Source organism: Salvia miltiorrhiza, chromosome 6 (assembly GCF_028751815.1).
Source record: "Salvia miltiorrhiza cultivar Shanhuang (shh) chromosome 6, IMPLAD_Smil_shh, whole genome shotgun sequence".
NCBI lineage: Eukaryota > Viridiplantae > Streptophyta > Magnoliopsida > Lamiales > Lamiaceae > Salvia > Salvia miltiorrhiza.
In genome coordinates, this window is record NC_080392.1 from 35572738 (window position 1) to 35715878 (window position 143141).

The 143141-nt window shown below is 40.2% G+C and overlaps 10 protein-coding genes, 2 long non-coding RNA genes and 1 pseudogene across 16 annotated transcripts; 4 read left to right on the forward strand and 9 right to left on the reverse strand.

The window, feature by feature from the left end:
* Positions 1-5048: 5048 nt before the first annotated feature.
* LOC130990832 (uncharacterized) lies at positions 5049-5999 on the forward strand. Its single transcript, XM_057915065.1, has one exon. It carries the CDS (start codon positions 5049-5051, stop codon positions 5997-5999), a length of 951 nt encoding a protein of 316 aa, XP_057771048.1.
* Positions 6000-15337: 9338 nt separating this feature from the next.
* Positions 15338-17495, forward strand: LOC130989272 (probable polyamine transporter At1g31830). Of its 3 annotated transcripts, none has more exons than XM_057913226.1 (2): positions 15338-15509; positions 15933-17495. In XM_057913226.1, exons 1-2 carry the CDS (start codon positions 15465-15467, stop codon positions 17355-17357), a joined length of 1470 nt encoding a protein of 489 aa, XP_057769209.1. In that variant the 5' UTR covers positions 15338-15464; the 3' UTR covers positions 17358-17495. The 3 variants fall into 3 exon arrangements, with proteins under 3 accessions (XP_057769209.1, XP_057769211.1, XP_057769210.1); XM_057913228.1 differs by lacking the exon at positions 15338-15509 and adding an exon at positions 15516-15637; XM_057913227.1 differs by lacking the exon at positions 15338-15509 and adding an exon at positions 15653-15829.
* A 330-nt stretch (positions 17496-17825) lies between these two features.
* On the forward strand, positions 17826-20745 carry LOC130989275 (serine/threonine protein phosphatase 2A 57 kDa regulatory subunit B' alpha isoform-like; annotated as a pseudogene).
* A 234-nt stretch (positions 20746-20979) lies between these two features.
* LOC130989274 (V-type proton ATPase subunit B 2) lies at positions 20980-26151 on the reverse strand. 2 transcript variants are annotated; one of them, XM_057913230.1, is made up of 15 exons: positions 25822-26151; positions 24953-25014; positions 24677-24732; positions 24453-24551; positions 24031-24090; positions 23731-23842; positions 23437-23645; positions 23171-23299; positions 22932-23069; positions 22550-22700; positions 22341-22423; positions 22005-22052; positions 21845-21898; positions 21670-21753; positions 20980-21585 (listed from the first exon to the last, which is right to left on the reverse strand). In XM_057913230.1, exons 2-15 carry the CDS (start codon positions 25005-25007, stop codon positions 21400-21402), a joined length of 1464 nt encoding a protein of 487 aa, XP_057769213.1. In that variant the 5' UTR covers positions 25008-25014; positions 25822-26151; the 3' UTR covers positions 20980-21399. The 2 variants fall into 2 exon arrangements, with proteins under 2 accessions (XP_057769213.1, XP_057769212.1); XM_057913229.1 differs by having other exon boundaries at positions 23437-23641; positions 23727-23842; positions 25822-26105.
* Positions 26152-27597: 1446 nt separating this feature from the next.
* LOC130989276 (uncharacterized) lies at positions 27598-31468 on the reverse strand. Its single transcript, XM_057913232.1, has 13 exons — positions 31139-31468; positions 30967-31051; positions 30003-30109; positions 29850-29918; positions 29695-29749; positions 29565-29612; positions 29322-29479; positions 29004-29242; positions 28827-28917; positions 28599-28727; positions 28347-28500; positions 28173-28267; positions 27598-27944 (listed from the first exon to the last, which is right to left on the reverse strand). The coding sequence occupies exons 1-13, from the start codon at positions 31319-31321 to the stop codon at positions 27762-27764; spliced, it is 1596 nt and encodes a 531-aa protein (XP_057769215.1). The 5' UTR covers positions 31322-31468; the 3' UTR covers positions 27598-27761.
* A 1112-nt stretch (positions 31469-32580) lies between these two features.
* On the forward strand, positions 32581-34805 carry LOC130989277 (protein CHAPERONE-LIKE PROTEIN OF POR1, chloroplastic). Its single transcript, XM_057913233.1, has 3 exons — positions 32581-33018; positions 34009-34369; positions 34466-34805. Exons 1-3 carry the CDS (start codon positions 32695-32697, stop codon positions 34639-34641), a joined length of 861 nt encoding a protein of 286 aa, XP_057769216.1. The 5' UTR covers positions 32581-32694; the 3' UTR covers positions 34642-34805.
* A 2061-nt stretch (positions 34806-36866) lies between these two features.
* LOC130989278 (protein ALTERED PHOSPHATE STARVATION RESPONSE 1-like) lies at positions 36867-41082 on the reverse strand. Its single transcript, XM_057913234.1, has 4 exons — positions 39361-41082; positions 38312-38532; positions 37892-38115; positions 36867-37817 (listed from the first exon to the last, which is right to left on the reverse strand). Exons 1-4 carry the CDS (start codon positions 40244-40246, stop codon positions 37001-37003), a joined length of 2148 nt encoding a protein of 715 aa, XP_057769217.1. The 5' UTR covers positions 40247-41082; the 3' UTR covers positions 36867-37000.
* A 27936-nt stretch (positions 41083-69018) lies between these two features.
* On the reverse strand, positions 69019-73881 carry LOC130989279 (probable protein phosphatase 2C 60). 2 transcript variants are annotated; one of them, XR_009090554.1, is made up of 6 exons: positions 73371-73881; positions 72497-72957; positions 71806-72173; positions 70607-70843; positions 69368-69706; positions 69019-69254 (listed from the first exon to the last, which is right to left on the reverse strand). XR_009090554.1 is itself a non-coding variant. In XM_057913235.1 (6 exons), the coding sequence occupies exons 3-6, from the start codon at positions 72813-72815 to the stop codon at positions 69437-69439; spliced, it is 1194 nt and encodes a 397-aa protein (XP_057769218.1). In that variant the 5' UTR covers positions 72816-72957; positions 73371-73526; positions 73674-73881; the 3' UTR covers positions 69019-69436. The 2 variants fall into 2 exon arrangements, 1 of the variants encoding a protein (XP_057769218.1); XM_057913235.1 differs by having other exon boundaries at positions 69019-69706; positions 73371-73526; positions 73674-73881.
* Positions 73882-91675: 17794 nt separating this feature from the next.
* LOC130989280 (uncharacterized) lies at positions 91676-94148 on the reverse strand. The gene is made up of 3 exons (XR_009090555.1): positions 93847-94148; positions 92596-92656; positions 91676-91977 (listed from the first exon to the last, which is right to left on the reverse strand). It is a non-coding gene; the product is annotated as an uncharacterized LOC130989280 (long non-coding RNA).
* Positions 94149-97640: 3492 nt separating this feature from the next.
* On the reverse strand, positions 97641-99124 carry LOC130990833 (uncharacterized). The gene is made up of 2 exons (XM_057915066.1): positions 97961-99124; positions 97641-97760 (listed from the first exon to the last, which is right to left on the reverse strand). The coding sequence occupies exons 1-2, from the start codon at positions 99122-99124 to the stop codon at positions 97641-97643; spliced, it is 1284 nt and encodes a 427-aa protein (XP_057771049.1).
* A 2284-nt stretch (positions 99125-101408) lies between these two features.
* On the reverse strand, positions 101409-103952 carry LOC130989281 (uncharacterized). The gene is made up of 3 exons (XR_009090556.1): positions 103542-103952; positions 102291-102351; positions 101409-101672 (listed from the first exon to the last, which is right to left on the reverse strand). It is a non-coding gene; the product is annotated as an uncharacterized LOC130989281 (long non-coding RNA).
* A 2892-nt stretch (positions 103953-106844) lies between these two features.
* Positions 106845-107321, reverse strand: LOC130990835 (uncharacterized). Its single transcript, XM_057915067.1, has one exon. The coding sequence runs from the start codon at positions 107319-107321 to the stop codon at positions 106845-106847; it is 477 nt and encodes a 158-aa protein (XP_057771050.1).
* A 20589-nt stretch (positions 107322-127910) lies between these two features.
* LOC130990836 (uncharacterized) lies at positions 127911-128754 on the reverse strand. The gene is made up of 2 exons (XM_057915068.1): positions 128247-128754; positions 127911-128200 (listed from the first exon to the last, which is right to left on the reverse strand). Exons 1-2 carry the CDS (start codon positions 128752-128754, stop codon positions 127911-127913), a joined length of 798 nt encoding a protein of 265 aa, XP_057771051.1.
* Between the last annotated feature and the right edge of the window lie 14387 nt (positions 128755-143141).

Here is a 143141-nt window from a genome sequence, read left to right on the forward strand (position 1 = left end):
TCACTTCGAGGATTAATGGCACTCCTTCTACCATGTAAACTCATTTTCTCATTTCCAAATGGTTATTTAATGGGGGTTTCTAAGTTTCCATTGTGGTGGCGTTCCAACTTTATTCTTGCTGTAGCTTCTGGCACTTTAGTCAAAGCATTCACTCTCTTAGCTTGAGCCTACTAGCCTTGGGGTTGGGTTATACCTTAAGTTTAGTTCTAGTGTTTTCCTTCAATTTAAGGGTTTCCTCTATTTCTTTCATTCCATTTCCTTTTTCTTTACCTCCATCTTGAGGTGGTGTACATATCTTGTTTGTGCGTGAACTTTCTCCTTCTCCAATTGTTGTAGTGACTCGGTGGTGAGAGTCTCGCTCATTGCTTGTTCCTTCGTAATATCTCTCTGGTTTACTAGGGGAAATGAAAATCTCATGACGCGATTCATTTAAGAACTTCTTTACGCATTTTCTCATTATTGTCCACCATGTGGACCACATATTAACAGCTGGTTGAAAACTAATGATAAACTGAGTAATTCTAATCGCTATTATACTTATCGTAATAAAAGGATATTCTATTGTGACAACTATATAGTGCGAGTCTATATATTGTGATGATGCTCTACCTCGAGATCAAAAATCTTAATTGACAATCACCGAGATCTTAGTCATGTGGGCTGGCCAGACCCAACAAAACGAATCACTCAGTCAAATGGGAGCTTCGTCCCCAATCATGTCAACTTCTAATTCATGTAAGGCTCTGGTCAAACTTCTAACTTAAAACACTTACTAATAAGTACTTCATCATAAGTCATTGATACCATGAAAGTCCATTCTATGCCGTTCTAGCAAAGCTATCACGACTGACATCATAATCATAAGCAACATAAGTTCTTATGTGAAAAACTTAATCTCACCGCTATTGAAATAGCTCAAGTGAATCCTTAGTCTTAAGGCAGTGCCTCTATGTTGTAACATCTCTATGTTAAACATTTCTATCTTACCAGTCTTTACTTAAATCGATCAAGCGGTGCTATCACGACTAACATTCTCAAAGCATTCTTGGGTGGTACTCAAACGGTTTGTAAGAGGATCCACCATTCTAATCGTATAGGCAGCTAGCCTAAAACGACAACATAAAGCTTTCTCATTCGTTCATTCTCTTTGAAACTTGAAACATGCTGACATTAAATGCCACATGAAACTTTTCTATTGCCGGAAAGATTCAAAGAATCTAACTCGACCATACATCTGGTATTCGTGAAAGGCTCAATAGTCCTAAACACGACTTTAACTCATCTTATCGTTAAGGGCTCGGGTAGTCCCAAACACGATACTTACTTATCTTATCGTTAAGGGCTCGGGTTGTCCCAAACACGATACTTACTCATCTTATCGTTAAGGGCTCGGGTTGTCCCAAACACGATACTTACTGGTTACATGGGTCGGAGACCCAAAATAACAATATGAAAGCGATTAGCAATTCATAACTTATAACATATGGAAAGCGATAAGCAATTCACATAGCATTATTCATTGAAGCGCACACTTTTTCTTGGAAACATTCATAACATCTGAAATACATATACATATATTTTTTTTTTAAACTATTATCGTACCTTAGTTGCGGCAGTGTGACGGCGAGCTGAGGGCTACTGACATTCTTAGAAGTCTAGAGATACTATTCTAGACTCGACATTGAAAAACTTATGGTTATCAGAAACATGAAAGAAAACTCATGCTCTGATACCATTCTGTCACACCCCAATTCTTGAATGAATAATTATAATCGAGGTGCAACTAATTCATAGAAATAAACAAGGAAAATACCTTGTAAAAACCCGAAATAGGATAGAAAGTCGGGCTATGCCCCTTTGGATCACAAGTTTTGTTTCATGCTTCTGACAATCGACATTCATTGGCATAAATTTAGTAGTGAAGAGTCTAAGCTCGATCAGGTATATCATTTGAAGTTTAACATGAAGATCTTAAGTTGGGAAAAACAAAAGACTAATATGAGTATTTGCTACAGCGGAAGTCTAAAATAGGAATTTAACTCTAGCCTCAGCTCCGTCCCGTCAGCACCGGCCAGCCAACCTGAAAACATTTGAAAGTATTTTTGGGCTAAGTACTAATGTACTTAGTGGGCATGCATTTTCTGAAACATTTTATATTTTCGTAAAGAGCAGTTTATCCAATTATACTTGACATGACTTAGAAGGTTTTAAAATGAAATAACTTCTAAGCATGTTAAAATATTTTCTTTCATTTGTGCGCACATGTCACACTCCCTTTCTGTTACTCACTGTGATCCCGGACCTTTTAGCCACCGACAGATCTCTGTCTCCCGCTTACTTGAACTGAGGGCGTAACCCAGACAAGTTTACTTTGACCTCGGGACGCTACCCAGGCAGGCCTGATATTTCTCATGCTCCGGAACACATCCAGCCGAGCACCCTTATAACGCCTCTGGTTAGAGCCCGATGGAGATCAACCCACCGAGTCAACTAACAAGTGTACACAATTCTCAAACAACGTATTAGGTCATAAGAGAACCTCAATTGATTAACTGCGCGAGCCTTAAACAGAGCAGAGTGCACATAAACATTTTTATTGGATAAACAGTTTTCATTACATTAAATAAATAATTTGCATTTCATTGAAACATTTAGAGCTTAATAACTCAATCATACTTTGTACATTTGGAAAGTAAGCCCACCTGTATAGGCAAAGCCTGTCGTTTAACCTTATTCTCTGAATCGGAATAGCAGTGCTAATCCTTCTGATGCTCAAAGCCTACAAGAAATCTATTCTCAATAGGTCTCCTTGAATCTAATCTTAAGTCATGGTGTAGTGCTTAACATTCTATGATTCACTTAGCCGGGTTTTCAAAATTTAATGAATAAATAATTGAAAACATTTCTCTTGAGTTAAGAACACCAACAATATTCTTACTCGACTTTCTTTAATAATTGGAATTATAATAAAAACCAATTTAAATCATGAGTACTTTTATTTGCAAAAATGCATATGCAAATGCATGTCATGCTTAGCATATAATAAGTAATCACTTAAAATATGCACATAATAATAATATAATATTATTATGCAAATCATCTTTAAAATAATTAATCAAACTTAATAAGTCTAATTAATTAAAATAGTGCAGTCCATTTTAAATAAAGAAGCTGCACAGCCCAATTGAATAAATTAATAAAGGCCCAGTTGAAAATTTAAAACAAAATCATTGGCCCAATTAATTGAAATAAATCGGCCCACACTCAAGCCCAAAAATCGGCCCAGCTTTCTTAATTAAATAAGAGGCCCAAATGCTCTTTTAAATAAATGAGCCCACTGAAATAAAAATGGCCCAAAACTCAAACCAAGCCCTAGCCCACACTCATCTTCTTCTACCTAAATCACACGCACACGTCCATACATCAATCTCTCACTCTCCTTCAACTCGTCTCTCTCTCTCGACTGTTCTTCCGCCGCGGACGCTCGCCGGAGAAGCGAGCGGCGACGGGCTGTCTGATACTCTCGGCTCTCCCTTCTCTCATCTCCCTCATCGCACCAACACCCACAGACGCCATCCCTCAAACTCTCTATTCTCCGGCGACGCAACAACAACAAGTCACCGCTGTCTCTCCCTCATCAGTCACCCTCTCTCTCGACTGATCCGAGATCTGCTCGTCCCTCTTTCCTCTCGAAGTTTCACCGCCGCCGAAGCTCCATTCCCTTCACCCAACCGGCCGACAGCAGCAGCAGCAGCAGCCGCTGCTTCCCTCGGTCTCCCTCATCAATTTCCCGGCGACAGCAACCCACGGCTGCCGCCGTCCTCCGCTCAACCCCCCCGCGGCCCCAGCCCAGACCAGACCACACCACCTCTCTCTCCAGCCGTGGCCGGGCAGCAGCGGCACCGCCGCCGTGCCCTGCCTCCCTCCGCTAAACCGCCCCGCTATCCAGCCGCCGTCCAACCCCATTTCATCTCTCTCCCTCTCATCTCACGCACACACCAACCATGAGCTCACGCCCAGACACCACCCCTCGTCCGCCTCCCTCCTTGGCAACGGCGAGGGCGCCGCCACCTCCCTCTCGCTCTGCTGCGCCGGACGGACAACAGCGATGAGCCGCCGCCGACCGCCGTATCACTCCCCTGCGTCGGCCGGGCAGTAGCAGCTTTCGTAGCCACCACCACCGCCGTCCGTCGACCCTCTCCAGACCCGGCTCACACACCCAACAAACATATAGCATTCTTCTTCTTCTCTTTTATTTACTAGTACAGTTTTTCTTAAAAGCATTTGTGTATATGTAAAACTTTGTGAAAAGCTATTCCAAAAATTCATGTATGTGTTCTTTAACATGGGCTGCTGATTTAGTAAAATATACATAAGCTTATATATATATATATATACACGAATATATGAAAGATGAAAGCTTGCTGATAGATTTGTGGAACTAAAATATATCATGCCTGTGAAATTGTATGCTTATTGCTGGAATAAAAATCTGTGAAAAATTAGTGGGGTAAAACCTTGAATCGGTGATTGTTGTGCTCTGAACTTGAACTCTATGTGCTCCTGTTTGACTGGTTGGCTGATGAAGTTATGAAGCTTCAACTCTATCTTTAAAAATGAAAGTGTGTTGGGTGATTGGTGTGAAGTGATGAATGAGGTGTAATGCAGGTATGGTAGTGATGAATGAGGTGTAATGCAGGTATGGGAGGTGGGTAGGTGGCTGATGGATATCATAGGGTGTAGGTGATTTGACTAATAAAATATCTGTGTTGATTTATCGAACTGTAATAATTCTTCAGGATTTGCTAATTAAATAGCTCGTGTAGATGCTAAATGTTAAATTAAATAAATATGCAATGCATAAAAATTTAATAACTAAATTTACAAATCATTTTGTAAATTATTTTTGTTGGAATTAAAGTAAATTATTTTTCTCATTCCGGCGTGAATCATCTTAAATCTAAGTTAAAAAAAATTATAAATTTAGCTCGGGGAAACGGGGTATTACAGACACCCCTAGATTTGCCTCTGACATTAAACAAGAGCTCATGGCTTTATGGAAAACCTCAGATGCGATCCGTGTGGTGCCGCTAGGGAAAGGTTTCTTTTCGATAATTTTCGTGAACGAATCTGAGCTTGCTACGGCAAAATCTAGGGCTACTTGGAAATTGAGCAAAGGTATTATTCGGATCAGGGAATGGGTTCCGGATTTTGACTCGTACAAAGAATCATCTGCCCTCTCTCAAGTCTGGTTGAGAATCTATTATCTTCCTCACGAGTACTGGCATCCGGAAGTTATAATCGGCATAGCCAGATATGTCGGTCTTCCTATTAAACTTGATGGTTTTGCGTTTGCTGGGCATGTTGGTCACTTTGCTCGTGTTCTTGTCGACATGGATGTCTCTAAGCCTATTCCCGAAACTCTCACGGTGGATAAGGGGACTCGCTCTTTTGAGGTAGAGTTCGTCTATGAAAATTTGCCGCACTTCTGTGGTTATTGCAAACTTGCAGGTCATAATATTGCTCAATGCCGCCGCAAGAAACAGCAGGATAACAACACTGAGGCCACGAACCCTAAAAGCTTGGATCAGCCTTCTTTCAAGTCCAATCACAATAAAACTATGGGGAAAGAATGGCAGAAAAATAAAGAGATCCCTATTGGTAATTCCTTCGATGCTTTATCGAAAGAGCTTACCGGAGCAGAGGACTTCAACGAGGGGACTCTTCTTGAGAATGAGAGGACTTCCATGATCAGCGCTTCGGAACATTTTAACCGCAATCCCGCTGAGGAGTTTCGTCATACAGATGGGGCACAGATTTCGCCCAAGCATAAAGAAAGGTTGTCCGGACCTGATTTACTTGCTGCCGCGTGCAGACCTGTTCCTGATTCGAGCCTCGAACCACACATAATACTTGAAGAGGAATTAACTAACAAGAGCGCCGAGACGGGTAATTTTGCTGATAAGGAGGTGGCCTTGGGAAACATGATGAAAGTATAGATTTTAGAAGCAACCTTAACTCAAAATCATAGCACTGATAATGCTAGTGGAAGGCCAGAAACGGAGACAAATTGTCGAACAGTTGGTGCCAATAGTCGTGCTACTAATGAGATGAATGAAATCGTGCCAATGAAAAGGGGACGGGGTAGACCTTCTAAACAAACTGTCGAACAGTTGGTGCGCACGGCAACTCCTTCTATCAAAGATCGTCTACGACACAATCAGGCCGTTCCTTTTGGTGATCAGGTTGGACAACCTCAGGGGACCACGGCGGAGTTTAATTCTATGGTTAAGGAAGCGGTGGATAAAGGCGTGTCTATCTCGGAGTTCCTTATCTCTCAAACTACTTCTGCTGCTAGTAAAAGTATGGACACCGCTTCTTCACGGAAATGGGGTGATATGGTGGATGATGATTATGATCCTCAGGAGGAGGATGAAAATATCCACTTTTCTCAATGAATATTCTCTCTTGGAATATTCGTGGAATGATGGACACGGCACGTCATTTGCTTCATAGTTACTGTCATGTTCACCATCCTATTATTCTGGGCATTATTGAGCCTAAGACTAACTTTCAGAATATTCCGGCCTTCTTCTGGAATTCTATTAATCTGACTCCTTTCCATCAAAATGTTCGCGCCCCTCATGCTTCCAACATCTGGATCCTCATCGCCACCGGGGTTACCTGCTCGTTGATTATGTCCACGGAGCAGATGGTTATTTTTGACATCTCCCATTCTAGTTATTCCTTCAGAGTTGCTATAGTTCATGGGAGTTGTAACTATATCACTCGCAGAATTCTTTGGGATGATATCTCTTCTTGTATGGTCTCTCAAATGGTGATTCTTGGGGACTTTAACGCTGTGCTTGGAGCTCATGAACGGCGTGGACGACGGTTTCCCAGTCGTGTTTCTTGTAGAGATTTTCAAGCTTTCATTGATCGTCATACTCTCATTCAAGCTCCCACCTCTGGGCCTTTTTTTACTTGGACGGACAGGCGAAGATTTCCGATGACTACTGAATCTGTGATGGACCGCATTCTTTTCTCCGAGGACTTTGCTGCGCAATGGCACTCTGCCGAGAGCCTGGTTTTGCCTCGTCTTGGCTCGGACCATGCTCCTATTTTGCTTAAATGTTCCACTCCTCCTAATATCTCTGGCGCTCGTCCTTTTCGTTTCCTAAACATGTGGATTTCTCACTCTGATTTTATTCCGATGGTTCAGCGCTCTTGGGCTCCCGTTGTTGATTTGAACTGCCCCATGGTGCGTATGATGCACAAGCTGAAACGTTTGAGGAAGGATCTCAAAATTTGGAATAAGTCCACTTTTGGGAACTTCAACACCTCGCTTGAGGAGCTCTATAATAAGCTCTCTTATCTTCAGACACTTATTGATAATGTTGGCTACTCTGAGGTACTCTTTGAACAAGAAGTTGAGCCGGAAGCATCTATCTCGGTCATGCTCTCTCGACAAGAGGACCTGCTTCGCCAGAAAAGTAGAGTTCGCTGGCTCCAGGACGACGATCGCAATACCCAGTTCTATCATAACATGGTGCGCATGAAGCGCGCTCGATATACTATCAAGCATCTGGAGATTAACGACGTCCTGGTTGAAGATCATACCACTTTGGCGTCTCATGTGGAGAATTTTTATAAAACTCTTTTTGCGGCGGATCACATTCCTGGGGGCGATCTTTCTTGGATTTCTAATTATATTACCAGCAGCCTCACTACGGATCAGACGTCGGCTATGGTTACTTGCCCGTCTGCGACGGAGATCAAAGCGGTGGTCTTTGCTATGGACAAAGATAGCGCTCCCGGCCCGAATGGCTTTGGCGGTACTTTCTATCGTTCCGCTTGGGACATTATTGAGCATGATTTCATTTCTGCCATCAAAAGATTTTTCACTCATCATTACCTCCCTTCGGGTCTCAACTCCAACACTCTGAGTCTTCTTCCCAAGAAAGCTGACGCCAAGGTTATCTCCGATTATCGTCCTATCGTTCTTGGCAATTTCTTTTTCAAAGTTATTGCCAAGATACTGGCGATCCGGCTGAATGCTGCTGCTGCCACTATCGTCTCCGACAATCAATTTGGGTTTATTTCGGGACGTTCTATTCATGAGTGTATCACTCTTGCCTCGAAAGGGGCGAACTGCATGGAGAGGTCTTTACACGGCAAAAACATGGCTCTTAAAGTCGACATCCATAAAGCCTTTGATACGCTTAGATGGGATTTTCTTCTGTTCGTGCTTCAAGAGTTTGGATTCCCCAATATTTTCTGCTCCTGGATCAAAACCATTCTCAGTTCGGCTCGCATATCTATTCGGTTCAATGGTTCTCTTTATGGTTATTTCGAATGCGATCGGGGGGTAAGACAAGGAGATCCTTTGTCTCCCATTCTTTTTGGCTTGGCGGAAGATGTTCTTAGTCGCATTTTTCTGGATGCTGCTAATCGTGGTTTGATCGCCGGCATGCGTTTCTCGAGATCTTTGAGTTTCCCTTCTCATCTTCTTTACGCTGATGTTGTGCTCCTGTTTTGTCAGGCCTCCAAGCGTAATTGCATTATGATTGACTCGATTCTTCAGCTCTATGCCACGGTTTCGGGACAGTTTTGTAACAAGCATAAGTCAACTCTTTACTTCGGGAAAGGGGTGTCTCCTGGGCGCCGTTCTCGGCTCCAACGGATTCTGGACTTTAACATTGGCTTCACGCCTTTCACCTACTTGGGAGTGCCTATTTTCCCGGGCCGTGCTTCTTCTGCTAAGCTACGTCCTATCTTTGATCGGATTCTTGCCCATTTTCCTAGGTGGCAAGGTTCTCAGCTCTCTATGGCGGGCAGGCTCTGCTTAGTTTCTTCTGTCATCAACAGTGCTGCGGTGCATAGCATGCTTGTGTATAAATGGCCGGCGAAACTTCTGCATGCTCTTGACAAAACTTGTAGATCGTTCATTTGGACTGGAAGTACTCTGAAGAAACCATCCTTTTCTGTGAGCTGGAATAGAGCTCGGGCTCTGAAAGAACATGGCGGCATTGGGGTCAAGGCTTTCTCGAACATCAACAACAGCTTCATGTTTCGGCTGGGCTGGTATATTATGAACAAGAACAGCTTCGGTTATCGGCTTCTTCGTCAGAAATATCTCACGCCGTCCATGGATTGGGTTTCCAAGTGGGCGAGTTCTTCGATTTGGACTGGGGTTAGAAGGACGATTCGGGAGATTGTTTCGGATACATTCTGCACGATTGGCACTGGAGACACGATTTATTTTTGGAGAGATAATTGGCTCGGGTATCGATTGATCGACAAACTTCACATCTCGGATTTCATGATCCCTTATTTCTCTCAGAATATTTCGGATTACTTTTTTGATAATAAGTGGCACCTCACTTCTAGATTTGTGCAGTCTTTCCCGCGCATTGCTCTCGACATCATATCCACCCCCATTCCTGGGTTGGCGGACGACAGATCCTGGATTCACTCGGGTTTCGGGAGCATTACTGCTGCTTCGGCCTTTGCTCACATACGACCTCAGTTCCCTAAGGTCGACTGGGGCTCCTGGATTTGGGCCCATTTTATCCCCTCTCGGCGATCTCTCTTAGTTTGGCGCACTATTGTTGGAAAGCTCCCTACCTTTGATACGAGTCGCCTGCATGGTATTCAGGGGCCTAACCGCTGCCCTTTATGCTCGGAAGCGGAAGAGTCGATGGACCACGTTCTGTTGAACTGCTCCTTCTCGGCTTCTATTTGGGCGGATGTCTTTAGATGGTTCTCGATTGAGCAACCTTTGCCGCCTGACGTTGGCAGCATGGTTCGCTTCTCTATCCACCAGAAGAACAGCAAACAAATTGGTAATTTGTGGAAAGTTGGGGTGGTCTCTCTTCTCTGGAGTCTCTGGTCTCACTGTAACAACGTCATACACAAGGATTTGGCGCCTTCGCGCCACTTGATTATCAAGCAGGTCCGGGTTTTTCTATGTGAAGCTGCCAACAATTTCGACCTTGGTCCTATGGCGAACTCGGTTTCTGATCTCCTCATTCTTAAGAAGCTGTCCATCGCTGGACAACCTAGGAAACCTATCTCCTATCTTTACGTTGCTTGGCACCTTCCTCCGCCGTCTTGGATTAAAGTTAATACTGATGGTTTGGTTAGAGAATGGAGAATTCATGCGGGGGGCGTCTTTAGGAATTCCTTCAATGACGTTCTTGGTTGTTATCATTTCTCAGGCGGCCAGGGGGTAGCGTTCGAGGCTGAGCTTTTAGCAATTATTATTGCTATTGATTCTGCACATCGCGCCAATTGGGAGAGAGTTTGGTTTGAGTCGGACTCCTCTTACGTAGTACAGCTTCTTCAGTCGCTTTCTGAGACGGTTCCCTGGAGATTAAAGCCTCGGTGGCAGCTTGCTCTCTCCAAACTCCACACTTTCACGTGGCGCATTTCTCACATCTTTCGTGAGGGCAACAGATCGGCGGATTTTTTGGCTTCTCAGGTTCGGGAGGAAGGTTTTTGGCCTCATACCATTGCTGGTTTAAATGAATTTGTCAAGGAGGACGTCTCTATCCCTTATTTTACTCGTTTTGCTCTTTGTTTTGGATCGGTAGTGAGCCGGGCGATCTAAGGGTAATGGTTCAGCCGGAATCCTTGAGGCCTCCCAACTCTGCTCAGTCAACCTTGATCCTTGACGAGTACTCTTTTTCCTCATTTAGTTTAATGAGGTTTTAACGAGGCTCGACCCTTAGTCTGCAGCTTTGTGCTTTCATGGGTTTTTGTTTTTTCGTTTTTGTTTTTTAATAAAATCTTATTTCAGCAAACTCAAACAAATTAAATTTTCATTATCTATATTTCTATTTACAAAATTAACCTAAAAAATTTCACAAAAACAGGCAAACCACGCATGTGCGTATCCTAACGAAATTCCATATTCACATAAGTGGAAAATTTTCACCAAAACAAAAGTTAAAAAAAAGAAAAGAAAAAAAGAAAAGAATTTATCCACCACATAAAAACAAAGCCTCAGTTTAAAAAAATGCAGCTTCGTTTTGACTCAGATATTATAATCAGTCAACTTTATCATCGCCGTCGCTTTTGTCGTCGGAAAACCAACGGCCGAAAACCGCGGAGACGACGTCGTTGAAGCAGCCGAGCAGCCCGCAGCACTTCCTCTCCAGCCGCCTCCACCACGGGGCGTCGTCGTCGCGCGCCTCCCCCATCGGCTGGAGGTACGCCCACGCCGCGTGCTGCACCAGTGGATCCTTGATCGGGATCTCGCGCCAGCTGCCGCCCGTCGGCGACGCCGCGGCCGGCGGAGACGACGACGGCATCAGGTCCTTCAGGCTGGTGTAGCCCAAGCTCTCGAACGCGATCATCTCGATGTCGTCGGAGACGTCGGAGCGGTGGTGGTGGTGAATGCCGTTCGCCGCCGGAGGTAAGGTGTGGCTTTTCACTGGGAAATTTATCAAATTTTGGTGGTTGATTATGTGCTTCTCCATGGCCGAATTTTGTATTAGGATTTGCTTTTTCTCTAATTAGGTATTATTGAGCTAACATGGCGCGGGATTCTACCATGATACGAGCTGAATTTTAGAGAGAGAAAGCTCTGAGAGTGTTGGAGAGAGAGGGAGAAAGAGATTTGTGGGCAATAGTGTGGTTTAGGTGAGTGAAGGTGGGGTCCACGCGCTGGGAAAGGGGAGAGTGGTGACACGTGGTTGATTGGTGGTAGGGCAGCGGTCCCAGGCGCGTGGAAGCATACATTTTTGTCCCATCTATTTCGAAAGAGTTTTTGCATTTTTTTAGTATTTGATATGATTTGATAATATTATTTGAAGAAGATTGTGATTTGATCACTTCTGTTTTCCACCTAACCTTCTTCAACGTTAATCAGTAAAAACGATTTTTTAGTCCATTTTTTTTTCATAATATTTGATATTTTGATAGAATAAGAGGTTCATCCGTCTCAAAATCTCTGTTCATAATTCATCTATTCTATTTTACGTTTTGAGATAATTTTTGTGTATTTTGTGGGGAGATGTGTGATTTGCAACAAATTAAGAAATGGCAATTGTATTTTGCCATTGTATTTTACAAAAATAGAATATAAATTACATTGTGGCATCCGATGAGCCAAATCACGTTTTTGGTGACCGAAAAATAGATACAGGATATATTTGATAAAAATCTAGTTTGAGGGTTTAGAGAACATTTTGAAAGTTTCAAAATATTTTTTATAAAGCGGGTATACTTCAGAGATTTTTATGATATTTACCCTTATTTTAAAATATAGATTGAATTTTGAAAATAGCCACTTTGGAATAATAAATTTAAAAAATACCCATAAAGATAAAAAAATAAAAAATCCACATTTACCATTTTACCCTTGCATATAAAAATTTAAAAATTGTCCGCGAATTCACAACCAGTCGAATTCACAGTTGTCATTAATTTTGAAACTCGAATTCACAACTGAATAACTAGTATTGATTGTGAATTCAAGTTTTAAAGTTTTAATTCACAACTAAAAATAGTGTTAGTTGTGAATTCGCATGAATTCACAACTAGAAATAGTGTTGGTTGTGAATTCACAATCAAAGTATTAATTCAATTGTGAATTCAAGAACATTAACCAGACAAATTAATTCAATTTTCACACATCGAGTTAGGGGACGTTTTCTCAAATCATTACACTAAAAATCTAAATATGTATTCAATCATAGAATCCAATCATCTTTGACCATGGCAGTATGGCACCTCCAACGCCACCATGGATCCACATACCAATTTGGAGAGAAAACAGAGCAAATCCTTGACGGTGAAGATGTGGTTTTCCATATTCTCCAAATTCGTTGAAGTTGTGCTTCTCCAAACTATCAACAATTATTTCCATCATCGAATTCAAACACAATGATAAGCTCCAAAAGACAGAGATGAGAGAAAACAAAGAATTACGACTCCCTGGATTTGAGATGGAGAATTTAGGGGTTTAGAAATTGGGGATTTGAGAGATGAGAGAAAAGAGGGCGAGATGAAGACAGAGAAAGAGTAGACGGTGGTGAATGGCGTTCACGGCGGCTGTTCGTCGCCCGTCGTCCAATCGAGATGAGAGAGAGCAGATTTGGGTGTTTTCGGTTGTGGCATGTTTTTTAGAGAGGAGAGGGAGAGAGAGATGCCGAGATTGGAGATGAGGAGGGAAAGTCGTGGCGGCGACGCCACTGTTATCGCGGCCATGTTGCCGGCGAGGGACGGCGGCGGCTGTCAGCCGAGAGAGAGAGAGAGCAGGTGGGGGAGGAAGGAGAGAGACAGAGTGAGAGACTGAGAGGAGGGAGATAGAGATTTGATGTGGATAATTTTTTAATTTTAATCTTAAGGACAATTTAGTCATTTAACACAAAATATAGATAATTGTTAAAGTTTTTTATTTGAATGGATAAATTTTAAGTTTTCTGAAAGAAAAATGGCTACTTCCATAAATTAATTTTAATATATATCTATATATATATATTTATTTGTATATATTTATTTGTTTTCAGGCATTGGCCCTTTTTTGTAATCTCCACTTTTACGAAAAAAACTAATTCTAAAATTATATACTTAAATTAAAATTTTATTAAAAGAAAGAACAAAAGAAACCCTTGAAGGCACAACGAGCAAACTAAGGGCCGAGCCTCGTTAAAACCCTTCTAAGGCAAACCCGCGAGGGAAAATCCTTAGAAGGGAAAAAGAGTACTCGTAAAAAAGAAAGAAGTGCAAGGAAGCGGAGGTGAGACGACTTCAAAGGCTCCGACCTAACCATCACCCCTAAATCGCTCGGCTTCCCAACACAGACAAAAGGAACGAAAACAGTGCAAAAAATAAAGAAACCAACAAAGGAAACAACCCCGCGCCATAAAATCCAATACGCATGAACTAAACGCAGCCGGGAAATAGGAGATAGTACTCCGAGATTCAGCATATCAACGACGGAAGCCACTGAATCCCACCAAAAAACCGACCCCAAGAAATGAGGCCAAAACCCAACGGAGTTCGACCAGCATCGCCCCCGAGCCGAGCTCACCCAAACCCGGAAAGGCTCAACTGACACTCCAACCCTCACAAGCCCAGACCGACGCCTAGCCAACAACCGACCCCAGCAGCCTCAACACCCACGCCACACCCATCTCTGAAACGAACTGAGCAAATCCAAAAGCACCCAGCCTCATCGAAGTGCCTACCAGATGTTCGATAAAAAACCAACCCCAAAAGACACGCTCCAACTGCTCGCCAAAACACAGCCATAAAAACCAACACGCACTAACAAAGCGCAGTCGGGAAAATAGGAGATAGCACTCCGAGATTCAGCATATCAACGACGGAAACCACTGAATCCCACCAAAAAACCGACCCCGAGAAACGGGGCCGAAAACCAGCGGAGTCCGACCAGCAAGGCCCCCGAGCCGAGCGCACCCAAACCCGGAACGGCTCAACTGACACTCCATTTCTCACAACACCAGACCAACGCCAGCCAACATCCGACCCCAGCAGCCTCATCACCCACGCCACACCCAACTCTGGAACGAACTGAGCACGACCAAGAATACCCAGCCTCAACCCAGCGCCTACCAAGTGTTCGGTAAAAAACCAACCCCAAAAAACACTCCCCCACTGCTCGTAAAAACGACCGCACGCCAACCGAACAAGACCACCCTCCATCGATTAGCATTTCAGACGCAGATGGCTGTGCGAGGCCATATCAAGCCGAACCGCAGCCTTAATCTCCTCAATTTCGTGCGGCCACCACCCTTCCAAACGTTGTTGATTGGCCATAATATCCGCCGCTTTGTTACCCTCCCTAAAAATGTGAGTGACCTGCAGCGAGAAGCCCTCTAACATCTTTAAAATAATATTCCAAGACGCCTTAAATCTCCAAGGAACAGCCGAGGAGCGAGAATTAAGAAGAGAGACCACGTAGGTGGAATCTGCTTCAATCCATAACTTGTGCCACCCGCATCTGTTAGCAATTTGAATAGCCGAAATAATAGCCAGAAGCTCAGCTTCGAAGGCAAATCCCGAGCCACCTGTAAAATTATACATTAGTGAACATATGTAGTGGTATTTCATTCTTTCTTTCTTTTCTTTGAAAGGGGGTATTTCACAATAATTAGTCGAATTACTTCTAAGCTTACACTAGTTTTCATGATTGAAATATGATTTTACACGAAGAACTTAGATAAAGTTGGTCTACACGTTAATAAGGTTAAACTGAAACATCTAAATATCTAATAATACAAGTGTCGAATTGATAGACAAGGGACCATTAATACTGAAATTAAAAAATAATAAAAAAATCAAAATCAACTAAAACTCGATTAAAATTAGAATCCCAAAACGCTTTACCTTCTTGATCGAAAGTCGTGGTTTCAGTGTCTGAAGTAGTGAGCTCCAAAGCGACGTCGTATACTGCAGCTCCACCTTCGCATGGAATTGAGACGTGGCAGCTCATGGTGATGGCGCCAGCAGCGGCATTCTCCGCTTCTGCTGCCATGGTTAGCTATAAAATTGCATTCATTTTTATTCTCTGTCTAGGAAAAAATTTCATCTTGATAAATGGATTGGATCCTTTATTTCGCACATTTCGTTTCCTATATCTGTGTTGCGCTTGCATCAAATTGGTGTACGTGTCGTCGTTCTTTTCCCCTAAAAGTTTATCTCTTGAATCGCATTGCGTTGTGCAACGTCAACTGTGTGGGTGTCGAAAAGAGAAGGAATTTTGTTTTTCTTGAGTGATGATTTCACGAAATGTTGTTACTTGTGGGGATCATGTGATCGTTCAGTTTTATTTCACGAAATGTTGTTACTTGAAGGAGTATTGATCTTTGATCTCGTATTCGTGTTTCTTCACTTGATTTATTTGTTAGAGACTCTCTCTCTCTGCACAAGTTAACCTATTTATTTCCTTTTGCAAACAGAAGAAACGATCCTCAGCAGTAAAGCTAACAACATCAACCAAGATGCCAGAGGCCAATGACGCAGGATACGGGCGATTGGAGGAAGGAATCTCTCCAAAATCGAACAATTACGCCAAGGTTTCGATCGTGCCACTTGTTTTCCTAATATTCTACGAGGTATCAGGAGGGCCATTTGGTGTTGAAGACAGTGTTCAAGCAGCTGGCCCTCTTCTAGCATTGATGGGATTTCTTGTTTTCCCATTTATATGGAGTGTTCCAGAAGCATTAGTCACAGCTGAATTAGGCACCATGTTTCCTGAAAATGGAGGTTATGTGGTTTGGGTTTCCTCTGCCTTGGGCCCCTATTGGGGGTTTCAGCAAGGGTGGATGAAGTGGCTTAGTGGAGTCATTGATAATGCTCTATACCCTGTTCTGTTTCTGGACTATCTGAAATCGGGCATCCCGATTCTTGCCGATGGCCTGCCCCGTGTGGCTGCGGTTTTGGGGATTACTGCTGCATTGACTTTCATGAACTATAGGGGCTTGACTGTGGTGGGGTGGGCTGCAATCTTGCTAGGGGTGTTTTCTTTAATGCCTTTCTTGGTTATGGGAGTTGTGGCGGTTCCCAAACTCGAGCCCTCGAGGTGGCTGGTGCTGGATTTGAACAATGTGGATTGGGGATTGTATTTGAACACTCTGTTTTGGAATTTGAACTATTGGGATTCGATTAGTACTCTAGCAGGGGAGGTGGATAACCCCGGTAGAACCCTTCCAAGGGCGCTGTTTTATGGCCTTATCATGGTGGTGCTGTCCTACTTTCTCCCCCTCCTGATTGGGACGGGGGCGATCCCACTCAACCGTGAGGATTGGAGCGATGGCTATTTCTCGGAGATTGCCAAGATTATTGGTGGGGTGTGGCTGAGATTGTGGGTGCAGGGGGCTTCTGCTGTGTCGAATATGGGGATGTTTGTGGCTGAAATGAGCAGTGACTCATTCCAGCTTCTTGGGATGGCGGAGCGTGGGATGCTCCCGGAGTGCTTTGCCAAGAGGTCGCGCCATGGGACCCCCCTCGTTGGGATCCTGTTCTCTGCATCGGGCGTGGTGCTGCTCTCGTGGCTGAGCTTTCAGGAGATTGTTGCTGCCGAGAATTTTTTGTACTGTTTTGGGATGATCATGGAGTTTTTGGCATTTATCAAGCTGAGAATCGATCACCCGGGCGCCCCCCGGCCTTACAAGGTTCCACTTGGGACGTTTGGGGCGATCATGATGTGTGTGCCTCCAACTCTGCTGATATTGGTTGTTCTGCTCTTGGCTTCTCTCAAAGTGATGGTGATTAGCCTCATCGCGTTTCTGATAGGGCTCGTGATACAGCCTTGCTTGAAGTACACCGAGAGGAAGCAATGGCTCCGATTCTCAGACCTTCAAGCTTCGGTTCCATTGATATAAAGTGAAAAGACGACTGAGTTGGTTGCAGATAGTTTGCCTTTTTAGTATTCTGACTCATATGAATGAATCAACATACAAGTTTTGGACTAACCACAATTTGAGAAGAGGAATAAGATAGTTTACTTTTTTGTTTTGTCATTTAGGCGTTGCTGCATTATCATACGACAACTAGACCTTCTCATTCGGGCTTTGCGCTACACTTCACTTCCAAAGGTAGAAGGTGTAAGAAATGTTGTCGTATGCACTTCACATCTTTCTGCATTGAACTTACCAATCTTTGTAGATTGATCTTATCTTATCCGAAACTCAACAGGTAATGTGTTTTTTGCGTATCTGGCTCGTCCCATTGTCCCGTTTTGATCAGGATGCCGCGTTTCTGCTGGCTTAATTGCTGCAACTAACAATGAATCACCTTATGTTTCATAAGAATATTAGGATTTCTACCTTGATTTTAATGCCTGGCTATGTGCATATATCATGTGTGTGTGTGTGTGTGTAAGGTAGTTTTGTCTTGTTTTTCTAAGTTTCTGTATTCACACAATGATGCCCCACAATGTCTTAGCCCTTGTCAAAGAAACCTTAAAATAAGAAAACAGGGGAAGAATACTTGTGTTTTCTTTGTAAAACAGGAAACTAGTATTTTCGGATTCTCCAATAATTTTCTTACATATGAAACATCGATGCTGCTGTCTCTATCTGCTCAAGAAACTGCAGGAAAGAAAATGTGCTATATTTTCAGGTGAAGGAAGCATCAAATGCTCTCTTCTCCGTCTGCACACAAGTGAGAAGAGATCATCATGGGCGCTCACCGGAATAGCCCAAAGTCGTCGGCATCTCCGAATCAGAAGATGAAAGCCAACACCCTCAAATCTCTCCTTGATCTTGATGCCATGTACAGTTCAAGAAGGCAATTAGTACTGCATCGAAGCTCAGAGCATGATGGGATTCTCTCCTTGATCTCATACTGCTCTTACACATATACCTTCACCGATCCCTCAGAATCGCCCTCGTTGCACAGCCTCAAGCGCGATAAGCTCATCAAGCTCCTCGCTGTGCTGAAGCCGATGAGGAAGGGGCCGGGGGCGGGGGTAGCGTGCCTGCCCGGTGAGGTCCTCTCGCCCCTCTTCACCATGATCCAGGACCACCTCTTCCGGCCCCTCCCGCCCCCCAACACCTCCATCACCTGCATCCTGCCAGATGACGACGACTTCATTGCCACCCCGGCCTGCCACCTGGCCCCACCTCCAGCTGGTCTACGACATCCTCCTCTGCCTGGTCATCAACTTGGAGCCCAAAACGCTCGGGGAGTACATCAAGGAGCCATTCATCCTCAACCTTCTCGCGCTCTTCAAGTCGGATGACCCGAGGGAACGGGACAGCTTGAAGAATCTGTACCACAGGATATACTCCAAGTTCCACGGGTCGAGATCCTTGATGAGGAAGGCCATGAACGACGTGTTCCTGCATTACACGTTCGAGACTGATGAGAAGCATAGCGGGATTGGTGATCTGCTCGAGATATGGGGGACGATCATCAACGGGTTCAGCGTGCCGTTGAAGGAGGAGCACAGGGTTTTCTTGATGAGGGTGCTGATGCCGTTGCACAGGCCTAAAGGGATGCAGGCGTATCACAAGCAGCTGGCTTACTGCGTGTATCAGTTCGTGGAGAAGGAGCCGGTGCTCGGAGTCGCGGTGGTGAGAGGGATTCTGCGGTATTGGCCGACGACCAACTGCCAGAAGGAAGTAGTGTTGATTGGGGAGCTGGAAGATTTGGTTGAGAACATGGAGACTGACGAGTATAAGGCCATTGCTCTGCCTTTGTGCAAACAGATAACAAAGTGTTTCAACAGTCGAAACTCACAGGTATTGTTTAGGGTAATGTTTCTTTTAGGGCATCTTCTTTTTTGTTGTAAATTTATCATAATAAAAGGAGGAAGGATAAGAAAAAAAAAAAAAATCTCCCTTTATATCCTCATTTTTTACAAAAAAGAAATGAAGGATAATTATCCCTCTATTTTTGGTATGATAATATTATTCATTCTTGGAATGAAAATGATGAATGAGAAAGTAATGACGGATTTAAAGAGAGAAATAGTATGTTTTATCTCTCATTTTCTTAATAAATTTACAATAGAAGGAACACACCCTTACTGATTTATTTTCTTTACATATGCTTAGGTTCACTTGAGATTTAGTGTCCCACTTTTCAGAAGAAAAAAGAAAATCACTGATTTTTTTAATTGCATTTTTTTGTGTTTTAATTTAATTTTATGCTTTATCTAGGATTTATTATACCCAATTAGGGTACATATTTAGTTTTATTAGTTAATAATAATTTATTATTAGAGTTGATAAATTCGTAAGTCTATAATTTTCTTAAAATTTCAAATGTTGGTTATAAATATTAATTATGATTCATTATATACTATGATAAATTTTATTTTTATAATAAGTATTACTAAAATAATGAATTTGATAGTGAAATACGAATGTGACATAGAAAATGTCGGGACACTGTATCTGAACCAACATAGGCTAAATTGGCTTCCTTAAAATTTTGTATTTGTTGATGAGTTTGATGAATACTAGTATTATTCAATAAGCCTAAGTGGAAGTTTATTTTTTATGATTGATAGAATTTATGATTGGGTATTTTATATGTATTACTATTAGGCTTTCTCCAAGTTTCACCTTTTAATGGGATATGAATCAAACAAAATTAGTTCATATGATATGAATTATCAAAGGGTTTTGAGATATTTTAAAGTTTTAATCTACTTTAGTAAGCAATGAATTAGTCTATGCTATTTTTATCTGTCTAGGTTGATCTTCAGAAGTAAATGTTCCCTAAGGCGTGATGGAGCTTTTCTCGTGCTATGCGTTGCAGGTTGCAGAACGAGCCCTTTACGTGTGGAACAACGAGCGATTTGTGAAGATGGCGTTGCAAGCAGCAGACGACGTGCTGCCCATCGTGGTGGAAGGAATGGAGGAGAATCTGAGAGGGCATTGGAGCAAAAGCGTGCGGCAGCTGACACAGAATGTGAAGGAGATGCTGGTGGAGATGGAACCGGTTCTCTACGCCCGGTGCCTATTGCAGCTCGGCCAAGACCATTTGGAGGCGAGGGAGGCCGAGACGAGACAAAGAGAGAGGTGGGAGAGAGTGGAAATGGCAGCCAAGCTAAACCAATTCATCCAAGAGTCTCTCAGTTCAAGCCTTCCCGATTAAAGAGGAATAGGGTGAGTTGCTCATAGACCAAATCTAGCGAGAGAGAGAAAACTCAACGTAAAAGTTTGTTGATGCCAAACAGAGCTCGAGGTGGACTCGTGTGTTTTTGTATAATAGATTGCATCTCTAATATATCATTGGAAGCCACTCGTTTATATGCCATTTTGTGCTAGGAGAATTTAGAATTATTGCAAAAGGTACAATTCCAATTAGTGGTAGATTAAAACATATGGCCTTCATGTCAAATGAAATAAAGTCGAAAGATTTATCTTTTTTTCAAAAGATTATAAACATGCTAAAAATGCTTTTAAACTTACATTTAAGTAATGAGAAGTTGAAGTGTGCAAGTGACTTATTTAATATCTTCAAAGAGAATGCACGTATTTATGCAAGTGATTAACCAAAACACAAAAGCAAATTCCCACTTATTTATGAATAATATAATGATACAGAACACTAAATTGTCCAGTAACATTTAAGTTTGAGAAAAACAAAGCAAGCAATAAATAGTCCTCTAAGCAACAAAATGTTTCTCGAGTGTTAATATTAAAGAAGCCAAATGCTCTTCTTCCCTAGAGCAAAATAATAATACGAAATAATTACCGGATCTAACTGGTTCTCTTTACCAAAGAATATCAAAGCCTTTCACCTGCCGGAGAGACTTGGCTTCCGTGGGCCGCCGATCGACGATAAACGCTTATTCCGAAAGAGCTAGAGGAGATAAAACCACCCAACGTAATATACACCAAACAATATATCACAAAAGTGCTTGCCAAAACAAAGACTCCCAATGGAAGAGCTTCTCTCTCTCCCCTCTCAGTTCGACGCGTCCCTGCTGTAGTATTGGTCGAGTGTCTTTGCCGGAATACGATGGAGCAGTTCCCGGGGGAAGATCCGGAGAAGCGTCCATGCCAGATCGAGCGACTGGAAGATGTTGCGGGTGTCGTAGGCCCCTTGAGCAACAAACTTCTTCTCGAATTTATCGAGGAACTCGAGATATAGCTGCACGTTCACACAGTTTGATAAGTATTGCTTAGTTTGTGTTTGCTATTGATTGCTTAAAGCACAGATAAGGAAATGACGAACCAGATCTTCTGAGGAAAGCGCTTCTTCTCCGACCACGGCTTTCATTGCTTGAACATCCTTTCCGATGGCATAGTTTGCATAAAGCTAGGGTGAAAGTAAAGATTCTTAGCCAGATTAATGAAATTGCTATCATGTCAACAACAATTAATGTTATACAATGAAATAGAGATCCCACCTGGTTAGACACATCGGAGTGATCCCTTCGAGTCATGCCCTCACCAATAGCACTCTGTAAAAGTAATGGAGTGGCATTTAAAACATGGCACCCAGACTATTTTACAATTCCTCAAGCATCAATCAAGCCAAATAAACTGCACTGTATTTTTTCAACTAACCTTCATAAGACGAGACAATGATGGCAGCACATTGATTGGAGGGTATATCTGTAAAGTTCGAGAACATTTATTCAGCCAAATACTGGAACTAAGTCATGAGAAAAATTGCATTGGTTTGTAACATGAGGAGCATTTTCAGAACAGTCGGTCATTCAGAGAATGGCAATAACCCACTACTGTACTAGATTATATGAACCAACTTAATGAACAAAAAAGTTATAGGAACCCCGAGAATGTGAACTAGTAACCTTAAAGTTAAGACTTGAGGGAATTATGATGTAATTGCTTGCATATAACCAAACAGAGAATGACTGAAAAACATCACTGTGTGTTTACCTGCCTATTGTAAAGTTGTCTGTCAATGTATATTTGCCCTTCAGTAATATAACCTGTAAGATCTGGGGTTGGATGTGTAATATCTGACCAATTCAAACGACCAAAGATTAGATTAAGGTTTACTGTAAAAATACAAAAGATAATAATAATAATAATATATATATACACACACACACACATGTAATGTTAATGTTTCGTATATATGTTACCATCATTGGGCATGGTCAGAATAGGAATTTGGGTGATGGATCCTTTACGCCCTTCAATACGTCCAGCTCGTTCATAGATGGTTGCCAGATCAGTGTACATGTAACCAGGATATCCACGTCTTCCAGGCACTTCCTCTCGAGCAGCAGACACCTAAAAAGGAAGTAGTCTATCTTTGTCACACCCATAATTTTCACAAGTACATAAAAAAATAGAATTATGGAAACTTGACACAATACTGAGAAACGATGCACACAGAGCCATCTAATTAGAAATGTTTAAATAGAAGATAGAGACATTTTAAACTTCAAATTAGCAGTTAAAAGTTAAGAAAAATCATCAGTACACATGGCAGACAAAGCTGGATGCATTTTCAGGAGTTACCTCACGAAGAGCATCAGCATATGAGCTCATATCTGTCAATATGACAAGAACATGCTTCCCGCATTCATATGCTAAATATTCTGCAGTTGTCAGAGCTATACGCGGTGTAATGATGCGTTCTATGGTTGGATCATTGGCCTGCAGAATTGCTAATATTAGGAAAATACAAATGAAGAATTTTCATCCAGGATTTTGCACAAAACCAATCAATCCCAAACAAGAAGGCAGACATTACTCACCAAGTTCAGGAAAAGAGTCACTCTCTCCATTGATCCATTTTCCTCGAAATCACGTTTGAAGAACTGAGCTGTCTCCATGTTGACTCCCATAGCTGCAAAGACAATGGCAAAATTATCCTCTTCACCGCCCTGCCAAGCAGAATAGATCACGAGAACAATGCTGTTACGGAGCAATCACCTCACAATTATTTATTATTTATTAATTATAACAAAGCAGAATACACAGTTGTGAATTATGTAAAAAAAAAAAAAAAACCCTCAAGTACCTCAAGAAGATTATCAGATTTCTCCAATCGTTTGACCAGACCAGCCTGGCGACAGATCTGAGCAGCTATTTCATTGTGGGGAAGACCAGCAGCAGAAAAAAGAGGAATCTTCTGTCCACGAGCAATTGAGTTCATGACATCAATAGTGGAAATTCCAGTCTGAATCATTTCTTCGGGATAGGTTCTCTCACTAGGATTGATTGAACTCCCTGCAGCAACAGGTTAAAGAAAACATCAACTTATGGCCACTTCGCAAATATGAATAGTGATAACTGATATTCCATGGACACTTGCCAGATATATCCAAGTAAGCCTCAGGAAGAATAGGAGGGCCATTGTCAATGGGTTTCCCAGAACCATTAAAGATACGGCCAAGCATGTCCAACGAGACTGGTGTCTTTAGAACCTGCAAACAAATTATAGCTTATGGGATTGCATTGGCATACTCTGGTATTATTATTCTACTGAACATGAGAATATGACTGCAATAAATCCCCTGTTGTAGCCAACTGTATTCATGGAAGACTGAGTTCAGAGTGCCTTACTATCAATATTAACAGAGAAAAATAAAAATAAAATTGGGAATGACTGTACCTCCCCGGTAAACTGGACAGTTGTATATTTGTTGTCAATTCCAGAAGTTCCTTCAAAAACCTGATTAATTAAATCATGAAACAAGTTCAGTTTGTGATGACTGATGATGCCTCCTCAAAGTAAAACAACTATGCTGTAAGTATTAAAGTTTCTGAACTATAAATGGTAACAATTCAAAAAAGGATCTTTAGAAGTAAGGTGACAGATTGTCATTATAACTCTAAAAGGTCCAAAGAAGCCAAAAAGAAAATTTGCTTCTTGCCATACAGATTTGTGAACTAAAAAACAACATTGTATTGTATGGTATAATGAAGCACAGTCTTACTTACAGAACTAGTATAGATATCAAAAAGATATTAATCATGAAATAGAGGATGAAGCCATTAGAAGAATAAATTATCAGGACTTGTGGCTATGATCACCTGAACAACAGCCTTCTCTCCATCAACCTCCAGTACTTGTCCACGTCGGGTTGTTCCATCTCCTAGGCGAATGTTAACAATTTCCTGGTACTTGGGTCCCTGGCATAGTTTCAAAAAGACATCTAAATAAATCATGTTCCAAGATCTATATTTTTGGACCAAGAGAAGCAAGTCCAAATGATGCCTCGCAAGGGAGGAATGATGAGAAGGAGTGCGACATTCACCTTCACTTTGTCGAGGATGACAAGAGGTCCAGCAACTCCAGAGACAGTTCTATATTCTGCAAACATGTTGAGACTAAGATGAGAATAAGAAAAGATAAAATAGCGAAGACATAACTGGGGTGTATTGTGAAGTTTTGGGGGCGTGTTGAGAAACCCCAATTGTATTATAAAGAAAAATTCCGATAGTGTACTTGGAAGAACAAAGGGATGACCACATGAGCATCTACACATTCATATAAACAAAGAGAAGATAAGGTAAACCACAAGAGGACATACCCATTCCAATCTCCAGAGTTCCCTCCTCCATGTCAACGTTGTTTTCAGCACCCATCTTTAACCTGAAAATTCCACAATATTGCCTATCAAATTAGAGAGTGTCACCAGGTGCTAACTGAAGCAACTACATTCAGTAGCAGTAAGCTCTGGATGCTAAACTACAACTTTCATACACAATTCAACCTCTCTTCATGTCCCAAATCACCTCTCACTTACATAACAAGTAAAATTATACAGGCTATGCCTACGACATATCAACTGCAGAATGCCTGCTAGTGGCTCAGTTCGTTGTATATATACTACGCGTCAAAGTCAACACCACTAAACTGCAGTGTCCTTCAATTTCTTGCCAACAGTAGTAAATTGCTCTCATCTTTCCATCGTTTGATAACCAAGATCACTCTTTTACACAAAGAAACTAAATTTCTGTTTCTGATTAGCTAAAGCCAGCTCCTTTCCACTCCACAAGTCCGACACCAGCCCTACAATCAAATCACTTGGCAACTAGACGCTCTAGCAACCACAATTTAGTCCGACTCATCACAGTATCTCCACTCTTATACAAAGAAGTTAATTGAAAACAACATCAACGCTAACTGTCATGAATTCAGAGTGTTTTCAAATTGGATGGATCAAAATATATAAATTGATTCAACTTAGAAGCAAATTCAGACACAAAAACAACAACACAAACTACACCGATCAATTGGACATTCAATCCGATCAACTACTCCAACGGCTAAGTCGAATCAACAGCCTTAACGCGAACAAATTCAAGCAGATGAGAAAAAAAAACATCAAAAACATCAACATAATCTACGCGATTGAAATACGCAGAAACTGAAAATTGGATCTGGAAAGTCACGTACCGGTTTTTCCAATCGAGAGAGCGCGAGGGGCGGTTGGAGAGAGATGAGATTGAATTGATGGACACAGCAAAAACGAAACTGAGATCTGATGGCTGATATAAATATCGCAATTTATTTATTTTATTTTTATCATATTGTAAATTAATTTGATTTTTTGTACGTGTTTGCCTTCTACTTAACAGTCAGCATGTGAGACTTTTTCATGTTGGGTTTTAAAAAGTAAATCTATAAACAATTGAAACTTCTACTAGTTTAATAATAACCATAATTAAGTAAAAAAACTATATTCATTTTAGTGACTATAAGTATATCTATATATAATTAGAGCAATCAAATTCAAATAATTGGAACATCTAGCATTATTGTTGGGCTTGGTGGGAGCCCACTTGGTAGGATTTGGATATTCCTTTTGGGTTTGGCCTTATTATATTTTTTTAAAAGAAAAAATTCTATATTCTAGATTTTCAATCAATTTTATATTATAATTTAAATATGAATGTCCCTTCAGGAGTGAAGAGCTATCAATCAAAATGACCTCCCTTTTTACGAAGAGCAATATTTAAATATCAAATTATATTGTTTAATGACAAGTTTATGGACGTGCTTAGTGAATTTCAATTCACAAATAATGATTTATATTATCCTTAAGGGTGCGTTATCTTTGATTGTAAATTTATCATGGGAAAAGGAAGAATAAACAAAATCTCACCCTTTAAATTCTTGATTTCTTTTCCCACATTTTCTATTTGACCCTTACTCATTCCTCATTTACACTACAAAGGAGGGATAATATTATCCTTCTAAAAATGATGTGATAATATTATCCCTCCTCTAGAGTGTAAATGGGGAATGATTAAAGGTTAAGTAGAAAATGTGGAAAAAGAAAGGAATGATTTAAAGGGTGAAATTTTGTTTATCCTTCCGATAAATTTACAATCAAAGAGAATGCACCCTAATACGTATAAAATATCCACACCACAAATTAAACTACCGTTATGTTATATGCTCACTTTTTCAATAAAAAGATATCACCACTTTAGTACTCCATTCAATAATTGTATACAAAATTAAAATACAATGCGAAGTAAAAGAGTCTAATACGTGGTGGGTTTGAGTTTTTTGAAGACAAGAAGCTAACTCAGCTACTGAAACAATTAATTGAAAGCTAAAAACAAAAAAAGCTCTCAATTATTACAACTAAAAGTTAAAACAATATCTCTATTTATTTTACGGATTTTAAATTACATTCTAAAACTGCAAAACAGCATTTCTTCCAAAAAGTTCGTAAATGGAATAAAAAATTCCACTGAAATAAATTCCTATAAGAACTTTCTGAAATACCTGGGGCCCAGACATTTTTCCTTTTTCCTTTCTTTTATTGGGTTACATATTTGGGCCACCAAGCAATTTTCCATATTTTTCTATTTTCTATAAAATCATCAAATTATCAACTTTTGTGCAAAAGTCTCTATTATCGCATCGAATTACTATAATTTTATAAAATCATCAAATTACCAATTACTGAATTATTGATTTAATCGAATTTTACCACCAATTATGATTCTGACCAAACTTACTGTTAATATAACCATCTGAATAGTTAGTGTGGCGTAATGTTCTCGTGTGACAATCAAATGATAGAAATAATGTTGTTTCCCATAAAACACCGTCAAACATTCAACTTGTCATGTTAATAGTAAGTTTGGCTAGAATCATAATTGATCTCAAAATTATATTAAATTAATAGTTTAATAATTACTACGCTAAACTTTGAAGTTTGTATTCAAAATCATAATCCAATAAAAATTCAATAATTTATAGACAATTAATCTTTAAAAAATACAGCCTATACCAAGAATCCAACAAACTATGCACAAACTACCTTTACATATACAAATGTAAGAAGATTAAAAAAAAGAGAAAGCACAAAAACAAGATCACTACAGAAAATAGTTGAAGCAAGGCAGCTGTGCTTTCAAATCACAGAGGCTTCTGTTGAAGCTCCTCAGCAATTGAACATGCTGCTCGTCTTCGTCGACGGCGACTATTCTGGCAAAACTCCCTTCCTCGAGATAGTCGACAGCTCTGTTGGCGGCCTCGAGACCGGAAACATACGCCTTCTCCTATCGCAAAATCATGAGAAAATTAAAAAATTTATTATTTCCGAAAGTTAACCCTAAGGGTGCTATTCTCTTCGATGGAAAGGGGCGGAAAACATAATTTCTTTTCACGATTTTTCCACTCTTTTCACATATTTTCTAAGGTGGGTGGGGATCAGTGAAATTTTCTTACGATAAAATTGCAATCAAAGAGAACGCACTCTGATGATAAAAGGCCGGTTACCGTTATACCTGTGACCATGAACCGTGGCGGTTTATTATCCACTCTCCCGCCACGTACACATTCGGGAAAGACGTCGATCCTCTCATCGTGTGCTTATACGAGCCTTCAACGGACGACGATTCGTTGTAAGAAAATAACGAATAAACCGCGATAGGGGTCTGTTTTAGCAGAAACAAATTTACCTGGGAAAAAATGGGGGTGGAATTTGGGAAATCTACCGATTTCTTGATCAACAACACTTGCATTTCCAAAATCTTTGATGCAATTTGATAGCCAAGTCTTCACCTTTTCGACTATTTTCTCATCTTTCAAAGGCAACAAATCATCGGCATAATACTAGCAGAAAACCACACGTGTGTTGAGAAGATATGAGAGCTCCAAATTAACTACTAATATTGAAAGAAAAATATTCATTCATTCAATTCAATTCTTACTAAATCAGCTTGGACAACTGTTGATGCAGTCTCATCGTACTCGTCGTAGATGGCGTTCAAGTCGAAGAATGTCCAAGCACAGGCGTTGTCGGGTGCAGATGCGACGTTGCCGGCATAAGGAATGACGACCTACACACGCCGTTGAGACGAGGAATGATGAATCACATTCACATCTAGTGAGAAAAAACAAGGAATAAAAAGTTCAAATGTTTGGCTTAATTTGCTCACCTTCTTATCAAGCCAAAGCTTAACTGTGATCAAATCTGTGCTGTTCAGCTTCATGATCTGCAGAAACTCTTCTCTTCCACAAAGTGCTGCACTAAAATACAATCCAAAAATTGCCCTAAACTATGTAAATCTTCCTTGTAATAATATAGGATTAATCACACTTTACAACTCGACTACCTTCTCTGCACGATCTCTTGCAGAGTGGAGATTCCAACGGCCAGGATCAATGCGTCTGCCTTGAAACTCTCCTTCCCACACACAACCTCTGTGACGCACCCCGTCTCCTCATTCACAACAACGTCTGTCACTCTTCTACCCTCGAGGAATCTGCAGCCTTGAGCCTTGAGAGATTCCATCCATGGCAGAAAGATTCCCTCTCTCACCGTCCCACGACACCATTTGAGATCGAAATGTTTCTGTACTAAACAGTCATGTATACAGTCACAAAAACAAGCAAAATCAAACTTAAAAAAAAAAAAAAAAACTGTTTTGAACCTGGTTTGCTAGAACAAAATAGTAAAGCATTCCAAGAGTTGCAGCAGCACTGCATTGCTCCGGCGGGGCAAACAGCCCTACTCGAATCAACGGATCAAAAACATCGCGGTAGAGCCTCTCCGAGCACCCAAATTGCCTCAGAATCTCCCTTGCAGTGACTGAACATCTCAAGAACTTGAACAAATTGCCCAAAAATTTATGCAGATTGTTCGTGATGATAACGTAACGTAGATCATGACTTACTCGGATCGTACTTTCTCCAAGCAGAATCGGTGTTGTCAAAATCAATCACTGCAAACAAACACATGAAGTTAAGTCTAGAGTCAAAACAATAAACTAAGTTTATATATGACTTAATCAAGAAATCTACTACCTGCAGCCATTAGAGGGAGTGATGTGAAGCGATCAACAAGGGGCAAACGAGCAAACTACGATGATCATGTAATGAAATTAGGTCTATCAAAGCTGCAGGTGAGTGTTGAAATGATCTACAAAATAATTCATAAAAAGATAAAAGAAAAGACATGCCTTAGTGTTGAGTAATGTTCCAAACGGAGTTGGCAGCTGCTGTGAGTTCTGATATATTGGATACTCAACCTGAAAAAACACAACATTTTCAACGTTGCTCGTATCAAATTCTTGCAATCGCGGACTACAGAAAGACTAGCAGATGCGTTTCACCTCTAGGCCCTCGTCTGAATACTGTCCGGATTTTGTCCAGTTTGTGAAGGGTTTGAGGCCGAGCTCATCGACCAAGTTGAAGATGTTTCGGAAGGGATACCAGAAGCCTAGAGCAGATTTTGCACATTCACTGTTAGATTCTTATTGAAACATAATGTAATAACTAAATAAGCATATTCATACTTAACATTTCTTGACCAAAACAAATACAATTATGACTGTCTACAGCCAAAATACAAACAATATTCATAAGTTTATAGTGAAAAAATGAAACAAGAATATCCCTACTTCAAATTTCTTCACCAAAACAAATACAACCATCAGTCTACAACCAAAACAAAATAGAGTCTTTATAAACTCACAGTGAAATAGTTGTAAGAATTTTCATATTCCTACTTCAAATTTCTTGACCAAAACAAACACAATTGGTTATTGATCATTTGATTGTGTACAGCCAAAATACAACCAATCTTTATAAATTCATAGTGAAACATAATGAAAAAAGAATATTCCTACTTAAAATTTCTTGACCAAAACACAGACAATCTATATTAATATAAAAAGTGTCTTGGGCACAAAATATAGATTGCCTATTATTACATATTTAATTTTAAGAGCAATTGTATAAATTACATACTATATATTTAGAAGTATATAATTCATTAGATATTGAAATAATATAAAAATATTCATAATTAATCAGATTACTTTTCATAAGATCCATCTGATACATATCTGAAACTCTCTTTATCTATACTTGATATAAAGAGTGAACTTTAAAAATGTTCAAATTGAGATAGCAAAAATTAAAAACTATCCACTACCACTAAGCTTAAAAAAAATAACTACATTTATTATTTTACCCGGCAATTCACAATTAACTTATGACTTCATTGAAAATTCTAAATTTAAAACGTGAGATTATTCCTAGTGTTTATAAATGCATGTAAGTATAATTAATCACCTCGAATACCAGCATCATCAGGAGTAATAGACTTAGTTTTCCATCCAAGTTCATATCCACCTTCAAGAACTGTGACATCAAATCCCTGAAACCAAATATATCTCAACACCCATTTAAAATAACAAGAAAATATAACCTCACAAAAAAAAAAAAAAAAAAAAATCAAGAACACCTGTTTACAGAGGTGGTGAGCTGCAGCGAGCCCGGCCCAGCCCGAGCCCACGACAACAATTTTCTTCTTGGTCGGGCGTTGAGTGAGAGCTACCGCTTGTTCCTCAGCTCTGCAGCAGAGCCCGCGTCGCAAATCGGTAGGGCCGTGTGGGAAAACGGGCCGGGCCCTCCAACAAGCCAGCATATTAATAACGGCTCTAACTGACTGTTTGATTCCTCCTCCCGGGCTTTTCGATGAGGATTTTTCGGCCCGAAAAATTAGCCAAGTTAAGCGTGCACCACTTGGCTTCTGATTTATTAAGGTTTCGTGTCTTAATTCTTTCTTATTTGTATGGTAATGAAAAAAACAAATAGTATTGTATTTTAGTGAACCACAAAAACTAAAGAAAAATCAAGATACTGCTAATAATAATATTATTACCAGCGCCTATTTTTTTTTTCTTCTTCTTTGTTTTATCTGAGTTCCCTAATTTTATGAGGTTTTAGATAAACATGAAAGTCAAATACTCAACTCTTAATTATCTCTTTTTTTTTTTAAATCAATAATAATTCGATTCTTGTTTGAAAAAAAATATTTTATCAATTGAACTGCATTTTAAATACAATATTTTTTTCTTTTTCTTTTTGATTGGATCGAGTGCAAAAAAATTGTCCCTTCAAGTTATACGCATTATGCTTGATTACTTTAAATACTCCTTACTTCTGTAAAATTTGAACAATTTTTTTTGCATGAATTTTAAGGAGTTATTAATAGGTGAAAAAATGAAAAATAAATAAAGAGAAAAACTTTTATCATATAAGAAAAATGCTCAAATTTCGCAGCATAGTCCAAAAAAATAATACTGCTCAAGTTTCACGGGACGGGGAGAGTATCATTTATGGGACTTCACGAATAAAACTGAGGTCTTATAAATCTCAATTATCTTTATACTGACATTCAATATTCATTATTTCATTAAGGTCCTAATGTAAAAACTGCCTTGAGATAATAATAACATTAGGGTGCGTTCTCTTTGGTTGTAAATTTATCATGGAAAAATGAAGGATAAACAAAATTTTACTCTTTAAATCATTTGTTTCTTTTTCCATTATCCCTCATTTGTAGTGTAAATAAGAAATGAGTAAGGGTCAAGTAGAAAAGGTGGAAAAAGAAATGAAGGATTTAAATGGTGAAATTTTGTTTATCCTTTATTTTCCCATGATAAATTTACAATCAAAGAGAACGCGCCCTCATACGTCATTTGTGTCCAAATAATAGGCTAAAGTCCAAAGTAAAATGAGACATTATTTTATAAAATTTCCACAAACAAATAATGTTTGCTAACTTTAGAAAATTCTGAAAGAAAAGAAAAGAAAAAAAAAACGCAATAATTTTTTTTTTGGAAACTCCGAAAAAGCCCACAACACCAACTAGTAAGCTTCCAAAAAAAGCCACGTCATCTCCTTCCCTTCCACACTACTCCTTCTCCACAAAGAAAATCTAAAATACGCCTCAACCGTTACTCCATTCCTCTCTCTCTCTATCTACTCTCTCACACACACAACACACACTACCACATGGCCACAGCTCTATCCGTCCGGCCCAGCCGCACCATCTCGGGTTCGGACCGGCCCGGATCGACGTCCTTCCGCCGGACCGGGGTCGTTAACGCGCTCAACCCGGGCCGCCGGCGCCCCTGGAGCGCTCTGTTCGCCCGGCGCATGTTAGCATCAGCGCCGCTGCGGGCCTCGCGAGCCGACGACTCCGCGCCGTCGGAGATGTCGGTGGAGAATGCTCTCAAATTGCTCGGAGTGTCCGAAGGTGCGTCGTTCGATGATATTCTCCGAGCGAAGAATTCGATCGTTGCGGCTTGTAAAGATGACCAGCAAGCAATTTCTCAGGTTCCTCTCGCCTTTTTTCGAATTATGTAGCTGGAATTAGTTCGAATTGCTGGTGAATTTGAAGTTCGTTTTTGCCGATTGAGGTTTTGGATTGCTTTAGTTTGCATTCTGTTGTTGCGGCGGAATGGGCTCTGCGAAATATAGTTGGTGAATTTGGTCAGTTAGTGAAAATTTTGGATTTTTTGGTGTTTGAATTCTGTTATTGTATTGCTACTGTGCTTAATTAAAGCCTTGGCTGCTGTTTGACTAGAGGCGTTGGATTGAATCCCTGCTTTTATTGGCTAGGTTTCGTGTGAATTGGGGAATCATTGATTATTCTGGTTTTAGTGTCTTTGAAAGGCTTATGTAGATTCAGCTAATTTGCCAGAGCTGGAAAAATAGAGTTTTTGATGCATGTTTGTTGGTGTAAAAGATTTAACAACATTTCTTGTAAGAATAGAACTAACTATGAATTTGCTGGACTCATGTTTATGTTGTGAAATGGAAACACCAGAATAGGCGATGCTCGATTACATGATTGTGTTGTCCTTTTAATAAAATCCAAGAAGTTATGGATTACAATCGGTGGAAAGGTATCTCCTTTTGACAGCCGTACCCAAAGTAGCGTGGAGTTATGTGTTGACGATGATAAGGATATTCTGATCTTACCTACCCCAATTTCTTGAATGAATGCTTAAGTGAATTTAAGGAAGAAAACAAAAAAGCTTGGAGTAGCTACGCGTGCTGCTTGTTTAGTTTTTGTTTGGGTTTGTGAACAGACATAAAAACCGGTATAACCCAGAGAGTCCGTCACTGTTGCATTGAGGTGTTGTCTAGGTGAAGACTTGTATCAAGAAAAATGTAGATTTTTTTTTTGTGATTTTACCACCTAATCCGCTGGAACTCTGATATCAATCTGTGTGGTGTGGATTATTTAGGAAATCAATAGCTCGGCTATTTTCTATTGCCTTGTCAATGCTTACTTCCATTAAAATGGCTTATCGTGCACAGGTGGAAGCTGCATACGACATGCTGCTGATGCAAAGCTTATCGCAACGGAGAGCAGGGAAAGTTGTAAGCAGTAGCATCAGGTATGCTGATGTTAAGCCAGTAAGTGCTCCCAAAATGGAATCAATGCCAAAATGGCTGCAGAATTCTGTGAAAAGCTCGCCTGTTTCTGTGGAAGCACCATCCACTAGCGAGTTAGGCGTGCAAGCTGGGGTCTATGGAGCTCTAATGGTTTTGACGTATGTAAATGGAGCTTCGTCACCTTCCGCAGCACCATATGCTGGAGCCGATGTTCCCGGCCTCATTCTAGCCACCAGCTTTGGTGCATCCTTGTACTTCATGACCAAGAAGAACGTCAAACTAGGTATAACAAGAAATAGTTCCAAATTTAACCATCTATGAACGAACAATATGTCGATTCCTAACCTATTGCTGACTAAAACTGGTCTTACTTGTGCAGGAAAGGCAACTGTGATAACGATTGGGGGGCTCGTGGCTGGTGCAGTGGTGGGCTCAGCGGTGGAGAGCTGGTTGCAGGTTGACATTGTCCCGTTTATGGGAATACAATCTCCGGCTACCGTTGTGAGCGAATTCGTACTCTTCTCGCAGTTTTTAATCTCCTTATACTTGAGATAGATGATAGATTGAGGCTGAGAAGTACTCTCAAGCCTGGGATGCCAACTCCTTGTTCATCCCCAAAAAGTCTAGCAATGCGTATGTAGGGTGTATTTTTAACACATGTTGTACAAAATGTAATATGCTTTAGAACCTATGCCATTAAATACAATTCTGTTGAAAAATGTGTATCCCCATATTCAGCATTTGCTTATTCTTTAGGGATATCTATGATTTTTGTCGATTTTTAGGTCGAGATGAAACACCCTTTTGTACAAAGGCACGTGTGAAATTCAAGGAACTTGTTGAAATACAAGATGAGATGAGATGAAACACCATTTTGTACAAAGCCTTGTGTGAAAATCAGGAAACTAAGGGTGCGTTTACTTTGGTAGTAAAATTTTCATTTGAAAATGATGGATAAGAAAATGTGAGATAATATTATATTTTTTTCCTTTTTTTTTATCATGTGTTTACTTTGTTAGAAATAGATGGATAACAAAATTAAAATGTTGAAAAATATTTTCACACCCTCCCAATAGGATAATATTATCCAACATTTGTGAGAAAATGAGTGAAAAGGGGCTGCCCGAATAAATTTTCCAGCCTGACCGGAGAAAATTATCCATCACAGGAAACATGTGAAAATGATGGAAAATATACTTTTTCTAACATTTTCTATCAAAGTAAACACATCCTAATTGAAATATAAGATGAAAAACCATTTTGTGCAAAGCCTCGTGTGAAAATCAAGAAGCTAATTGAAATACAAGATGAAAACACTATTTTGTATAAAGTCTCGTGTGAAAATCAATCAATTAGTTGAAATACAAGATGAAACACAAAGCTTTTACGAAAATCAATTAAAATACGAGATGAAACACCATTTGTGTAAAGCCTCGTGTCAAAATCAAGAAGCTAATTGAAATACAAGATCAAACACTATTTTGTACAAAGCCTTGTGTGAAAAGCAATCAACTAGTTGAAATACAAGATGAAACACAAAGCTTCGAATGAAAATCAATAAAAAAAAATAATTAAAATACGAGATGAAACACCATTTTGTACAAAGCCACGTGTGAAAATCAAGAAACTGATTGAAATGCAAGATGAAACACTATTTTGTACAAAGCCTCATGTGCAAATCAATCAACTAGTTTAAATACGAGATGAAACACAAAACTTCATGTGAAAATCAAACAAAAAAACTAATTAAAATACGAGATGAAACACCATTTGTACAAAGCCTCATGTCAAAATTCAAAAACTAGTTTAAATACAAGATGAAACACTGATTAGGATAAAGTCCCATGTGAAAATCAAGAAACTAATTGAAGTATAAGATTGTACAAAGCCTCATGTGAAAATTAAGAAACTAATTGAAATACGAGATGAAACACCATTTTATACAAAGCCTCGCGTGAAAATCAAGAAACTAATTGAAATCTAAAGATGAAACATCATTTTGTATAAAGCCTGGTGTGAAAATTAAGAAGCTAATTGAAATACAAGATGAAATACTATTTTGTAAAAAGCCACATGTGAAAATCAATTAGCTAGTTGAAATACAAGATGAAACACAAAACTTCGTGTGAAAATCAATCAAAAAACTAATTAAAATACGAAATGAAACACCATTTTGTACAAATTCTTGTGTCAAAAATAAGAATCTGACTAGTTTTAAATACAAGATGAAACACCGTTTTGAATAAAGCCTCATGTGAAAATCAAGAAACTAATTTATACACAAGATGAAACATTGTTCAATACAAAGCTTCATGTGAAACTTATCAAACAAATTGAAATACAAGATTGACAAAGCCTCTTCTGAAAATAGGAAAACTAATTGAAATATGAGATAAAACACCGTTTTGTACAAAGCTTTGTGTGAAAATTTAAAAGCTAATTGAAATACAAAATGAAACACTATTTTGTATACCGAGATGAAACACAAAGCTTCATGTGAAAATCAATCAAAAACCTAACTAAAATACGAGACGAGACGTTATTTTGTACAAAGCCTCGTGACAAAATTAAGAGCCAAATTTAAATACAAGATGAAACATCATTTTGAATAAACCCTTATGTGAAAATCAAAAAACTAATTGAAATACAAGATTGTTCAAAGCTGTGAAAATTAAAAAATTAGTTAAAATACAAAATGGAACACCATTTCAAACAAAGCCTAGTATGAAAATCAAGAAACTAGTCGATGTACAAGATGAAACACCATTTTACACAAAGCCTCAAGCGAAAATCAAGAATTCATAAAGGAATAAAGTCTCAGCGAGTTGCTTCGACAGAATCATAAATATGCAAGAATATAAAACTCAAAAGCCTAATACAAGTTTACAACAAGCAATGCTCTTTTCTTCTCATGTCATCTACTGCCATTCTCTACTTCTGTACTACTCTCTATACAACTTTGTTTCCCAAATCTCTCACCTTTCTTCTCTACCTCCATCAACTCATTATACATTTCCAATGCAGCCCTCGAAAATTCAGTCATTGTCTCAAAAACCCTAACAAAACCACTCTTAAAACCACTCAACGTCATTCTCTCAGTCTCCAGCATGCAGCTACGATGCTTCTCTTTCTCCAAATCCGCCCGTCTCCGCAGGCTCTCCAGCGCGTCCTTGCCCTCGACAAGCGGGCCCGTCTCCTCGTCGCTCAGCCGGAGCTCAAGCATCCGGTTCTCGGCCTTCCGGAAGGCCGAGGTCTTCCTATCCAACTCCTTGGATAGACTGTCCACTTTCCTCTTCTGCAGCAGCTCCTCCCCTTGCTGAAGCCACAGAACTCTGACGTCCTTCGAGCAGCTCCGGATCGCGATCGAGACGGCCTTCTCCGGCAAGTTGTTCATCGACTCTACCCAGTCGTGGCAGAGCACGAGCAGCGGAGGGCCATTCAGCCGGCACGGCGGCGCGGAGGCTCGCCCCCTCGAGTAGAACTCAACCTCGGGGGCGACGAACTTGGATAACCACCCAAAGAGGGCCTCGACGTACCTCTTCTGGGCCGATACGTACTCAGTGAAGCACGAGCGCCAGTTCCGGAGTTCGGCCTCGAGCTGGAGCGTCGCGAGCCGGTGGGTTTCGTTGCAGAATTTCCCATAGGAGGGGGATGAGAAGGTTGTCACCTCGAATATGATCTTGCTCTGGATTTCATGAGACTCCAACATGACTTTCCATGTTCCTGTCATACTGCATCATATGAATAGAGAGTGTGTTATAGTGACAAAATGCGTCTAACGTAGAAAGCAATTGATTCGTCCTACCCTTGAAGTAGCTCTCGTATCTGTGGCTCGAGCTCCTCCTCTATCAGCTTCTCGATCTGTTTAGAGATCGTTTCAGCACTACGTATGGCCACGAGGATCCTGCTGTAGAGATCTTTAACTGCTGCTCTGCTCTTGTCAACTGTAAGCCCTTCGTCACCTCTAACGTCTTGATTTTGAAGCTGGTTGCATTTCCTCTCGTATATTTTACGGATGCTGTCTCCATTCTGGAATGATAACGAGAAAGAATCAAAGAGACGAACCTATTGGTATCGCGCTCTAGGTTCGAAGAGTCTATATTCATACAGTTAGATCACATCCTAAAAATGATAGCATTTCACAATTTGTTGAACAGTTATAATGTATACTAAAATGTAGCAGATAATGATCAAGACAACAAGGTATGGGAAGCGATTGTTTTACCTTAACCTCGTCGTATAGTTTCTTTTCCCACGCATACAGCCTTCCTAAGGTGAGTGAATGGCTTCCAGAAGTCATTCCTCCGTAGTCGTCAAAGAGGTCGTTGCTGAACTCTGTCCAAGTCGAGGAACTCTTGGAACCAGATGCGACCAAGCTCTTACAAGATGATGAGCGCGAAGAAGCAGACTTCCACGTGATGGCTTGGATCAACTTTGTCGAGTTCTCTGCATCCACGCATCTGTGTGAGTGTAATAGCCATGGAATGACAAAAGAAACAACAACAAACTAGAGAAGAAACACTACAAATTGATAAAACATTGGAGAAGCTGCAAGAGCAAGACATGAAAACAGTAGCAAGATCAAGTTTGTTCTTGCATTTCTCAATCGAGCATCATGATTCATGAAAGATGGAAGCTGCCATTGTTCAATCTCTAATTGTCACTGTGAGAAGCAAAGGGACATGAAGAACGTTTTAAGGGATCGAAGGTCTGAATTTCGAATAGGAGATGAAACAGACTAGGGAATTGCATAAGCAATGGCCATGAATTATGTTCATCTAGATTGTGCACATTGCGAGAGAGTATTTCCTTAACAAAGGCAAGTAAGATTAGAAGATTACAGTCTATGAAGGATTATAGAAGATTTAAAGAAAACATCTAACTTAAGTAGGAAAAAAATGAATTGGGAATTCATAAGAGCAACCTTTTCTTGATCATTTAACTGCAGATACATCATAAATTTGGCTAATGGAGAGAGAGAAAGAGAGAGAGAGAGAGAACACAAACAACTCACATCTCTCTCTAAAGGTGATGGAAACAAACTAGAGGGCCTAATTTAGAGAGAGACAGAAGGGTAATCATACAAAATCACAGAGACCTCCACTTATTGAATTAGATAACTTAATGTAGCACTTCTTCTCTCCCGAAAGTGTAAAGGTGATGACAAGATGCAAACATTTCAACAAACTACACAAGAACAGAGCAGGAAGAACGCCACAAAATCTTATTCTTGAAGTAAAAAAGTAAAATGGGAGGGGTACAAAAAAAAATCACCTTTTATCTCATCAATATTAGACTGCAAATGCACCCTGTTGCACTCCAGCATTCTAGAAACATCCTTACCAGAATCATAAGCTACAACGAAATGATCTTCAATATCCTTCAAAGCCTCCAACAGCTCCCTCCCTTCAACCTGTTTATCCACAACACTCAACCCTTTCTCCTTCTCTCCATTCTCTCTCTCCATCTCCACAGCCTTGACAGTCTCAATCTCATGCCCCTTCTCCTCCTCCACATTGGCTGTTTCTCCCTCTCTCTCTCCTCCCATTCTCTCTCCCTCTTCATCCTCAAGGTCAGGGATGCCCTCCTGCTCCCTCACAGCCCTCACTTCCTCCTCAGACATCCTGTTGTAAACACTCATCATTTCTGGCCTTGCCACATTGTTGAAAGGGTTGAAGAAATCCCACCCAAAATCTCTCTGAGGTGAAGCCATTGCCATTGTTGTCTGAGTCTGAGTCTGAGGCAGAGGCATGTCCATGTAGAAGTAGCTGCATTTCTCCTCTCCTGCTTGTTTCTCTCTCTCCTCCTCCTCAGAGGAAACAGAGCTGATTGAGGAGCTGCTGCAGGAGTCACATGCATTGATGGTTTGTTTTGTGGGCTCAGAGGGTGCTTGCTGAAGAAAGAGAGGGTTTGAAACCACTTTTTCTTTTGTGGGAGAGTGAGGAGGGAATGTGATGTAGTATGGTGCATTTGGTGAAGAATGGCGTGTGACAAAGAGGTTTATGGCTGCTGAGACACCAGATAATGATTTGCAGTATCTGTAGTGAGCATCTGCTAGGGCATACCTTCTCTCTACAGCCAGCTTGAGCTGCCGCTTTCTCTCTCTACAAATTGAGACTACCTCCTCTTCCTCCTCCAATCTTGATGCTACGCACCCCATTCTCTCTCTCTCTCCTAAACAAGGTTGTGGGAAAGATGGGCTACTTACTACATAAAGAAAAGGTGGTTTCTACAAGTGAAAAACAAAAAAAATGTGGTGGGGTTGTGGCAAGATTGAATTTTTATGGACTTTTTTAGTGGGATTTAAGACATTTGAGGAACAGCCCTCTTCGTATTTGGGCATTTAAAAAGAGGGATTTTGTCCGAAGACACGAAGATGACTTTCAAGAATGCGACCCATGTAACCCATCTCCTTTCCACTTTCATGATTTCAAGAATGTGAAAAGTGGCACATCTGGTAAAAGGAAGAAGATGGCTTCACCACTCTCTCTCTCTCTCTCTCTCTCTCTCTTGAAACACAGACACAAGGAAGAAAATGGAGTTAAAGGTGGAGTCGGTGTAAAAGGAGACGTTTTTTCACCCAGAAAGGGAATAAAAGAGGGGAAAATGAAAACCTATGAAGACTGAAGAAAAAAGGATGATGCTTTGTTTTGGTGTTCTACTCTTTCTCTTCTGCAACAGAATGGAAAGTAAGAAATGCAGGTCATTCTTGTCTAGTTTCTTACCCTACCCTAAAATGGAGAGAGAGAGAGAGAGGGGCTCGAGGAAGAGATGATGGCATTTCTTTGGCTTTGGTAATGTAAGTTTGTGTACGATTCGTTGTTGTTCCATACTTAAATTAATAGGAAAAATTTAAGAGTGTGGAATACAACCTATGAGAGAGAGAGAGAGAGAGAGAGTGCTGCAAATGCATCAGAGATTTTTCACAAAGAGACAGATGGTGCTGACTAGTGAGAGAAAAGAGGAGTCAAATTTGTTCCAAACAAGTAAAAAGGCTAGTCAAGACCACCCCAGATTGCACTGATAGATTATGTCCCCGCATGCATGTGTGTATTTCTGTTTGTGTGAGAGAGAGGAAGAGACATGACACAAATCTATTTGTTTCTATTCTGTCAACAGCTTAACCCGTAATTATGAGAATATAATGGTGGATATTTGCTGCTGTCAGTTTATAGCGAGGGCTTTTATGCTGCATTAAACAAATACGAGTTTCATTACTAACTCAAAAGGACAATTATGCCCCTATCCACTTCGACTTACTAATTCAATTTACAATAAATTCACACAGGACAAATAAATTACGTACGCACGGTGCGGCGCCAACAAACTACTGAAATGGAAAAAAAAACTATAATATGAATAATACAGTAAATTAATTAAATCCTTTTTTATCTGAAAAATAAAATAATTAAATTAAATTTCTTTCACTATAATATGAATAATACGGTAAATTAACTAAATCCTTTTTTATTTAAAAAATAAATTAAATAAATTATTATTTTTTCACTAATTCGTGGATATCCACATTATGATTGTATAGCTTTACTCTTCAATTTATTATTGTGCAAAATATAGGCCTACAAAGTCACGATATTAAGAGCATCCACAATTGAGAGTTAAGGTGGGCTCTTAAATGTGGTTCCTACCATTTAAGAGCTCACTATTCATGTGAATATATGCTTCTATGCAACTTTCACACGTGCATGCATAGAAGTGTTCTTATGTGGCTGGGTACATACTAATCTGTTGTTGATTAGTTACTTAGCTCAATCTGAGCCGTTGGTTGCTGCTGTTTTGTGATAGTTGTGAAGTGTGTATATTAGGATATCTCTTCTACCGGAGAGAGTTAGTTTTTCTTCTCATTCCAAGTTAGAGTTTGAGAGGGGCGTGAGATACATTGCGTGAGTTAAGCGTAGCTGTGAGGTGTGGAGCTCGAAGCTCACCTTTGTATCATCTTCTTACTTTTCTCATCAATATTACATAGCTCATGATATGCCGTAGACGTAGGTGTTATCACCAAACCACGTAAACGCCGCGTTATTCTTCTTGATTGTTTTACTGTTTCATCAATTGTTGTGAGAGAGAGAGAGAGGTGTGCGATTTCTGTTCTTAATTGTTTTACTGTTTCATCAATTGTTGTGAGAGAGAGAGAGAGAGGTGTGCGATTTTCGGCGACAATCTTACAATTGGCGCCGTCTGTGTGAAGGTGTTGATCGCGCGGTTTCGGACGCACATAATCGCAACAGATCGGAGTCTTCTCATCGATTGATCGGAGCAGATTTCGATTGCAGCAGATCCAAGTTGCAGACATGAGTTCTTCGAGATTTGAAACAAAGAAGTTCAAAGGCAAAAATGATTTTGCCCTATGGCAAATCAAGATGGAAGCACTGCTCATTCAGCAAGGCCTTGATGATGCGCTGACATCGAAATCAAAGGCGAAGTTAGAGGAACTGAAGGATGAAGAGAAAGTCAAGATCGAGCAACTTGATAGAAAGGCGCGCAGCGCAATCCTTTTGAATCTTGGAGATTGTTGGGGATACGTCCAACAACTACGGATAAAGACGTCGGGGTCGTCCTGGACGGTGGGCACTAGCAACTTGAAACCACAGACACGTTAGAGCCCTTCTAGGAACACCGGTGGGGGTGTCGATGGAAGGGCCTCCGACGCTCAAGTCAGTAACAGTATAAGAAATCGTATTGAAAAGAGTTGAAATATATTAAAAAGAAAGACTAGATCGGATCGATCGGATCGATGGATCAGAGAGTCGTTCAGCGATCAGCCGGGGTCGCCGGGGCGTCCTGGATCAACTAGACGCTGGGATCTCCTAGATTGAGAGCGTGGAGGCGGAGTAGTGCGCGTGAGGAGAGAAGGCGGAGAGGATGTGTTAGAGCGTGAATGAATGGATGGGTCGAATGACCTAGTTATTTTTCTTATATAGTATGGTGTCTTGACGGCTAGGGTTTTTTCGGGATGTCCGTGAAACCCTAGTTGTTCTGATATTTTCGGGATCATCTCCTTGACCTGCCTTCCCCTTCAAGTCGCTGCCCTTAGTAGGGTTTGATGCGATTGGGCCTCAATGACTTGGCGTATGGGCCGAATTAATTGGAATTAACTCGATTTTTGGGCTGGGCCGATTATTTGGACTACGAATATTTATTTAAATGGGCTACACGAATTTTGCCCATTACAGAGATAAAGTTCTAAGGGAAGTCTCCAAAGAAAGAACTGTAGCAACAGTTTGGCAGAAGCTTGAGTCATTGTATATGACCAAGTCTCTAGCAAACAGATTGTACATGAAGTAAAAGGTCTATTCCATGAGATTCAATGAGGAAAAAGATCTTGATGAACAGATGGATGATTTCTGCAAATTCGTTGATGATTTGGAGAATGTTGATGAACTGATTCGAGATGAAGATAAGGCAATTCTCCTCCTGAATGCTTTACCGAAGAATTATGAGCACATGAAAGATGCTATAATCTTTGGTAGAGAAACCCCTATTTCCCTTGAAGAAGTACTCACTGCTCTGAGGGCAAAACAACTTCAAAAGAAGAGTGATGGAAAGATTGATTCCATCTCTGAGAGCCTCCACATCAAGAAGGCAAAAGGAAAGGGAAAGAAACCACACGATGAATCCAAGAAGGGTAATCAATCAAAAGGGAAAGGTGTTGATGGAAAGGAGACCAGAAAGTGTTTTGAATGTTAAAAACCTGGACATTTGAAGAAAAACTGCTACATCTGGAAAAGAAAGATGCAAGAGTTGAAGGGGCAGCAGAAAACAGCTGACAACGTTCAAGAAAATCCAGATGCAGAGGTTCTAAATGTCATGCAGCAGAAGGCTGGAGATCAGTGGATCCTTGACTCGGCATGTACTTTCCACATGTGCCCAAGAAAGGATTGGTTCCAAGATTTGAAGCTTGAGGCAGGAGGATTTGTGCTATTAGGGAATGATCATGTCTGCCAAGTGAAAGGGATTGGTACAATCAAATTAAGGATGTTTGATGGATCTGTGAAAGTTATATCTGATGTCAGATATATACCAGACCTAAAGAGAAACTTGATCTCTCTAGGTACTCTGGAATCAAAAGGGTGCAGTTGGAAATCTCATAATGGGGAACTTCTTGTTGTGAAAGATGGGAAAGTGGTTATGAAAGCAACAAGAAAGCACAATCTCTACTACTTGAATGCAGAACTTATGGCTGGAAGCGGCAATGTCAGCCAACAGGATCAATCAATGCAGTAGCATACCAGATTGGGACACATTGGAGAGAAAGCTTTGAATGAGCTGAAGAAACAAGATATCTTGAAAAATCCCAGTAAGTTCTCAATTACACATTGTGAAACTTGCATTCTTGGGGAAAGTACCAAGTTATCTTACCCCAAATGTATTCACACATCCAAAGTTGCTTTGGATTATACACATGCTGACTTGTGGGGGCCAACTAGCTCAGTGGAGCTAGATATTTTCTTAGCATTATTGATGACTTCAGTAAAAAAGTCTGGGTGTACTTGTTGAAGAATAAATCTGATGTTTTCTCACAATTCAAAATCTGGTGCACTAAGGTAGAAAATCATAAAAGGGTTACTCTCAAGTGTTTAAGGACAGATAATGGGTTGGAGTTTCTGTCAAATGAGTTTGATCAGTTCTGCAAAGATAAGGGCATTAAGAGACATAGGACTGTTGCTTCCAATCAGCAACAAAATGGAGTGTGGAGAGGATGAACAGGACCTTGCTAGAAAGAATGAGATGTATGATGATTAGTTTAGGAGTTTCAGAGAAATTCTGGGAAGAAGCTCTATCTACTGCAGCCTTCTTGATGATCAACAAAACCCCTTCATCAGCTATTAATTTCAAAATCCCAGATGAGTCTTGGAATGGGTATATCTCTAATTACTCAGTTATTAAGACTTTTGGATGCCAGGCTTATACTCATGCTAAACAAGATAAGCTGGCACCAAGAGACTTCAAATGCATTATGCTTGGATATCTTGTTGGAATAAAATGGTATAGATTGTGGTGTACTGAAAAAGGGTATGAACAAGATTATTGTCAGCAGAGATGTTGTTTTCAGAGAAGATATTATGCCATTCAAGAAGGAAAAAGACCAACCAGATACTGGGCAGAAGGACATCAGTAATGAGAGTATCACAGAGGTTGAGGTGGAGCCACAACTTTTAGAAGCTGGTTCAGAATCTGAAGATGAAGAGCAAGCTCAGGGTGTTGATACTTCTCAAAGCTCAGAGACTGGAGGAATTCAAGATTATCAACTAACAAGAGACAGAGAAAAGAGAACCATTAAGGCTCCTACAAGATATGGTCAAGCTGATTTGATTGCTTATGCTCTTAATGTGGCTGAGAATATTGAGTATCAGGAACCATCTAATTACAAGGAAGCTATTGAAAGCAAGGAAAGAGTGTTTTGGATACAGGCCATGAAGGAGGAGCTTGAGTCATTACACAAGAACAGAACCTGGGTGTTAGTTAAAATACCAAAGCATCAAAAGCCTGTAGGATGCAAGTGGATATTCAAAAGAAAATTTGAAATAATAGCAGGTAAAGAAACTATCAGATACAAAGCAAGATTGGTGGCTAAGGGTTTTACTCAGAAAGAGGGAATAGACTTTAATGAAGTCTTTTCTCCAGTGGTGAAGCATGTATCCATAAGAATTCTTCTGTCATTGGTGGTACAACAGGATATGTACCTTGAGCAACTGGATGTTAAAACAACTTTCTTGAATGGAAGCCTAGAGGAGACTATATATATGGAGCAACCAGAGGGTTTTGAGGAGTTAGAACAGGGTGACAAGGTCTGCTTGTTGAAAAGGTCTTTATATGGTCTAAAACAGAGCTCAAGGCAGTGGTACATTAGATTTGATCAATTTATGGATAAAGCTGGTTTTATTAAGTCAAGACATGATAGTTGTGTTTATCTCAAAGGATAAGGGAGAAAGCCTGATGTGTATCTACTAATTTATGTAGATGACATATTGATTGCTAGCAAAGATGAAAGACAGATAAAACTGATGAAATTTAAGTTGAAATATGCATTTGAGATGAATGAATTAGGTGAAGCCATGAGGATCTTGGGGATGGATATCATTAGAAACAAAGAAATGGGGAGCTTGTGTTTGCTGCAGAAGGATTATATCCTCAAGGTTTTGAAGAGATTCAGGATGGATGATTCCAAACATACGACTATCCCTATGCTTCAGCAACTCAAGCTGAGTTCTAAGCAGACTCCACAAACTAAGGAGGAGAAGCAAAGTATGAAGGATATACCATATTCAAATGCTATAGGGAGCATTATGTACCTGATTGTCTGTACTAGACCTGATTTAGCATACTCTATCAGTGTGTTGAGTAGGTTTATGGCAGACCCGGGCAAGACACATTGGGAAGCATTAAAGTATGCTTTTAGATATGTTAAAAACTCAGCTAGTTTGGGAATTCTGTTTGAGAAAAAGCATGGATATGAAGGGAGTCCTTTGATATGATTTGTGGATGCAGATTATGCTGCAAACATAGATAGTAGAAGATCACAAACTGGTTTTATCTTCACTATCTATGGTATTGCAGTTTCTTGGAAGTCTATGTTGCAACATGTTGTTGCCTTATCCACCACAGAAGCGGAGTATATGGCGATGACAGAGGCAGTTAAGGAGGGAGTTTGGCTGATAGGAATTCTGGGCGATTTTGGGATATCACAGAAATAGGTGGAGATATTTTGTGACAACCAAAGTGCGTTGCATCTTGCTAAGCATCAGTTTTTCACGAACGATCAAAGCACATTGATGTGCGTTATCATTTTTTTCGTGACATGGTTAGCAAATGAGTTATACAAGTGTTAAAGGTACCTACTGAAGAGAATGCAGCTGATAGCTTAACCAAGGTTTTACCAAGATTGAAGTTTGAGCATTGCCTTGAGCTGATAAAGTTGTTGTGATCATTGAAGTGGTGTTTGCAGATTGCTGTGTTAAAGTTGATGAAGCAAGGTGGAGAATTGTGAATATATGCTTCTATGCAACTTTCACACGTGCATGAATAGAAGTGTTCTTATGTGGCTAGGTACATACTAATATGTTGTTGATTAGTTACTTAGCTCAATCTGAGCTGTTGGTTGGTGCTGTTTTGTGATAGTTGTGAAGTGTGTATATTAGGATATCTCTTCTACCGGAGAGAGTTAGTTTTCATTCTCATTCCAAGTTAGAGTTTGAGAGGGGCGTGAGATACATTGCGTGAGTTAAGCGTAGCTGTGAGGTGTGGAGCTCCAAGCTCACCTTTGTATCATCTTCTTACTTTTCTCATCAATATTACATAGCTCATGATCTACCGTAGACGTAGGTGTTATCACCGAACCACGTAAACGCCGCGTTATTCTTCTTGCTTGTTTTACTGTTTCATCAATTGTTGTGAGAGAGAGAGAGAGGTGTGCGATTTTCGGCGACAATCTTACAATTCATAATGGGAGAGCCCATCTCTTGGCTCTCTAATTTCTATTTTCACTTCCTATTTAATTTTATTGTTATTTTTAATTAAAATTAACATTAAATTTAACAACTTAAAATTCATTAAATTAAAAATCAAACATTACATTAAATAAAAAACAAAAAATATAAAAACATTACATTAATTTCGATAAAATTAAATCTACGAACTATGGCTCGACGGGACCAAAGCGTGCCCATAGATGCTCGACTAAATCATCGCGGAGGCGAGCGTGCAGTCGACTGTTCTTCATGCTTGCGTTTTGGGCCATAAAGGCGGCGAATTCCGGTGATGCTTCGGTATTGAACTGTGTTTGAGGAATGCTACTTGATCCCTCATCGGCGTCGCCATCCCAAGTTGCTGCAATCTGTCCTTCATCCTCGATTATCATGTTGTGCAATATGATGCACGTAAATATGATACTACTCATATGCTCCTGTATCCATAAACGAGACGAACCTTTGATAATACCCCAACGAGCTTGAAGAACGTCAAAAGCTCGTTCAATATCCTTCCTTGCAGCTTCTTACATCAGTTTGAACCTCTGCTTCTTCTCGTCGCTCAAAAATATTAAGCTTTTGACGAATATCGGCCAGTCCGGATAGATACCGTCAGTTAAGTAGTAGCCTCTAGTGTGGTGGGAATTGTTGGCGACGAAGTGCACCGCAGCTTCATTGCCCTATAGGACGTCATTGAACAACATAGACTGGTTGAGAACGTTGATGTCGTTATTTGAGCCAGCGACTCCGAAGGAGGCGTGTCAGATCCACAGATCTTCTGAAGCAATAGCCTCTACTATAATAGTGGGCTCACCCTAATCCCCTTAAGTGTAAGCGTCATGCCAAGCGACTGGACAATTCTTCCAAGCCCAGTGCATGCAGTCTAGGCTCTCCAACATTCCGGGAACCCGTGTTTGGCCTCGTGCATTTCAATAAGTCGTTGAACGTCGGCAGTGGTTGGCCTCCTCAAATATACGCCGCTAAAAATACGAACAACGGCTTTACAAAATTTCTTCAAGCAAGCCAACACCGCCGTTTCTGCTATACTGAGATATTTGTCACAACAATCAGCAGCAGTGCCGTACGGCAGTTGCCGAATCGCCACTGTGCACTTCTGGATGGGTGAGAAGCCAAAGCGGCCACAAGCATCAGGACGTTGTTGGAAGTAGGGATCGACTTCTAGCGCATTCACAATGCGTAGAAATAACGCCCGGCTCATGCGAAAACAACGCCGAAAAAATTATGACCCATAAACAAGATCGGGAGCAAAATAATCCCGATAAAGACAGTCGCCACCACTTTCAAGATCACAGAAAATAAATTTACGCTTCTTCTTCGGTAGAGGAGGAGGATCGAATAGATAAGAACTCGCCACTTGCATGAAATTTGCAGCAAGACTCATAAAAAATATTTCGGGATTTTTCATTGGATCGGGAAGATGAGGAAGGTGTGGGTTTGAAACTTCTTCGTCAGATGAAGAAGTGGTGGAAGAATGGTTTAAAGAATTGTTGGATGATGATATTTTTTTTGTAGGATGAAGGGATTAGAAAGAAGTGAATGAAGAATTGAATGGAGAAGTGAATGGAATTGAGATATATATAGAGGAAAATTAAAAGAATAAAAAAATAAAAAAATAAAGGGGAAAACAACCGTTGAACGGCTGCCTCCTTCAAACGGTCGATATCCAATGGTAAAATAGCTGTTTTTTTTTAATCCGGCCGAAATTATGTGATCGGGCGGTGCATAACACGCGCCAATCTCTTGCTATGTTGAGCCCGGAGCGCTGGAGCTGGGTGGGCGCGCGAACCGGCGGTGCGACAACGGTGGAGGACGCGGATTAGGGGGGCTCGAGCCTTTTTCCGAGCCCCCATTGTTGATGCTCTAAGTAGGGAGTGATCGATTACTTAACATTAAATATGTATAAGATTATTCATCAAAACAAGAGATTTGCCATCATCATCATCATCATCAAGAGTTTTAGGATATCTTAAAGTTCCAATTCATCAAAATAAGTAAGAAATTAGTCTTATTATTTTTGTCTATCAAAGTAAATCTTCAAAACTAAATGCTACCTATGTACAACTTTTTTTTAGAACACTCCTCTATATAGTATTGCTTTATAGTTTGCCATATTTTTGCATAGAGTTCTTAAATAAGACATTTATTGGGGATATGACTTTTTCCAAAATATAACAATTATTCAGAGTATGCACCAATTTATTTTAAATGCATATCAAAATATCATTTTATTTATATTTTTTTCATGGTGAAGTTTAATAAAGATCAATGTGGGAATGATAATTTAATTGAAATTATTTTTTATAACCAAAAATTAAATTGGAGAACCTATTTATTTCAAATACATATGAGGATTTTAGCAAATAAAATTAAGAAGTAATTCAAAACGTAACTTTTGAAATGTGTCGAATTAAATCACAACCTTTTCAATTTTTACAATTCCGTCCTCTGATTTTTTTTTAAGTGAAGGTCTTACCAAGTTACTGCGAATAGGCTTAAGAATGACATGTCAAAATTGTCAAGCAGAAGGCCAAAACAAAAGAACGTGTAAAATTATACTCCCTCCGTCCCACCCAAGATGATACATTTCTTTTCAGCACGGGATTTAAGGAGTTGCAGATCAATGTTCTAAGTGTGTAGTAATAAAGTGATAAAGTAGGAGAAATAAAGTAATAAAGTGATAAAGTAGGAGAGAGAAGGTAATAAGGGAGTGATTAATTAGTTGTAATTATGCAATTAAAATCCCGTATTTTTTCCATATTTAGAAATGTAGCATCTTCGTTGGGACGACCCAAAAAGGAATATGTAGCATCTTTGTTGGGATGAAGGGAGTATGTCCTTAAACCTTAACAGCACTCCGACGATCAATTTTTTTTTTTAATAATTAGTTTATATAAATTATCAATTTTGAAGCATTTTAGATGAGATGACTATTCTGTTGGGGAAAAAAATCCATATAATTTCAGACGCCGACGTGAATGATGATTTATTTCAAATTATTATATGAACAAATTAAAATTGAAAAACTTATTTATTTCAAATACATCTAAGTAACATTTTATTTAAGTTTTTGAGAATTTAATAATTAATTTATTTAAGTTTTTAATTATTGAAGTTTAATATAAATTGTGAGAAGCTATTTTTTTATACAACTTATAGGTATACTGATGAGGACAAAAATATGCATCCTTGGAAGATCGGAAGACTAAGGCCTAAATTCAACGATAACAGCACTGTTTCAGCCCCGCAGTCGAACAGCCCCGTTTCAGCCCCGAGCCGAACAATCCTGTTTTAGCCCTGTAGCTGAACAACCCTGATTTTTCGGGATTTGGAGCTATCTTGAAGACTATCAAATTCTAGATAAAGAAAGAGATTATCATGGAAAAGAGGATAAATATGAAGAATTATTGTCCAAATATAAGTCTGAATAGAGTCACTTTTCTATTAGAATTCTTAGTATTTTGCCTATAAATAGAGGCATATATTTTTATTATTTGGAGAAGATGATCGATCCCAACCGTTCCAACATTGTAGAATGTAATCTCTCCCCGAAAGATAGTGAAAAACACCCCCAAACCCCGTGGACGTAGATCTTTACGATCGAACCACGTAAATCTCTGCGTTCTTATTGCATTACGTTACAATGGTTATTTTTGGGCACAACAACTGGCGCCGTCTGTGGGAAGTCTGAACCCGAGCTGGGCGTTTGATGTATCCTGCTCTACTGTGCGAAAACTCTGAATTTCAGCTAAGTACTCGATGATCAATCTTTGTTTATTAATCTGTTCGATCAATGTCTGAAGTCCGATAACTATGAAATTTTACTACATTCACGTATATAACGTCTGGTATATTCCTGTAAAATTTCATAACGATTGAAGGTGTTTTGCTATATTTACCAAATTTTACAAATCCATTGTGCAAAGCTGTCAAAAACGTTCATGTTCTGAACCCACGGTTCTAATGCCATAAATTGAGCTTCGATGTCAATAAAGTATATAGAACGTCTATGTAAAGTTTCAAACTTTTATAAAAATATTTGATATTTTAAATCTATTTTACAAATTTATCGTGCAAAGCTGTCAAAATCACCTTGTTTTGGGCCTACGGTTTTAATGCTATAAATTTAACTGGGACGTCAATATAATCCTAAACTTTTCTATATGTGTAATTCAACATGTCCAAAACGTCTCTTTAAATTTTCAGAGTTTTCTAAAAAGATTTGATATTTTAAATCGATTTTACAAAGTCACTACGCAGAGCTGTCAAAATTCCCCATGTTCTGGACCTACTGTTTTAATGCTATAAAATTAGGTGGGACACCAATAAAATTCTGAAAATTTTTATACGTGTTATGAAAAGTGTCTAGGATGTCTCTGCAAATTTTCAAGTCTTTCGAAAAAGGTTTGCTATTTTTAATTGATTTTACAAAATCATGGCGCTGAAACTAGAAATCAGCGAACATAGAACCTGTATAACTTTTAGCTCAATTAGAATCTAAAAATGAGGCTTCCCATAAAGAAACTAGACTTGTACTTATATCTTGCCAAGAAGTTATGGCACGACACTTGTTGAAATATGTAACATGCCTTATCGAATTACAACTCTGTCTTTGGAGGTTTCCAATTTTTACTAATCACCTTGCTTGAGAATTTTCATAAGTACAACTAAATAAACCGAGGAAAAAAGAGCAAGAAGTAGACCTGTAAGCAGACTGAGAAGCAGACTTGCGAAAACATACAGAAAAACATGACAAAAGGTACAAAAATAACAAGGGTAACCCACTAAAACTGTGGTGATTCATGTATGAAAGTCTTAAATTTATCATCGCATGTGAGCATGACTATAAAATACTCCCTCCGTCCCAATAATGAAGACACACTTCATTTGGGCACGGAGATTAATGAGAGGTAGTTTAGGTGATAAAGTGAGATAGTTTAGGTGATAAAGTGTTGTGGCCCACATCATTAGTGTATTTGATTAGTTTAAATTTAGTTCATTTATTTAATGTTTGTGCTGGAATTTAAATTTTTTAACTTCAAAAATTTTGAAAATTTTATTTAATTTAATTAATTTTTTTTTTGGTCCAGAATTTATATTCAATTGAAATCCAACCACGCCGCCGCCGTCCTCCGCCGCACACCCACCACCTCGCCGCCCCCCATGTCCACCCACTGCCACCCCAAACCTCTGAGGCGGCAAAAACAACAGAATTGGGAGATTCTCCAACCCCCGTCTTTACCGCCAGACTCCGAGTTCTTCGACCATCTCAACCAAAACAGAGCTCCAACGATCCACAAAATGAAACTCAAAATCGAACCAAAATGTTAACTAAAAAATGAAAATCAAAATCGAACCAAAAAGATGACCAAAATCAAGAAAGGGAAGGAGAAAGAAGGATGTTCGACGGGGCTAGGGCTCGGCCCTCTACCCTCGTTAGTGTGTGGGCGAGTGGTCGGAGGCTCCACAGCAGAGTCCGGCAAGAGCGGCAGCATTGATGGAAGAAATCGACATCTCCGCCACCCTACAAACCAGAGAAGGGGTATGAGTGGAAGAAATCGAAATCTCTAGCCACTAGAACCAGATCCGTCGCGCCTGCAAACCCTAGCCCCTAGATCCGCCGGAGAAGAGAGGGGTACGGGTGGCGGCTGTTCGACCGGAGAAGGCTCGTTGCTGCTGTTCTTCCGGCGCCGAGAGAGAGAGGGCGAGACAGAGGCGAGACCGGTGGTGCCGAGAGAGAGAAGGTAAGACAGAGGCGAGACAAGGGACACTTGCGGAGGTCCGGTTGATGTTCGGCAGGGCAGCATCGGTGATGAGGGAGAGAGGGCATGATGAGGGTGGATACCGCCGGCAGGGCAGCGGCGGCGCCAAGAGAGCCGAGAGAGAGAGAGGATGAGTGAGAATATTCAAGAGAGGGAGAAAGGATTTAGGGTTTTATTAGACTTTTATACCCTAATTAGTGATAAATTAATTAATGATTGTTAAGTCCTAATTCTTTCCTTATTTGGAAGTGTTTCTTTATTATTGGGACAACCCAATAAGGAAAGTGTGTCTTCAATAATGGGACGGAGGGAGTATTAGACTTCATCGTCTTAATCAAAGCATGATAATTCTTGATTGCATAAATGAAATATTATTTTGAGAAACCACATAAATTATGCATAGGTGCTAAAACCCGAATTAAAATTGAATTTAATGTCAGCCATGCATGACCAGGATAAAGTTGTGATATTTTTATCTGCTCCTAATCTTCGGCAATATGTTCGCGTGGATAATTCACATATCACCCAAAAAAGGGAATGGATGAGAATATATATATATATATATATATATATATATATATATATATATATATATATAGGGATGTGCTCCAGTGAAACCCCCTATTTTTTCGTGTAACATGAGGACAATGAATAAGACATATAATACTAATGAACAAGACGTATATTTAATGAACAAGATGTATATACTGATGAAAAATGAAATTTAAAAAATTGGTAATGAATAAGACATATATACTGATGAACAAGGCAGTATATACTAATGAATAACAAAATTTAAAATATTCTGCTCCCTCCAGGGTTCGAACCCTGCGAAAAAAAAAAATCACCCTCCAGATACAATATCAGCCATAGGATTGATAAAATAAACGCACCAGATCGTGCCTTAGATCTCATTAAAATTAGGGGGTCTCATTGGAGCGGCCATATATATATATATATATATATATATATATATATATATATAGGGGAAGGCTAAAATAAGAACGCTTATTAAAATATAAATTAAGAACCATTTTCAGCCCTTAGATCATCAAGATCTAAGGTTGATTCATCACCTTGTTGGATATATTCATGGTCATGAGTTCGAATCCCAAAGGTAGCAAAAAATTATTTTTTGTGATATTCATACCTTTATACAGTTTATTCATGCGTGTTATACATAAAATTCATGCATTTTTGCTGGTTCGTAATTCTTAAAATAAGGGTGGTTTATTGAATAACCGCCCCCTATATATATATATATATATATATATATATATATATATATATATATATATAGGGAAGGGCTAAGATAAAAACACTTCTTAAAATATAAAATATAAACAATTTTCAGCCCTTAGATCATCAAGATGTACGGTTGATTCGTAACCCTTTTGGATGAATTTGTGGTCCTGGGTTCGAATCCCAAAGGTAGCAAAAATTTATTTTTCACAATTCGTAATCCTGTTGGATGGATTCGTAACCTTGTTGGATAAAATTCGTACATTAAAAAACGTTTATATTTATATTTTAAGAAGTGTTTTCACTGTAGCCCTCCCCTATATATATATATAGGGAAGGACTAAAATAAGAGCATTTCTTAAGATATAAAATAAAAATCATTTTTAGCCCTTAGATCATCAAGATCTACGATTGATTCATAATCCTGTTGGATGGATTTATGGTCCTAAGTTCGAATCCCAAAGGTAGCAAAAATTTATTTTTCACAATTCATACCTTTATACAGCGAATTCATACGTGTTCTACATAAAATTCATACATTAAAAATTGCTCTTATTTCTTATTTTGAGATGTGCTCTCACGGTAGCCCACCTATATATATATATATATATATATATATATAGATAGATAGATAGATAGATAGATAGATAGATCCTATTCTGCAAAAATAACGAAATCTTTGTGCCAAGTATAAATTTTGCAGGGTTGACAGGAAGCCTGCCAAGGTCTAAACAACGACGTCAAAGTCTAAACAGCCCTGCTACAACCTTACAGGCAACATGTGCATAAACACCGCACAAATCAGGGATATTCATCCCCGTTCAAAATCTCAGGGATAATTATCCTCGTTCAAATCTCAGGGTAACCATCACCGTTAAAATCTCAGGGTAACCATCCCCGTTCAAACTTCGTAGGGATAATCATCCCCGTTCAAACGCCAGCAGGGATAATCATCCTCGTTCAAACTTCGTAGAGATAATCATCCCCGTTCAAACGCTAGCAGGGATAATCATCCCCGTTCAAATGCCAGCAGGGATAATCATCCCCGATTCAAACGCCAGCAGTAATAATCATCCCCGTTCAAACTTCATAGGGATAATCATCCCTGTTCAAACGCTAGTAGGGATAATCATCCCCGATTCAAACGCCAACAAGGATAATCATCCTCGTTCGAACTTCGTAGGGATAATCATCCTCATTCAAACGCTAGCAGGGATAATCATCCCCGTTCAAACGCCAGCAGGGATAATCATCCTCGATTCAAATGCCAGTAGGGATAAACATCCACGTTCGAACTTCGTAGGGATAATCATCCCCATTCCAACTCAGCAGGGATAATCATCCCCGTTCAAACTCTAGCAGGGATAATCATCCCCGTTCAAATGCCAGCAGGGATAATCATCCATGTTCGAACTTTGTAGGGATAATAATCTCCGTTCGAACTTCGTAGGGATAATCATCCCCGTTCAAACTCAGCAGGGATAATCATCCCCTTTCGAACTTCGTAGGGATAATCATCCCTGCAGAAAAATTTCGTAGGGATAATCATCCCCGTTAAAATTCCTCATGGATATTCATCCCCACAAAGACTTTGCATGAATGCTAAATCAAAACAACCCTGACACATTCACGACAACACCGCAAAGCCCCAAACAACCCTGCGCGAACAAGCTCAAATGAGCCATGCTCTACGCGAACGCGCTCAACAAGCTCGAAGGAGCCCTGCCCTGCGCGAATGCGGCCAACGAGCTTAAATGAGCCCTGCACTGACCAAAACCTACAAAGTTTTGTTCCAACCAAAACCAACAAGGGTTGCCGGAACCCGAATGGGTCCTAATGCTTATTTTTGCAGGATCAAAAGCCAAGAACAAGAATCTCCTAATATGCTAAATTCTTACAGGTATGTCTATACTCTTTATAATTCACGACTTCGTCTACCATCGACAAAGGGGTAACGATCTCCACCTTAAATTATTTCCATGACTTATAGAAGAAAAACGTTGTCTATGTTCGAGTCTAACCCTTTCTTTGTAGGGTTGTGCATATTGTCTTTAATTAGTTTCTATAAATGTACTTCTCGATTGTACTCTCCAAAATCGTACTGCGCAATGAACAAGCATTGCTAAAACTCGAATGAGTTCCGTTAGCTCAAATGAGCCCTCTCTGACTCCAACGAGTCTGCCAAAACTCGAATGAGTTCCCTACATCCCGGACCACAACGACACGAGCCTTATTACAACCTAGCAGATTTGTCTATGCTCTTTACGACTTGAAGTTCCATTCGTGATTAAGATTGAAGTCTCACATCTTGAAAACAAAATCATGTCTTAAAAATACCAGATCATGCTTGCACAAGCTCAACCTTACAGGTTTCTCGGCCTACCAAAACCTTTAACGGGTATGATTTCGCCTTCATCGGCTCGCCAAAACTCTTACAGGTTTGTTTAAGCCTTTGCAGGTCTAATTACGCTTACGCAGGCTTGTTTACACCCCTACAAGTTTGTTTTCGCCTTCGTTGGCTCATCTAAGCCTTAAACAAGTTTGACTCTGTCTTGCTGAGATTAGCTAGACCTTTATAACTTCACCAATGATTTTCCTTCAAACAGGCTTGCCTATGCTTCCCAAACATATCAATCCTGTTAGGATGTTTCGAACACGTTTACATCTTTCACAGGCTTGCTCAAGACGTCATAGGCTTGATTACACCTTCGTCGGCTTGCTCACGTCTTCTCATGTTTGTCTGTATCCTCATAAGCTCTCTTAAGCTCTTACAAATCTTGAAAAACATGCAAAAGTGAAACAAATGAAAGGAAAGATGGCTCCAAACAAGTTTGATGCATGAAATGAAGAGGTGAAATAAAGCTTTGAATAACTAAGTACTGGACGAATAAATCGAGAGTTTACAACAAAAACAATCTCGAATCAATGAATGCTCTAAAATAGCTCGGTGTAAATTATTATATCTTCTTAACTTTCTTGGTCTTGATATGCCTGCCTGGATATCTGCCGCAAGTTAAAACCAACTCCAAAGGCGTTATAACATCTTTGCTATTTCGCAGGATTAAAATGTCTAACCATTGCTCTTCTACAAGGTTGAAAAATATTATATACTTATTCTTGCAACCGAAATATCTTGATGTCAAATGCAGGCTTGAGGACAGTTTTGTGCATCTTTATTGGTGGACTCAATTTTGTAAAGCTCAATCCGAAAATGAAGTGGGTCTTGTAATTGATTCAAGGTAAAAAAACTAACAATTCCCGTGTATTTGTGAGTTGTCACAAATGTTTTCAACATGGCAAAAATAGAAAGTCAAAGACAAGTCAACACCTGGACTAAGCTGCGTAGCTTTGACAACGTAACCCTAGCGGTTCAACCATAATGATGCAACCCAGCCTTGCAATCCCAATGCTTCAATCCAAAAGCGTAATGTGAATTTGTCGAGAAAACTATTTTGAAGAACAGGGTAGCAATCCTACAAAGAGATTCCCGACGAGTATCAAAGCTGCTCAAAAGTATTCAGCCTTGCGAATTCGAAAAATACACCTTGTGAAGTCCCTTCCATCCGGGGAAAAATGTAGACATTAAGAAAAAGAAGCAACAACGTTGTTACGTTGAATTCAGCCCTACCACTTGAAGTTCTTTAGTCTAGCCAAAACACCAGAGTTACCGCATTTTGACCAGACTAGGGGGGAGAAGCTGATGAGGACAAAAATATTCATCCCTGGAAGATCAGAAGACTAAGGCCTAAATTCAACGATAACAAAACCTGTTTCAGCCCCGCAACCGAACAGCCCTGTTTCAGCCCCGAGCCGAACAACCCTGTTTTAGCTCTGTAGCTGAACAGCCCTGATTTTTCGGGATTTGGAGCTATCTTGAATACTATCAAATTCTAGATAAAGAAGGAGATTATCATGGAAAAGATGATAAATATAAAGAATTATTGTCCTATTATAAGTTTGAATAGAGTCATTTTCCTATTACAATTCTTAGTATTTTGCCTATAAATAGAGGCATATATTTTCATTATTTGTAGAATGTAATCTCTCCCCGAAAGATAGTGAAAAACACCCCGAAACCCCGTGGACGTAGATCATTACAATCGAACCACGTAAATCTATGCGTTCTTATTGCTTTCCATTACAGTTGTTATTTTTGGACACAACAATATACTTTTATTTAAATTTTTCCATGGTGACATTTAATAAAACATTAATGTGGAAATGATGATTTATTTAAAACGATTTATATTACCAATTAAATTAAAGAACATATATATTTATTTCAAATATATCTAAGTATCATATTATTTATTTTATATGATAAAATTCAATTGAAGAGCCTATTTATTTGAAAAACATCTATAATTTTAGGTCTCCAAATGCTGAAATTTAATAACAATTTTTTTGTATAGATTAAGATTATGAAGTTTAATATAAGTTTAAAGGTTAAATACATGTAATATCAACAACTTTGATCGAAATCCAAATTTAGCAAGAACTTAAAAAGTTCCAATTTATATGGGTAACTTTACTCCATATTCAATTTTTGCACCGATTTGTTCCCCGGTGATGTTAAACAAAACCTCTTTTTTCTTTTTTTAATAAAATTTCTATTTCAGCAGATGTTAAAAAAAAACCATGTGGCAATGACGTGTCTTCCAAATGACGCGTGGCAATTTGTAACTTAAAAAAAATCAATTTAAATGTGTAACTTTAATCCGTATTCAATTTTAGCACCAATTTTTTTTTTTCAAATTTAAAAGTCCAATTTGTACACCAATACCGACTTCTCTTCATTTTCGGACGTCGCGCCGCTGCTATGAGCCCGACGAAGATTGCCGCTCACCGGAAAATCTGGCAGCCTGCCATTACTAGCAATCACCATTTGCGGTGAAAATCAGCGAATCTCCGGCAAATCTGGGCAATCCCCTCAAAAATCGTGGAAAATCTTCATCCTCCAAAAAAGAAAAAACCCCAATCTCCACCATCTTTGGTGAAAAATCGAAACCCCCAAAATCATCTCGTCTTTCTCCTCGTGTCTTTCGAAAAAGGTCTGCCTATTTATGCCCAAATTCGTCGCCATCACCGCAGCTCTGAGTCTTGCCCCCAGAATCCGGCGTTTAGTTCGCGTCGTCCTTCTCTTTCCTTCCCTCGCTGGAAATTCACGCGGGTCCTTCTCCTAAAACCGAGCCTTAGCTCCTCCATCAAAGCTGTTGCCACCACGACCTTCGAATTTTCGGTGAGGCCGCATCTCGCCTCCGATGCCGCTCACAATCGTGTGCCTTTTGGAAATCGGGAGAATCAAATGTATGAGAGAGAAAATGAAGAAGATGACACTATAGCATTGCTCGAGAATAAAAGAAAGATTGTTGCGGGGGAGGGGGGAAGAAGACAACACGTTTCAGTAAAAATTAGGGTTCTAAAGTGTTTGGCGTGATTTTTATTTGTATCAGGTTTTAATTAATAACGACAATGTTTTAAATGCTACAAAACGAAGCGTTTTGCTCGTTGGCAGGAAAATACTAAAGCTTGTGCCGGCAAGCCACGTCAATGACACATAGGATCGAATTTGGGAAAAACAGAAAAGGGTGCTAAAATTGAACACAAAGTAAAATTATCCATATAAATTGAAACTTTTTAAGTTCGTGCTTAATTTGAATTTCGATCAAAGTTGGTGATATTACATGCATTTAATCCTAAATTTATTGTGAAAAACTATTACAATTATAAAAAAAAATGGGAAAACTATGTATTTGAAATACATATTATGAGTATTACTTTATCTAGATTTTGACTCCTCTTTTCTCTCACTAGATTTGGACGAATAAAGGTTGGGTAATAATACTATTATAAGTATTTATTTAGTTGGGGTCTGAGTGGCCGGAGATGCTCGATGATGGGGCGTTCTATTTATCCATCATTTTTGAGCTTTTCTTCTTCTGGCAGATTGGTCATTGAGGTGCCGAAAGGTTTGTTTTATAGGTTGCTGCTTTCTTGGGTTTTTATTTTCCATAGAGTTTCGCTTGTTGTCTGTTGCGCGCTTGGCGAGTTTTTCTTTGAGTAGGGGGGCGTCAAGGATTACTTAGGGGCGATAGTTAGGCCGGAGCTCCGGAAGTTATCCCTCATCCCTTTGTTCTTTGTTCTTTTCGTCGTCTTTTCTTTGGCTATTTTATGTGCATTTTTTCGTTTGTTAGACGAATACTCTTTTTCCCTCTCTAAGGTTTTTCTCATGGGATTTTCCTTAAAGAAGTTTTAATGAGGCTCGGCCCTTAGTCAGCTTTTCATGTGCTTTCAAGGGTTTTTAGGTTTTTCTTTCTTTTTTATATATAATCGCAATTTAATAACTATTATAAGTATTTATTTAAATATATATATTTTTTGTATACATATTATAAGTATTTCTTTAGTTAAATTTTCTCATAACTAAATTTAATAGAATATCATTGTAGAAAAGATAGATGAGTTAATTTATGCATGAAAATTGAATCTTTTATTTAGATTATGAATTGATGAAATTTAGGGGGGTGTATTAGTTGTGGAGTTTAATAGATTTCTATGGATTTTAAAAGTCTGGGTGTATTCGTTCCAGACTTTTAAAAGTCTGCAGAAATCTGGGTGTATTCGTTCCCGACTTTTAAAAGTCCATATAAATCTGGGTGTATTCGTTTCAGACTTTTTAAAATCCATACAAATCTAGGTGTATTCGTTATTCCATTGACTTCAAATCCGGAATGACTTTCATGGATTTCATCCAAAAAATACACACGACGAAATCCGGCCAAGAACCACGAGAATTGAAATCCATGGAATTTTGAGCGTGCGCTGAGTTCCAGCGCCCGCGGCTAAGAAGCCAGCGAGCGCCTGAACTCAGCATACGTTGAGAAGGCCAGCGCTCGCTGGGTTTGAGCATGCGCTGAAACTCAAAACATTAGGAAAGTGATCTTGCAAAATGTTTGCAGCAGTGTTTCAATATTTTCACAGGAATCCTCAGTGGTGACAGCCCTTGACAATCCTCGTGTTCACATGCATTCCTCTTCACTTGGTTATAAGATTCTTCTGCTAATTATCATAAACATTGCAATATTAGATGATTGCAGAAAATCTCAAGTGCTCCTAGAATTTACTGAACGAATCAAGTGGGAAGACAAAGTCAAAAAGAAATTAAATCAGATAGCCATAATGTTTCTTTGACTTTCCCAGCGACCGCTGAGAAGAAATTCAAGCATTGTGCCATAGTGTTTCTTTGACATTCCCAGCGCTCGCTGGAACTCAGCGCTCGCTGGGTCTTTTCTAGCGGGCGCTGGTTCTCCGCGGGCGCTGGTTTCATGGAATTCAATTCCAAAATTATCCCGTAAAGTCTTCGAAAATCAGTGAAAATCGGGGTGAAATTCAACCACGAATTCTTTGAAAGTCATCTGGAATCTATGTGAATTCCATGGAATTTAAATTCCATGGACTTTTTAAAGTCTGTGGAAATCCACAACGAATACACCCCCCTTAGTATAAATTCAATGTGGGATAGATGAAAATAAAATGAAAAAATATCATATAATGTAGAATTGAGAATGAAGCAAATACTAAATTATGAGAGTGTCATATAAGATAGAGAATACCGGAGAGCTCTACATTATATAGCGCTTTATACAAGTATATAAATAGATCGTGAATGTACGTCTAGGTGGCAATTGGTCAACATTAGACTTTGTACCATACTCATTCAAGATAATACGACATTAAATATAGATTTGGACGAATAAAGGTTGGGTAATAAATCTTGTCATACTCTACAATAGGTAATAAATAGCACATCAATCCAATTTAAAGAATAATAATGTGCTAGAGACAATTGTCAGCTCATCTTCATTAATGGTAAATACAATATCGGTTAGTATACTTTTTGGACTAAATTTTTCTAGATAAAAAAAATATTAAATGTTTTTAAAAATTAAATTATTTAAAAAATTTGGTTCAAATTTAAAAAAATATTTAATTAATTTTATTGTTTTCTCCACATCATAGCTTTTTTATAATTTTTAAATAATTACTTTATTTTTTACTATTCTTTTTGTAATTTTTGTAATTAAACAAATAATAATAAATAAAAAAATATTAAAAAATTACAAAAAAAATACAATATGGAGAAAATAATAAAAATAATCAAATCCTTTGTTATAAATAAAGTATGTTTTTAAAGTATTTAACCATTTTTTGGGACATATTTTGTCCAAATAGCATTATTGAAAAAAAGAAAGAAAAAATAGGCATTGTCGTCGGTCATGATTCCTAAAATTGATAAATGGTACTTTTATTCGCCAATGAAACTCTCATCATCAAAATAGTTCATAATTAATCTATCAAAATAAATAGTAGATTAATTTAAATTATTTTTGTCGATTTATCTTATCTATCATTTAGAATAAACGCCCCTCTAAAACAAAATAGAGTACAAGAGTGCAAAATGTATTTAATTGAAAACTGATTGTCTTAAAAGATTCTCATGTTATATGTCATACGAAATCCTATAACGATCTTTCAATGTAAGAAGACACTTACCAACTAAAATACTAGCATGAAATAAGATTTTTATTTTTATTTTTTTAAAAAGGAAAGAAAAGCTCGTCATATTGCTTGAGGAGGCACTCAGGTTGACCAATACTTGCATGGGAAACGTACGACAACGACAACCATTATTTGTCCAAGAATTCGTTTTTTGAATCTATAAAATAATAGTAGTATTTATTTATTTGTTTATTTATATCTATCTATTATATGAAAACACAGTTTGTGGCAATTTAGCAAATAAAACATGTAAAGTGCAAATATATTGAAGGCTGCGCATCACAACAAAATCCACAAAAATAGAACGAGAGATTCAAACACAGTTATCTCTCTAATTCAGTTTTTCCACACCTACCTCATATTTTCTCTATTTTGCATTCGATAACTACCATGTTCTTAAATGAACAACCCACGACGTCAGTTAGCAAATAAACTGCAGCAGTTGATAACACTCATGTTTCCATGGTTTTTAATGTTCTTATGATGTTAATTTTATAGGAAATTGAGTGTTTGATGATTGTTTTGTGCTTAAATTGCTTTATATTGTGAAATATGTTACTTGCTCGTACTTTGATGAATTTTACAGAAATATGAAGTTCGAATTTGGACTGTTGATCTTAATGAAAGTTGTAGTTCGTCTCGATACGAGTTCGTAGGCGCAAACGGTTCGCAAATCCGAGTTCGGACGAGAAAGATATGGCCGAAACAAGAAAGTGCGCGCAACAGTAAATAGTAGGGGTGAGCAAAATCGGACCAAAACCGACGGACCGGACCGAACCGGTCGGTTTCGTCGGTCCGGGCCGGTTTTGGTCCAGTGATTGGTCCGGTCCGGTCCCATTTTCATGGACCAACTTATGGTCGGTTCGGTTTTGGTCCGGAGGAGGCCAAAACCGATGAAAACCGGACCGAACCGAATATATATATATTAAATATATATTTAATATTTTTATTAATATTATTAATATTTTAATTATTTCTAATATTCTAAAACCCTAATTCTCTAATATTTTAATTATTTCTAATATTTTTATTAATATTTTAATTATTTCTAATATTTTTATTAATATTTTAATTATTAATATCATTAATATTTTAATTATTGTTGTTAAACAAGTTAAAATATGTGTAAAAATGTGATTTTTGGGTTAATTTCGCAAACTGCCCATTTTTTCGGTTTTGGACCGGACCGGACCGAGGACCGACGTCGGTTTCGGTCCGGTCCCGGTTCGGTCCTAGTGTTTAGGTTGGTCCGGTTCGGTCCTACAAATTCTAAGAATTCGGTCCTCGGTTTTGTCGGTCCGGTCCGGTTCGGTCTGGTCCGGACCGACTGCTCACCCCTAGTAAATAGTGCCCGACGGGAATTTCCGAATTTTCGGGATTTTGCGGGATTTTCGGATTTTATCAGTATTTTCGAGCTCTATACTGTATTTATCCCCTGTGCCAATATATAGGTCCTCTTTTGACCTATTCAGGGTTCCCTTTTCAGTTCCCAACTTTATTTTTCAGCTTCCAACTTTAGTTTTTCAATTTCATAGCTTTAGAATTTATTGCTTTCCAGTTTATACTGCTTGGATTGGATTTCCACAAGATTGAAGATTCAAGCTGCTACAATTCTTCTTATTCAGTTTTTATATAATTCAGTTATTCCAATTGCGTTCTTTTTAATTATGTTTCTGTTTTATTTCAGTATGTCTGGCTAGTTTCGTTTAGCTGATTCTAGGGTTTGTAAATAGTTGATTGAATTTATGTGATTTATTTATTAATACCTTTGTGCCTTCCAGTTTATGATTCATAATTCCTGGTGCTTAATTTCTTGTGAATTATCTGATCAATAGTTTGCATGTTTAGCTATTCGGTTTGAGACCTAGCGGAGATAACTGTTTAGCGGATTCAGGAATGTATGATATGATTTTAACCTTGAGGCCTAGCGGAGATAGGTGGATCATAGGGAGCTATTCTTAGGAGCTATTGGGAGTTAGTAGATTTTCTTGAGACCTAACGGAGATAGATAATTTACTAATCTACGATCGTTGCTGCTCTAGCGAGAGTGATTGATTAATTAAGTGATCTCTCAGCATAACTGGATTAAATTGGTACATAGGATTGATAGATTTATTGCATAGATTTAGTTAATGAATTTACTATCCTATGATCAGTTGTCTTTTAATATTTGATTTTTTCTACGTGCTTTTATTTATTGCTATTTGCGTTTTAGTTTAAGTCAGTCAATCTCTACTTTTTGTTGCCTGTCTACTATTTTAGTTTGTTTAGGAGATAGCTAGGGTGATTTCGGTTTTTCAGTCCCTGAGGATACGATACTCGATTACTTGTTGTTTGCTACAATTACCTGTGTTAGTTGCAGTCATTTTTAATTTGTTGCTAAAAAAATTAGTGATCAGCAGTCCACTATTGAAAACGGTAAGAATTTAAACTGCTATAGAAGAGCATCAGATTTACAATTTATAAATACCAATCACGTTCATTTATCATTTCACAATTTTTTCTGCACTTCTTTTCTGAAAATTCGTGGATTGAGAAAAGAGAATCAGAAGGAAAAATGATGTTTCAAGGCATAAATGAGTTACATCTTGGCTGCTGATTTTAAGGCCGCATGAAGGAGCCGGAGAGGCAGACTTCTGTATGCTTGAGCGGTGCCACTGCTGTTACTGTAGAAGGCAAGATGGTCCGTACGGCGATGAGTGATAGGTGATAGAGATGTCAATGCGAGGCTACGAGAGAAATGGAGAGTGAAAGAAATGCAGAGAGAAGAAGGAAAAAGAGAGACGTGCCGTGCTGCGGCTGCTGCCAAAGAAGGCAGGGTGGAGCTGGTTGTCCGGCGGCGAGATGGCTGCAATGGTTCTGTGAAATGGACTTGAAGAAAAGAAGATCAAAGAAGAACAGTGAAATGGGCGTGAAGAGTGAAGATGAAGAAGAGCGGGACCGCCTAAATTTTGGGTGTGAATAGTTTAGATTAGGTCTGCTTTCTTTTTCTTTTATTATTGTTGTATTCTTTAATTATTAGGCTTATCGTGGAGAGGAAAACATGGGGCAAAAAATGGTGCTCCTTGGTTCGAAGGTTGAATTCTCACTATCATCCTATTGGATTAAATCTATGAAATATAGACTTCTATCGTGGAGAGGAAAACATGGGGCAAAAAATGGTGAAAAGTTTAAATTAAAGTCGTCTTTTCACAGTGCAAAATGCATATTAATTATTAAGCTTTAATCTCTGTTTTTTGTTTGTTAGTAGTTTTTTTAATAATTTCTTTCGTATTATGAAATTAGGGAATTGTTGGAGGGTGGGGGGGGGGATAATAGTTTTTCCTGCATCCTATAGCTTTGTCTTTTTTTTTTGGGGGGGGGGGGGGGGGGTCAAATTAATTCTTTAAATGAATTTGTTTTGAATTTATGTATCATCCGATTCCATACGTTTAATGTATTATATTTTCTAAGTGGTGTAATAAATTTAATATTTTATTTATTAATAATTAAAGTTTGGAATAATATTTATTTTTATATGAAATTAATAATTGAAATTTTTTGGGGCTGAATGTATAATTTGAAATGTATATATGTATGATTGAAGAAGTATAAAAAGTAAGAGGGAAAAGAATATTTAAAAAATATACCTTTGGTTTAAGTTTGGTATAAATGATTGGAATATAATTAAATAATTAATATTGAAAGTGACATATAATGTAAAATGAATTTGAGTTTGATGTAAATGGTTGGAGATAATCTAAGGAATGATGAATGCATAATTTGAAATTAATATAATATTTTTATTTATTTAATTATGTAATAACTATAATTTTTTTTTCGAACCGAAATAAAAATTATATTAGATCACGATGAGCAACATCTGTGAGCCAGATTGGAAAATCCGACTTCCAGATCTTTGGACCATCCGACAAAGCAGCGAAATTCGCTAAAACATGAGCGGCACGATTGCCCTCTCTATGAACATGAAAGAACTCAAAAACAACACTCTCTTTAATTTGACAAAAAACCTCAAAGAGCTCATCGCTCAACAAATTCATGCCACGGTGATGTTCCTGGAGCACATGAATCACTAGGAGCGAATCCGAGAACACCTCAATCGGACCCAAATCATTTTCCAAGCAGAAACCAACCCCAAGCAACAAGGCATGAAGCTCTCCCATCAAAATAGTCTCTGTCATCCCCACCCGACGTGCCACAGCTGCACAGATCGAACCATCAGAATTTCTGACCAGGAAACCGACCCCCACTGCTCCAAATGTAATAACTATAATTATCATTGCATTTTATACAAAGTTGAAAATTTACGTTTTCGAATTCATGGTTTTATTGAGTAATTGATGTGGATTACTTTATTATGTTTTTAAAACAAATTTTACATTTGCTTATATTTTAATTCTATTTAGTATTTATATTTATTTATTTAAATATTTTGTTTAATTTCGATACTCGCCGTGCATCGCACGGGTGAACGTACTGGTATATAGTGAAAAGAAAGTGTGAAAAATTAAATTTAATTTTAAATAGCGGAGGAAATAGTAGGGAGGTGATTGGTATGATGGAATGGAGGTGAGAATGGAATGATGATTCCTACCTTAATTCCATTTTAATTTAAATTTTTGCAAAAGTTCTTCGTGAAATACATCAATAAAATATTTATCTACTCAATTATATTTATAATTTTTATACTTTTAAAGTGATGTAAAAGGTAAATTAATAAAATAAAATATTTTCATTCCATTTATAAACTTTATTTCTAGCTATGAATCATAAGAATGGAATCAAACAAAAAATTACAATTCCATTCATTTGGTATTCCTTGTACATACCAAGCATAGAAATCACCTGAGACTTATCATTTCATTCCCAGCTTCATTTCATTCCTACTTCCATTTCATAAGTGTTTTACAATAATAAATGACATTTTAAGTTTTAACTCATATTTAGCCAATACATGTGTTGATTTTCTGCATTCCATTTAATAAAGTATAAATTGCACTCCAAAAGAAAATATAAATTGCATGCTCGATTGTGGCATTAAAATATAAGTATAAACAATAGTATGTGATGCATCGGAGTATTATATATGCGCCAATTATAGAATATAAAATTAATTATCTCTCGATTAGATCCGAGGGAAATTCATTTAATGACCTTCAAAATGAAATCTTATTGAACCATCATTTTTCGTTGGGCCGTTTGGTTAAATTTGATTTACCTTCGAGGGGTCGATCGTTGCGACACGTATCCCCTGCAACTTTTTACAGCCGTTAGATGGTGAGGATTGGACCGTAGGGCCATTATTTGCGCCAAGTGGTTTTGTATATACTAATATATCCTCCCTTTTATACCAAATTTAATACTAATATTATGAGAAACCCAATAATGGGACATTGATAACTGTGTAATATTTTGATTTTTAGGTTTTAACCCTTTGTGTGTTGTATGTAACAGACGCATAATCTAATGGAAACCACAAAAAAGGACTCTTATGGGACTGCTCAAAAATGCCTGACACTGATATGATATTTCACACAGTAAAAAGCATTCACCTCTCACTCTCTCTCCCACAAATACATCCCCAAATATCACATAAAAGAAACATCTCTCTCTCTCTCTCTCTCTCTCACTCTGTGTGTGTGTGTAAAGAAGAAAAAGTAGAAGGACCATGATATGCAGAAAATGGAAACTCAGTTACAAACAATGGATTCCTGGGAGACTCCAAAACCACCAAAGATAATATTGTGAAGTATGCAATAAAACACAAACATAAAACGGCAAAGAAAAGAAAAGGAGAGAGAGAGAGAGAGAGAGAGAGAGAGAGAGATGTCACTTGTAGTTGTGTTCATCCAGAAGCAGCAGCAGAGTTCTTCACAAGCTGGAACTTTAACAAGAACTAAATCAGGACATTAAGCTTGAAGATCCCAGGATTTACAAAAGTAATATAGATTAAAAGTGAAGCTGAATAACATAGGAAACAACAAATGTAAGAAAAAGGGATGTTGGCCCAGAAAACACAGCTCTGCTATAATGATCTTCACCTTCAAGACCGCTTTTTTTTCCCCAGCCTCTTTGGGCATTTCGAACTATGCCAAGTATTAGTCTCCAGTTAAATAAAATAAAATAAAAAAGAAGAAAAAAGAAAAAAGAAAAAAAAAAAAAAAGTTACAGTGTACATTTAAAGAATTCGAGGGCTGCTCTTATCGTTGAGGCTACCTGTATTCACATGACGATTGTACAACAGGTAATTAACATTAGCAAAAGGGGGACAGGCGGGCGACGACGTCAGGTGGCGCCGGGCTCAGCCGGCGTGGTGCAAGGAGCGAGGAAGTTGGGAGGCAGGGTGATGCCACCCCCTTTAACAGATACGTTAGGGCTCCGGACTGAACTAGCGCGGCTCACTAGATGTGAGTCGAGAAACAACACCACGACGGTGATGTCGTCGTGGAAATGGCGGCGGACACCGCGGTCGATCTTCTTCAAGTCCGAGTATCTCATTTCTCTCTTCTTAGCCGCCTCTTGTAATGCTGTTTTCACTAATCTCCTTGCGCTTCCCTGCACATTATACGAGCAAATAACCTTATTCGCTTATGCTAGCCTAGAATCCTTAGTTAGGAAGGAGAATGAGAAACACAGTAAACCAATTGAAAGATATGCTCCTTTTTACTAGTTAGAGGGTATATATATTTAAAGGAAAGAAATTCTGTAAAGTCATAACAGATATTCATATCTTCATCTATCGACTGTTTCCAAATCAGCCATTATTCAAAATATTGATAAACTGATATCGGAGACTATCAGTGATCATTCATGTAATTACAGAAATCTATAGCAATGTTGTGTGGAAAACTAGTTATAAACTTACAAATACCAGAAACAGTATAACAGCTACAAGTAACATCTCAGCATCAGTACCTTCTACTAGGAACTATGGTCAGCAAGAAACAGAGTTGAGGGTCGGGAAAGATTTGTTTAGTGGGAGGAACCTAACGTTGTTTGACCTTGAAAACAGCTGATTCAATCATGTATTCTATGTTGTAATGAAAAGACACGTCATTGTGCTTGATAGGGCCATCTGCGCTCTATGTTATTTCCAATTATGCTCTCCAACCGAACTAGTGTGATCTATTCTACACTTCCATTTATGCTTTTCTTCATCCTATATGATTTTTTTCACCTCCACAAGTAAAAGTTTAAGCACCAGTTATATTCCATTCAAGAAATGATCCTTGTGATAAACCATACAAGTACTACGAATATGCACACATCTCATAAGCCTACACGTGCTGAAACTTTCCTACTTTATACTGATTCTTGTAATATGCAAACAACTCGTAAGCCACAATAGTCTGCTGCTCTTTAGCGCAAATGATGAAATGAATCTGGGGCAGATTGCACGTCAATGTGGTTCTTAACTGAAAAAGTGAGCCTGAGTTTAAGCATTAAATATCTTACGCTGCGCGGATGGGTTTGGACTATATCAACTGCTTCTTGGTTGGTAAGGTGCTCCCAAAGACCATCTGATGCAAATATAATGAATTGATCATGAGGCAGCAGCTGGTGCACTGTAATTGCTGGGTCTGCGCTCAAAATCGGTCTTTTGAACGGCTCCCGAAGTCTAAATTTTTGATATAATGGTTCTCTGTTGAATTCAGCTTTTTTCAGATACACATCTCCAATTGATCTGGACACCTGTAAAACGACATATGCATTACCAACTGTCACAAATGAAACTCAAAAGAAACATTATAGGGATAATAGCCAATGCGGTGTCATAGTACTGAGGAAATAAAATTTTGGACATTTCACTAGTCCACATTTGACCTATTTCGGCGGTTGAGGACTTTTGCAGGTCACTGAGTCTAAGTTATTGCTTTGATATCAATTCTTTTGGAGTATTGGTGGATTTTGTTACTTCATGTTATGTCTTTGAGACAGTGGATGAAGTCAACATTCACCTCATTTACTCTACTTGTATTCTTCAAATTTATCTTGCATTTTAATGCTGTGTCCTGGATTGTTAGATTATCAAGAACACTGGTACTGATTCATGAATCTCTCCCATCTAAAACAACCATATTTAAGGCAGAAAGTCACCATCATGACAGCCATAGATTAAGACATAACCTAAAACTGAAAGGGGCTACATAGGAAGAACTTTTGTCTCAGGGACACTGATGGGTACTTGTCTCATTACACCATCATATTTCATCTTTCTGAGCTTTTCAGCAGATAAACACAAGCACAATGGGTCAGTCTACATGGTTCATCTTTCTGAGCTTTTCAGCAGATAAACACAAGCACAATGGGTCAGTCTACAAGAAATAAGAAATGGACAACAGAAAATCCTTGACTTTTACGGTTCAGTTAATTGAGATTGAAGATCAATTCTTGCACAGACTAATCCGTTCATGTGACAAGGAACAGGGCCGAATGTCAAACTAGGTCAAAATGCACTATAGACCTAGATTGATTCAATAAAATGATAATCTGAACGAAGGTGGATCCGGTCCTAAGTAATCACTCAGCTCAGAGTCTTTCTCATACTCATTGCAGCAATGTCATCAGACAATGGTGAGGCAGGAAGTAAGCATATACATGGAAAGTTCTCAGCAAAATGAATCAAATTGTGGTTGTTGTAGAACAAGACGAACCTGTATGAGACCCTTGACACGCCACACATTATGCTTCAAAACTACAATGTGCGAGTCATCGGGGTGCAAAGACTGCAGCTCCTGTCTCACAGATTCAATACTTGCATTATGTTCCGCCGAGAGTTGAATGGCGAGTACTTCCCCAGTAGCCTTGACAAGTCTCCCTAAAACAGCACGGGAATCACCGAGGTTGGCAATATATAGAGTTCCACCACAGATGATTCCTACTAGACAGCACGAGCCAACTGCCGCAATCTGTGGTTTCAAGGGCCACTGTCTGCTGACAACTGAGAAGAAGCCATCTTCTGTTGCCTGAAATGCCTTCTTTATAACCTCCACCGACATAGATTGATGCTCTCCCGTAAATCCTGCATGATCAAGAAATAAAATTGACCCCAAAATTCAACATCATTGCAGAAAATAATAATTAACATAAGAAACCAATTTAAGCAGTCAAGCTCCTATTCATGTTTCTTGCTACTTTAATGACAATAAAATCATGAAAACTTGCCTTTGACACGCTACTTTCTTTGCAAGAGCAATATTCCATATCAAGATATTGTATCAGCAGATGATATTTGGTGCAAAATATCCCAGACTATATTTTCTTTTTCTTTCCAAAAATTAATCTAAACTTTTAAAGTAACTATACATACAGCAACTCAAGATTCTAGCGGATTCTAGCACTTACTCTTTAGATGTTGGAAGAGATGATCATTGATAAACCGCGAGGTCTCTGGACCACCGTGTCCATCATAAATACCCACAAACGTGCCATATGGACCTGACTCATTCGAGCTCAGACACCCTGATTCCAGTTGGCTCTGATCCTCCAGTAAGTTATTAGCTTGAACTACAGCCATCGAGAACTCTCCATTAAAATGTTGCCCCGAGTCCTTATACCATAGAAGCCCATCTTGACGCCCACTTGCATCAGAACCCGAGTGAACATAACGATCCGCCCTTGGCCGAAAGCAGGCCCTCAAAAAGTTCATTAACCCGGATAACATCCCCTCATCTCATCCAAACCACCCTCCAAATTATTCGCATTTACCGAGCTCCCAAAGCCAACTTCTCTTACCCAAATTATAGCAAACTATGAAGTTGTATATACCAAATCCTCCTCCACAGAACAGAATGCAAGCTAGAAGTCTGAAAATGGAAAAACAACACCCACAAAAATATCAAAAATTAGAGTTCAAGAATATCCCATGATATAAAGCAAGGTTTACTAATAAATAGAAATTTTCCAATGTACAGTAGATCTCTGACCAACGGAAATCCCATTTTCCATTAGCGCCGCAAACAAAATTCAACACCATGGAAAAATCGGCTTTGAAAAAATCAAAACTAACTTTTTCTTCGGGGTTTTATTTGGTCAGCCAGTTCACATTCTAGAAGGTCCAAGTCCCAAAATAACAGAAAAGAAATCGCTAAACCAATAAACCCAAAATACAAACGCCCTAATTTTCCTAAAATCGCAAAAACAAAAACCCTCAGCAAATTCAGCTTCACGAAAAATCTCACTGCCAAAATTAACACACACAACATGCTACAGAAGTTACCTCCACAGCTAATTGAACGGAAACGAAGATCTGAAAGTGAAAAACACGCGTAGATCTGTGGATCCGTCAACTCATAAAAAGGGAAATTAGGCAAATTTCAAAATGAACTTTCCCCTCTAAGGGTTTTTTGTTCCTTTAGTCTTCTATCTCTTTTCTCTGCGCAGCAATAACAAGAGGATGATGTCGAATATGATGATACGATGGAGTGCGAGTGAAAATGTAAACAAAAACCAATAGAGAGAGAGAGGTAAGTGAGAGAAGAAGAAGCAGTAGAGAAAGAGAAAAAAGAGAAAGTGGTGTTACTATTAATATTATGGTGTGTTGATTGGGGCAACTGAACTCTGGTCTCTCTCATCAGACAAACCCCATTAAAAACCAACAATGGAGAGCTTCAAGCCAGCAAAGCAGAGGACCAGTTTTGGGCTCCACAACTCCCTCTTCCAAATACAGAAAATCAAGAGAGAGAGACCAAAATATAATGTAAATACGAAATCTAGAGAGAGAAACAACAAATATGAAGAAGAGAGATATAGAAAGAGATATAAATAACCATTTACAAAATTAAATAAATTCTATACTACTCCCTCCGTCCCCAAAATAAGTTCCTCTTTGGGGACGGCACGGGTTTTAAGAAAAATGGTAAAGTGTATTGATAGTGGAGAAAAATATGTTATAATTAGTATTGGGAGTAGTGAAAAGGTGAAAAAGTGTTATAATTAGTATTGAGAGTGGTGAAAAAGTGAAAAGTAAGAATAAATAAAGTATTATTAGTGGTGAGGTAGTTGTCCAAAAATAGAAAGAAAGAAAGAGGAACTTATTTGGGGGACGTCCCAAAATGGAAAAAGAGGAACTTATTTCAGGGACGGAGGGAGTATAATTTTATATTTCGTCTCATTTGACCTGAATTTCTTTTCGGACGGTCTCATTCAATTTAAACTATATATTTAACAAAATATGGTGAATACATGATGGTCAATATATGTAATATGTGAGAATTTTAAAAATAATTATTATTAAAAAAAATTATGATGAATTTTTATAAACGGATGAAATAATAAATTAAAATATTTTTTTGTAAATAAATAAAAATAATAATAATATTGAAAATAATTAGATCAAGTGAAACAAACGGGAAGGAAGTAATAAAATAATTTTAGAAAGCGAGAGAAAAATGTATACTCCTATAAAATTAATTTTAAAGAGAGTCAATGAAGTAGGGATAAAGATAGGGTGGTTTGCAATTGCATGGATTTTCCATGTTATGTGAGCTCTTACAGTGTCGCGTGGATATCAATTCGAGCTATTGGTTGGTTGATCTAACTATTTTAATTCAAAATTATTGAAAATAACTAAACTTTTAGATTTTGGGTCATAGATTTATGACAAATTCATGAAATCCTCAATCATATTAATTCTCATCTATGGTTCATTAATGTGCAGTGAGTACTTATTACCTCCAAAATTAAATGGAGTGGTGAATTTATGTTTAGTGTTATAAATAGAAGATTAGATTGATTTATGATATGAATGATGAAGTTATCTCGATCGAAATTTAAATTTTGATTCTGATTATGGAAATCTAAAACATAATTTGCAAGTGTGCTTCTAACTGCCGGATATGGTGGGGATTGGAAGTCGGGGTTGTGTAAAAGTAGTCCTTGTGCAATGTATGAATAGAACAAACAAAATGATTCGTCAAGTGAATTTGTCTCTTTCTAGTTTATTGTCGATTAAAAAAAAAGATGGATTGTTTGACTCGTCGCTCAAAATAATGGTATATAATAATATGTAAAATATGGCCTTCCATTATTAATATTTTAAATAACTGATTACATTGATAATTGTTTTTACAATGAGTATATAATAAATTCACAGCATTTTTAGGTGTTTGATCTAATAATATTAATTGTTTCAATTTTAATTATGCACTTAATTGTTTTTGTGCATGATATCATCTAATAATATTAATTGTTTCAATTTTAATGATGTACTTAATTAATTGTTTTTGTGCATGGTATAAATAAAAGACGAATTGTTAATATATACTCCCTCCGTCCCATGAAGCATGACACACTTCTTTTTGGCACGGGAATTAAGAAATTGGTATTTTGTGTGTTAAATGTGGTAGGTGAAAAAGTGAAAATGTGAATAAAGGGTAAATTTTTTGCCATTTTTAGAAACGTGTCATGCTTCGTGGGACAGACAAAAAAGGAAACTGTGTCATGCTTCGTGGGACGGAGGGAGTACATAGAAGGGGTTGTGGGAAAATTATTAATTTAATATTTTTTTCTAAAATATTGCTGAAATTCCATCATAAAATTAAGGAAAAAATAAATAATTTTTCATATGCTTAAAGCATTATTCTCAGCATGTTTCCAAACATTATACTATAATTTTTTCTAATATAATACGATACATTGCTTATATCTAAGTAATACTTTGTTACTCTTTTTTTTAAGAATTACCAATTAAATGCACTTCGTCACCATATTCGTTTATTCGTTGCTTATAAAAGTAGACCATCAAACTATATGAAACCAACTAAAAGCTAGGTGTTGAATTAAAATACAAAAAACACTCACTGTTGCGTGACATTGTCATGTCGACATTGGTCCAATAGTCAAATTGATATTATGTGACGTTCATAAAAAAAAACTGCATTGTCAATATATATTTACGGTCGCACGTACTACGATTACACTAAAGCATCAATATAATTAAATTAATAATCGTTATTTAATATAATAATTTTTGCTTGTAAAAGTCCAAATCATATATTATTAAATTGTTATATAAATAAATAAATATATATAATATTTTAAATTATAATTTTAAGATATATACCTAATATTATATTTACAAATTCATATTAAAATTAATACAGTTTCCTCCTCCCTTAATTGCATTAAAAATTACTGTAGTTTAAATAATTATAATTAAAAATTATGTAAACTTTTTTAAAAGGAAAAAAATGACATATGCTTATGTTTGTCACCAATAAACGAAAATACAATGAAAATAGAGTACGATATTCAACATTATAGATAAATGAGAGCGAACAAAAATTAATTTTAATATTTTAATCGATCATAGCTTAATAATCTCAATTTTATTTTTTATAATTTTTATATCAAATTAAAGATCTTTTGACAATCTTTAATTTAACATCCATTTTGAGCATGATTTTTATAATATAAATTAATGGTTTTTTAAAAATAATTAAAAAAAGATAGAAAATTTGGAGGGAAAGTTTATGAGGAGAGAGAAAAATTGGATGTAAACAAACTTCTCTTTTATACTCCCTCAGTCCCAAACGAAATGTCCTGTTTTCCTTTTTAGGTTGTCCCAAACGAAATGTCATGTTTCCTTTTTTGGCAATACACCCTCTCTATACTTAATATTTAAATAATTTCCACCAACCCACTTTATCTACTTTATACACATTTCTTAATCTCCGTGCCGAAAAGAAATAAGACATTTCGTTTGGGACGAAGGGAGTATTATATATTATTTCAATAATGGTGTTATTGATGAGTTGTAAGTTTATTATTAAATGACGATTTTATAAAAAAGAAAAGAAAAAACCAAAAAAACCCTTGAAAGCACAGAAGGAGCAGACTAAGGGCCGAACCTCATTAAAACCTTTTCACTGAAAACCCAGTGGGGAAAACCGTGAAAAGGAAAAAGAGTACTCGTCTAAACACAAAACGAAAGTAGGGAAGAGCGGAAGGGAAAGTTTCCGGAACTCCGGCCTAACCATCGTCCCCAAACTATCCCGGCTCTCACCCCACGGAAAAAAAAAAAAAAAAAAAAAAAAAAAAAAAAAAACGGGCGGTTAGAACCAAACAGCCACCCATCAGCCCCAACTACCGTTTTTGACGCAGATGGCTATGCGAAGCCATGTCAAGACGAACCGCAGCCCTAATCTCCTCAATCTCGTGCGGCCACCACCCTTCCGAACGTTGTTGGTTAGCCATTATATCGGCCGCCTTGTTTCCTTCTCTAAAGATGTGAGAAACCTGCAGCGAGAAAGCATCTAACATCTTTAAAATCCTATTCCAAGCCGCCTTAAAACGCCAAGGCACATTCAAAGAACGAGAATTAAGAATGAGTATCACGTAGGTGGAATCGGCTTCAATCCAAAGTCTGTGCCATCCACGATTGTGAGCAATTTGAATCGCCGAGATAACTGCCAGTAGCTCTGCTTCAAAGGCAAAACCCGAGCCACCTTTGAAGTGAAAACAACCACGCACCACATTCCAGTTATCTCTAAACACCCCACCTGCAGCAATAGTTCCCGGAGTTCCCGTCGCTGAACCATCAGTATTCACTTTGATCCACGGCGCCACCGGTGGCCACCAATGTACCTCCACAAACTCCGGAGGAGGAGCACTCCTGGTATTAACACCCACTGCCCGGAGAATCAGATAATCCGACCAAGAATTCCACATGTAGCCTAATTTAGCAAAGTTATTATCAATCTCTTTGAAAGCAACTTTCACAGTGTGGATGACACGACGTTCTTCGAACTTTTGATTATCAAAGATACAATTGTTTCTCTGCATCCAAATGGCCCAGATGACCGTGATGATACCCGCTTTCCAGAAATTACCAATGAGGGGACTAAGTTTATACTGCCAAGCTGCCACCAAAAAACTATGAATATCACTCTCTTGCAACCCTTGCATGAAATTGAACCACCCAAGGAACGTAACCCAAATATTCTTCACCCGCTCACAATTCCAGAAAAGGTGATCCTGAGACTCACTTCCTTTTAAGCAAATCAAACAAACGTTAGGCGTGATCATACCGTAGCGGATAAGGCGATCATAAGTCGGCATTCTATTATGAAGAAGACGCCAACAGATCAAGGAACGTCGAATCGGAATAAAGGATTCCCATAGCCAAGAACCCCAAGACACCTTCGGAAAATGATGACAATGCTTGTTGAAGGCCAGCGCAGTAGTGACATTCCCTTGCAACGAGGGTTTCCAGAAACGCACATCTCCGTCAGTGCCCAGAGGAGTGAGCAAAATATCACACACTATCTCAGGAAAAGCATTAACAAAGGCTTGCGTGAAATGCCAGACCCCATCATAGAAGTAATCTGCCACCGATTGAGTAAGAAACGGAAGCATAAAATGTGGAATACCACATTTATTCAAAAGATTATACCCAAGCCAGTCGTCATACCAGAACGAAGTAGAAGCGCCATCACCAATATACGAGTACGAATCCGCCACCAAACCATCAATTTCCTCACGTAAGCTCATCCAGATAGTAGAAGCAGCCACCAGAGATTTACTACACCCAAATCGATCGAGATATCTATCTCTAATTAAATCATATCCGAACTCACGCCCACCAACCACCTTCCACGCCATTTTCATGAGATAGCTCTTATTCATGAGGGCGAACGACCTAACCCCGAGACCGCCCTCCTCCTTAATCGAGCAGACCCTCTTCCAACTCACAGAACAAGACGGCGTCTGCTTGATGTTGCCAGTCCAAAGAAAATTACGACAGCACGCATCGAGCTCCTTAATAAGAGCTGTCGGCCATCTATAAACCATCATGGAGTGCGTCAGAGAGCTTTGGATAACCGACCTGATCAGGCAAATCCTCCCAGCCATCGACAACTGTAATCCCTTCCATCTCGCGAACTTGTTGATCACACGATCATGTATCGGTCGAAGATATGAAGCACGTACACGGCCCTTAAAGATAGGAACCCCAAGGTAAGAAATCGGAAAATTGCCCTGAGAAAACCTCATTATGCTCTGTATTGCCCTGCAGGTCTGAGAAGGAACTTTGCTAGTAAAAAAAATTTGCGACTTATCCTGGCTCACAATTTGATCAGAAATTTGACCATAATACTCCATAATTTTCTGAATGGTATGAGCGTTCGTGACCGTGGCATGACAGAAAACCAGAATATCATCTGCATATAAAAGATGAGTGGGAAAATTAATTCCCTGTCTCATTTGCATCGGTGTAAGGGTGCCTGCGCTAACACAATTTGCAAAGAGCCTACCAAGAACATCCTCGGCGATTCCAAAAAGAATCGGAGAAAGAGGATCGCCCTGACGAACACCCCTTGAACACGCAAAATAGCCTTTAAGCTGACCATTGTACATAATAGAAATCCTAGCCGAATGAAGCAGAATCTCAATCCAACTAATGAACTTTGGATCATAGCCAGCAACACGAAGAACGTTAAGCAGGAAGTCCCAGTTAAGAGTATCAAAAGCTTTATTGATGTCAATCTTGCAAGCCATGTTTTGACCACGGCTCGTACGATGCATACAGTTCACGCCTTCCGACCCAATCAGAATACAATCGTGAATGGAACGGCCGCTAATAAAACCAAACTGATGACGGGAAACATAAACAGCAGCAACCTGACTCAGTCTAGACGCCAACACCTTAGTAATAATCTTGTAAAGAAAGTTGGACAAAACAATCGGTCTCAGATCCGAGACCGAATTGACGACATCTTTCTTAGGGATCAACACCAAGGTATTAGAATTACAGCCTTGAGGAAGATAAGAATTCCTGAAGAAAGCTTGAACAGCACACCAAATATCCACTTTAATAATCGACCAACAATGCTGAAAGAACTTACCCGAGAAACCATCCGGCCCTGGCGAGCTGTTCGGCTCCATCTGAAAAACCACAGCAGAAATTTCCTCTTCATCCGGCAAGCGAATGAGCAAATTATTATAACGATTTTCAACCATCTCCTCAATCACCGCCTCCACCGCCGAAATATCAGTATTAGTATGGCTGCTAGTCGAAAACAAAGAAGAGAAAAAATCCACGATATGATCTCCAATAGCCGTCTGATCATAATTCATAACACCATTGATCTCCATGTGAGAAACGATGTGAGGTTTACGACGAAACCTAAGCATTGCATGAAAGAACTTTGTGTTCCTGTCTCCGTCTTGAAGCCAAGACACCCGACTTTTTTGCTGTAAAAGCGAGCTCTGCCTGGAAAGCACAACGTTGATCTTAGCTTGGGCCTCCACTTCTTTATCAAAGAGCTCCTCCGTGTAACCATCCCTGGCAATCTGATCTTGAATCTCCAAAAGCTCTTGTTGAGTATTCATGAGACAAGAATCCACATTTCCAAAAACATTCCGATTCCACTCGCGAAGAACCTGCCGAAGACGCTTTAATTTATGCATAACTTTAAAAATCGGGCAACCAATCTCGGTATCCATATGCCAGGATCCTTCCACCGTATTGAGAAAATCCGGATGTAAGGTCCACATGTTAAGGAACTTAAAGAAACGATGGCGAGGAGGAGCATCCAACATGCAATGAAGAACAAGCGGCGAATGATCCGAGGTAATACGTGGAAGAGCTTGAACAAAAACCGAACTCCAGAGATTCGCAAAAGAGTCAGCATAAATCGCTCTATCCAGACGAGACTCCACATGGGTTGGCATAAATCTACGACCAGACCACGTATAATGCAGACCAACCGTAGGCGCCTCAATGAAACCGGAGGCTTCAATGAAATCACAGAACTCCGCACAAGAAGTAGAGTTAGGCATACAGTCACTACTTCTTTCATGGGCGCCTTTCACCGCATTAAAATCGCCAATAAAGACAACATTACCATCAATATGATCCAGAAGATCCAACCACAAACGACGTCTGCCAGCATACGTGTTAACGCCATGCACCACCGCGATTTTAAAATTCCACGTCGACCATCTGCAGTTCATGATAACCACCTGCTCCGAGGAGAAAATCACATCATGAGTAACAGAAGGATGAGAAAAAACCCAAATATTCGAACTCATGTTGTGTCTTGAATTTTGAAAACAAGGAATAAGATTCAGAGAACGCCAAAATCTAGAATAAGTCTTCTTGAGATTCGTCTTAGGCTCAATAATCCCAACAATCACAGGGGAGAAGGAGTCGCAATGCCCCTTTAAAACTCGTTTGGACTCGTCCGTAAGGCCCCGGACATTCCATACGAGGACATTCATCATAAAGACTGAGAATTCGTGTTCGGGTTTTCACCCGATTCCACTTCAGCTGCCCAACTCTTGGCCGCCACATTATTCAGGGCTCTATCATTCTTCGACCTCCCTGACGTAATAATGAAATCTCGAGGTTTATCTCCTGCTTCCCAAGCTTTGTAAAGTTTATTTTTGATGAAATCTTCAGCCTGTTGGTTAGGTTGCTGATTAGGTTGCTGCTCTACCGAGTTCCGGAGACGACTCTTGATACTATCTTCCCCACGAATCATCGGTTTCTTTGCCTCCAAATCTTTCGGCGGTCTTCCCCTTTTTTTCACCTGCGCTTCCGCCTCAAAATTCCTGAAAGTTTCCACTATCCGCTGAGCTTTGATAGCGCTTTCCATCATCCTTTCCTGTTTTACACAATTTTTATCCTGATTGACCGAACTTTCAAAAATGACGATCTGTTGTGAATCTGCTTCAGCCCGTGTATTGCCACCATCCAACTGCCCATCAGACTCGTCTCCCGAATCTATCTCTTCCGTAACCGGCACAGTGATCGCCTGTAAGATATCTGGACCCGATGTCAATCTATCTCCACTGACATCCTCAAAATCAACATTCCTATCAGTTAAAGCCAGCGACTGATTATGGTTCTTTGTTCCCCGCGGTGTCTGAATCTGCTCTTCTTCAACAGCAACCTGTTTCCAAACCACCAACTGATTTATAATCTGCTCTTCTTCGACAGCCACCTGTTCCAAAACCCCAAACTGATTTTCAGTGACAATCTGCGGTCTGTGATCTTGGGCAGTCCTATTCTGGTCCCAAGATTTTGGTTTCCAGTTAGGTGCCCTAACATCGTTGGCAGCTCCCTTGTTAATTATTTCATTGTCTTTACCCAGCGACATGTCTTTGTCCTTCCCATTCCTGCTGTCCTCCTTGGATTTGTTCTTCATTCTATTACAGTTATCAATAGAATGTCCAGTGATCTTACACTTAGAGCAGAAGGCCGGGAGTTGTTCGAATTCAAATTCGACGTGAAATGAACGTTCTTCCCCGTCAACCAGCAAAGCCTCCGGAAGAGGACGCGAGAGATCAATTTCCAACAAAATTCGAGCATAATGTCCAGCAGCACCACGTGCAGAAGCCCCATCAACTTTAATAGGTGATCCCATAGCCCTTCCAATACCCGTAATGACATCCAGAGTCCAAAATTCTAAGGGCAAATAATAAATGCGCATCCAAACTTCACAAAGTGAGGAAATTTCTTTATAGGGATCGAAGAATCTTACCCATTCGCGTAATCGCATGGTTCCGAAAGGTAGCTCCCAAGAAGTGCTTTTCTGAACTAACGCCTTGTCTTCAGCGGTATTAAATTTAATAGTGTAGAAGCTCTTTCCCATGGGGATGATTTGCCAATCATTGTCAATATTCCAAGCCACCTGAAGATCACGTTTAAGATCCGTGAGAAGACGCGGCTTCTCTCCTTTCCTAAGAAGAAGACGACCAATTAAAGCATGCTCAAATTGATTTATCTTGGGCAGCAGATGTTCTTTTGGCACCCTAAGCGTGGGTATTTCACCAGAGAAGTCCGGTTGCAGCGAAGTGAAGCGATGAACAAGCACATCCGGCGTACGTTCAATTTGTCGGGGTCTCCTCAGAAGCGAAGCAAAAGAAGTGATGCTCGGCCGATGAAGCTCCGTCGCCGAGGCATTCTTAGTATTGTTTCCCTTTATCAAATCCGGAACCCTAGTATTGGATGTAGTGTTTTTATGATCCTGTGAATTTCCATAAGTTCTACCAGCAAAAGACGTCGTTGTTGATTCCTCAGCCACTCCCTTTGTAGATTCAGCAGCAAATTGCTCTTTGTCATGAACTTCTCGATGGCTATGATTAGAGAAGTTATTGGAAACTTGCGGCAGATTCAGCCCTGTCTTATCAACCATTATCGATTGGTTGATGGTTGGCGTCGATGACTTGCTCGGCGACGTTGGCGGCATCGATTGGTGGACGTTGGACGACGTGCCGTTGATCTCATCCAGGAACTGCATTTTCCTGAAGGGAGCGGACTTTCTCCAGTGGCGGAGGTGCGAACTCGGGCCACCAGAAGATTGGCCACCAGAAAAACCAAAAGTCAACACTCACCAGATCGGGTAATCAAACTCTCCCTCCGACGGGATCCGACGCGACAAAGGGGGCAGTTTTGCGGTCGCCGGATCCAGCTGCCCGCCTCAATCGAGGGCGAGCAGCGTCTGCAACAGATCGGCAGCGGACGGAGGTGCCGAGGGTGAAGGAGTGGGCGACCGAGATGCAGCGCTGGGGAAGCTCCGATACGCGCAACCGGAGAAGCGGGCAGCAGCGGTGTCTGCGATATCACCGGACGAGCCGCGCTGCAGCTGCTGCTGTATTTGTTCGCGTGCAGATCTCAGTTGCTCTGTCGTTGGATGCTAGAGCAGCGGCGGATGATCGGAGAGGGGGCGACGACTCTGCAGCAAGCTGGGCGAACGGAGGCAGAGGAGGGGCGCCGCTGTCACTCTCCAGATCGCGGAGGTGGAGAATGTGCGGCGACTCAGATTTCCAGATCTCGTTTCTCTCCCGCACAGGAGCTATGGAGAAATAGCAGCAGACGGGCGACTGGGCGAGTGAGTCGCGTCGGGGCAGCGCGGCGACGAGCGACTGGGCGAGCAGCGAGCGACGCGGCGTTCGGGTCGTCAGCCTCCCGGAGCGCCGAAGAGAAGCTCAGCGATCAGCAGCGGGTCGTCGAGAGAAAAGTCTGATGAGTTGTAAGTTTATGTGTGCCAAGTAATTTGAATAAATATGACAATATTTATCTTTATATGCATTTAAATTTTATTTTGTGTTGCTTTACAAACAAATATTTTTTTATCAATCGATTAATGGAAAAACAAGGGTTGAACATGATGTAATTGTCATTCATTTTCAATTAATATACACGATCTTTTTAAATTTAAATAGACGTGCTACTATAAAATTAAGCAGTTCAATTTATTTTTTTATTTTTAAATAGGATCAAATACTGATTCTCCAATTAATAATTTTTCAATGAGCCATTTTGATGTTCAATATATAGTAAATGTAAATCTAATATAATATTTAATTAAAAATAGTAATAATAGATATGTTAATATAAATAAGGGATAATTGCGTATAATATCACCAACTATGTCCAAAATCCATTTTCCCCATGAACTTCTAAAAATCCAAATTATATCACATACTTTGATTTGTGTTCAATTTGCCCATGGACTTATTCTTGACTATTTCAAATTATACCCCTGTTTTTCTTGAAAAATGTAAAATTGACCCCATCACATAAAAAATTGCACAACTACCCCACTTTTGGAACTTTTTATCTAATTACCCTAATTATAACATATGCAAACCCACGCTCGCCTAAAATCCTTCCCGCTTGTTTGGCATGGAGTAGATGGACCTCACCAACCATTATCACAAAAAGATAAAGGAAGGTTCAACTCCATGTGAAGGCACTAACTAGTGTCGGCAATAATGGCCAACAAAAGAAGGTGGCTATCACCATCCAAGCAAGCTGGCCACGAAGAAGGAATCCAAGGCCAGCTACCGAGCAATTATAGAGGGCATCAAACCTCTATATAAACCCAAGCTCTGGAGAGAAGAGATCATCGAAAATTTTCACAACCTTACTCACACAACACACTCTCTTCGGAAAACTATCTTTGTATTTTAAATTTTGTTTTCAAAATTTTTTCAATTCTAGTTTTAGTTTCTTTTATTTTATGTATACAAGAATTAGCTACTATGAGTAGCTAAACAAGTTAGTCTCCTCCCCTAGAGAGATTATTATGAAATAAAATAAGTATTTTATAATTCCTCTTTTAACTCTTTATTTTAGCCCAATTTTCGGTTGAGTAAAAATATTTTCTTTTCATTTATCAACAAAAGTATTTAACGTCGAGACACAGTGAAGGAGGGAAACTGATTCCTGAAGGTGACCATTCGGCGAAAGCCGAAAACACAGTGAAGGAAGAAGGTTGCAACCATCTCTTGCGAGTGCGTGGTTGGACGAAAGCTGAGGAGGCAGGAAGTCCGTAAAACGCGACAAAAGCTCCTGAAGGTGACCAGTCGACGAAAGATATATTGTTGATTTATGTTTTGAATTATTTTGAAGTGTTACGGAAGCATGTTGGGCCATATTTTGATTATTGCATAATAATTTTGGGTAATTTTGCCTTGAATGAAAGCATGTTGGGGTTCTTTGTTGTTACTTTGATGATGTCGGGGTCTTTTTTATAATTTGTCTGAATGTTGGGTAAATTTGTAATTATCATGAAGATGAATGTGGGGAGAATGGACAACCTTGAAAGTATTTGATATTTTGTGGATTTTTTAAAGATGGTGGGAAATTTGGATTTTCTTCAAAGTTGGTGATATTCTATGCAATTATCCCTATAAATAAATATAAAAAATAGGGTTAAATGCATGTAATATCATGAACTTTAGTCGAAATCCAAATTTAGCACGAACTTCAATTTGCCCAATTTATATGGCTAACTTTGCTCCGTGTTCAATTTTAACACCGATTTTTGACGTGACTTGCCGGCACACGCTTCGATCCTATGTGTCATTGACGTGGCTCGTCGGCACAAGCTTCCGGCCAGCGAGCAAAAGCTGCAATTTGCTCGCCAAACTTTCTCTCTCATCACTCTTTCTCTCTCTATCGATCACTCTTCTTCCAACACCACCCCTTCCTCCTCCTGCCGCCCCTACTTCGCCTCCGCCGCCGCTGCCAGACATCACAAGCGTGGCGCCGCTGCCTCACTTCTCCTCTGGCAGCCACCGCCGCATCTCCATCCGACCTCTGTCTTTCCCATCTCTAGGTTCGATATCCCTCTCTTTCTCTGGTTACGCCGCTACCTTCTTTCCCGGCGACAGCAGTCGCAAGCCCCGCCGCCGCGACTAACCAGTCCCCAAATCTCCCTCTTATCTCTATAAAATCCTAGATCCCTAATTCATACCACACATCCTCTTGATTTTCAGCGACCACAACAGTACCCATGGCCGCCGCCGACCTCCACACTCCAATTCCCACATCGGCGCGACAGCTCCTTGCCACCTCCGTGTCCTCACCATCTCTGTCTTTCCCGATTGGATTTTGGAGACGCCATGGAGTTTGGGGAGAATTGGCTGGGACGGGAGAATCTGAGAGAGGGGGTGAAGGGCTTGCTCGTCTCTCTCTCTATCTCTTCTTCGCCGCCCCTTCTTCTTCTTCTCCGACCATGCTCGTTTCTCTCTCTATATCTCTCTTTATTCAGTGCTAAAATTGAACACAGAGTAAAGTTACACATTTAAATTGAACACGGAGTAAAGTTACACATTTAAATTGGACGTTTTTAAGTTACAAATTATGACGTGTCATTTGGAAGACACGTCATTGCCACGTGGTTCACGTCGTTGCCACGTGGTTCTGAAATTTCTGTCGGAAAATAAATCGGTGTTAAAATTGAACACGGAGCAAAGTTAGCCATATAAATTGGGCAAATTGAAGCTCGTGCTAAATTTGGATTTCGACTAAAGTTCATGATATTACATGCATTTAACCCTAAAAAATAATACAAACGTAATTAAAGATTTAATAAATTTAACCATATCTGAAATATAATTTTTAAGATGATATAATTAATTATTCATCTATAAATTTTAGATGAGCTAATATGATAAAAAAAACACTATAAAAATAAAATTAATACTATAAAAAAAGAATAAAAGACAGATAACGTGACTTCAACCTTTTTAATTTTTGCAATTTCGTCCCCCTAATTTTTTCTGATCTTCAAATTGTTGAGTTAGAGTTTACATGGATTAATTCTCCATGCAATATTTATGTTACGTCGTCGTTTGCAATAAAATGGTTGAATATTGGAAATTATGGTGCAAATACATAATACGAGTCCTTTATAATTTGGAAAAAAAATAATTGGAATTGTATGAAACAATATCGTTTAGGCCTCACAAATATGACATCTTCTTTACTAATCCACGTAAGCTCCAATTGAACACTCTGGCGATCGAAAAAAAATTAGGGGGATTAAATTGCAAAAATTGAAAAGGTGATGATTTTATTCGCCACACTTTAAAAGTCAAGTTAAAATTGCAAATTCGAAATAGTTCATTATTTTATTTGCCAAAACTCCTAAAAAAAAGAGTGGAGAGTGGGGAGAGGAAAGAGGAGAGAAGAATAAATTAATTTTATGATTTCAAACTATTATAACTTTGTGTCAATTTTTTAAAATATAATTTTTACATCAAATTAAAGATATTGTCATGATCTTTAATTTAACATCCATATTGAATATTTTTCACGAATCAAATTTGATGATTTTTAGAAAATAATTAAAAGAAAAAAGAGAAGTGAGAGAAAATTTGCTAAAAATCATATAATGAAAATGGTGAGAGAACGTGTGAGATGAGAGAGTTAGGAGAGAGAAAGTGTGATAAAATGAATGATAAAAGGAGAGAGAAAATCTGGCGGTAAAAAGTTACCGTTAAAAACTGGTGTTTCATATATATATATAGATATAGATATAGATAAGTCACCTTCAAGGCTTTAACTATATTAAGCATGTAAAGGCCACATTTTGACTATGCAAAATACAAATATATTATGTGTTAGATAGTTACTGGTAATATAATAATTACATATTAATTGTTTGATCAATTAATCTATAATCTATAATATAGTAAAAGAACAACTTTCAATTTAAAATCAATTTTTAAAATTGAGTGATAATTTTGTAGTTCTAATAAAATTGAAGGTTTATTTGTAAATAATATTTTTTTCCCTTTTTCTTTATCTTCTTGTTTTTTATTTTGTTTTTTTAAATTATGAAATTCGACTGATTATAAAATATTTAATATGCATATAAAATTAAAGATCGCGTGATAATAGCTTTAAAATATAGAAGTTATATTTATTTATAGATTAAATTTTTTAAAAAACAAATTCTCTCTCCTCTCTCCTCTCTCATATTTTTTTGAATATATATTTTTTTTATTTTTTTTATTTTTGTTTTCATTTTTTTTTTACTTTTTTTTTTGCCTTTTTCGTAAAATAAATTTTTATAATTGTGAAATCTTCTTTATTTTTAAATTTTTTGTTATATTATAAATATGATAATTGAGTTGATATCAATTTTATATAAACGTAAAATTTTAAAAATATTTTTTGTGAATGGCACCGGGTGCAGATGCTAGTATATTAAAAACACAACTTTCAATTTGAAATCAATTTTAAAATTGAGAGGCAATTTTGTAGTTATAATAAGACTGAAGGTTTCTTTGTAAATTATATTTTTTTCTTTTTATTTCAATATTCTTTATCTTCTTAATTTTTTTGTTTTATTTCTTTCTGAAATAGTGAAATTCGACTAATTATAAAATATTTAATATGCATATCAAATTAAAGATCACGATAAGAGCTTTAATTTGAGGGTTAAATATCAAATACAAACTAAAAGTTGTCCCCCCTTGAGCAAAAATAACCCTATGACAACGTTCGTTGCGTTTAACTCCTTAAGGTACAGATTAGTACACAAATTCGTCTGATGGCTCAACGGTCATTACATTCCGTCCAAAATATTCATTTTTATTTATTTTTAATAATTGGGGCATACTTAGCATTTAATAGCGGGAGTGTTCTGCATTGTTTCATTCTCACTCTCTCCTTCTTATTTAGTTCATGAACTCTAGGTTTTATAGAATCAATTGAGAGTGTTTGAGACGAAATTTTTATGATTCAACTTGGGGTTTCACTCTCTTTTGTGGACGTCTAGGATGAGTCCGAATTTGTCTTGCAATTCATGGACGAGTTCAGCAAGTCGGAGGACGAAGATGGAACTAAACTATGAAGATTGACTCATCCAAAAACACCTAGCGGATGGACTCGAATTTATACGAGGTCGTCCTAGGGTGGTAAGGTGACTCAAGTCGTCTCACAAGGAAGACTTAGCAGGGCTCTAATCGTGTTACTCACAAGGAACTTAAAGGAAATCTAAACACTCTAATCAGATAATTGGGTCTGTCACTATCTCGCTCTCTAATCACCAAAGCATAAACAGAAGGAGCAATAAACATTAACTAATGCAGTAGAAAAGAACAACTTAAGAACACAAGGATTAAACAAGAAAACTATCAACTAGGGTTCCAATCTCGAATTCTAAACCAAACGATCGTAAACTCATAAACATCAATGAGTAAAAACTAACTAGGCAAGAACTAAATCAAGCATAAGATTCAAATTCAAGAAAGCTTTAATCTCCATAAAATAAAGGAATAACATTCTTCAATGAAAGAAAACCGAGAGCAACAATAACGATCTAACGATACTCGTAAATTATAAAGATTCAACGATCATAAACTCAAATCATCACATTCATCAAAAGCAATAAACAAGAATTTAAATAAACCAAGGGATTCAAATTACTAAGGTAAATAAATCGGTTCTTACACAACGTAGCAATCCAAGGAAAACTAATCCAATGAGATGAGAGTTGGCATCACAAGCGATCCAATGAATCCAAAAGCGAAAGTAAATGTTTGAAGCTCTAAAAACCTTAGAAAAACTGTGGAAAATCGCCCTAGAGGCTGCTGAGTTCGAAGATGTCAAATAAAACCCTAAAAATCGGTTTTTATAAGCTGAAACGTAACTGCCGGAATTGCACAGGGGCGGCGGCCGCCGTGAGACGGCGACCGCCGTGGGACGGCGCCACCGTGAGGGCCCTTCGTGGATTCCTTCAAAGGAGAGCACGGCCCGCGCCGTGAGGCCGCGGTCGCCGTCTGGACGGCGGCGGCCGTGGCACGGCGGCGGCCGTGAGTCTGCTTCCGAAAGTCGCTCGAAACGATGCTGAAAATGCTAAACGACTCACGAATCCTGCACACGACAAAAATACACCAAAAAGATCATCGAGCACGTGAAAAATTAGGTAAAGAGGTATAAAACATGCTCGAATGCACGGTAGAAACACTAGCAAATACTGCCCAAAAACGAGGTAAACAACCCCCCCACACTTAAATCCTTGCTTGTCCTCAAGCAACAAACACAAAATCGAAAGAAAACCCACAAGCGATTCTTCTCACCAAGCAAACACAAACCAATCCAAGTCCTTCAAGAAATCAATGTCCCCCAATCAAGTGTTCAAAGCTAAGATTTAAAAGTGCAACAACAAGGTGATACCACTCAATCCTATCAGACCCAATTCTCCGCTAAGGGTGAATTTCCTAATGCAATTTCCTTTACAATCATGTCTCGTTCCTTTTTCAAATTCTTTCACTTTTCACATTACTCTTTTTTTTTTTTGGGTCAAGTTATTTTTGCTCTTAATAAGTGGGCCATAATTCACGAGATTGCACTTTTGGAGGTGATCCAAAATGTTCTCGTGTGGTTTCCCATGCTCATAATGAAATCATTAGAGGAGCAAAGACCCAGACTATCAGAAACTCAACAACCAACCAAACAATTCAAAATAGAGACAGATATTAGGAAATTGCACTGAAAACACTCCCCTTAGCTTCTACCGGACAAATCACGTCAAGAGTTTCTCATCAGGGTGTTGCACCAAAACCTTAAACTACTTACACTTCATTGGGAACAAATCAATCAGGAAAACAAGGACAACAAACCAAACAGACACAATCCAGAATCGCCAGTGAATCACCATCAATCATGTGATATACTTAAAAACAGGCAAGAAAACAATAGGAGGGGACCATTCGCCCCAAGACAAGCAAACAGGGCACCACAACCAAGCATGCAACGTAGTGATAACGCATCAAAAACTCCGCATGCAGCACAATCAACAACACCACCAAGACAAAACCATAAAACCCCCACAACGCATAAATCACGCCCCTCCCCCACAGAGAAACACTTGCACTGTCCTCAGGGCACAAAAAGAGAAAGTTTAAGAACATCCCTGGATAGGAGTGCAGTCAACACGGCGACGGCGGTAGAGAGGGCGGCGACCACAACCTGTAAAACGAGCAACCACAAAAACCCACAACAGAGGACATCATAAAACAAGAATATATGTACAAAAGTGGGTAAAAGGGACGCTCAGTTGGGGCCCCGAGGGGGGCCCGGGGGAGGGTGCCAGAACTGGTCCTGGTTCTGCAGGGAGAAGGCGGCCCACTGCCTCTCGAGGTCGGCGATGTAGTTGTCGCAGCCCGATATAGCCAGTGATAGCGTATACCAAGTATCGTACGACTAATAAAAGAAATAGTGAAAGAAATAAGAATACATCTTGTTTTAGCGGAAGCAATTGCGAACTTTACTCATTTTAAAGAAGGATTTCAAGACCAAAATAATTACTAGCTTGGGTAAACATGATTAAGCCATTGAAACTTAGCAAGGGTCTGAGAAGTATTTCCCTTAAGGGATATTACAGACATAAGCAAATTAAATAAAGAGTTTCATCAGAGTTATGCAGCGAGATGCGTTACTATATGTGTGAAGACATATAGCAGGGAGTTCAAATTCTTATAGAGTCAAAGCTTATAAAGATAAATATGAGACATAGGAAAGACACAGCCAACTGACAATTCCAACAGCTTTCACCCATCCTCGCGCCAAGCCAGACCTGCATATTTAGAAATACATGCAGGGCTGAGTACCAAAAAGCACTCAGTGGACTCATGCCGGAAATAATTGAAATGTTGCTCTTAGAGCTATATGTCAATCTTGCCCTTTTCAATGCATCAACAGGATTTAACTGAGATTAAAAATACCTGTTCATGTTTTTCTGTCATAAACTCATTTGCATCATCATAATAATATCATTAGTCTGCAGACATTATATATTCACGGTATGTGCCAACTATGAGAACTCATATAATATATATATATAAGGTGAAGAGAAGGAGGCCTCCTTCAAATCACCGTGACCGGCCGACTAGAGACGGCTCACGATCACCTCTGCGCACAAAACCTTTACTGTCATATAAATCAGTCAAAGGCCGATATCTTGCATCATGATCATAATCATGTCTTTCATAGAGGCAACATACCATATCTCATTCTCATCAATAATAAATATGGCAAGTTGACAATTTTCATAATACTTATCAATAATGCTTCAACATGCTTCATTTTCATAAGATTCATCAATAATGCTTCAACATGCTTCATTTTCATAAGAATTTGCATTTGTACTCATTATCATGGTAGCTAGCCATAATAGAGTTAGAATAAAGCCCACCTGTCTCAGGGGTCGATGACGTAATGCTCAGAGTCGTACTAACGCCGGCCGTCACTCGAACCTTTGGTGGCGCACGTGGTTTAGATTGTCATGTGACAAAATAAACTCTAGTTAGAATTTCATCTAACTAATATCTCAATACTTATGCTTTCATCATATGCTTAATCTCATCTTATAACCTATCTACTATTTACCCAATTGGACCTCTCAATTTAATTAGATATCTTATCCAATTAAAAGACTCTCAATCCTAGGTAAATAGCATTCATAAACATCAAATAGTCATTCATACTTTGCAATAATCAATTTCCACATAATACATTTTCACGATTTATCACAATAGTCAAATGACTTAAAAAAAATAATCCTATGAACTCGAAATCTTTTTCCTTGTAAGTAAATTCCCAAATATTCACGTAAGCTTGGAAATAAATATAAAATTTTCTAGTAGTATTTTCATGACATAACATGGTGTATTAATCCACCAAAACTTTAAAATCCTCAAAACAATTACAAAGTAGAAATTTTCAGACTCCTACAGTTTATCATTCTGCTCTGCCTCAACTTTAACGAATAAACTGTTTTGACTCAGAAATCTCCTAGATTCGAGACTTACACTGTTGAAAACCTTTCTGCGTCTAGTTTTATTTAAAAAAAAGTAGAGTGAAAAACTCCAAGTGGTTTACGAGATATGGGTGTTTTCCCACAGTCTACCAGATTCGGCAGTTTTGCACGACTGGAAGCTATGATTTTTGAAAAATAGTAAACGTTGGCCAAATGGTTTGAAATTTGGTGTAAATCAGTATAATACATGTATCTTTCTATCATAAAAATGTGGGAGGCTGAATGTTTTTGAAAGTTACTGAAAAGTGTGACTCTAGGGACTGCCTTTCTAAATTTCCGGTGGACATGCGCAGTAAACGTTTTGCATTTTAAAAAGGTAGTAAAAGAAGTCCAAATGACTTGAAATTTTACCAGCGTCCTCAAGACACATATATCGACACACTGTAAAATTTGGAAGAGTTTTGGACGAGGGAAACCTCGTCGACCGATCAGTCCAGAACGTAAGAAAACTTCTCAAAATGGTTGAAACAACAACATATACACATATCATCATAGATCTATACTTTCATCACCATTCTCATGCATTTTCACACTAATAACTCATCATGCTTCAATTATGCATCAATATACATGCTTATACCACAAGAAAATATATATATAACATAAGAGGAGGATTGAGGTTGCTACCAACAAGATCAATGGAGGTGGAGTAGAAGATGATGCGTAGTATGCTTGGAGCTTGAGCTTGAAGATGAACACTTTAAGAAACCTTAGTTCTTACTATATTTGGTGGAACAAGAAAAAGAAGTGTGGTGGAGTGAGGAGGAGGAGGAGGGCTGCTGAAAATAAAGAAGAATAAGAGAGGGAGGGAGATGAGAGAGAGGTGTGCATGTGCTTGTGAGCTTAAAGTGTGGAGGAATGAGTTGGCTAGTTAGATTAGCTTTTTAGGGGCTCTTTAATGGTGCATGTGATTTCCATTGATGGGAAAGAGAAGAATAATGTGGGAAAGTGGGGAGGGAGCTAGTGCTGCGTAAGGGTGAGAGAGTGAGAGAGAAAGAGTGAGAGAGATTGAGAGAGATAGAGAGAGTGAGAGAGAAAGAGAGATAGGTGTGTATATATATATATATATATCTATATATATATATACTTGAATAATTATAACTCTTATTTAGTATGTGGGAAAAATATATCTCATGAAAATATATTTATTCATGTGAGGAAAAATTATCTCTATTATGATATATCTAATATCATAATAACAATGCATCAATAAATCATATGTGAATATTCTACCAAGTAAAATATTTATATCACATAGACATTTTAATAAAAATATAGGGCGAAGATAGGTTTCTCAATAAGAGAATTTATAAGACTCGAGAAAATAATATCGCCTCCTATTAAACTCTAAAAATTTCTTATCTCATTTATTCGCCCACGTGCATAATTCCTCTAGCTACTATTTAAAACTCAATTTAAATTCGAGCTAGGGCACAAATAGCTTCTCAAAACACGGGGTGTTACATCCTTACCCCCTTAAAAAAAATTTCGTCCCGAAATTTGAAATCTCACCTTCGGGAAACAATTCTGGATATTTTTCCTTCATTTTATCCTCCAATTCCCAAGTTGCTTCTTCTTGCCCGTGATGTCTCCATTGTATTTTGACTAAGGCAAGTGACTTATTTCTCAATTGTTGGATCTTTCTATCCAACACAGCTTCGGGTCTTTCTTCATATTTCAGGTCTGGTTCAAGAGATATATCCTCTCGATGAATAACATGCTTCGGGTCAAACACGTATTTTCTCAACTGCGACACGTGAAAGACATTGTGAACATTCGCGAAATTTGGAGGTAACGCGAGTCTATAGGCAACAGGGCCTACTTTTTCCAATATGTCGTATGGGCCTATAAATCTAGGCTTGAGCTTTCCTTTTATACCAAATCGGTGAATCCCTCGAGAAGGGGAAACTTTCAAAAAGACTTTACTTCCCACTTCAAACTGAATCTCTGTGCGTCTAGTGTCGGCATAAGATTTTTGGCGATCTTGAGCTTCTTTAATTCGTTGCCGAATTTGTCTCACAGTTGTGATCATTTCTTCCACTGCGTCAGGACCTAACACTTTTCTTTCTCCTACTTCATCCCAATAAAGCGGAGATCTACATTTTCTTCCATAGAGGGCTTCATATGGTGCCATGTTAATAGTCGTTTGGAAACTATTATTGTAGGCAAATTCAATCAGGGGTAACACTTGTTCCCATTGAGCTCCTCTATCTAACACTACAGTCCGAATCATATCTTCCAAAACTTGTATAGTTCTTTCAGACTGTCCATCCGTCTGTGGATGAAAAGCTGTGCTAAAATTCAACTTAGTACCCAATTCCCTGTGTAAGCTCATCCAAAAACGTGAGGTGAATTTTGTATCTCTATCGGAGGTAATCGTCATTGGAACTCCGTGTAAACGTACTATCTCACGAATGTATATTTGAGCTAACTTTTCAGAACCACTTGTGACAGGAATCGGTATGAAGTGAGCACTTTTCGTCAATCTATCTATGATCACCCAAACGGCGGTATTCCCTCTATTCGACTTTGGCAAGGCAGTGACAAAGTCCATGGCAATGTGGTCCCATTTCCACTCTGGGATTTCTAACGGTTGTAATTTGCCATAAGGTCGTTGGTGTAATGCCTTCACTTGCTGACAAGCTAAACATCGTTCTACAAACGAAGCTATGTCTCGCTTCATGCCTTCCCACCAAAATCTTGCTTTTAAATCTTGGTACATCTTCGTACCTCCCGGATGTGCTGCGTAAGGCGTGTCATGAGCTTCGCTCATGATTTCATTTCTTAATTTCTCATCATTGGGTACACAGATTCTTCCCTCAAACATCAATGCATTATCTGCTGCTTCTTGGTATGACTCAAGCTTCTCGGTACGGATTTTCACTCGCAATCTTTCCAATTTCTCATCCTCTCTTTGCATACTAACAATCCTTGATCTTAGGTCGGGGGTAACACTGAGTGTCGCCATGATCAAATCTGTGGTTTGCGGTGGAAATACCACTTCCAACCTTAACCTTTCGAATTCCCTAACCAAGTCATTCTCCTTGGTTAGGATACATCCTAACTTGGATCGTTCCATTCTGCTCAAGGCATCTGCCACGACGTTGGCTTTGCCTGGATGATAATTGATTCCACAATCGTAGTCCTTGACCAATTCTAGCCATCTTCTTTGTCTCATATTCAGATCCTTCTGTTCAAAGAAATATTTGAGACTCTTATGGTCGGTGTAAATTTCACACCATACTCCATAAAGGTGATGTCTCCAAATTTTCAATGCGTGCACTACTGCTGCTAGCTCTAGGTCATGTGTCGGGTAATTTGCTTCGTGTGGCCTAAGCTGTCGCGAGGCATAAGCTATTACCTTTCCCTCTTGCATCAGTACACAACCTAGTCCTTTCTTTGATGCGTCCGTATAGATAGTGTATTCCTTGTTTGCTTCTGGAACGGCTAGTACTGGGGCGGTGGTCAACCTCTTCTTCAATTCTTGAAAGCTTTGTTCGCATTCGTCTGTCCACAAGAATTTGACTTCTTTCTTGAGCAGATGAGTTATAGGCTTGGCTATTTTGGAGAAATCTTGTATAAAACGACGGTAGTAGCCTGCTAATCCTAGGAAGCTACGAATCTCGTGAGGTGTCGTTGGTGATCTCCATTCTTGCACTGCTTGAACCTTGGCAGGGTCCACTTTGATTCCTGCAGCTGAAATGATGTGGCCTAAGAAATTGACTTCTCGTAGCCAAAACTCACATTTGCTATACTTAGCATAAAGCTTTTCAGCTCTTAGCTTCTCTAGCACAGTTCTAAGGTGCTCTTCATGATCCTTCTCATTCTTCGAGTAAATCAAGATGTCGTCTATGAATACCAACACGAATTGATCCAAATATTCGTGAAACACTCGATTCATGAGATCCATGAATACGGCGGGGGCATTTGTTAATCCAAAAGGCATCACTATGAACTCATAGTGTCCGTATCTCGTGCGGAATGCTGTCTTTGGAATATCCTCAGGTCGTATTCTCAATTGGTGATATCCCGTCCTTAAATCTATCTTTGAGAAAGCGCGTGCTCCTCGAAGTTGATCAAACAAATCGTCTATACGTGGCAAAGGATACTTGTTCTTTAGGGTCACCTTGTTTAATTACCGGTAATCGATACACAATCTTAAACTTCCGTCTTTCTTTTTGACAAACAGGACCGGTGCTCCCCAAGGCGAAACACTGGGTCGAATGAATCCCATGTCCAACAATTCTTGTAGTTGCAACTTCAGTTCTTGCAATTCTGCTGGTGCCATCCTATATGGTGCTTTGGATATTGGTGCTGCTCCAGGTTCCAAGTCGATTGTGAATTCCAATTGTCGGTTCGGGGGTAGACTTGGTAGAATATCAGGGAAAACGTCTTGATACTCCCGCACTATAGGTACATCTTCAATCTTTATTTGTGCTTCCTCTTCTTGGCTCAAGTATACTAAATATGCTGTCGCGCCCTTTTCTTTTAGTATCTGGTTCGCTTGCACTGCAGAGATGATAGGTGTCTTCTTCCATTTCCTATTGATGGCATAAAAACATGTAGGTTCCAAGCCAGGTGGCTGGAATGATATCCGTCTCTGCTCGCATTGTATCACCGCATGGTGTTCTGCTAACCAGTCCATTCCCAAAATGATGTCTGTGGTCCACATGCGCAGAACTCTCAACGTCTTAGCCTTAAGCTTAAGAGGTCCTAATTCGAATTCTAAGTTAGGACACACATGTGTCACGGTGGTGATCTTCCCTAAGGGAGTGGCTACCCTTAAGTGTAGCTGGGCTGGTTCTACATTCAGCTCTAACGTATCCACACAAGTATATGAGATGAAAGAATGTGATGCTCCAGTATCAAAGAGAATAACAATGGGTACACCTTTCAGTTCCCCAATACCTGTTAAGTTTCCTTGGTTCTTATCGTGATTCTTCTTATTGATAGCATACATCCTTTGATATTGCGGTGGTATTCCTGCTTGCGGTGCAGGTAGCTGCTTATGAGGCTGGTTTGGACGGCGAAAAGGTTGTTGCTGTAGTGGTTGAGGTAGAGGAAGAATTCCCTCCATTGCTCTGAGTTGTGGGGTTGGAAACTGATTGGGTCTTCCTCCACTCATCCCTTGCTGTCGGTTGGGGCACTGGCTCGAGTAATGCCCTGGTTTCCCACAAGTGAAACAATTTGGGTTTCCAGCTCTGCACACTCCTGTGTGTAACTTGTTGCACTTAGGACAAGGGGGTATCCCTTGGTGTCCGGGGTGTGAGGTCGCTGGTCCACCATAAAATAATTTATCGCCTTTCACGAATGGAGCCTGGACATTCTGACCTTGCCATGGCTTTTTACCCTCATTTCCACGATTTTCCCATTTGCGTTTTCCTTTCTGTCCTTGGTTAGAGTAGGGAGTGTTTGATACTTGCGTATATTGAGCTGATGGAGGCGTTGGTGTGTGTGTTATTTTCTCTGGTTGCATTGCTAGCTCCATATCTAGAGCTCTGTTCAAGGCCTCGGCGTAGGAAAGTGCCGTTTGACTTGCCAATACAACTCTTATCTCTTGTCGCAGTCCGGCGCAAAATAACTCGGACATCTTCTCATCCGTATCCACTCTATACGGTGCATATCGGGCCAGATCGCAGAATAGTCGATCGTACTCCACTACAGTTTTATTCCCTTGCTTTAAGGTGGTAAACTCCATCTCCTTCTTTTTCCTATAGCTTCTGGGTATGAACTTCTCACATAGAGCAGTCTTAAAAAGCTCCCAAGTGAGTTCATCTAACTGCTCTGGGGTCATAGTTTTCTGCTTTGCTTCCCACCAATAGTCGGCGGTTCCTTTCAGCTGGTAAGACACGCACATAAGACGTTGTGCGTCGTTGCATCTCAAAAATCGAAAGATTCGTTCCATAGCACGAATCCATTCTTCCGTTTCAGCAGGGTCTCCCGTGCCTGCGAAAGTCGGTGGGTTCTGTCTTAAGAAAAGTTCTTCCACTCTCCTATCTTGAGGTGGAGGCGGCGGTGTAGGTTCTCTGGGTTCTTCCTCATTCTCGGGTGTATCTCTGTTCACTCTTCGTGGAGGCATTATGACAATCTACAAGTTTGGGTCAAAAGATAAGTTCCTCTATGTGACAAGGATCATCTTACTCTAGTCTTATGGCTGAGTAATTCACAACATACCATGCGTCTCATATATATATATATATATATATGTATATACATACATTATCACATAGAGTATACTCAATCAATGTATACAAAGTGACAATTACTTCATAACAATGCATCAAAACAAGTAATCACATTTCTCATTTAGTCAAAAATGGCCACTTCGGCCCATCATGTATATACCGTGAAAATTGCCTCAGCGAGGACTTCTTTTGTACAAAATGTATACTATGATCTATAAACTGCTATAGGTCAGTACAAAGTACTACTCTGCTAAAGACCTAGCTACTGCATCAATACTGCGTCTATGTACAAGCAGCCCTACAATTGGGTACAGATACTATCCGTTACCCGTGTACTATAGGGGCCTAAAATAAGTACAAGCCCTGGTCTGGGATGGAACTATCCATTGTTAGCCAAATCTAGGGCTATCTAGACAAAGCTACCATATATATACATCTCTACTCAAATACCATCATATCAAAACCATATCCACCCATGACCTCTACCATCACCCCGGCTACTATCGTCACTCCCATCCTCCGTAGCATCATCACCGACATCTGCTCGAGCGTCACCCAATCGGGGCACATACGGCACACCATCCTCACTGTCAGAGTCGGCACGGTGAAAAGGGTCGAAGGCGGCTCTCTCTCGAATCGGATCTCCTCGAGGGACGTCCGTCTCGAAGGCTTGGCCCATGTTAGAAAGATCCAAGGGCTGTGAGATGAGAGTCCCAACAACCGAGACTGATCCTGTGTCGTCCTCCGTGTCTCTAGCTGTCCCCTGGGGTCGTGAAGGTCCTGGTGCGAATGGATCAACATCAGCCATAGTAATCTCGCCCTCTCCAACCGTAGGGGGGGAGGAACAGGGAGGGTCTCACGGATGGGGCTCATCAGCTGCTCGGTGGTATCGATGGCCTCAGTGGTGTCTATGGTCATAGGGGTAACCAAGATATCAATAGGAGAAATCTCCTCCTCGGGCAAAGTGCCCTGAGGAAGTGAAGGAATAGGGTCATCAATCGGCTGGGAGCTAAGGAGGTCTAGTCCCAATGCCATAAAAGGATCCTCAGTCTCAGGAAGACCCTAAGGCTGACTCTCTGCCTCACCCTCTCGGGTGTCACTTTCCGTCAGGTAAAAGTAGGGTGGGTTCGCATACATCACGAACCGGCTCAACAGAATGGTTAGGTACTCCGGGAATCGCGCCTCAAAACCTCCCGGTGCCAACGGGCTATAGAAGTCTGGGGCGATGAAAAGACACCAAGCCTGCCAGTGGGGTGGCATCCTATATGGCAGTATCTGCATGGCCAGCTGAGCCGTGACTCCATGCTTTACGGCGTCAATCCACCTGTGGTGGAAGCGTGCTAAGAACTCTCCAATAGTCTCGTGGTGCTCCAAAGTACAGTCATAGAAAGCCTGTACTATGTCGAATCCGTCTGCCATGCTAGAATAACAACTCGTGTTACTAAGTCAAGAATGACTTACTCGTTTATTACTCAATAACATACTCGTTTGTCGGTGTTCCTCTAGGATTCTCGTAGTGCATCGGTATCAATATTGATTCCAATAAAAATTTTCCAGCATCTTACTTATCCAGTCAATCAAAACCAGATATCAATAATATTGCATCATGTACTAATCATGCTTCTTTCTCAACTTATAAATATCATCAACTTATCAATTGCATATCTCATGCTCATAAGTAACTTTAAACTTTAACTTGCATACCTCGTCAAGCTGGCGGAGATGGGGTGTTGGCTCTTGTCAGTGACATAGCTCTTTTAGTCTAAGACTCTAGCTTAGACTCAATCAAAAAAAAGACTCTATAAGAGATTATACTCAGAGCAGACGAGCTGCTCTGATACCACTCTGTCGCAGCCCGATATAGCCAGTGATAGCGTATACCAAGTATCGTACGACTAATAAAAGAAATAGTGAAAGAAATAGGAATACATCTTGTTTTAGCGGAAGCAATTGCAAACTTTACTCATTTTAAAGAAGGATTTCAAGACCAAAATAATTACTAGCTTGGGTAAACATGATTAAGCCATTGAAACTTAGCAAGGGTCTGAGAAGTATTTCCCTTAAGGGATATTACAGACATAAGCAAATTAAATAAAGAGTTTCATCAGAGTTATGCAGCGAGATGCGTTACTATATGTGTGAAGACATATAGCAGGGAGTTCAAATTCTTATAGAGTCAAAGCTTATAAAGATAAATATGAGACATAGGAAAGACACAGCCAACTGACAATTCCAACAGCTTTCACCCATCCTCGCGCCAAGCCAGACCTGCATATTTAGAAATACATGCAGGGCTGAGTACCAAAAAGCACTCAGTGGACTCATGCCGGAAATAATTGAAATGTTGCTCTTAGAGCTATATGTCAATCTTGCCCTTTTCAATGCATCAACAGGATTTAACTGAGATTAAAAATACCTGTTCATGTTTTTCTGTCATAAACTCATTTGCATCATCATAATAATATCATTAGTCTGCAGACATTATATATTCACGGTATGTGCCAACTATGAGAACTCATATAATATATATATATAAGGTGAAGAGAAGGAGGCCTCCTTCAAATCACCGTGACCGGCCGACTAGAGACGGCTCACGATCACCTCTGCGCACAAAACCTTTACTGTCATATAAATCAGTCAAAGGCCGATATCTTGCATCATGATCATAATCATGTCTTTCATAGAGGCAACATACCATATCTCATTCTCATCAATAATAAATATGGCAAGTTGACAATTTTCATAATACTTATCAATAATGCTTCAACATGCTTCATTTTCATAAGATTCATCAATAATGCTTCAACATGCTTCATTTTCATAAGAATTTGCATTTGTACTCATTATCATGGTAGCTAGCCATAATAGAGTTAGAATAAAGCCCACCTGTCTCAGGGGTCGATGACGTAATGCTCAGAGTCGTACTAACGCCGGCCGTCACTCGAACCTTTGGTGGCGCACGTGGTTTAGATTGTCATGTGACAAAATAAACTCTAGTTAGAATTTCATCTAACTAATATCTCAATACTTATGCTTTCATCATATGCTTAATCTCATCTTATAACCTATCTACTATTTACCCAATTGGACCTCTCAATTTAATTAGATATCTTATCCAATTAAAAGACTCTCAATCCTAGGTAAATAGCATTCATAAACATCAAATAGTCATTCATACTTTGCAATAATCAATTTCCACATAATACATTTTCACGATTTATCACAATAGTCAAATGACTTAAAAAAAATAATCCTATGAACTCGAAATCTTTTTCCTTGTAAGTAAATTCCCAAATATTCACGTAAGCTTGGAAATAAATATAAAATTTTCTAGTAGTATTTTCATGACATAACATGGTGTATTAATCCACCAAAACTTTAAAATCCTCAAAACAATTACAAAGTAGAAATTTTCAGACTCCTACAGTTTATCATTCTGCTCTGCCTCAACTTTAACGAATAAACTGTTTTGACTCAGAAATCTCCTAGATTCGAGACTTACACTGTTGAAAACCTGTCTGCGTCTAGTTTTATTTAAAAAAAAGTAGAGTGAAAAACTCCAAGTGGTTTACGAGATATGGGTGTTTTCCCACAGTCTACCAGATTCGGCAGTTTTGCACGACTGGAAGCTATGATTTTTGACAAATAGTAAACGTTGGCCAAATGGTTTGAAATTTGGTGTAAATCAGTATAATACATGTATCTTTCTATCATAAAAATTTGGGAGGCTGAATGTTTTTGAAAGTTACTGAAAAGTGTGACTCTAGGGACTGCCTTTCTAAATTTCCGGTGGACATGCGCAGTAAACGTTTTGCATTTTAAAAAGGTAGTAAAAGAAGTCCAAATGACTTGAAATTTTACCAGCGTCCTCAAGACACATATATCGACACACTGTAAAATTTGGAAGAGTTTTGGACGAGGGAAACCTCGTCGACCGATCAGTCCAGAACGTAAGAAAACTTCTCAAAATGGTTGAAACAACAACATATACACATATCATCATAGATCTATACTTTCATCACCATTCTCATGCATTTTCACACTAATAACTCATCATGCTTCAATTATGCATCAATATACATGCTTATACCACAAGAAAATATATATATAACATAAGAGGAGGATTGAGGTTGCTACCAACAAGATCAATGGAGGTGGAGTAGAAGATGATGCGTAGTATGCTTGGAGCTTGAGCTTGAAGATGAACACTTTAAGAAACCTTGGTTCTTACTATATTTGGTGGAACAAGAAAAAGAAGTGTGGTGGAGTGAGGAGGAGGAGGAGGGCTGCTGAAAATAAAGAAGAATAAGAGAGGGAGGGAGATGAGAGAGAGGTGTGCATGTGCTTGTGAGCTTAAAGTGTGGAGGAATGAGTTGGCTAGTTAGATTAGCTTTTTAGGGGCTCTTTAATGGTGCATGTGATTTCCATTGATGGGAAAGAGAAGAATAATGTGGGAGAGTGGGGAGGGAGCTAGTGCTGCGTAAGGGTGAGAGAGTGAGAGAGAAAGAGTGAGAGAGATTGAGAGAGATAGAGAGAGTGAGAGAGAAAGAGAGATAGGTGTGTATATATATATATATATATCTATATATATATATATACTTGAATAATTATAACTCTTATTTAGTATGTGGGAAAAATATATCTCATGAAAATATATTTATTCATGTGAGGAAAAATTATCTCTATTATGATATATCTAATATCATAATAACAATGCATCAATAAATCATATGTGAATATTCTACCAAGTAAAATATTTATATCACATAGACATTTTAATAAAAATATAGGGCGAAGATAGGTTTCTCAATAAGAGAATTTATAAGACTCGAGAAAATAATATCGCCTCCTATTAAACTCTAAAAATTTCTTATCTCATTTATTCGCCCACGTGCATAATTCCTCTAGCTACTATTTAAAACTCAATTTAAATTCGAGCTAGGGCACAAATAGCTTCTCAAAACACGGGGTGTTACAGTAGTAGTTGGTGTCGGTGAGGCCCTGGTTGGCGTCGGTGAGGCCCTGGTTGTAATGGGCAAACCGAGCATCATATGTCGACACTTGGTCACGCAAACGCGTGACGTCCTCGCCGATGGTATTGACACGGCCATAGATGTCGCCCAACTGTTGCTGCATGGGCGTCACTTGGCCACCAAGCTGGTCCAGATGACCATAGATGTCGTTGATCCTGTTGTAGATGCCGCCCACCGAGTCCTGCACTGTATCGAAACGGGAGTAGACCTCCTAGCGGAACTGGCCAAATGACTCGTCAAAGTGGGCCTGAAACTGCTGAAAGGCATTGGAAGGGCCGGCCTCAGGATCATAAACGAAAGCAGGTGGTGGCACAGGCTCCTCCTCCTCGGCATCATCGGCCTCATCGTCGTCATCTAAAACATGGCGCGCCGAGGATGACGTGCCCTCGCCCCGGTTAAATTGCTGCAAGATTGCACAAACCTTGGGGCGTTTGGCCTGTGGAATGATGGTGAAATCAGAGGCCACAAATGTCTTTAGCTCAGAGCGATCAATCGTCCTTGTCTCAGAGGCGCGCAGGTGGGCGGGGACCTGGGTCGGCGGGAAGAGGCGGAAATGGAGGGCTAGGGCGGTAGAGATTGGGGTCAGGGAGGGCTTGAAACCCCCGTACCGGGCCATGCTGTGAAGCTGGTTCCAAATGATGGTGGTGGCGTCAATCGTCTTCTTGCGCTTTGCACACCATAGCATATAGAGTTCGGTCGCATTCACTTTGTTTGCCTGTTCCTTGCCCACAATGCAGAAGGACAAGAACTTGTGTAGCACGCCGATGTCGGCGTCTATGAGTTGATTGCTCGGGGCACCCTGGCCGGTCCAAGTGGGCAAACCCGTCAATTCTGTCCAAGCTTTAGAGGGCACCCACGTATCCGGGATTCCCTTCAAACGCCTCGGGTGAAACCCAAAGACTTCATTCATGATCTGGTAGGTGACGACGCATGGCGTATTGAGCATGTGACAATGAAGCTCGGACTTGTCGGCGGTCATGTTGAGAGTGCAAAGGAACTCCAGATGTAAAGGGAGCAAACCCGGCGGCGTCGTTTGTGAGAACTTGAAGAGTCCCAGGTTCTTCAAATGTGTCTCGATGGCTTGGTCAAGCTTCAACCTTCAGAGCAATGGCCAATCGAGACAGCGAGGTTGGGTGACTTGCTTCCCTTTTAGTTCCTTCCACCGAGTACCCTCCCAATCTTCAAAGATGGCGAACGGGGCATTGTAGACATGGCGGTTGTCCGTTGGTGGCGTGGGAGGACGAGGAGGGCGGATAGGTGAGGCCGGCTGACGGCTAGAAGAGGCCGGAGGGCTAGGTGGGGCCTCATCTTCGTCGTCGGCGACTACGAGGTGGCGGCGGCACTTGTAGGTGGTGAGATTCGCCATGGAAGGAGGCGGACGGAGGCAGCTGTGGTGACGGCGATGGCCGTGCAGACGGCGGGCTGCTGTGGAGACGGCGGCAGCAGTGGAGCACGGCGGCGGCCGTGGTCTGCTGAAGGTGGTGGAGGGGTAGCGGCAGGAGGCGGGCTGCCGGGCTGCTGCTGCTGTGCAGGGCGACGGGGAGGGAGGTTGGTGGTGGTTGGAGGCGAAGGGAGAGTGGTGGCGGAGGTGAGTATGGGTGGCGGTGTTGGACGGAGCTGCGGCGGCAGCTGCGGCTGTGGGTGTGTGGCGGAGAGTGGCGGTGTTGATGGTGGTTGGGCTGGGCTGTGGTGGCTGAGGGTGGTGGAAGTGGTGGTGGTGGTGAGGAGTTTGGGAAGGAAAGGAGAGAGGCGTGGGAGAGAGAGGCGGAAGGTGTGTATGGGTGGCTAGGGTTTGGGTCTTTAAAAAGGGGATGGGCCGGGCCGGGCTGAGTTGGGTTAGGGCTGGGCTGGGTTTGGGGAGGGCGACAGCGGCCGCTGTGGCACGGCGCCGCCGTGACCCCCCTTCGGGATTTGTGGGAAATGGCAACTTTAAATGTGGCGGCGCCCGCCGTGGAACGGCGGCGCCGTGGTCGGCGGCCGCCGTGAGACGGCGCCGCCTTCCCCCCCTTCGGCGTTTTGTGAATTGGTTGAAGATTTTGGTGGTGTGCAAGTTGCGGCGCCCGCCGTGAGGCGGCGGCGCCGTGTACGGCGGCCGCCGTGAGGCGGCGCCGTGTACGGCGGCCGCCGTGAGACGGCGCCGCCGCCCCCCCTTCGGCCTTTTGCTGATTTTTGCTATCCAGCAGCCAAAATCACATCCTTCAAGCTCGGGGACAGTCCGGTAAGCCTATTTCCTGCAACACCACAATAGAACACCAATGAAAACCCAACTAAAACCAGCAACAACAGGATACAACACCTCAAGGACTCACTCCACACAAAATAAAAAGGAAAAGAGAAGAGAAGAAACGTGGGTTGCCTTCCACGAAGCGCTCTAGTTAAGGTCGAGAGCTCGACGATATTAAGCTTGTCAAAACGTTGGATCGTGGAGTGCTTGGGACTCCACTACAACGGCAACCACTTCATGCTCCAAGTAGGGCTTCACCCTATGCCCGTTGACGGTAAACGTCTCTTCATTGTTCTCTTTGCTTAATATCACAGCGCCATGGGGGAGAATCTCCTTAAGAATGAAAGGGCCACTCCAACGAGACTTGAGCTTGCCCGGGAAGAGTTTCAACCTTGAGTTGAACAAAAGAACCTTCATTCCGGGTTGGAGATTCTTTGGCACAATACGGCTATCATGCAACCTCTTGACTTTATCTTTGTAGATCCTTGCATTCTCGTATGCCTCGTTGCGTAATTCATCGAGCTCTTCCATTTGCAATGCTCTGTGCTTCCCCGCGGTTGTAAGGTCGCAATTTGTGGCCTTGATTGCCCAATATGCTCGGTGCTCAACCTCCACCGGTAAGTGGCATGCTTTACCGTAGACAAGGCGGTAGGGGCTCATTCCCAGGATTCATTTGAAAGCGGTGCGATACGCCCACAAGGCATCATTGAGCTTAAGAGACCAATCCTTACGGGAGGGTTGGACCGTCTTTTCCAGTATGCCCTTTATTTGCCGATTACTTGTTTCGGCTTGCCCCGAGGTCTGGGGATGGTAGGGTGTGGCCACCTTGTGAGTGATGCCGTTTTTCCTCATAAGCTTCTCAAAAAGCTTCTTGCAGAAGTGTTTGCCTCCATCACTGATTATGGCCTTGGGAAATCCAAACCTACATAATATGTTCTCCTGCACAAACTTCAAGACGACATTAGCATCACATGTCCTTGTGGGGATGGCTTCAACCCACTTGGACACATAATCGACGGCAAGCAAGATATACTCAAAACCGTAAGACATAGGAAAGGGGCCCATGAAATCTATGCCCCACACATCAAAAATCTCCACAACAAGAATGCTCGTGAGGGGCATTTCATTCTTGCGCCCAATGTTCCCAACTCTTTGGCACCGATCACAAGCAAGATATAAAGAATGAGCATCTTTGAAAAGAGTGGGCCAAAACAAACCGGATTGGAGGACCTTATGAGCCGTCTTTTGTCCACCAAAATGCCCACCACAATGGGCTTCGTGGCAAAGCCTCAACACTTGTTGTTGCTCCACATCCGGGATGCATCTCCGAATCACCTCGTCCTTTCCCAACTTGAAGAGGTAAGGGTCTTCCCAATAATATTGCCTGCAAGTAGCCAAAAACCTTTTCCTCTCTTGGGATGTTAGATCGGGTCTTAATTCCCCACAAGGAAGGTAATTGACGATATCAGCAAACCAAGGAACAGAGGCAATTTCATAAGTATGTTCAAACGGGAAGGACTCATGTATGACATCTTGACTCGATTCAACCACATTATGCTCAAGTCTAGATAAGTGATCGGCAACGGAGTTTTCACTCCCCTTCCTATCCTTAATCTCAAGATCAAACTCTTGCAATAATAAAATCCAACGGATAAGGCGTGGCTTAGCTTGGGACTCGGTCAACAAATACCTTAGTGCCGCATGATCACTATGGACAATTACTTTAGAACCAATAATATAAGCATGAAACTTGTCTAAAGCAAAAACCACATCAAGTAACTCTTTCTCAGTGGTGGTATAGTTCACTTGAGCACTATTCAAAGTCAAGCTAGCATAGTAAATTACACGCAACATTTTATCAACACGTTGACCAAGAACGGCTCCCACAGCGGAGTTTGATGTATCACACATAATCTCAAAAGGCAATGACCAATTGGGTGCAACAACAACAGGTGCAGTGCTCAACTTAAGCTTCAGCAATTCAAAAGCATGCATGCAAGTTTCATCAAAATCAAAATTCACATCTTGAGCAAGCAGACGACATAAAGGTTGGGTAATCTTAGAGAAATCCTTAATGAAACGCCGGTAAAACCCGGCATGACCTAGGAAACTCCTTATTCCTTTCACATCAATTGGCGGGGGTAATTTTTCAATCACCTCCACCTTAGCCCTATCAACCTCTATACCATCTTTTGACACAACGTGGCCAAGAACGATGCCACTAGTCACCATGAAGTGACTCTTTTCCCAACTAAGAGTTAGCCCACTCTCTATACACCTTTTTAAAACCAAGTTAATTTTACCCAAGCAATCACTAAACGAATTACCAAACACGGAAAAATCGTCCATGAAAATTTCAACAAAATCAGCTATCATTTCCGCGAAGATCGACATCATGCACCGTTGGAAGGTCCCCGGTGCATTGGACAGCCCAAATGGCATCCTCTTCCACGCAAAGGTACCAAATGGGGTGGTGAACGCCGTCTTGTCCTGGTCCTCCGGCGCGATTGCTATTTGGTAATAACCTGACAAACCATCAAGGAAACAGTAAAAATCATGTCCAGCTAAACGATCCAACATTTGATCAATGAAAGGAAGAGGAAAATGATCTTTCTTTGTGACGGCATTTAGCTTCCTGTAGTCAATACACATACGCCAACCCGTGACCGGACGGGTCGGCACCAACTCCTTGTTGTCATTGAGGATAACCGTGATTCCTCCCTTCTTGGGCACCACATGCACCGGGCTTACCCACTCACTATCGGCGATAGGGTAAATGATCCCTTCCGCTAATAGTTTGAGTATCTCCTTGCGTACTACCTCCATGAGGACGGGGTTGAGTCTTCGTTGACCATCCCTCTTGGGTGTTGCTCCATCCTCGAGGTGAATCCGATGCATGCATGTGGCGGGGCTAATGCCACTAATATCGGCAAGGCCCCAACCAAATGCCAACTTGTTGCTCCTTAGCACTTCCATCAACGTCATTTCTTGCTCATGCGTGAGCTCGGCGGATATTATCACGGGCTTCTCCTCTCCTTCTTCCAAGTACACGTATTTGAGGTGTTTGGGGAGATCCTTGAGTTCCAATTTGGGCTTTTTGCACTTCGTGGCATCTTCAAGCACCACAGGCTCATCAATGGGGAGTTTGTCTCTTCCTTCTCTCTCTCTCTCCTCGGCTTCCTTAGCAAACTCCTCCATATCCGCCGATCCTGCAAAGACCTCCACTATCTCTTGTTCCTGCACATAAACCATCTCGGCGAGGCCATCAATAGCATCTATATAGGAGCATTCATTAGTAAATGAAGATGATGGCAAAGCGCGACTATGATGCACAGAAAAAGACACGGACTCTCCTAACACGGTCATTTTTATTGTTCTATTTTTCACATCAATCAACGTGTTAGTGGTGGCCATGAATGGTCTTCCTAGCAGTAAAGTATGTTCCTTGCCATTCTCATGAACTTCTCCTATTTCAAGCACAACAAAATCGACATGCACGATTAAACCACCCACTCTAACTAAGATATCCTCAATGACCCCACGAGGATACCTAACTGATCTATCTGCCAATTGCAAGCACATTCGAGTGGGTTTTAAATCACCTAACTCTAGTTGTTTAAAAATAGAGTACGGCATCAAATTAATTCCTGCCCCCAAATCAAGCATACCCGAGGCCTCCTTACCATTCCCCAAAGCAATATTGATAACAAAACTACCTGGATCTCGTTGCTTGGGTGGCAAGGGCTGTTGCATGATGGAATTGGCAACCTCGGACACAAGAACCTTCTCGTTGTCAACAAACTTCCTCTTCTTAGATGCCAGCTCCTTGAAGAACTTCAAATAGGCTGGGACATTTCTGATCACGTCCAGAAGTGGCAAGTTGACATTCACCTTTGCCAACATGTTGTAGAAATCGGTGAATTGTTGATCTTGCTTCTCATTCCTCAACCGACCTGGGTACGGAATCGGTGGTCTGTAAGGCTTGGTGGCCTTGTGAAGCTTCACTGAGGGCTCTCCTTCCTACTTTTCTTCTCTCGGTGGGGGTACTTCTTTCACCATCTCCTCCTCACAAGTTTCCTTAGGGGGCTCGTCAGTAGGGATCTCCACTTGTTGTCCACCTTTTTTCCACTCCGTAGGACTGTGACAGCTTGAGCTTGATGAGGCTGCAATCCTTGGCCATGGAGCTTCCCTGGTTGTTGCTGCTGTTGCATCTGGTTCAAGGTCCCTGAGAGTTGTCCAACGGTCGTCTCAAGGCGCTTGATTGTAGCAGACTGTGACTCCATGTTCTGTTTGGTCATCTCCATAAAGGATTGCATGGTGTCTTCGAGGGACGGCTTCTGCGGTTGAGCTTGCTTCTGAAACTGTTGGGGGGCAGTCTAGAATTGCTGCTGCTGCTGAAAATTCCCTTGTTGCATAGGGAATTGTTGATACTGCTGATACTGCGGGGGCTGTTGCTGCTGCTGATAAGCTTGAGGGTAGTTCTGCTGCTGAGGAAATGGGACCTGCTGCTCAGGTGGGTAGAACTGCTGCTGGTTCTGATACCCAAATTGCTGAGGGGGACGACGGAATTGATTTCCTTGATTTGATCCCGACCCTTGGCCAGGCGCTTGGTTCCTCCATCCAGAATTCTGCTGAGTTCTCCACCCTGAGTTGGAATTTTGTTGCCCTTGATTAAACATGGGCCTCTGTTCAAATTGAGGTCTCCCTGGGTATCCCTGGGAAGCATAGACCTCTGTCTCCCCTTCAGGTGTGAACTCCCCCATTCAGTGGCACTCGTTGGTTCCGTGGCTAAATTCGCCACATATGCCACATCCTTCTGCTGGCGGTGCCTGAGCTGGCGGTGCTTGAACGGGTGGAGGCTCCACCTGGTTCATTCTTAGATGCTGAACTTGCCTCATCAAGTCCGCTACTTGCTTCTGCAGCTCATTGTTTGGGGCTACAGCATTGGCTTCAACCCTCCTTCCTCTGACTGATTTTTGTTGAGAACTCGCAGCAAGTGTGTTGAAGATCTCCTGGAGTTCATCAGCTGTCTTTCGGGCAATGTTGCCCCCAGCGGTACTATCCACCATAAACTGTGATGTCTGAATCAATCCGTCGTAGAAAAACTGCATCAACATGACAGGTGCTAACTGGTGCTGTGGGCACTGACGGAGGAGCTCTTGGAATCTCTCCCAAGCCTCGTGGAGAGGCTCGTCAGCTCCTTGTATAAAGTTCATTATCTGGCTCCTAATCTTCTGTGTCTTGTGATTAGGGTAGTATTTGAGCATGAACTTCTCACATGCCTCTCCCCATGTAGTGATGGAGTTCGGCGGCAAGGACAATAACCACGTTCTCGCCCGGTCCTTGAGTGCATAAGGTAGGCACTTGAGTCTCAACTGTTCTTCGGTGAGGTCCAACAGTGGGAAGGTCTGCACTTGAGTGCAGAAGTCTCGGATGAACTGTAAGGCGTCCTCACAGGGCATCCCATGAAAAAGCGGCAACAGGTTTGAGTCGTTGGGTTTCAGATTGTAATTCCGGACTGCTGTGGGAAGCACTATCGCTGAGGTGCTAGTGTTCCCGATGACCAGCCTGGAGAAATCTCCCATGTACTGTACATTCCGCTCCGCCATGGCTTCTTGGTGAGGATTGAGATGAACTTCTTCTTCCTCTTGCTCACGCCCTTCGCCGTTCTCTAACGGATCTTCTAAGTCAACTGAGCGTGAATCCTCAAAGTCTTCCAGAATGGGGTTGGAAGTGATTCTCTCTTCACAGTCTTCCTCTCGAAACTGTGATTCCACAAGGTTTCTCGAACTGGACTCGGACTCCTCCTCCAGGCTTGAAAGGATCTCACGGGGTCGATGTATGTTGTCGTAGTAAGGTGCAAGCTTTCTCTTCAAACTTCTACGTCCTTGCATACACAACACGAACAAACAAATCAAACGCACCGGAGGGAGAAAATAACTGAGTTAAAAGAAAGAAATAAAAATAAACACAGAAAACAATGCAACACAATCAAATGCCTAAAGCCTTCCCCGGCAACGGCGCCAAAATTTGACTCATCCAAAAACACCTAGCGGATGGACTCGAATTTATACGAGGTCGTCCTAGGGTGGTAAGGTGACTCAAGTCGTCTCACAAGGAAGACTTAGCAGGGCTCTAATCGTGTTACTCACAAGGAACTTAAAGGAAATCTAAACACTCTAATCAGATAATTTGGTCTGTCACTATCTCGTACTCTAATCACCAAAGCATAAACAGAAGGAGCAATAAACATTAACTAATACAGTAGAAAAGAACAACTTAAGAACACAAGGATTAAACAAGAAAACTATCAACTAGGGTTTCAATCTCGAATTCTAAACCAAACGATCGTAAACTCATAAACATCAATGAGTAAAAACTAACTAGGCAAGAACTAAATCAAGAATAAGATTCAAATTCAAGAAAGCTTTAATCTCCATAAAAGAAAGGAATAACATTCTCCAATGAAAGAAAACCGAGAGCAACAATAACGATCTAACGATACTCGTAAATTATAAAGATTCAACGATCATAAACTCAAATCATCACATTCATCAAAAGCAATAAACAAGAATTTAAATAAACCAAGGGATTCAAATTACTAAGGTAAATAAATCGGTTCTTACACAACGTAGCAATCCAAGGAAAACTAATCCGATGAGATGAGAGTTGGCATCACAAGCGATCCAATGAATCCAAAAGCGAAAGTAAATGTTTGAAGCTCTAAAAACCTTAGGAAAAATGTGGAAAATCGCCCTAGAGGCTGCTGAGTTCGAAGATGTCAAATAAAACCCTAAAAATCGGTTTTTATAAGCTGAAACGTAACTGCCGGAATTACACAGGGGCGGCTGCCGCCGTGAGGGCCCTTCGTGGATTCCTTCAAAGGAGAGCACGGCCCGCGCCGTGAGGCCGCGGTCGCCGTCTGGACGGCGGCCGCCGTAGCACAGCGGCGGCCGTGAGTCTGCTTCCGAAAGTCGCTCGAAACGATGCTGAAAATGCTAAACGACTCACGAATCCTGCACACGACAAAAATACACCAAAAAGATCATCGAGCACGTGAAAAATAAGGCAAAGAGGTATAAAACATGCTCGAATGCACGGTAGAAACACTAGCAAATACTGCCCAAAAACGAGGTAAACAAAGATCCCAGGTATTTTTCATGTGAATTTGAAGGAAGGAGGTTGAAGGCCCCTAGAATTACAGCTTGGACCGACGACAATACATGCCGGAGGTTTTACGGTTGTCAAAATTGGAATATATTTGTTCTACAAATATAATTGAAGTATGTAATTGATGCACTACTATTATTTGTCTAATTATCTTGCAAAAAGTGTCATCTCAGACTAAGAATTGTGGATATTTTGAATGGCGTGACGAACCATTGTGCGCAAGAGGTACATATGTAATCATTGATTTGAGGAACAAGAACAAGCAATTGTTGCATGAGTTGAGCAAAGCGAAGGTAAGAGGCAACTGTGAATTGGAGAATGAGCTTGTAGAGCTATGGAAAGCTATCCGAAAATAAGAAAAGAATAAAGAAGACCAGAATTGCATATGTTATTGCAATTTTTTCTTGGTTGTTGTTGTTGTTTTTTATTTCTTTTTAATGTAAGATGATGTATGGCATGACCGTACTTCGGGTTTTAATCGAAGCGGTCGTATTGATCAATGTACAAATAAATTTATAACCTTACCCAAGACAGGTGCAGTGCCTAATGGTAAGCAAGGGTCGATCCCTCAGGGAGTTGGTGCAGCTTGTCTCTTGTCACAATCAAAAATAAGAAAATGGTGGGGGTTGACTATCGTCCTGGTCACGAGACACCTCTCGGGACTAAACTCAACTTGACTTGAAATAATGAAAATAACTGAAAACACTAAACAGAAATATCAATAGTAAAAGGCAATCTGGTCAAGACGTCGAATCTGTGGATAATCTCTTACACTCGCTCCTTGGTCAAGATATTCATTTCAATATTGTGTCTACCGGTTATAACTTACCAATGGCTTGTACCCCCATTCTCACTTGTCACGTGCACTTCCATCATCTAAGAAAATCTATCCTTAAGTGTGTTTAAGATAAGGGACGTCCTATACCATTAAACCATCTCGACCTAACCATGCAATAGGACACCTCAGAGCATGCAATTAAACCGAGAAGCATTTAGACCTAGATAGACCCGATATCGAACTTAGGTAGACCATAGTCTACTTCAACCTCTGATGCCTGCAAATACTATCAAGACGCACAGTGATCGTACACACCCTATAATCTTGATTTATTGATGATCTAAGTTTACTCAATTAATTAATGGTCTGTTAACTAATCAAGTTGAATTAGACATTGATGCGTCTTCGACTTTTGGGCCATTTGGCCCTATTTTTCTCTTTATTTGTGTCAGTTCAGGTCTGTCCAGGGGAAAACGAAGTTGTTGAGGAAGGAAGGTCCAGTAGAGCGAAACAGAAGAAATGTGGTTGGAAAGGGCATTACCAGGCCCAGATTGCAATGTTATGTTTACCAGCATGGAGCTTCGGCTGCAGTACCTCTCCAATTTAACTTGGGGCATGGGAACCCGAAGCAACCCACCTAGTATGAATCAAACCGAAGGAAGCAATCCATCTGACCACTACAATGAGAAGCAGACAACCGAAGCCAGGAAATGAAAGTAAATCCCGGGGATTTGGAGGAAGCGAACAGAGGGAGAAGGAAGGAGCTAGAAGAATCTGAAGAAAGGGAAAGGTTGACTACAGCAAGCAACTGGAAGCTATCTTCAATCGGATCAATCAAGGATTGAGTTAAAGAAGGAAAGAAGATCTCGATGAAGATATGAAGCCGACGCAGCTAGGGTTAGATCCTTTACCATTCGGCAGTATAAAAGGAGGATGGTGTGCAAGCGTGAAAGAACTTCTTGGCACTTTTGAACTCTTGTTTTATTTAGTTTACTACTTTAATCCTGCCGTGTGTGGCATCAAAACAATTTTACATTCCAGTACTATTTCTTATTTCCGTTTTGCTTTCAATTCGAACAAGATTCAAGGCTCGCGGCCGTAGGTATCATTTCTATTAATCAAGTATTTCATTTTACTATGTGATGTGTTTAATTCATTTTGCATTTATGAATTCTGCTATGTGTGAGTAGTCCGCTTGGTGAGGTTTTAGGGGTGGAAATAATTGTTGTCAACATGTAAACATTCGTGAGACATTTGTTCTTTCGGTTGAGTCTCGTGGTTCCGGAAGGATCTGTTCGAAACCATGGGCAGTAGGGGCCTAACGGGTGATCTCCGTTTGGTAAAACGCTGTCCATGTCAAGCAAAGGCCAGGATATACCAGGGCGTGACAATCGGTATACCCACGACCGAGTAGCTGAGCAGCGTCAACAAAAGGCGTTGTAGATCCGGAAGGTGGGGAAAGGATTGATGGGATACACTGTCCTTCTTCAGTCTTGGGCTTCTCTAGAGACTATCCATCAACTGTGACGAGGCATCAAGCCATGGTTATCAAACGAGGAAGGTAACTTCTGCGCCGTAGCATGTCTATGACTGGTCGGCTAACAAGCCGGAAATGGCTTGTGTCCAGGAGGCATGTGTCACTCAAAGTGCAGAGTTGGGGACCTCGGGAGAGAAGGTTGGTGATGGTCATACTTGGTGAGTAACGGGTATGACTACCATCTAAGGAGAAGTGAAGCACTGCCTTGTGACCGGGGATTGTGTGACCTTCGGACCAAGTGACTACAATGGATTCAACCATCCCAAGTGTGAAGTATAACCCCTTGAAACGCCCCAATGTCTTTGGGCTACGCCTTGGGTTTATATGGACCATGGACGGATCATCAGTATGCCTATGACCGAAACGAATGTTGGCAACAGTTATGACCTAACCGAATAACCTCACCCCTTTGTTATTATTGATCTTGTTAATTTCTTGTGCAGAGTATACAGATTGACACCTGTTACACCTCAGTTTTTCGTTGGAGAATAAGTAGTTCCTCACTCCCTGTGGGATTCGACCCTACACTTACCACTAAGACTTGATTCTTGTTGTGAGACGTAGGAGCGTGTATTGTCTGTATCGGGCATACACAAGTATTTTGCTCGCACCGCACGACGGGTACGTGTCAGACACTTGATTATAATGCCCAGCACTTCGGGAACACAACATGCAATTACTTAAGCACACGATTAAACCTCACGAGTTTGTAAGTTCATATCTACATCATCTATACCTTGCCCAAATCTATAAACTTAGCTAGACATAATATTAGGTTGCGAAAACAAAAGATAAATAAGACATGGAAATAAATAAAATAAACTTACTTAATATGGGAAAAATGGCCAGGATGCTACACTGCCAACATAAAGCATCAACTAAACGTCTTGCCCAAACCGGAACTTAAACATAAACTAAATGCAGAAAAATAAACTATTGTTTTCGATACTAACCCTACTCCTCTATTCCGTGCACATTGTCTAACTTTTTCCACACTCCCAAATGAAATGAGAACATGTATTTATAGAGATCCAGGCGTGGGCCAAAGGTCAATACGCAGCTAGGGTTTTGGAAAATCCAACTCCGGCCACAAGTGCAAAGACTCTACCCTTGATAAACTCCCCCCTTTTGATCCGTGCATATCTTCAAGCTTTCATCAAATCCACTCAGCGCATGAGAAAAAGAATATTCTCGCGCATCTTCTTTCATGCACCGGATCTGCCACGTCAGCGTCTGGCCTTGGACGCCTGGTCATGATGGATCATTTCATGTTCACCATTCATGTCTTCATTCTGCCCCTCCTCGTGCCCTTAGCACCTCTCGTGGTGGCTGCTAATTTTCGAGCGTAAGTCAGGCCAACCTCTTGGTCAACGATAAATAGCCTTAGCTGCAACACTCTCTCTCGGAAATAGCTCCAATTGCCAAGGACTCGATAGAATTCCTCCTCTGAGCGGTACTGCCTACTTGATCAACGTCGTGCTCAGCAGGTCAGCAAATGTGACTCTCGATCTTTGGATTGCATCCAACCTGCAAGCTTCGTTAGACTTGATCGTTGAGGTGCCTTCTCTTTTCTCATCAGATTTGCTCCATCTTGCCCATTATAGCATCCACAAGGCCCTACAAAACAAGTGTCCTCCCAGATAAAAAACCAAGCAAAAACACAAACAAATGACTCGATCTAGACCTAGACACAACATAGAAAAAGTGCACAAAATTTGGGCTCATCACACGCACACACTTTAACCATGCTTGTCCTCGAGCATGCACGCGCAACTTGTCCAGAAAAGACAGAAACAAAGACTCAAAACACAGGTCAACATAAAAGAAGAAAAACACTATAAGGATCATCATGGCCAAAATAAGAATTTTCGAACAAGGAGAGTAAAAGTGCGCAGATTAATCAGATGGTCATAATTTGAGTTTGAGCATTTAAAAGTTATTCTTTTCAGCACTCAATCTCTCATGTGTTTAGGACTTCTATTTTCACTCAAGACAGATCATATCCAGGGCTCACCATAGGCTTGCATGCACTTTCTATCTCCACTCTCTAGTCTAGACTTTAATTGTTCATCCTTAGGTCTTACTTTTGGTTGTAATGGGGCTTAAGGCAAAAGATGGGAAGTATTTGGATCTGGGCTAAGGTCATTCGGACTTACTGGACAAGATGCTTATAGTCTTGGCCTAGACGGATCCCTGCCCCTTCTTACAGGCCCCAACACATAACAACCTGGACTTAAATATTTTTTTTTATTTTCAACTTTGCTCTAAGTCCTTATTCTTTTTTTTTCTTCTATTTCATGCCTTTCAATTTGTGGGCCTTCGGCCTCTTTTCACTTTTGCTCTGACATTTTGCCCATTATGATTTCCCCATTTTCTTCTCTTATGTTCCATTTTCTCCTTTAATGCTCCTAAGTCCTTTTGACCATGGTAGGCTATTAGATTTAGGGCATTTTTATGAGTGAGTCGAAAGAATTCATTCTAAGCTCAAAAGGGGCTCACGGGGGATTAATGGTAGGTAAGACATTTTGGCTTAAGTGGGCTAAGTAGAAAGAATTTTTAGCCTAAGTCATCTAAGCAACTATCATCTAGATCAATAGAGCCTTGATTAAGAGTAGTATGCAAGTTCTAGTTATGCCCAAGATTGTCTGTCATAAATACACACACAAGAATAAAAATATGTTGGTTAAGATATGTACAATAATTAGGCACAAAACTCACTAGGCTCATGCTCAGTTCGATTCGTCATCCCTATCTACATACAATCACGCAAATAAATTATACAAATTCTCAAAACCTGCTTGGTCTCCTTCTCCATGCTCAAAATAGTAAAATTCTTCAATCATGCTGACGACACAACAACAAAACAAGAAAAAGGAGACTCGGAAGTCATGTAGGCGGCCCTCCACTCACACACTTTGCCTTGGGCAAAGTGGGTCAGGTAAAGGCCAACTTATGGACCTCCGAGAACTCCACAAAAGATAAACATAGCCTTCCGTACTCAAACACTTTGCTTTGGGAAAAATGTGTGAGTATGGAAGGCTAAACAAACACACAAAAACACAAAGGAGTGGTCATCCCTTTCCCCCACCCACACACTTTGCCTCGGGCAAAATGGGTGGAGAATTGGGATAGACCACGACACAAACACACAAACATAAAATAAAAAATAACAAACAACGGTTGGTGATGTGTGTATTTTAGTTACTTAGTTTAGTGTGTGTTTTACTATGGTTTTACATGATTTGTGATATTTTGGCACAGGAATCAGATGGATTGGAGATGGATGCCCGTGGATGGCAGAAGTTGGTGGAAGTCGATTATTTGCTGAAGATGACGTGTTTTTTAATAGGAATTAAAGATTGAGCTTAAAGTTAATTATTCTAGATTTAATGAAGCCTTAAACTCTTGTTTTATTATTTATTTTGGGCTTAATTTGTAAGAGGGCCGAAAAAACCCAAATGTGTGTGATGGACGGCTACTTAGGGATATTTAAAATCCCTTGGTTATTTGGTTTTGGGAGGAGCCGCCATTTAGGAAGAATAATTAGGGGTTGACTTTGAAAAAAGATACACACTTTTAATTTCCTAGGCATTGGATGTATTTTAATTAGTGCTTAAGTTTAGGTTTTAGCTTTAACTTTGTTTTTGTTTTATTGAAGATTGGCGGCTCGTTTGAAGAGAAGAGGCAGACGGTTTTCTTGTGATTCAAAGTGTTTATTTATAGTTTTAATTCAATTGCAATTTTATTTCTTCGTTTTATGTTCATCTTTATTTATTTGATTGTTCTTAATTTAATTATGAGTAGCTAATTTTTTAATTCGGCGAGAATAATGAAACTCTAATTTATTAATATGTGAGACCTAATTGGTTTTAAAATTGATTCCTATTGATTTCGATTTATTCCTAGGGTTTAAAGATAATTCTGATTTTATTTAAGTCTGACCAACTTAGGTTTAATTGGATTACAGTCAATTAGTTCCTGCCAATCCGTAATTGTTGGAATAAGACTAATTAGTGATAAAGCTACCGTGTTCGTAGTAGGAATTAATTGGTGTATTAATTATTACTAGCGTATCTAGGATAATTGATATAAATTGGGTTCCTTCATCTTAATGCTATTAGAATATTAAATCTAAGACTGGCGTATCCAGCTAGGTTATATTATAATAAGGGAAATAGGCAGGACTAGCGTATCTAGCCGTCTATCGACACAGTAAGTAGGAATTGGGGTATGTCTGTGCGTATCACGATATCCTATAACTAGTTGGTTGGTAGAGATTAAATAATCTTTGCGTCGATGATCAGAGCTTTGAATTAGTGTGGATTTATTTGAGCCGAATTACCTTTCTATTGATATTTTTCTAGAGTCTTTTATTTGATTAATTTTGTTTTCTTAGTTTAATTAATATTTCTCCCAATTTAAGGTTTGGTGGCTACACCAATTTTATAGATTTTCGGGAATTGTATGGTTTTATCTGCTCTCTGTGGGATCGACCCTGCTTATCATTATACTAATTAGTTTGATAATTCTGCAGGAATTATTTGGTGGAAAACGACGTCCACCAAATTGGCACCGTTGCCGGGGAGCGGTGTTAATCTAATTATTTTCCCTTTGATATATTTTTCCTTTTTATTTTCTTTTGTTTGTGAGCAGATCTTCCAAGCCGAACCTCCTCTACGATTGTGAGATCGAGAAAACCGCAAAGAAACTAAGGAAATAGGCTAAGGCAAGGAAGCTACTAGAGCTGCTGGATTCGCAGCCTGACCTGTCTGTTCGAACAAAACAGTTCGTCGAGGCGAAACTCAGTGCTGTCGCTGCTGACGAGGCTCTGTTTGCCCAAACAGAACCAGAATCAGAGGCTGAAACAGTTTGTGAAGAGGCAGTTTATTCGAGTTATGACGAAGGCACCAGAGATGACATGGCCGTCAACGATCCTAGGCTGTGCGACCTCTCCAGCCACGAGGCTGATGACCCGCCCACCTCAATTCAGATGCCGACAGCTGCAACCGGTATTGAGATTAAGCTTGGACTGCTTAATGTTCTCCCGAAGTACTATGGCAAGAAGGGAGAAGATCCGTACAATTTCTTGAGCGAATTCATCAAAATTTGCAAGGTCCAAAAACGCCCTACTGGAGTTATGGAAGAGCACTTTAGATTGGCAGCATTCCCTTTTACCATGACAGTCGGGGCGAACTCTTGGTTCGCGAGTCTTCCGCCCAATTCTATCACCACATGGGCAGAGATGAAAAGTTTCTTCTTGGAACATTTTTTTCCTCCCACCAAGACGAATGCGCTTAAGAAGGAAATTAGTGGAGTGAAGCAGGAGTACGACGAGTCATTGAGCACATACTGGACTCAGTTCAGGCGATTGGTTGACAGTTGCCCAAACCACAAATTTTCTGATGGAGACCTGTTGCAATACTTCTACCAAGGAATGACAGTTGATACAAAGAATCTAGTGAATTCATCGAGTGGAGGAGGATTTTCTCAGAATACTGTGAGTGAAGCCAAACGGTTGATTCAACACTTGGTGGATACAACAAGGGAGTATGATGAACCGCGCATTCAACTGCTCAAGAAAGCCGCTCAAGCAAGTTCGTCGGATTTCGAGGATAAGTTTGAAGAAATGATGGGGAAGTTAGAGAGAATGCTAAGTACTGTGGTGGAGAAAGTCACAAATGCTGGACAACCGACAGAAAAGCCATGTGGAGCGTGTGGTAGATTTGGCCATACAAGTTTGCAATGTACCGGGGGTGACGAAGATTTTCAAGCTCAAGTGAATTCTTCCCACAATTTTAACAGCTGCACGGATCCGCTGCCCCCTTTGCCCAAACGGGACCCCTACTCGAACAACCACAATGCACCATGGAGAAATCATTCTAACTTTCGTTGGAGGGACCCAGAGCAGAAGCAACCTCAACAAGTGCATCCACAACAGCAGCAACAGAACTACCGTCCACCGCATCAGATGATAGAAAACCCAACCCCACCGCCTCCTCAGCTCGTTCCGAAAAAGCAAGGTAAATCACTCGAGGAGATGATGGCGGAATTGATTGGCAACCAACAGTTTTTGCAAGGCAATGTGCAACAGCTTCAACAGTCTCATGCAGAGCAAAAAGTGCAGATAGAAGGGTTGGCGAGGCAAATATCTCAACTGGCAACTACCGTGAATCAACTCAAGGGCAATCAAGGTGTTTTACCATCACAAGTCCAATTGAATCCAAGGGAGAACGTTAGTATAATTACCTTGAAGGGTGGTAAGGAGTTGAGTGAGCCCACAATCCAGAATACAATGAGTGTCTTGAGCAAGGACTTTGGAGCCGAATCGCAGTTGCAGCAATTCGAAAATTCTAGAGAGAAAACCGATTCTGCTGCCCAGAAAATAGATACGTCCGGTTTGGCCAAACAGAACGGTGACTCCACAGCTGTGTAGAAAGGAAAAGAGGCAGAACACGAGTTGGTTGAGAGTGAGCAGACCAAGGTTCATAAATCTTCGAGCCTACATGATCCCAAGATCGAGACACCTGTTCCCTTTCCTAGGAGGTTAGCAAGGAAGAAGCCGGAGGAAGAGCTCATTGATTTCATGAAGATATTTGGGAAGTTGGAGATCAATCTTCCCTTCCTCCAAGCACTCAAACTCCCTCGGCTGAGCAAGTTTCTGAAAGACTTCATTGCTGGTAAGTCTAAGAAATTTGGAAAAATTGTGATGGGCGAGAACGTGTCAGCAATGATACGAAAATAGTTGCCGCCCAAATACAAGGATCCAGGTATGTTTTCTCTGCCATGTTACATCGGTAATACTAAGATTGCGCATGCTATGTGTGATCTAGGAGTTTCTATTAATGTCATGCCTTTAGTTGTTTATAATAGTTTAAATGTTGTGAAGTTGGTAGATACTAGAGTTGTGATTCAGTTAGCCGATGGATCATGTGTGCACCCTGAAGGTTTGCTTGAGAATGTTCTTGTGAAGGTGCATGATTTTATTTATCCTGCTGACTTTTATGTGGTGAAAATGAGTGGTATGCAGTCGAAAGAGTCAGCCGGTGTTCTATTAGGTCGTCCTTTCTTAAGGACCACTAGGGCAGTCATTGATGTTTATAGTGGTACTATTTGTTTGGATTATCATGGAGAAAATTTTACTTTCAACATTGATGATACCATGAAAAGTCCCCATACTGTTAAAACTGCTTGTGCCACTAATGTTACTGACCATTTTGTCCAAGAACATCTTGAGACTAAATCTGTGCAGGATAAGTTGGAACCAACCTTGACCAAAATGGCAACTGATCTTGATGCTCGTGGGATGAACAATGAAGAAGTCATAGAATCTACCAAGTCTCTTCATGCTCACTCGAAATTGGTAGATTTTGGAAATACGTTCTGTTTTCCCAAACAGGACAAATCTCTTCATGCTCAATCGGAATTGACAGGTTCTGAACATACGGTTTGTTTGGCCAGATGGAAGCCATGCGACAGAACTCTGTATTTTGATGTGGAACCACCCGACTTAGAAGATAAGTGTGTGGAGGAGCTTCGTCTTGAAGCTTATGACGCCGCGATGTGGTATAAGGATCGTACCAAGATGTGGCACGACAAGAACTTGCAAGAAAAGACATTTACAGTCGGCCAAAAGGTACTTTTGTTCCAGTCAAAACTGCGGTTGATGCCCGAAAAATTGAAGACGAAGTGGATTGGGTCCTTCGTGATACAGTCTGTTTGCCCAAACAGGGCGTTTGAGATTCGCAGTTTAGACACGGCTAAGACATTCACCGTGAATGGACAACGTTTGAAGTCGTACTATGATGCCTCTTCTTTAGTTCCAGCGGAGTCTGTTTCGCTGCTGCTTCCGGGCACGTTTTGAGCACTTGAGCAGTAGAGCCAACGACGTTAAATAATGGCGCTTATCGGGAGGCAACCCGATTTTCTTTCCCTTTTAATTTTTCGCTTTGTTATTCTTTTCTTTAATTCTCAATTTCGTTAAGTTTTTCTTTCAGTTTCTTAGTTTCCCTTCCTTAATCTTAATTTTTGTTATGTTTCAGTTTTAAAAAAGAGAGAGAGAGAGAGATCGACGGGAACATGGCAGCCCTATAGGAGAACATCGTGAATTTGAGCGCTACCATTCGACAGGAGCTGCGGCGGTAGCATACACGGTGACTTACTTCCTTATCTTGTCTTGTTTCGTATTTTGTCTCTTATTTTGTTTCGTTTGTCTTTGTTTTTTTCTTTAAGTTGTGTGTTTCGTTTGCTCCTTTGCTTATGCTTTGTTTTGTTTGCTTGAGGGCAAGCAAAATCTAAGTGTGAGGGGGGCGTCTTTGAGCTTGTTTTCTGTTGAGTCCGTTTTTTATGTCGTTTTGTGTGTCTTGAGCCTTGTGATTGTTGAAGTATTAGTGATAAGCATGCTGCCGGATTGATTTGTGTGATGAACTTGAGATTAGATACTTGAAAATTGGGATTCGGTGATTGAAAATTTTGTATTTTTATTGGATGACATTTGGGTTGACAAATAAGAGTAACAATGAGTAAAAAGCCACATATAAGTGAGAATTGAGCTTATTAGAGTAGAGCACTCTCTACTATTTTTCTTGTTGAGTGGTTTTGTTGTTCATAAAGTTGTGATATGTTGTGAGTCCTTGGTGATGCATGATAGAAGGCACTAGGGTAGCCATTTGGCCTGCTTTTGAATTCCTACCTGAAAATTAACCCCTAGTGAGCCATGTTTGAAGCCTTGAATTTTTTTTGTTCTTAATAGTCACTAAATAATTAAGACAATGCCTGTTTTGGACCTAATTGGTTTTAATCTGTGAGACCTAATTGGTTTTAAAATTGATTCCTATTGATTTCGATTTATTCCTAGGGTTTAAAGATACTTCTGATTTTATTTAAGTCTGGCCAACTTAGGTTTAATTGGATTACAGTCAAGTAGTTCCTGTCAATCCGTAATTGTTGGAATAGGACTAATTAGTGATAAAGCTACCGTGTTCGTAGTAGGAATTAATTGGTGTATTAATTATTACTAGCGTATCTGGGATAATTGATATAAATTGGGTTCCTTCATCTTAATGCTATTAGAATATTAAATCTAAGACTGACGTATCCAGCTAGGTTATATTTTAATAAGGGAAATAGGCAGGACTAGCGTATCTAGCCGTTTATCGACACAGTAAGTAGGAATTGGGGTATGTCAGTGCGTATCACGATATCCTATAACTAGTTGGTTGGTAGGGATTAATTAATCTTTGCTTCGATGATCAGAGCTTTGAATTAGTGTGTATTTATTTGAGCCGAATTACCTTTCTATTGATATTTTTCTAGAGTCTTTTATTTGATTAATTTTGTTTTCTTAGTTTAATTAATATTTATCCCAATTTAAGGTGTGGTGGCTACACCAATTTTATAGATTTTAGGGAATTGAATGGTTTTATCTGCTCTCTGTGGGATCGACCATACTTATCATTATACTAATTAGTTTGATAATTCTGCAGGAATTATTTGGTGGAAAACGACGTCCACCAGTTGGCAACACAAGCCAACCCCAAACCTAAAAACTAAAAAGACTCAAAAACACCTAAAGACCTAAAACAAAAAAAAAAAACAAAAAAAGGAGAAACTTGTTAGGGGGCAAGGTACCTGGCACCGGTACCTTCGATCAGCATGTAGGTGGCATCTAAGATTGCCTTCATTGTGGCCTGGTTCTGCTCAATATGAACAAGGCGCTCCAACACTTCTGATCTTCCCGTCTCGGGCGGGATGCTCATCATTCTCGTAGGGCGTGATGTAGTAGGGTTCTTCAAGTTGGCTGGGGTTTCATCCTGGGCAGGCTAAATGAACTTCAGGGATCTCTCCTGGTCATCCCATTCTACCTCTTGCTTTCTCTGGAGGCAAGCGAGGTCTAGGTGATCTTCTTGCATACTGGTCAAGCCAGTTGCCTCCTCATCTAGGATCTTTAGGCTCTTGGCCACGATAGTGATCAAATGAACTAAGGAGATCCGCTGTTTGGGATGACTCGGGATATCCTTGAAGTGGTTGACTGCATACGCCCCAAAGTTGATCTTCTTGCCCGTGGCCATACACCATAGGAGAAATAACTCATGTTGGGCAATAGAATTGCTACTGTCCTTCTTGCCAATGAAGTTGTAGGCAAGAATTCGGTGGCAAATTCTATGTGCCCCGCTCTTTGAGCTTATAGGCCTTTGTGGCCTCCGACCTGAACTCATCGCCCCTTCTGACGACACTCCACTTTTCAGCCTATTCGGCTTACGTCTACTCCGATGTTCTTCTCGCTGCTCGCATGCATTATTCTGACTTGAGCTCGACCAAAGTCGCCATGCCCAAGAACTGATTAAAATCTTTGATGGAGAGAGTGGTGTTCTGCCTCATCAGCTCGAACTTTGCTGCCTTCGTCCCGAGGCCCACCCTGCCTGGATTCTTCACATAAAATGTTTTGCACAAACTCCCTCGCCAAGCTCTCGTGTACCACTCCTGGTCAGTCCAAAAACTTCTCCCACCCGATCGCCTTGAAATAGGCCCTTACCTCTTTGGCCACGTCTAGGTTTTTTAGGACCTCAAAATCTACTGTCTTGGGCCCGACAATCACTCGAGATGAAGGGTCCACAACAGTTGTAACCCTTGGCCCTTCGTAACGTTTAAGTTCATTCCCTTTCTTCGCGGACCCCTTCATCGCAGGTGGTTTAGATTTTTGCTTCCTTTTCAAAGGCGACGAAGATGCCGTCATGGTGGTGTCAGTTCCTGTCTCGGTCTCAATGGTTTGCTCTTCCTCCTGCCCATCTTCTTCTTGCTCAGCTTCCTCCGCAGTCGTTATCTCTTCATCATTTTCTGCCTCTGCTTCTTCCGCATTCTCCTTTGCTTCCGGTACCTCCTCCTCCATGGGTGCAGGAGGGGTGGTGACCTTGTTTAGACTCTTTCCAGTGCAGGAGGACTCGGATTTTGACTCGGGCATAGCGGGTCCTTTCTCTTTGATCGACGTTACCTTGATGCGCTTTCCCTACTTCTTGGCCGTCTCCGTCTTTGGCTGTTCTTCGGTAGGGGATTCTTCGATCACCTTAGCAATGGCGGCCGCGACTTCTTCTGGTTTCGCCGGTGAAGGCGATTTTGGGGCAGGTTCGGTTGGGGTTTTGATGGAGGGAGAGGTTGTCATCTTGCATTTGCCTTTTCTTCTAGTTTTTGGTGGTGAATGAGTTGTGGTGATGTCAATGGTGGTGCCTGGGGAAATTTTCTTGGGGAACTTTGGCCTGGTGCTTACCATGGTGGAGGAGAAGAAAGAGAGGGAAATGGGAAGTTACCGGAGAAGAGAGAGGAATGGCGGTTTTGATTTGAAATTACCATGATGGCAATGATGACTGACCTGGGTAGAGAGAGAGTCGCGGGCAGGTCATGTCAGTTGCTTTTCAAAACTGACATGACACGTCCGTCAGTTTGAAAACTGGTGGTTATGCCTATCCGCTGATGTCACCTAGCCCACGCCACTTTTTCTACACATACTCCTTTTCTCATTCTTTCCTCTTGACTTCCTATCCTGCCCTGCACACCAAAAATAAAAACCTTCTCCGCATACTAAAATAAAATAAAAGAACACGAAAAATGAAAAAACTAAATAAAGCAATAAAATACCAGGTTGCCTCCTGGCCAACGCTCCAGTTATCGTCGTGAGCACGACGTCTTGCCTTCGTTAGATTGATTCTTGATCCTGAAGCTTTAGAGCTTCTGGATCATCCTCCATCTCTTGCCCATAGTAGGCCTTCAAACGTTAACCATTCATCTTAAAAATGCTACCGAATTTGAAATCCTTGATCTCCACTGCTCCATTTGGATATTGAGCTTGCACTTCGTAAGGCCCAATCCATTTGCTTGAAAGCTTTCCGGACATGAGTTTGAACCTCGATTGGTAAAGTAGAACCTTCTGCCCATTTTCAAACGTCTTGACCTTGATGAGCTGATCATACGCTCTCTTCAGTCTCTCTTTGTAAAGAGCAGCATTGTCATAGGCTTCACGTCTTATCTCCTCTAACTCCTGCAATTGGAGTTTCCTTTCTTGCCCTGCAACGTCCCATTCATAATTTATCTTACTGACTGCCCAATATGCCTTGTGCTCCAGTTTCACTGAAAGATGGGCACATCTTGCCAAAAATGATCCGATAAGGAGAAATTCTCATAGGTGTCTTCAAAGCTGTGCAGTATGCCCATAATGCATCGTCAAGACGCATACACCAATCTTTGCCAGTTGGTCCAACTGCCTTTCTCAAGATAGTATTTATGATTCTATTGGAGAGCTCCGATTGTCCATTTCCTTGTGGATGATATGCAGTGGTTACTTTGTGAGTAACCTCATACTTTTTGAACAGCTTCTCAATGGTTGCATTGCAAAAGTGTGTCCCTTGATCACTGATGATCGCTTTGAGCATGTCGAACCTGCTAAAGATATTAGACTTCAAGAAGGAAGCCACCACTTTCGAATCATTGGTTGTCGATGCTTTTGCTTCCATCCATTTGGATACGTAATCCACAGCCAATAAGATGTACTGATTTTCTTTTGATGAGGGCAAAGGCCCCATGAAATCCATGCCCCATATGTCAAATATCTCTACGGGCATTATGGGCATCATGGGCATTTCATTCCTTCAGGTGTTGTTGCCCTCCCTTTGACACTGCTCGCATTCCTTGCATATCCTATAAGAATCGTTGAATATCATGGGCCAGTAGAACCCACAATCCAGAACTTTACGTGTTGTCCTCTTATGCCCAAAGTGTCCTCCACATTCTTTGGCATGGCAGTGGTCAAGAATATCCTTGGCCTCCCATTCTGGAATACATCTCCTTAGGACTAGATTCGAACATTTCTTCCATAAGTATGGCTCATCCCAAACATATGCTCTGCATTCGAACTTGATCTTGTTCATCTGATATGCGCTAAGCCCAAGAGAAAATTCCCCCGAGGTTTTGTAGTTCACAATATCGGTATACCATGGTTCTGTTCTCCTGGCGTCCTGGGCATGATATAAATATTCGTCTGGAAATGTTTCATAAATGGGCACAACATTCTCTGCCTTGATAATTATACTCAAATGATTAGCCACGTTGTTCTGAGATCCACTCTTATCATTAATCTCCACATCGAACTCTTGAAGGAGTAGTATCCATCGTATGAGTCTAGGCTTAGATTTCTTCTTGGTCATGAGATACCGCAACACCGTGTGATCTGTATAAACAATCATCTTGCCCCCGATGAGATAAGATCAAAACTTTTTAAAGGTAAAGACCCCGGCCAAGAGCTCATTCTTTGTGGTAGTATAGTTGCATTGAGCTCCGTTGAGTGTCTTAGAGACGTAGTATATGACATGACTTTCCTTGCCTCTCTTCTGCCCAAGAACAGCTTGAACTGCATAGCCACTTACATCACACATCACCTCAAACGTCATGCCCTAGTCCGGTGGCTGGATTACGGGTGTTGTGATCAAGTTGTTCTTTAATGTCTTGAACGCCTACTTGCACTTATTATTGAAATCCCACTCCATGTCATTCTATAAAAGGCGGGTCATCGTTTGTGCAATTTTGGAAAAATCCTTGATAAACCTCCGATAAAACCTAGCATGCCCAAGAAAACCACGTAGTTGCTTGATCGAGGTTGGGTATGGCAATTTGGCGATGACATCCACCTTGGTTTTATCTACCTCAATTCCTCTCTCTGAAATAACGTGCCCAAGAACAATGCCTTCCGTGATCATGAAGTGACACTTCTCATAGTTCAACACCAAGCTTTTCTCCACGCATCTCTTTAGTACCATCTCCAAGTTCTCAAGACAAGAATCAAATATTTTACCATAAACGGTAAAATCGTTCATGAATACCTCAATACATGTCTTAAGAAGATCCGAGAAAATACTCATCATACACCTCTGAAATGTACACGGGGCATTGTACAAATCGAATGACATCCTCATGTACGCAAATGTCCCAAAGGGACAAGTAAAGCTTGTCTTGTCCTGATCCTCTTGGGCAACCCAAATCTGCATGTATCCTGAGTATCCATCCAAGAAGCAAAAGAACTTGTTTCCTGTGAGCCTTTCCAACATCTCATCAATAAAGGGCAAGGGGAAGTGGTTCTTCCTTGTTACCTGATTGAGCTTCTTGTAGTCAATACACATCCTCCAGCCAGTTTGTAATCTCATCGGGACAAGCTCCTTTTTGTTGTTCTCTACCACCTGTACTCCTGACTTCTTGGGCACAACGTGGACCGGACTGACCCACTTGTTGTCTAACACTGGGTATATAATGCCCAAGTCAAGGAGTTTGAGCACTTCTTTCATCATGACTTCCTTCATAGCTGGATTCAACTTTCTTTGATGATCCCGTACTGGCTTGGCTTCTTCCTCCATCAAGTTGTAATGTACGCATAATGAAGGACTTATTCCTTTAATGTGCGCCAACGTTCATCCTGTTGCCTCCTTGTATTGCCCAATAATATTCTTCACCCGGATCTCCTCTTCAATGGTTAATTCCGACCTGATGATCACGGGCAAGGTGTCTCGTGTCCCAAGATAGATATACTTGAGATGTTTCGGCAATAGTTTGAGCTCCAGCTTGGGTGTCTTTTGGAGAAATGGCACCAACTTATCTTCGGACTTCAGAATGGACAAGTTATCTGGCAACGAACGGATTGGTCCTTCTTGACTCCTGAGATACATTAATGTGTGAAATATCTCCTCACTGTACTCTCGTGGGCATTCCATAATATTCTCTTGGAAAATGAGATCCAAGGAATCCTGTACTCCTATGATGGCAAGATATCATCCACCATAGTCTCCATCATATCAATGTGTTCCACGATCTCGGTATCCATGAGGTGTTCCATAGCTTGGAGTCACAATCAATACGAGTACGAGCAGTTTTCATGAATGGCCTCCCAAGAAGAATGACTGATGTTCTGCTTGATGCCTTGCCCATGTCAAGTACGTAGAAGTTAGCTAGAAATATGAGGTTCTCCACCTTGACCAGAACGTCCTCCAGAATACCTTCGGGATAAACTTAAGATCTATCCGCCAATTGTATCACGGCATGTGTGCCTTTTAGTGGCCCCAAATTCAACTCCTTAAATAATGCCAAGGGCATGATATTAATCGATGCTCCCAAATCTAGCATGGCTCGATCAATCCTCCTACTTCCAATCACGCAAGGGATCATGAACATCCCTAGGCCTCCACACTTTTTGGGCATTTTCCTCTTCAGTACGGCTGAAACATTTTCTCCAACAAAGAATCGGCCATTCTCATCATGTTTCACCTTTTTAGTGGTGACCTCCTTCAAGAACTTTGCCCACTTGGGCATATAGCGAATGGTTGAAATGAGTGGTAGATTCACCTCCACTTTTTTGAAAATTCAGAACATCTCCATCCAATCCTCCTCCTTCCGGTTCTTGACCAATCTCCCTGGGAAAGGAGGTTTGATCTTGGGCGGATTGGGCTTTATGTATTTTAGTTTCTCTTCCTTATCTCCTCCAGCTTCATGTTCTTCATCTTGCCCTTCTTTGTCTTCAACTTTTTCATCTTCCAAACTCTCCATTGTCTGGTCCTTTTTCTCTTCATCTTTCTTGGTCGAGATGTCAGACGGTATCTCCACTGCCTTCTTGGCTACTGCTTCTTCCTTCCTGGTCAGGATATCATCCCCTGATGGCATAAAGACTTTCTCGAGTAATGGCTTCCCACTTCATAGAGATACTGCATTCACGTGGGCCTCGTGTACTTCCACCTTCGGTGGTAGTTCTCCTCGTCTATGTTGCATCTGTGCCACTGTAGTGTTCAAATTGACAAGTTGTGCATTGATCTTTTGAATTGCCCATTTTGTCTCTACTCTAAACCTTTCGGAATCTTGCAAAATCTTGTTTTGCTTTTGTTGGTACTTGGCAAGATTCTGAGTGTTTTGAGTAGGCAATATGGATTGCACCATATCGATCAAAGAAGGTCCTTTGTTCTATTGTTGGTGTTGTGGCTATCGTGCCCCCTGATGGTTATTGTTGTTCCACCTGAAATTCTCATTATTCCTCCATCCTGGGTTGTAGGTCTGGGCATTAGGATCATAGTTCCTGTTCCCATTATTGCCTCGTCCATGGTGTCCTCCTATGGCATTCACTTCTTCTTCATAAAGAGTTGGACACTAGTCAAATCTGTGCATATCTTCAAGCTTTCATCAAATCCGCTCAGCGCATGGGAAAAAGAATGTTCCCGCGCATCTTCTTTCATGCACTGGATCTGCCACATCAGCGTCTAGCCCTGGACGCCTGGTCATGATGGATCATTCCCTGTTCACCATTCCGATTTTCATGATGGATCAGCGTCTAGCCCAAGTTCAAATTACTCTCTAACGGAAGAAATCTTGAAGACCTTCTCCGCCAATGGATCTATTCAAGACTTCTCCTATAAATAGCGCTCGAGGATCACTTCAATCTTCACCGATTCAACGACATAAGCTGAAACGCTGCCAAAATTGTTTCTCAGCTAAAGCCCAGACTCTCCAAAGTTTGAATCGAAGAAGAGAATCCCAAAGCCAAAAATCAGTCACTGTTGATTACATATATTCTCTTAGACCTTATGCAAACCTTGTTTATCCAAAGCCTAGGTCAAACTAACTCTAAAGAGCTTGTTCTTTGAAGTTTAGTTGGCAAGTTTTCAAACCTCCCTTCAACCAACTGAATCGAGTGTTTGTGTTGCTAAGGAGTTCAGAAAGGTGTTCTGTCTCCGTGAGATCCTAGTGCCCAATGCGTGCTAGGAGTGAGAAATCCAACAAGGTGTGTTGGTACTGAAGATTGGATCTTTGGTTGTTTCGGTTGTGTGCACCCGTAAACACATGTTCAGGTTTGCAGTGCACCCGTAAGCACTTGCCCAGTGAAGTTGTTGGTCTGATCAACCGACCATAGGTGTAGGAAGTATTTTCCGAACCACGTAAAAATCTCTGTGTTATTTACAGCTTTCAGTATTTACTTTCTTACTTGTGCTCTTCCCTTCGTAAACTGAAAACTGATTAATAGCAAAGAGAAACCTAAAGACTGACAACGTGCTTAACCCACAGGTTGCGAAACAAAAGTTTTCCGCTGCGTGTGTTATCAGTCTAACTGATCTATCATCTGATAGTCAGTAAGATTTATAACATCTCTTTTTAACGAACTCGACTGAAGCTTTACGTGAATCAGTTAAGGTCTTTGGACTTAACTGATAACTCTTTACTGAAGAGTATTTAGTATCAGTCGTCAACCCTGATTTGGTCAAAACTTTTTTCAGTAAACAGGTTGTTTGAGTTTGTGTTGAAATTTCGTTTTGATCTCTTGTAAAGATAAAAAAAAATAGCTTATAGGTGTATTCCTCCCCCCTCTCATACACCTATTCGAGACCCTCCGGACCTAACAGGTGGGAACTCCACCGGGAGAAGCTCGAGTAGCCATGCGTTTACCCGAGAAGAAAGGGGCAAGGGAACCTAGATATTGGGGAGGCCGGTATCGGAGAGCTCCCTGCAGGGGATCCCTGCAACTCTCCAACAATGCTGGACTCACCAGCTGTGCCTGATTTTCCCTCGGTTGGGGTAGAGTCAGAGGTAGTGACCACGATCCCTTCTGCAGGGTTGGTCCCCGGAGCAGGGGTACTGGTAGAAACAGCCATGTTCAAGGCTTTCAATCGCCTCAGTTTGACCCGTTCCTGCCACCTCATGTCTGCAAACAAGAAAACCAAAATAGTGAGTCAATCAATCCTGATACACCCTGAAATATCCTTATAACAAGTAAATTACCAATATCGCCAGCAGGAAAAAGCTCGAATAGCCCTGAATCAGTAAGGGCTGAGTTATCATTATAGACATGTTTGATCTCTAGATCTTTAATCCGAGAGAGAAAGTCTTTTACCCACTGTAAAGGGGTAGTATTGGGAGGAACTTGATCCCTCTTTTCTCGGTGCCACCAAGTATTATACAGATTGAAGGTCCTAGCCCAATCCCCCCTGTTCAAGTTAACAAAGAAATATCTATGCTTCCAGTCTCGATCGTAAAAATCGAAACAGTCTAAGAAGTGAATGTTGAATGAAGAAATAGAGGAAAAGTGATAAACAAATATCGGACTTCTTCAACACTTGGGTCTCATAAAATACCCTAGCAGTATTCTCTACCCTGACGTAAGTTAACACAATATTGAAAGCTAGGGCATGTCTAATGGCTGACGGGGAAATTTGGAAGAAGGGGATGTCAAAGAAATTAGTTGTTGGGAACTTAATGAAATTTCATAACCCTAGCTTTGATGATACCAAAATCCTTAGGTTTTCTCTGTAATAGACTAGAACCTTTCGAACTCAAGTGTTGGAATTCTCCTTCTAGTTAATTTAGTGTTCTGAAGATTGAAGACTGAAGACTGAAGAACTCAACTGGAGTTGCAATGAAAGGCCAAGTCAAATACGGATGTTTGACTGAACGAGTTTCTCAACTGAAGAATCAGTCATAACTGATTCATCAATGCAGGCTACGTGGATTCAGCGGACTGATACTAACGTCAAGTATCAGTTGACATTCTTCCTCGGACTGAATCTCCATAAGTTTAAAGGAAGCCACGCATTCCAAGTATAGCCGCATTAAATGCAGAAATACAGAGGATCGTCCTTTCTCTGCAGAGCATTCCTTTTTGGTGATTACTTTTTAGAGGCGCCCTACCTCTTGTACCTGAGACGTCGTTTCTCATTAAACAAGGAACCTCGAAGATTAAAACCTCAGCCCAAATTTAAATTACTCTCACAATGGATGAATTCTTGAAGACCATTTTCGCCAACAGATCTATTCAAGACCTCTCTTATAAATAGAGCTCGAGGATCACTTCAATCTTCACCGATTCAAAAGCACAAGCTGAAGCGCTGCCGAAATTGCAACTTAGCCATTCAAAGCCATCAAAGTTTGAATCGAAGAAGAGAATACACAAAGCCAAAATTAGACTACTGATTACCTACATTCTCTTAGATCCTTAGGCAAATATTTGTAATATCCAAAGCCTAAGTTCCGATTACAGAGAGCCTGTTCTCTGTGATCTAATTGGTATTTCGAACCTCATTTCAACTAAGCGAAAAGAGTGTTTGAGTAGAGCGGAGTTCAGACCAGTGTTCTGACTCCAAGAGATCTTAGCCAGCGCTAGCAAAGACATTGTAGTGTCTTAGCGTGCTAGGAGTAAGCGAGAAATCCAACCCAGCGTGTTGGTACTGAAAATTTGATTTCCAGTTGTAAGGTTTACTGTGCACCCGTAAGCACAAGCCCAGAGTGTTTGTCAGTGTGATCAACTGACCGTGGATGTAGAAAATTATTCTGAACTACGTAAAAATTCCTTTGTCTTTTATCACTTTCAGTTCTTACTTTCTTATCTGTGCTCAAACCTGTTCTTAACTGAAACTGATTAATCACAAAGTGAAACCTTAATTTGAAAACATGGTTATTAAAGGCTTTTTAAGGAAAAGTTTTCCGCTGCCAGTGTTATTAGTCTAACTGACCAATCTTCGGATAATCAGTAAGATTCATAACACTCATCTGTTATTAAATCAAGACTGAAGCTCTACGCGAATATCAGTTAAAGTCTCGTGCTTAACTGATATCCCTTTACTGATCAGTCTTCAACCTTTGTTTAATTGAAGTCTTCTCTTTCAGTTAACTTCAAAAGGTTAATCTATTTTGTGTTTTGAAAATAGCCTATAGGTGTATTCCTCCCCTCCCACATACACCTATTCTAGACCTTCTGGGACCTAACATTAGCCACCTCGATTAGAAATCGAGGTGGAGGTAAGCGCAAGCCTGAAGTAATTTGGGTTTCCCACAAGGAAATAAGACTAGGGGGAAGATCCTCATCATCGGGTTTCTCAAACGCTGCACTCTGAGTGCGAAGGTTGAAATCGGGATGAGGGAAACGCATAACTTCGCCTATTTTGCAAAGTTTTGTAATATGAATTGTGGAAGCATCAAGCCTCCCACAATCCATCCTAACGTTAGGAGCCTGTTGCGCCATGAATAGATAGGCGAAGGAAAGAGAAGAAAGGCACCTGGAAAACTAAAGGTACGCCGGAAAAGGTAATCGGAGGTGACGCAGGTAGCTGGAGAAAGTTCGAAGAAGAAAAGGGCAGTAACAAGTGAAAATGCGAGGTAAAAATTTGAACGCTGGAAAATTAGGGCTTTTTTAACAAAATCGCGGTAAAATATGTGGGTGAGAAAGCGAGTAGGCCAGGGCAAGTACAGAGATGGCGCGTGAGAAGATAAATGGTCTTCCACGCATGGACACGTGTTGTATTATTAGAGCATGAGCCTGCTTGAGTATCCGGAAATCATCCATGTATCAATGAAATTAGCCATGTGAAGTTAAGATCAACCCTGTTACTTTGAAACTAATAGCCCGATATTACTAATTCTTTAGTCAGGTCAAGGTATTAAAAGCCACACCTTGACCAGATTAGGGGGATGAGCTTATGAGGATAAAAATATGCATTCCTTATTCATCGGTTGTCAACAACAGAAGCAGGGCTAATTCAGCCAGAACAGGGTTGATTCAGTCAAAACCAACCTGTTCGGCCTCAAATCAATCCTAGAGCAAGAAGGTTATCTTATCCCTATTAGGATACACTTCAAATTTAGGAGAAGATCGCAATCGGAGAAGAATCCAAGCCTAAATCAATGTGAATATACGTGGATAAGCACAAGGAAGCATAGTTCGAGTAGAATTCGGTAATAAAGTCTTTTTCCTGCTAGATTCTTAGCATCTTGCCTATAAATAGAGGCGTATATTTTCATTGTTAGATCATCAAGCATTCAATAGCTCTTGTAAGTTATTTTTTCCGAATCATAGTGAAAAGCATTTGAAAACCCTGTGGACGTAAATCCTTACGATCGAACCACGTAAATCTCGTGTTCTTTATTGCTTTCTATTATTACTATTATTTTTTGGCACAACAAAGTGGATGAAGTAATTGAAGAAGATGAAGAATTGAAATCTCACGCTATTAAACGGTAAGTGGGTCTCAAATATAAATTTGAAAAAAATGAAATTTTTGGAAGAAATGTAACGTCCGTTGAGCCACCGGACGAATTTGTGTACTAATTGGTACCTTAGTAAGTTAAACGTGACGAACGTTGCCATATGGTTATTTTTGCTCAAGGGGGGGCAACCTTGATGTTGTATTTGGTATTTAACCCCTAATTTAATACTCCTTCCGTCCCGCCCAAGATGCTACATATTCCATTTCGGGTCGTCCCAATGAAGATGCTACATTTCTATATTTGGCAAAAATAAGGAATTTTAAACACTTAATTAACACTAATTAAGTATTTCTTTATTACCTTCTCTCTCCTACTTTATCACTTTATTACCTTTTCTTTCTTATTTTATCACTTTATTACTTTCTCTCTCCTACTTTATCACTTTATTATTACACACTTAAAACATTAATCTACAACTCTTTAAATCACGTGCCGAAATGCAAATGTAGCGTCTTGGCCGGGACGGAGGGAGTATAATTTATGTAAATATTTAATTTAAAATGTAAAAGCTATATTTATTTAAAATTAAAAGTTTTAAAAAAATATCTCTCTCCTCGCTCGTCTTTTTTTTGAATAAATCTATTTTTAATTCTTTTTATTTTTATTTTCTTAGTTTTCTTCTTGTTCATAATTTTTTTTTGGTTTTTCATAATATCAATTTTTATTATTGTGAATTCTTCTTTATTTTTTAATTTTTTCAATATTCAGTTAAAATTATTTTCTATTATATTTATAAATATAATAACTTATGTATATCAATTTTATATAAATATAAAAATGTTTATCATGCATTGCACGGGGTGTGCAAATGTTAGTATTAAATAAAATAATGTATATCGCAATATACTAATATGAATTAATTTTTTAGTTATTTGATTAACTACTAAATTGGATTTTAATTGAACTTCTTCAATACCTTTTTTTCATTCAGAAAAAATAACAAAGTTTATTAAAACTATAATAATGCTCGTATGATACAAAAATATGGTCAAACGAGACAACCCCTTTGATATTTGTTCGTTAGTACAATATATACATATATAAACTTGCAATTTAATTATTGTAATTTATTTATGTTTATTAAATCAAAATCCGCAAATGATATCTCAACTTACACTCCAGTCAAGCATAAGATATTATAACTGATACACAATTGATGTATTTTGTTTATTGAGTCCACTAATGCATTAATTGTTGGGCAAATGGTTTTTAATACCCACTTTTATAATACATCTATCAAATCTACCCACCTATATAAAACATCTATGAAAAATACCCACTTCATAGTGAAATACCATTTCTACCCTTATACTTAATCTCTCTTTATCTCCCATCTTTTGCCTAATTAAGCTTGACTGGTATATCGGCTGGAAACTTTCCTCGTGCCCGATAGGTTACTTCGGTAAACTGGGTCTGGACTGTGAGACAACGCCACGTACTGTTAAGCAAAAAATGATTAAATTGGTAATTGTTCAAATTGATCCCGCGCTTCTCAAAATGGTATCAGAGCGGGTTTTTATAGAGGAATTATGTAATTTTTAATTTATTTTATGATTAACCCATGTGGGAGGAGACTCCACTGAAAATTATGGATCCGGACGAGTGTCCGAGATGTGTACCATACAGGAATACTCTCCAAAATATGGAGAGCGAAATTACCCGTCTACTAGACGGACTCAACTGGAACAATCGAGCCCTCGTTACCAACGTACGACGAGGAGAAGATGTCGAGATTATTCGTGATATTATCACGAGTATCCAATTCTACCATGAGAACCTCATGGGACTCGCCGCAACCAGAACGGCGATTGAACGAACCAGAGACGAGGCCCATCAGTCACACGATTGATGGAACCAAAAGACAAAGCAGGAGTAGTCTATCCAGGCTACCAAAAGATCGAGCCAAGCTCTTCCGACAACGTCAACTTGCGGGAGATCCAAAAGACGGTGGAATATTATGGCGTCAAGCTATACGATCTACCGATGGAGCTGAGCAGAATATCACTCAAACAAGAGGAAATATTAACCCTCTTGCGTGATATCCAGAAAAGAATGGAGGAGATCGAAAGGCGAAAACCATGTTCCGGAAAAATTCGGAATCAATGGTCCAAAGACCCGACGTCTACATCTCTATTTGATGCAACACCCAAAGAGTTGCAGCCGAAGGACATAATCCGAATCATGAGAGGCAAATATCATGAATAGCCTTGACAGAATCGGATTAGAAGATTTACAGGAGTTAGCAGAATCTTTTGCTAACCTCAATATGGTGGATCTAAAGATGAACCAAGGAGATGAGGTTCCTAAAAATGAGCCTCAAGAAGGAGAAACGTCGACAAAGGGATCGGCTCAAGATGATGCGAGCCAGTTCCAACGAACCAAACGACGGAGGCCTAAGATGCAGGATACTCCTGTAGGAAAGGTCACACTAGAACCAATCCATCCATACGGATTGATTCTCAACCTTGACGAAGCCAGTTTCAAAGAATGGGAGGATCTCATTGACGAATGGGCTTCATCATTAAAAGTCGTGATTGCCACAATTGATTACGATAAAAAAGAATTTGCCAGAGTCTTCGAAGCAAGCTTAGCAGGCATGGCAAAACTATACTGGGAAGGACTTAAAGTTCCAACCAGGGAAGAGATGTTTAGTAGCACGTCCTTATATGACGTCATAAAGGAAATTACTAAGCAGATCGAAATCCATTTCTTGGGAATGGGTTTTTTCGAAGGATCCGCGGAGGAGAAGCGCAAGAAATATCAACAGGCACTTTACAATCTAAGGTTGATGGTGCTAGAGCCTAAAGCTCTCGATGAATTTCTGCGACTATATACCCTATATGTCCATATGGGGGAGGTTGATGATCAGAAAGCCATGGATCTCTTCTTTCCAAAGTTTCCGAGTCCATGGAGGAAAATGCTCATCAACGAGTATGTATCACCAGGAGGATATCCACTTGATAGCGCTTCAAGAAGGATGTCTTATGTCCACAAGAAGCTGTCCGAATGGTGCCAGAAGGCAGCGGACCAGAGGAATCTCAAGAGATTGAGAAGACTCAACAAGAAATCTCCATTGATGTGCGACAACATTGATCTTCCAACAGAGATTGGTGCTGAGTTGCTATATCAACGAAGGAGCAGAAAGAAACATAGGTATCAACCCTATGAAAGAAAGTCCAGAAGAAGTTCTTGGAAGCCAAGAACTATGTGGACCAGACAGAAAGCACGCTCCTACAAGTCAGGCCAACGAAGCGGACCATCCAGAAACCGATTCTCAAATCAAAAGAGAATCCCGGCGAGGAAAACTTTCAGGCGCACTCAGGCCAAAGCAAATGAAAGTTTCAAGGATTGCAACTGCTGGTCGTGCGGTGCAAAGGGGCATATTTCAACCAATTGCCCAGACAACGAGAAAAGGGAGATAAGAAGATTCGAATCCACACCGGATATCGAAGACGCTATCTACCACCAGAAATTGATACCCGTGTATCAATTCGAAGATATATCCTCTGATGAGAGTATATATGAGCAAGAAGAGGTCTTTAGTTCTGAGGATTCGGAGATGACCGATGGATCAACCGGAGACGAGTCAGACTAAAGAGGAGCAAGAGGTTCACCACACCCAGAAGGAGGATCAGAATGGATTTACCAGCCATTTCCTGATTCCACAAGAAGAGGTGGTGAAGAAGCTCGTGAGAAAACTCAAGAAGGAAACCGAAGAGGTTCAAACCTATCAAGGGTTTTCCAATGGAAGATTGAATCGAGTTTTAACTAGCTTGATTCCAACTAAAAGGAAGCATCATGTCTATTTTGGCGTCACAAGCCAAGAAATGGCGCTTCCAATTGAGATCACAAGTAATCAGGTGGAAATCCAGCTGGTTCCGGCCGAAGAAATAAGGCAGGACCTCAAGAAAATGAAGCCAGAAGTCGCTAATACGATGAAATGGATTCATATTGGAGCAATTCAGTTGGTAATCAAATCTTCCCTTTTTCCAGGGACAGACCAACCGATTGATGTCGCACTCTGCGACAAAAGAATCAGAGATGCCAGAGGTTCAATTCTTGGAGCTTTTTCAGGCAATCTCTATGCTAAAAAGATTATAACCGAGTTCTATCCACAAATCGCTTATAATCTGCAAGATTCATCCTTCAGCCGAGCCCTGACTCTCTATCAGGACTACAAGAAGAAGGAATACATGACGGATGGAAATAGGCCATACTCACTGACTTATCAAGTCTCGTATGCCTTATCAAATTCCCATCACACGGAATTGTTTCTGGGAAGAGAATATATTGAAATTCCAGAAATATTCAAGGAGGTTGCCAAGGCAGTCAATCCAAACCGAGTGGAGATTCCTCAGATCAGAGAAATCGACATCGACATTGGAGACAAGCCGGTGCTTAGCCATACTCAGAGTCTCAGACTGGGAGCACCAAGGCTATCATTCCAAGGAAATAGGCTAACTTCAGGGCCTATAACAAGGAGTTTCTCTCAATCATATGAGAGAAGGACGATCCAGGAAACACCAGCTCCGGACATGAGAATCAAGCTCAAATGTCCCGAAGGATGGAGACAAGTTTCCACAAGATTTGATACAACAAGCAGGGAAAACAAGTTTCCTTGTAGTTCGTTGTATTATTTGGCAAATCCAGGAGACAACCGATACATCGGAACTCTGGAGGTTGGAGGTTTTGAAATCCAAACCGAAGGCCAAGCCGGACAAGAAGCAGATGTCCTGATCCTAGGACGAGATTTCCTTGACAAATATAAACCATGGTCATGGAAATCAGGAGGAATGGAGATCACCATTAGACGCCAAAGAGTGATGATCCAATGACCAGCCCATTCTCGATATACATCTCTGTAGGGATGTTATATGAGAAATTCAAAGCAGAATATTTTGCTGCTTATGTGGATTCGGGAGCAGGAATCTGTACAGCAAAACGAGGAGTCTTTCCAGTTGAAGTGGAAGAAGATCTACCTCGAATTGCTGGAAGGGATTTCTCCAAAAAGATTTTGCTTCTATCAAAAGGAGTAAAACAAACGGAAATATTGATCGGCGGAGCAGGACAGACACCTTGGTACAAGGTCAAAACTCCACCAATTTATTTCCATGATACCGGAGCAGATATATTATTTGGAAATAATTTTCTGCAAAGCTTCAAGAGGTATATACAAGACAATGAAGCCAGGAGGCTAGTGTTCACAACCAATTGTGATCACAAGATCATTGTACAAAGGCTCAATGGAGCTTTTCATCGTTCAATGCCAATCAAATTCCGCAGCAAGCGTGGTGATGATGGCAGACTCCGGAGACCCCAAATGAAGGATCAAAGGAGATTCGGAGAAGTTTTGCTTAAATGCAGAACTGAGGGATTCCCAGATCTCTCCGAGGAAGAAATTCAAATCCTCAAAGTATCCCTGATATCACACAAAGATATCAAGGAAGAATAACATGTGTCCATTGCCGACGTCAAAAGGAGAATCCAGAAGTGTTACCACGAGGATCCTTTGGCATGGTGGGACATGAACCAGCTCAGAGCAACCTTGAAAGTTAAAACTGGAAAGGAACATCGAGAGGGTATGAAGAAGTTGAAAGAGATTTGCAAAAATCTCCCGAAACTTTCAATACCACAAGACGAGGATGACTTAGTCCTCTACACCGACGCGAGTGATTCATGGTGGGCAGCTGTGCTCACAAAGATCACCCCTTATGGAGAAGAACCTTGCAGATACTGTAGCGGTCTTTTCTCCAAGGACGAGGCTGTACGATGGCACATAAACGAGAAAGAGTTTTTTGCAGTCAGGAAGGCGTTCAAAAAATGGCCGCTTTTCTTATTGGCTAAAAAATTTGTTTTGAAAGTAGATAACACTAACGTTAAAGCTTTCTTAACTAAAAAGATTGAATCTAAACCTGAAAAGGCTAGATTGATAAGATGGCAAGCAGAATGC

Coding starts and splice junctions, on each gene's coding strand:
- LOC130990832 (XM_057915065.1), top strand. CDS start 5,049: ATGGCTTTATGGAAAACCTCAGATGCGATCCGTGTGGTGCCGCTAGGG.
- LOC130989272 (XM_057913226.1), top strand. CDS start 15,465: ATGGTGATGGCGCCAGCAGCGGCATTCTCCGCTTCTGCTGCCATG. Junction 15,510..15,932: donor TCTCCGCTTCTGCTGCCATG/GTTAGCTATAAA, acceptor TTTTGCAAACAG/AAGAAACGATCCTCAGCAGT.
- LOC130989274 (XM_057913230.1), bottom strand. CDS start 25,007: ATGGGTGCTGAAAACAACGTTGACATGGAGGAGGGAACTCTGGAGATT. Junction 23,070..23,170: donor TGACTCTTTTCCTGAACTTG/GTGAGTAATGTC, acceptor GCAATTCTGCAG/GCCAATGATCCAACCATAGA. Junction 21,754..21,844: donor ACTCCGATGTGTCTAACCAG/GTGGGATCTCTA, acceptor CTTTCACCCTAG/CTTTATGCAAACTATGCCAT.
- LOC130989276 (XM_057913232.1), bottom strand. CDS start 31,321: ATGCTGGCTTGTTGGAGGGCCCGGCCCGTTTTCCCACACGGCCCTACC. Junction 29,480..29,564: donor TTGGAGAAAGTACGATCCGA/GTAAGTCATGAT, acceptor TGAGATGTTCAG/TCACTGCAAGGGAGATTCTG. Junction 27,945..28,172: donor GCCACGGTTCATGGTCACAG/GTATAACGGTAA, acceptor ATTTTGCGATAG/GAGAAGGCGTATGTTTCCGG.
- LOC130989277 (XM_057913233.1), top strand. CDS start 32,695: ATGGCCACAGCTCTATCCGTCCGGCCCAGCCGCACCATCTCGGGTTCG. Junction 33,019..34,008: donor ACCAGCAAGCAATTTCTCAG/GTTCCTCTCGCC, acceptor TATCGTGCACAG/GTGGAAGCTGCATACGACAT. Junction 34,370..34,465: donor CAAGAAGAACGTCAAACTAG/GTATAACAAGAA, acceptor TTACTTGTGCAG/GAAAGGCAACTGTGATAACG.
- LOC130989278 (XM_057913234.1), bottom strand. CDS start 40,246: ATGGGGTGCGTAGCATCAAGATTGGAGGAGGAAGAGGAGGTAGTCTCA. Junction 38,533..39,360: donor TAATATTGATGAGATAAAAG/GTGATTTTTTTT, acceptor GCGTGGATGCAG/AGAACTCGACAAAGTTGATC. Junction 37,818..37,891: donor ATACGAGAGCTACTTCAAGG/GTAGGACGAATC, acceptor CATATGATGCAG/TATGACAGGAACATGGAAAG.
- LOC130989279 (XM_057913235.1), bottom strand. CDS start 72,815: ATGTTATCCGGGTTAATGAACTTTTTGAGGGCCTGCTTTCGGCCAAGG. Junction 70,844..71,805: donor GTGTCAAGGGTCTCATACAG/GTTCGTCTTGTT, acceptor GTCGTTTTACAG/GTGTCCAGATCAATTGGAGA. Junction 69,707..70,606: donor TCCAAACCCATCCGCGCAGC/GTAAGATATTTA, acceptor TATAATGTGCAG/GGAAGCGCAAGGAGATTAGT.
- LOC130990833 (XM_057915066.1), bottom strand. CDS start 99,124: ATGGAACGAATCTTTCGATTTTTGAGATGCAACGACGCACAACGTCTT. Junction 97,761..97,960: donor AGATCACCACCGTGACACAT/GTGTGTCCTAAC, acceptor TGCCATCAATAG/GAAATGGAAGAAGACACCTA.
- LOC130990835 (XM_057915067.1), bottom strand. CDS start 107,321: ATGAGCCCCTACCGCCTTGTCTACGGTAAAGCATGCCACTTACCGGTG.
- LOC130990836 (XM_057915068.1), bottom strand. CDS start 128,754: ATGCCCGTAGAGATATTTGACATATGGGGCATGGATTTCATGGGGCCT. Junction 128,201..128,246: donor CAGTGAAACTGGAGCACAAG/GCATATTGGGCA, acceptor GGGACGTTGCAG/GGCAAGAAAGGAAACTCCAA.